At 39.2% G+C, this 101,795-nt stretch overlaps 2 protein-coding genes and 1 long non-coding RNA gene across 11 annotated transcripts; 2 read left to right on the plus strand and 1 right to left on the minus strand.

Moving 5' to 3' along the window:
• Positions 1–6,664: 6,664 nt before the first annotated feature.
• LOC138758781 (uncharacterized) lies at positions 6,665–59,354 on the minus strand. Of its 5 annotated transcripts, none has more exons than XR_011354435.1 (7): positions 59,118–59,354; positions 57,743–57,867; positions 49,945–50,082; positions 48,541–48,715; positions 13,089–13,165; positions 10,271–10,415; positions 6,665–10,085 (listed from the first exon to the last, which is right to left on the minus strand). It is a non-coding gene; the product is annotated as an uncharacterized lncRNA (long non-coding RNA). The 5 variants fall into 5 exon arrangements; XR_011354436.1 differs by lacking the exon at positions 59,118–59,354 and adding an exon at positions 57,964–58,806; XR_011354434.1 differs by lacking the exon at positions 59,118–59,354 and adding an exon at positions 16,774–17,016 and having other exon boundaries at positions 57,743–58,806.
• On the plus strand, positions 17,140–33,318 carry LOC138759626 (insulin gene enhancer protein ISL-2B-like). The gene is made up of 6 exons (XM_069930339.1): positions 17,140–17,254; positions 21,411–21,600; positions 23,528–23,784; positions 25,142–25,437; positions 32,670–32,804; positions 33,202–33,318. The coding sequence occupies exons 1-6, from the start codon at positions 17,140–17,142 to the stop codon at positions 33,316–33,318; spliced, it is 1,110 nt and encodes a 369-aa protein (XP_069786440.1).
• Positions 58,105–88,081, plus strand: bsg (basigin). Of its 5 annotated transcripts, XM_069928166.1 has the most exons (10): positions 58,923–59,010; positions 66,068–66,261; positions 71,655–72,002; positions 72,957–73,134; positions 73,612–73,700; positions 76,402–76,538; positions 79,408–79,681; positions 84,568–84,592; positions 84,677–84,740; positions 86,295–88,081. In XM_069928166.1, exons 2-9 carry the CDS (start codon positions 66,195–66,197, stop codon positions 84,735–84,737), a joined length of 1,179 nt encoding a protein of 392 aa, XP_069784267.1. In that variant the 5' UTR covers positions 58,923–59,010; positions 66,068–66,194; the 3' UTR covers positions 84,738–84,740; positions 86,295–88,081. The 5 variants fall into 5 exon arrangements, 3 of the variants coding, with proteins under 3 accessions (XP_069784265.1, XP_069784266.1, XP_069784267.1); XR_011354431.1 differs by lacking the exons at positions 66,068–66,261; positions 86,295–88,081 and adding an exon at positions 80,697–80,777 and having other exon boundaries at positions 58,105–59,010; positions 84,677–84,741; XR_011354430.1 differs by lacking the exons at positions 66,068–66,261; positions 86,295–88,081 and adding an exon at positions 83,981–84,055 and having other exon boundaries at positions 58,105–59,010; positions 84,677–84,741.
• The last annotated feature ends 13,714 nt before the right edge of the window (positions 88,082–101,795 follow it).

The following is a 101,795-nucleotide window of genomic DNA, read 5'->3' on the forward strand; positions in this document are numbered from 1 at the left end:
CTGTTCCAACAGAACTGAGTCCAAAATATGCATGCTTGGACCTTTTTCCATCTCTTTCCATCTTTTTGGAATGTTTCACTTTATGAAAGCTATTTATCACAACAGACATAACTATGTGAGATGCTTTCATTTCATTCCATGAAGTTAAAGCCTTGACTTAATCAACAACTTTCACCAAGTAATATACTGCAAAGAGCAGAGAGCTGCCATTTATTGAGAATTACATGTCTGGAAATTGGTGTAACCTACTGACCATTCAATTGCCAACAGTGTGCAGAAGTTCATTCACTCACAATCTGCAGAGAAATCAGTCGACAGGAGCAGCGATTTAATTTATGATGTGACAACATTCTTCGACAGAAAGCATGAATTACTTAATATTTTGCATTGTAGCCTATAGCAAATCCAGAAACCCAATCTGAGGAAACAAAGTTCTAATGGCAGCCAGTGATAAAACTCAATCAAATTCTTGTAAGGGGTTAATAAAGAACAAGTGTGTTCATGTAATGTGCCTTGAACCTGTAAAGCCAACAATTCTTTTAGAACATCTCTGAAGAGCTTCAACATTGACATGGACCACTGGAATCATTACTTTATTGATGGCGGCAATATTACCAAGGCAGAAAGTGTCCAAGGCAGAGATTAACACAAAGCTGTGAAAGCAAAGAAAGGAACAAGTGACGGGCTGTCTGTTACCAACAGTTTAAGTCCAGAGCATCATTCAAGAGTGATTCTCCATTTTTGGGGAATATTTATCATTCTCAATAACAATTAGTTAAGAGGGAGAGTCTGTAATTTGTTTGAAATTTTAAAATGGCGTCACTCCATTACAAGACTTTGTAAGTAAGGTGAAAGGAAAAGGGTTGAAATGTAATGCTAACTTCAATTGCACATAGCACAGATAATATTGCTGCACAAGATGTGAATGTGAATTTCAAGGAAAAGGCACAGTAGCTTTGTTATTACCAAATCAAATGTAGATTGGGTTAAATGCATTAAGAGTGCGTTGCAAATTAAGTATAGTACAAAGGTACCAGTGATGCTATGAAGAATGTCACAGAGGCATGGGTTTATTAATATTCCAAAGCAGCCTTTGTGTGACAAGAGAGGCTAACAAATAGTCAGCTAAATAACAGGCAGTGAACATAATGCAGAGAGAGAAGGCCAGAGGAAATGACTTGTATCACTTCAGAAAGACCAGAGAAAAGGCAAAAAGTCCCATGTCTAAGTGGAAGGCCAGATATGAGGGAGAATGGAAAGAAGAAAATCCTTATGGAGCAACCAGGGTGTAATTGAGTTAATGGTAATTTACCAAAACATAATTGTAGCTTGGATAGGAGTTGAGTTTAACCATGTGGAAGGTAATAACTGAAAGTTCTACTATCCCACTAAAGAGGCTACTGAACAAAATCAACGTGACAGAGATGAAACTCAGGCTTCTTACTGTCTAATTATACCATTTGACATCATTACACATGTAGGACATGAAAAATATTTAAACATGTTTAGTGCTTGAGCTTTTTATAAAATTCTAGGGCATGGTACATAAAAACCATGAGTGACACAACAGGACAGTTAGGCCTAACTTTCTGTAATATTTTCAGCTGGCTGTTGGTCATAATATTTATTTTGCTTTTCTTAGAAATAAAGCTGTGGAATCTTCTAAATCCATCTTCTCAATTCATCTAAATCCACCTTGTTTATAAATTAACAGTCCCTTGACCACTGGCACCCTGTCCCAGGAATTAACTGGGCATTTACTGGGACAGGGTCCAATGGAATAGGAACACTGTCTGAAGCCAGCATCAAATGTTGTCATTTCATGCCAGGGATTAACCACCTCATATGCTCCGCCGACTCATATCCCCGGCATTTGCTGACCCCGGAATGCTGATAAAGCCAGCGGAAAAGGGAAGTCACCCATTTTCAGTTAAGGTAGAACACTCCAATACCTGGAGATAGGTTGTGTTCGGTGAAAAAGCAGTCACTGTCCCAGTTAAAGGTGGCCTAGTGGAAAAAGCACAAAGGGCCTCCTAACCCGGGACACTGCACAGCCAATTAAATGGGATGCCAGCGGAAAAGGGGCTACTCTCTAACTGTGCTGGTAATCTGTGTTTTTGCTCTTGTGATTGGAGAAGGATTTGAAACCAAAACTTGATTCAAAAGAAAGACTGCTAATCACTGAGCCACAGCTGACACCATCAAAAGCTTTATATTAATGAAGGGGAAAGTTATATAAATACATTTTATTTCTAGGATATCTGTGATTAATGCTAGAGAAACATCAGACTAATCCATTGTACCGGCTTGAATTAGTGATTGATACACTCTTATTTTAATTGTATTATTAAAAATTAACTCATGTACCACACACATTGAGGTGATTATTTACATTTTGATTGCAAACTCAGTGACTTAATTTAAAAAAATGCTTTGTTGCAATCTAAAACAGTGCATCTGGTTAGAATTCACTTTACTTCTGCAGTGGCAAATCTTAAATGTATTGACAACATCTGTTTTAGATTCTGACATCTTCAGTCTTGTGGAGCAGTGAACTAATCTAATCGTTTAGCAGCAAGCTATACACGTTAAATAATTGTCATATACCCTAAAGCAGCCATTCTCAACCTTTATTTTGGCAATGGGCCCCTTAGGACTCTACTCAAAGTTTGTGGGCCCCCTTTCCTATCAAGTAGTCACATTTAGTTGGTTTCTTCTGTACTTCTCTCCTACCAACAACATAAAACATAATTTTTTTTAGGATTTCAATCCGTGGTCCACCTTAAATGTGCTGTGTCCCCCTGGGGGTTCATAAGAACAGCTGCTCTAACGTGCACAAGGATATCATACTTATGGATGTTCTAGAACAGTGACTTCTTTGTTCCCATAGCTGTCCATCAAAATTATCAGACATAATTTACAGGATGCAAGATGTTTTTGGGCTTGGAAATGTATCACCCAGCTCGCTCCTAAACGTTGGCATGGAGAGCTGGGCACTGGGTGAAATGTGGGGTGGGCATTGGAGATATGCACTTGGTATGTATGTGGGATTGTACCGGCCAAGGAGATTGCTGAGCAGACCAGCTACAAGTATTGATGGATTCTGGGGAAGCTAGCTATGGAAATTAGTGAGTCTGGAGAAGTTGGCCACAGAGATTCGTGAGGCCAGCCATATTGGGACACTGGGAAAATGCTACAGCTCATGATATCTTTAAGTAGGGACAATTTCTTTTATTCTCACACTTACACTTTATCTTCAATATCCCCAATGGGATTAAGAATATGTTCTGGAAATTCCTGGACAGCACAGTTCAAATTCTCCCACAATGATATATGAAGGGTGATACCATTATGTGTATCTAATGAGAAGTCACAACAGACTGGCAATGGCGAATCTTCTCACTGCTGCTTTTGGCAAGAAGGTACAAAATCCTAAATTCCAGCCCCTCTGGGTTCAATAGAAGTTTTTTTCCCCCCAATAGCTATCAGACTCTTAAATCTGCCCATGCAACCCTAATCATGAACTACTCCAACTCCACAAAAAGACCTGTCTGCACGATTAAACAGTGCTTTTTTTTTTTGACACTAACTGATTTTTTTATTATCCACCTATCTTTTATATGTATTATCTCTTTTCATACTGGTGTCTTCTAATGTATATAACAGGAGTAGTTTTTTAAAAAAATACAAGGACCTGTTTGATTGCAGCAAGCAAGAATTGTGGTGCCTAGTACTTCTGTGTATGACAATAAACTCAAATTCAAACTCATGACCTGAAGTGCCCAAATGAATTGTGGTGTGCTGTTAGCCAGAATCAGACACACACAAGGTAAAGACTGTACAACAGCCTTTAATCCACAAAGACTTCCACAGAGCCAGGCTGGCTGTGGCTGCAGCAACTCTGTGAGGCCTCGGGAGGCCGGCACAGGCTTATATCCCAGAGGGTGATTGACACCCAACCGGGTGGGGCTTGATCCCTTCAGGCCAACTGATTGACAGCCGGCCAGGTGTTGTCCTGTCCCCTTACACTCCTGCAGATACAGAGGTTGCCCCCTGCAGTAGGCCAGCAGGACACTCCTGCAGGTACAGATGTCGCCCCCTGCAGTAGGCTGATGGTACAATCCTGCAGGTACAGGTGTCGCCCCCTGCAGTAGGCCGATGGTACAATCCTGCAGGTACAGGTGTCGCCCCCTGCAGTAGGCCGGTGGTACACTCCTGTAGGTACAGATGTTGCCCCCTATAGTAAGCCAGTGGTGTCCCACCACATGATTATCCTGATTGAGACGATTTGACAAAGTGGTCACAAATGAGATTGACAGCAAGTTACATTGCTCTTCATATAGATAGTGATGTGATTGTATTCTGCTCATATCAGGCTCAAATGATAACACAGGAAGCTACATTAAAATGAATATAAAATGGCAGAGTGTTGTGTGTGGAGGAAACATGGCCTCCCTGCCTGTCTGGAATGTGTGTATTGCTGGTGGTCATGTGTCCTCCCCGTCTGAAAACTTAATCGAAAGTCACATCACCTGTCAGTCATTGACTCCAGGCCCCCCATTAGTGCACACCTTGCCGTTGTGTTCAGATTGGTCTTTCTGCAAACCTAGCAAACCCGATACTCCTCCCAACACAACCTAGAGTGTAACTGAAAGTCAATGTCAATTTTGTTTATATGTTATTTCGGTTTATTATTTCCACGATTTTCATTTTAAAATTAAATTTAAGGAAAAAGTGGAACAAAAGGAAATCAAGTCATTTCAAAGCTTTCGAAGTGTGCAACAGAATTCCTCATGTTGTACTGGAGAAGATTAAACAGTCCACCCTCTTGTCAACTGGTCTTATGTGCTGACATAATTGATAACTTTTCCTCTGTTGCCACATACAGTACCTCTTTATCAAATTAATTATCAGAATGCTTTGCTAAAACATCCACACTTTCCTTCAGCTTCAAATTAAAATGAGAGAGAGACATAATGAATCCCGACATGTCTCCCACCTACTCATCAGCATGACATGGCATATGCCCAGTCAACAGCTGAGATTAACGTGTTTATATTAGTTACTGACAATGGTAAAGTTAGTTCCGCAAAATAATAAGATGAAATGGATCCGCGTATATAGCACCTACCTTTAGGATAAAAAGCAATATTTTATCATATTTAAATCTAGATTTTTGCTCTCTGTATTTAATCAGAACGCTTCCACCAGCGTTGTCTCCGCTCCATCCTCAACATTCATTGGAGTGCTTTCATCCCTAATGTCGAAGTACTCGAGATGGCAGAGGTCGACAGCATCGAGTCCACGCTGCTGAAGATCCAGCTGCGCTGGGTGGGTCACGTCTCCAGAATGGAGGACAATCGCCTTCCCAAGATCGTGTTATATGGCGAGCTCTCCACTGGCCACCGTGACAGAGGTGCACCAAAGAAAAGGTACAAGGACTGCCTAAAGAAATCTCTTGGTGCCTGCCACATTGACCACTGCCAGTGTGCTGATATCGCCTCAATCCGTGCATCTTGGCGCCTCACAGTTTGGCGGGCAGCAACCTCCTTTGAAGAAGACCGCAGAGCCCACCTCACTGACAAAAGGCAAAGGAGGAAAAACCCAACACCCAACCCCAACCAACCAATTTTCCCCTGCAACCGCTGCAACCATGTCTGCCTGTCCCGCATCGGACTTGTCAGCCACAAATGAGCCTGCAGCTGACGTGGACATTTACCCTCTCCATAAATCTTCGTCCGCGAAGCCAAGCCAAAGAAGAAAGAACATTAAAGACAAAGTATCATAAATGTAATTGTGTAAGACTTAAAGTAATTCCTTAATATTCTGGTCCTTGTTAGCAGGAAAATTAAAAGACCTGTTGCTACCTTGGTATCACTTGCCACATTCTCAAATGAGACACGGTTGGCATAGCAGTTAGCCCAACGCCTTTACAGCGCCAGTGATTGGAACAGGGAGTTCAAACCCCACACTGTCTGTAAAGAGTTTGTACGTTCTCCCCGTATCTGCGTGGGTTTTCTCCAGGGGTTCCGGTTTCCTTCCACCATTGAAAAACGTACCAGGGATGTAGGTTAATGGGGTGTAATTTGGGTGGCACAGACTTGTAGGCTCAAATGGCCTGTTATTGTGCTGTCTGACTAAATTAAAAATTTAAAAAGTAAATTTAAATTTAAATTTAAAACCAAGTCACTGATCTGAATTAGCCTGACTCATGCTGAGGGATCCAGTAACAATTGTTTTATTTACAGTTCATTAAGTGTCTGAACCTTTGTTTAGACAGTTTACTGGTCTGTATCTGGCAGTTATTTGGGGGCTACCAACCTTACACCAAAATTCTCTTGTGAAATTAAGAAAGCACAAAATTGTTCATTAATTGAACACAATTCTGAACCCCTTTGCTGATGGATACTTCAGTAAGGCAGAACATGTGGCTGTATGGTGCTGCCCTGTGAAGTGCAGGTGCTCGATTAAAAGGTTTAATTATTTTTGCAGTATTGAAAGGAAAAAAAAATCAACAGCTGAGACAGTTGGTGTGTGAACAAATGGATCTGTGTTTTTTCGAATGAACTAGAAAACAAAAAAAAACTGCAGGAAATTAAAAAAGAAAACAGAAAATGCTGAAAACATTTAGTTTAGTTTAGTTTATTTATTTATATAGCACATTTAAAACAACTCGCATTGACCAAAGTTCTGTACTGATCAAAAGAGACATCACAACGAGGCAACTATTTAAAGTCCAGAATAAAATGAATACAAGAGTTTAGGGAACAAGGTGACAATCAGGTCTATGAGGACAACTCCAAACACTAGGGAATTAAAGTACATCTTCGATCAGGATATAAAAGATTTGATGGAAGGGACCGATTTGATGGAGGGACGAATGTTGCTCCACAGTTTGGGGGCTGCAATAGCGAAGGTTCAATCTCTGAGTTTACGATTTGAGCGCTGAACAGCCAAGAGCCCCCAGTTAGCCGACCTGAGGGGTCTTGAAGTGGAATAAGGAGTTAGGATATAAGAGGGGGAAAGTCCATTAAGGGCTTTATAGACAAACAGGAGAACTTCAAAATCAATTCTGAGCCATACTGGCAGCCAATGGAGGGAGACCAGAATAGGCTGATATGGTCCTTCTTCTTGGCACCTGTCAGAAACCTGGCTGCAGCATTCTGACCCAGTTGCAGACAGGATAATGACAACTGACTAATCCCAGTTAATGGAGAGTTAGAATGGGAGAATATAAGGGCATGGATCTTTAAATGAAAGGAATAATTTGATTTTGGCATTAATGTGAAGCTGGAAAAAGCTAGCTTTTATTACTCCTGGTTTGTTGAACTTGAAGGTGGAATCAAATATCACACCAAGGGATTTGATGTGGGGTTGAATGAAGGTGGATGTTTTGGTAAAATTAGGGGGACCAAATAGGATAACCTCAAATTTGCCCTCGTTTAGCTATAAGAAGGTTTGAGCCATCCGACCCTTTATGTCCTCTAGTGAGGCTGGCTATCTTTGATTGGTTGTTAGGTTTCAAGGGGAGATAGAGCTGAGCATTACTGGTGTAGCAGTGGAAAGAGATGCCGTGTTTTTGAATGATATGACCAAGGGGAAGCTGTATAAAGGAAAGATAACAGAACCTAGAATAGACCCTTGTGGGACCCCACAGGAAAGGGTAGCTGAAAACATTCATCAGGTCAGGCTGTACCTGTGGAGGGGGACACAGAATGAATGCATCAGGCAAATGCCTTTCTCTTTTCACAAATGCTGCTTGACCTGCTCAGTACTTCCAGAATTTTCTATTTATATTTTGCTTTTCAATTGGGTACTCTTTAGTCAGAAAAGTTATTCTACTGGTACTGAATTATTCTCTTGCCCAAGAAGGTAGCAATAAGTTAGAACTTTGTTCATCAGCTCAACTTGCTAATATTGAAAGACAAAATTTGGAACTAAAATTCTCCGTTTTTTTTTTTCTGTTCTCTGGTGCTGAAGAGATTACCTGGTTACAAGTGGCTCACTAGCACAACTAGCAATGCTGCCGCCTTACAGTCTGAGCAACCTAGGTTCAGTCCTAACCTCTGGTGCTCTCTGTGGAGTTTGCACATTCTTCCTGTGACTAGGGATTTTCCCCTAATGTTTCAATTTCCAGTAAAAACACACAGAAATGCAGGAGGAACTCAGCCAGTCTCGCAGTGTCCATAGGAGTTAAAGATATATTACTGATGTTTCAGGCCTGACCCTTTCTTCAACGTATGAGGAAATCTCCTCTGCTACATCAACAACTACTTTGGTGCTGACTCGTCCAACCATGCAACCATCATGCAATCATCGACTTCATCCATTGCTGCCAACTTCCACCCTGACCTCAAATTCACTTGATCCATCTCTAGCAATGCTCTCCCTTTTCTTGATATCTCTATTTTTTATCTTGGGAGAAAACTCTTGGCGGACATCTTCTACAAACCCACCAACTCCCACAGCAACCCCGACGACATCTCTTCATAACCCATCCCCTGTAAGGATTCCATTCCTTTCTCTTAATTCCTTCATCTCTGTCAGATCTGCTCCAAAGAAGAGGTAATCCATGCAAGATCATCAGAGATGTCCTCCTTTTTAAAAGAACGTGGCTTTCCCTCTACCATCATCATCATCTTGGCCCTCACCTGCATATCCTCCGTTACCCATACATCTGTCCTGGCTCTGCCTGCCTGCCCAGGTAACAGGACAGGATTCCCCGTCCTCACCTACCACCCCACCAGGTTCTGTGTCCAGCATGTCCTCTGTCATTTCTACAATCTACCACATGATCCCTCCACCAGACGCACATTCCCCTCCTCTCCCCTCCAACATTTACAGGGACCATTCCCTCTGATTCCCTTATCCAATCCTCTCTCACCACCAATCGTCCCCTTGGTACGTACCCCTGCGTCTGCAGGAGATGTTCCACTTGCACCCACAAGTCATCCTCACTCTCCACCATTTGAGGCCCCAATCAGTCCTCCAAGTGAAGCAACATTTTGCTTGTGTATCTGCAGGGGTCATCTACTGTATATGGTGCTCCCGTTGTGGTGTCCTCTACATCAGACTGGGAAATCGCTTCGTTGAGAACCTTGGTTCTGTCCTCCGCAATAGCGTGGATCTCCCAGTGCCGACCCATTTTACTTCCCCATTCCATTTCTTTGCTGACATTTCTGTCCATGGTTTCATGCAATGCCAGACTGAGTCCATTTGCACATTGGAGGAATGACACCTCATCTTCTATCTGGCACCCTCTAACCGGATGGCATTAACATCAACTTCTCCAGGTTCCATTAAAACCTCCCCCATTTTTTCTTCCCCTGTCACCTTTCCTTTAGTTCTCTCTCTCGTTCTCTCTCTCTCTCTCCCTTTTTCCCTCTGTCTCCTTTTACAGAGCCAAAATCATCTTTCCTCTTATCATATTCAATCAACACCTTTTGGATTTTGGTCTGGATTCCACCCCCTGCCAGTCTTCAGTCTTTATTGAAATGCCTTCCCATTTTTTGCTTATACCCTGAATAAGGGCTCAGGCCTGAAACATTAGTAATATATCTTTACCTCTTATGGACTCTGTGAGACTGGCTGAGTTCCTCCAGCATTTCTGTGTGTTTTTACTACAATCACAGCACCTGCAAACTTTTGTGTTTCATTCCAATTTCAAACCACATCCCAAAGATGTCCAGTTGATAGACTCATTTTCACCAATCCTACCTTAATTCATTTAATCTTGCATTTGCAATAACTCTACCACAAAATCTACCACTCTCTGCATACTAGGGCAGTTTATATTATCTACTGATAATATCCATCTACTGATCTGTACATCTTTGGAATGTGGGAGGAAACCAGAGCAGCCATAGTATCAGGAGAACATGCAAAATCCAGACAGATGGCACCAGAGGTCAGGATCAAACCCAAGCCACTGAAGTGGTGACCCTGCAGCCCGATCAGCTCTGCAATTGCGGAGGACAGAGCCAAATCGATTTCCCAGTCCGATGTAGAGGACACAACGGGAGCACCATATACGGTAGATGACCCCTGCAGATTGCAAGCCAGCATGGACGATCCCATGAGGAAATCTGTCATATAAATATGAAAAGTGGTCTGTAACTGATTAACAAAGTTCTGTGTGAGTGATTTCACTCCTGAAATACGCAAACAATTTACTTCAGCAGAGAAATAGAGAATGAACACAATTTTATATCAACAGAAATGTGGTGATTTATTAGTTTTTATAGTGCAAAAGCATTTGCAGGTTAAATACCTTTGTTCATTTATGGCAGTAGCTGGTTAAAGTAATATATTGATCTGTGTGGACTTATGTTTGAGAAACACACAATATTGATTTAGTGCCATCATTTACTTTAGCTTGGCTTATTTACGTACATCTTGAAAACTTTATCAGAATCCTGTAGAAAAATCAAGCAGATTGGGAAGTCAAACTTCAATCAACATCACATTAGTTGGAGAAAAAAAATAAACTAACATTTATATTGTTTTCATGATCACAAGCCAGTCCAAAGTGTTTTACTGACACTACTATTACACTGGAGAGCCTTTTCTAATTGTAAATAGACTTTACAATATTTTTGGTATACTGGTTTTGAATCTACTGAATTCACTTTATAGAAGTCCAATACATTTTTTGGCTATAGCAGAAGACAGTAAGCTGCATTGCATTCAACTTCCATTAAGTAAAAGAAAAGATATTCTGGCAAATTTAAATTAGAAGGCCATTCAATATCACCCATTTTGTGTCATCATCAATGATGAAATGGCGTCCATCTTGTCCATTTTTGGCAGAAGAGTTTCAATAAGGTCAGAAACTTGAATGTAAATAGAAAATCAGATCAGAAATCAAATGTTTCACTATGTTGACTGGGTTGTTTTAGGACTGTCTGAAAGCTAAATTCCAGCTGTGCAGTGAACAAGGATTCACTGGTAGTGTGTTGTACTGATGGCTGGCTCCGCCCCCACCTGCTCACATATAATCTCCGTCTAAACCGAGAACCCTTCCAAAAACTACTGTGAAATCATAGTTACAAGCTAATGAGACCATTTGTTCTCCCTCCAGTCGTGAGAGCTTTTATTCACATGACAAGCTGCCATTCTCAAATCAAAACTGCATTCTGAAACCTTAATTTACACTTTACTTCAACTGAGGTGGTAGCACTGAAGCACAATGAAGCCAAAGTATAAAGCATTAGGAGGAGAATGTATACCAAAAAGAATCAATACGTGCAGCATGGTATCCAAACACTGTTTGTCATAAGATTACTAGTGAGTAATTACTGGACATAAAAAAAATACAATCATAAATCATCATGTAATGTCAATCAGGATTGTTCTAACAAATCAATTTAAACCTTGATAATAATTTATAAAACAAAAAAAGATCAACATTATGAAAATACCCTTATTATTCTGGTTTTTATGAGATAAATAGAATGAGGTTTCTTGTTCACAAAATATTAAGGCCCAAGATGCACAGATTTAAAATTTGCAACCAAAATTGCAAGGAAAATTTCTGGAGTAACTCTTTTTTGAGATAGATACAATCAGGAAGTTGATTCCTGTGAAGACAGAATCAATCATTGCTCTTAAAAGGAAACGTGCATACATACTTGAGAGCAAATAACTTACAGGACATAGTATGAGAGAAAAAGGGAGCTGAATGGCCTACTTTATAACAATAATATTATCACTCTAGATTTTCTGTAGAATGTTTTAGTTAAATGGATTATTCAGATATTTTACATCACTAAGCCACGTCACTTTCAATGTACAATTCTGATATCGCGTTTTACATAAGTGTATACTTTATCAGGAATACAGAGCCGTTGTCATACCCACACTCCTGTTCGGCTCTGAACCACGGGTCCTCTACCGGCATCACCTACGGCCCCTAGAACGCTTCCACCAGAGTTGTCTCCGCTCCATCCTCAACATTCATTGGAGCGACTTCATCACCAACATCGAAGTACTCGAGATGGCAGAGGCCGACAGCATCGAGTCCACGCTGCTGAAGATCCAGCTGCGCTGGAAGGGTCACGTCTCCAGAATGGAGGACCATCGCCTTCCCAAGATCGTGTTCTATGGTGAGCTCTCCACTGGCCACCGCGACAGAGGTGCACCAAAGAAGAGGTACAACTAAAGAAATCTCTTGCTGCCTGCCCCATTGACCGCCGCCAGTGGACTGATCTCGCCTCAAACCGTGCATCTTGGCGCCTCACAGTTCGGCGGGCAGCAACCTCCTTTGAAGAAGACCGCAGAGCCCACCTCACTGACAAAAGGCAAAGGAGGAAAAACCCAACACCCAACCCCAACCCACCAATTTTCCCCTGCAACCGCTGCAACCGTGTCTGCCTGTCCCGCATCGGACTTGTCAGCCACCAACGAGCCTGCAGCTGACGTGGACATTTACCCCCTCCATAAATCTTCGTCCGCGAAGCCAAGCCAAAGAAGAATGCTTTATCAGGAACATGTACTTTCACTCCCTGTAAAATTCATTTTTGTATTGTGTTCTAAGTTTAATAAGATGAATTGCTGAAAAAAGGCAATCCTGTCTCTGGGTTTGCAAGGATTTCTCCGCCCCCTCACAGCTTCACTAATGAAGAGGCGGGTCACAACTATCGACTCTGCAAAACCACTGAATGGTGATGAATCAATTGCTGGAGTTTGCAAAATATTCCAGTAGTTTTCAGTCTGCAGCTGCAAAGTAAACGACCACCTCCTCCAAAAAACAGAGGAACAGTTTCAATGACAACTTCACCTGATTCCGTGGATTTCTTCACCAGGAATCTCGGAAAACCTTCTAAAAGTAAGATTATTTTTTGTTTCCAAAACTGCCATTACATTATTGCAAATTAATTTCAAAATCTAATGCCAAATAGGTGCAGTGTTTTTTTTTCCTCATGCTGCAGACTATGTTTTGAAGTTTATATTGAGGACATGACTGCTAGCCTTTCAGTTGTTTTCCTCTAATAGATGCTCCTTATCAGAGGTGCACAAGTTATTTATAACTGTTTTTAATCTTGAAACAAAAATATGTTTTTGAAGTTTTTTAAAAATCCCATACTCACGATTCCTGATCCTGATGATGGTTGTATCTGCATATATTCTTCACGGGGGAGCTATCTCATTGATGTGTATGTAGAATCTAGATGAAAGTAGGAAAGATGTAAGAATTAAGGCTCTGTGGTACTATAAACAACATGTCTCTGCCAAATATGAGCCTTGTTAATATGCTGGTGCGAGAAGATTAATAGTTGGTATTTCATAGATGTAGACATTAATTCATGCTAACAGGTTTGGAAGAACTATGTATAACTTTGCATTGCAGTGGTACCCAGCAACATTTAGTATTAATTTATCTTGATAAGTCTTGTGATTTAATTCATTTTAAAATTATTTTTATAATAATTTTGAACAAATTTTGTTCCAGATAATTCTCCAAAAATACTGTTAAATATTTATGTGTTAAAAGATGGTGCATATTACATGATAATAGTTATTTGTTTATAAAATGCTTCAGAATTAATTGATATTCTTCAAGACTGAAAGGTTGGAGTTCTGTGACTAACACATTTTTCAAAGAAGACACTTGAGATGGCCTTTCAAACATATGACCAGCTTCTCAAAAACAGTTAATTTCAGTTCTAAGTTACACTAGTTAGAAATTATCCAAAGTTTGACATTTAAACCACATAGCTAAATATTAAAATTCAAAGTCAAGGCTGCTTAACTGGCAAGACAGACTTCAGAGAGTAGTAAAAAACACACAGAAATGCTCGCAGCGTCCATAAGAGGTAAATAAATATTACTGACGTTTTGGGCCTTCTTCAAGGTACGCGCAAAAAAAAAATAGGAAGGCCTCTGAATAAAGTCTGAAGAATGGCAGAGGGAGTATTCCAGACCAACAAATCTGCAAGATTGGCTGAGTTCCTCCAGCATTTCTGCGTGCTTTTACTACAATCAGACTTTTGTGTTTCTTAATGTTGTGCTTCACTCAGAGTAGTCAAATCCAGGCTAACAGTAGATGCCTTTTTTTTTGCTCAAACTGTTAAAACACAGATTCAATTCAGAATATCTGATTTATAGGCAATAATTTCATAATTTTTGCTGAAGCCAAAAGTGCAGTCAATTGGAGTATAAAAATGTAGAAATTTATAGTACACAGTGGAGATCATGCCCATTTGGACCAAAAAAAGATTTTATTTTGATTAATCCCATTCCCTAGTTTTCAGTCCAGAGCCTTACAAGTTTTGGCATCTCAAGTGCACATTCAGTATCTTTATCAAGAAATATACTTGCTTCCACAATACTTACAGTTTAGTTCAACTCTTTAGATGAAAAATATCCTTAACTCCCCTCCAGTCCTTTTACATATTAACATAAATCTATGTCTTCTAGCCATTGCCCGTTCTAACAGGGAATATTGGGTATTCAATCTTGCCCTCTCCATTTAATCCCCCCTTTGGTTTCCTTTGTTCTAAAGGAATCAGAACCAGCCTTCTTGGCCTCTATTCATAACTAGAGTTCTCATTCCCTGCAAGATTATTATAAATATTTTCTGCATAATTTCTAATGGTACCACATCCTTCATGTTGCATTGTGACCTGAACCATATGTAGTATCCCAGCATAAGAACATAAGAAATAGGAGCAGGAGTCAGCCATCTGGCCCATCAAGCCTACTCTGTCATTCAATAAGATCATAGCTCATCTGGCTCTGAACTCAGCTCCACTTACCAACCTATTCTCCATAACCCTTAATTCTCCCTGTTTTTCAAAAATCTATCTAGTTGAGTCTTCAATGCATTTAATAAGGGAGCCTCCGATCCCTCCTTGGGAAGAGAATTCCACAGATTCATTACTCTTTGGGCAAAGCAGTTCCTTTTTATCTCTGTCTTAAACCTCCTCCCCTGGATTGTAAAGCTATGTCCCCTAGTACTAGTCTCATCAGCCCAATAAAAGCAACCTCCCATATTCTATCTCATCAATTCATTTCTTAATGTTCTATGTTTCTACAAGATCCCTCCTCATCCTTCTAAAGTCCAATGAGTATAGTTCCTTGTAAGCTAACCCCTTTATGTTCTGGAATCATGACTATCCTGGGCTTGCATTCTCTGCATTAGATGACAAAACCTTCCTTACCCACTTATTCTGTTACTTTCGAGGATCTCTGGACATCCAATAATGATTGTTTCATAGATTTCGAGAATTTATTGAACATACCTTTGCCATTTTCCCTCCCCAAATGCATTTTCATTTCTTCATTCCACTTAGAATCTCATTTAGATGTAATTTCATTTTTCAAACAAAAAATATCAAGATAGAAATCAATATTAATATAAGCTTTGATGATAGCTTGAATAAATTTAAATATTTGTTAGCAATAACAAAAGAACAGAGAGGACACATGATGCATCCTGAAATGGCACAATACATAATTATGGATCATAATTAATAACAATCCGAATTTCATAGAGCAACTGATGGCTGAATAACCTCCCCCACAGACACATGCACTCTAGTTAGAGACTGAATCTTTCATTATAGTTCAGAAGATAAAGACTGCACTGCAATCTGTCCAGGAACAGTTACACTATTGTGAAAAGGGACAGATGCATTTTAATTTACTCAAGAGCCTCTTTGCTATATTCTAACCTTTACGAGAAATGCTCAAAGCATGGTCATTTTGCATATGGTACAAATGTTAACCATGAAACTAAACTCAGCAAGGATTTCTCACATGGCTGAAAAAGGCCTAGCAATTTTGAGCCATTTGTTTTCATTCATATCCTTCATATTTATGTGACTATCATCTGTTCACAATTTCAATCAATGTTTAAAGAACACAGTGCAAATTTGAAAGCACAAAGTGACAAATATTGGAAATGAAACAGAAAATTATAGAAATAATCAGGCAGGACAGACAGCGTCTGTGGAGAGGAACAGAGTCAATATTTCAGCTTTATGAAATATTCTGATGAAAGTTCATTGGCCTGGAATGTTATTGCTGAGACTGAAACCACATGCAAATTGGAGGAACAACACCCCACCTTCCATCTGGGCACCCACCAACCGGATGGCCATAACATCAACTTCTCTAGTTTCCGTTAAATTACATATACCACCACCCCCCCCCCCCATCTCCTTTCCTCTAGTTCTGTCTCTATCTTCCCTTTTCCCTCTGTCTCCTTTCACAGAGCCAAAATCAATTCTCACCTCTCCTCATATCCAATTAACATCTTTTGTCTATTGGTCTGGACTCTTCCCCCTCCCATTCTTCCCCCTTTCTCTCCCCAGTTTTATTCGGATGCCTGCCTTCTTTTTGCTTACACTTTGAAGAAGGGCTCAGGCTTGAAACGCAGTATGGAAGAAATTTGCAGATTGGAAGGATACTGTTGATGGCGGAGTAACTCTTAAGGGGTTAGTGGCATGATCTAAAAGTTGTATGTGAGAATGGAATGAGTCAGCAAGGGGGAAACCAAAGGTCCTCTGGTCCCAGGTGCCGCTTGCAAAAGAATAACTCCAGATAACATTTAAGTCTGCTAAATAACATTTAAGTCTGCTAGATAACTTGCTCTGTTTTCTAATAAATACTTCAACCACACTATGTTCTTTGAAGAACCTTCACTTCCCGGGATGTGATCAACTCCTTATTGTCATTGTAACCCATTCTGATGACTTTACAAACTAGGTTGTTTACTTCACTGTATAAATTTGAGCAAATTTCTTCCACACCCAGGTAATATATCTTTACCTCCTATGGATGCTGCGAGATCAGTTGAGTTCCTCCAGCATCTCTGTGTGTTTTTTACTGCAATCGCAGCGTTTTCAGGCTCTTCCACATTTCAGTTCTTTGAACATTCTTCCTGTTTTGTTTTTTCTTTTGTGCTACTTCCACGTATTTGCTTTAAATGCCATCAGGGTTGCTCATTGGTAGCCCCATTACCTTTGAGTTGGATGGTTGTGAGTTCATTTTCTAGAGAGCTGAGCATGTAATCTACTCTGAAATTAAAGCAGTGGAGGATTGTGGTATTAGTGACGAGTCTGACTCCAATGAAGCTGTGTGTGCCTGCCTTCATGGATATAATTTTTTTTAATGGCACTCTTCAAAAAATAGCAGATGCATTTGGCCAATGTCGTAGCTAATGCTATTTGCTCAAATACCATCATTAAAAATGGATACACCATTGCTATTTTAAGGAGTTTGCTGTCTACAGCTCGGCCTCTCTTCACCTGTATATTACAATAATGATTACACTTCAAATAATCCTTCAATTTCTGTAAAGAATGTTCTGCATTGAATCATAATTTTACAACACAGAAAGCCTTCTATTTCATGCTGCTTAAAAAAATATTTCTCACTTTGCAGCTCTCAGTAAAGGTAAAATAATAGACCATTTAAACATAATTCAAAATAGTTATTTTTTATGATTAACAGAGGTAATTGCTCAAAATAAGTAAGATAATATTTTCAGTTTAACTGAAAATACCCATAAACGATTTCCTTAGAAAATTTGTCTTTTATTCTTTCACCTTGATAAGATTATATGTTGGCAATATATTTATTAATGTCAACCATGCATTTTGCTTTAAGTTTACTGCTTTCCATTGCACTTGTTTGTGGATAAATAACAGAATATTCAGTGGCGCAATTAGTTTAATTAAGGAGATAAAATCTGCACAGCATAACCACAGACAGAAATGAATATTCTTCATTAAGATCATTATAAATGGAGATGCGATTTATCATCAAAACTGATTTAAAAATGACTAACAAAAGCAACCATGGAAACTCCTCAAACTGAAATAGGATTAAATATATAATAATCTAAACCTTATAAATAAGTTAACAATGATTGAAAATTACACACTGCTCACAAAAACTTGGAACTTCTATTTATGTAAAATTCTGTGAAAGTGGCTACAAAGATATACAGTATATCTAAACATTGAAAAAAATTGAACAGTATTAGATTTCACATTATGAAACTTTGATGCCAAAACTCTATACTGACAGCTCTTTACCATAAATATGCTTCAGTGACTGAAATTAACAATCTCTCATAATCTCCAACCCTCTTTCACATTAACCATGTTCAGACAGATACAACAAAATAGCTTAAAATAAGTCAAAATATCACATAGGTATTTGAATAAACAGGGATTATTTGCATGGCATTTTATACAATACTTCCATTTCGAGGTTCTTCTGACTTTCATAAACCAATTGATTGTCTTCTTAGAAACAGAAATATGAGGGATGGATTCTGGGCAGTGGGTAAGAAATATATCTGCAAATCATTCTGGCTGCATAACTCAGAAGTAAAAATATCAGCGCATTTTGGACAGCCTTGTAAGTGCAGTGATTTGTCAATGTTAGGTTGCTGGTAAGGATTTATTTGTTGTGGGCATGCAACAATGGAAGTGAAATCATGCTTTCCATAGGTAAGACATCAGAATCACAAAACATTTTCTCATGCCACCTACGAAAGTATTGAATGAATTTTAAAAACACAAGCTAATATGATAAACAGAGTTAACAATTATTCTCAACTCAAATCTATCCATCCAAATGGATGCAAGAACTCTTAATGACTAATTTTGCTTAAATGATAGCCTGTGATTACTATTATGGAAATCTCAAATCTGTTCTACGTTTTGACATTTTTTTGTAAAGACTGTTGACTTAAGTCCTAGATTTTTCATTTACTGAGATGACATTATAACTTCCAGACTGATATTATGATTTACTTTGAAGCAATCATTCCAGATGTATTTTCTATCATGTTTCTTTTTCTTTTTCTTTGGCTTGGCTTCGCGGACGAAGATTTATGGAGGGGGTAAAAGTCCACGACAGCTGCAGGCTCGTTTGTGGCTGACAAGTCCGATGCGGGACAGGCAGACACAGTTGCAGCGGTTGCAGGGGAAAATTGGTTGGTTGGGGTTGGGTGTTGGGTTTTTCCTCCTTTGCCTTTTGTCAGTGAGGTGGGCTCTGCGGTCTTCTTCAAAGGAGGTTGCTGCCCGCCAAACTGTGAGGCGCCAAGATGCACGGTTTGAGGCGATATCAGCCCACTGGCGGTGGTCAATGTGGCAGGCACCAAGAGATTTCTTTAGGCAGTCCTTGTACCTTTTCTTTGGTGCACCTCTGTCACAGTGGCCAGTGGAGAGCTCGCCATATAACACGATCTTGGGAAGGCGATGGTCCTCCATCCTGGAGACGTGACCCACCCAGCGCAGCTGGATCTTCAGCAGCGTGGACTCGATGCTGTCGGCCTCTGCCATCTCGAGTACTTCGACGTTAGGGATGAAAGCGCTCCAATGGATGTTGAGGATGGAGCGGAGAGATAGCTGGTGGAAGCGTTCTAGGAGCCGTAGGTGATGCCGGTAGAGGACCCATGATTCAGAGCCGAACAGGAGTGTGGGTATGACAACGGCTCTGTACACGCTTACTAAACCTCAAAATTATCATCTTCTGATTTCAGCCTTTGAAACATGACAATTTAATTTTCCAAACTCTCTTGTCACGTAAAGGCCATATTATGGGCAGCACGGTTCGTGTAGTGGTTGGCACAATGCTATGACAGCCCCATAGACCTACCTTTGTACATTCTCCCCATGTTCGTGTGGGTTTTCTCTGAGCGCTCCTGTTTCCTGCCACCCTCCAAAATAAAATGTACCGATGTTGTAGATTAATTGGAGTACTTGGGCGGCATTGGGTCGTGGACCGGAAGGGTCTACTACCATGCTGTATGTCTAAATTTTAAAAATAAGAGATCAAGCCTGGATTGGGCTGCCTCACAGACTTGAATGTTTCTATTTTCTGTGGGTATTGACAATAATCCTCAAGAAATAATCTGACCAGAATTCTCTGCATCTTTACTTACTTGGACTTGGACTTTAATATTTTGGCTACAACATTGGTCAGCCCATCTACTTTATTAAATTCTACTACACAGTATTAGTACATTGAGCATCAGGCCCACTAAGGCACCAATATTTGCTATTCACGCCATTATTTCAAACCATTTTGCATGATAATCATGACTCTATTTTAACCATTTATTTCCATATTTTGATCAAATAATGTTCATGAGTTTCCTCCCAGATTCGTTCCTTGCAAGTGTCTGTAAATTAAATAAGTTTACAGAACAGTTAGTTCAAATTGTTGATCTCAATTAGAAACCATTTGAAAACATGATAAGTTAAATGCCCGCTTTTAAAACCACAAGCTGATAATTTGAGATAATAATTAAAACAATAAATTGCCAGTAGATATGTTTTAATTACATTTCATAATTACATTCATTTATTAAGGAACTGTAAGAAGACCTCACATTGATGATGTTCTTTTCAAATTTTCTGGAAGTTCCACTTATTTCAATGTTAATGAATTTTCTCTGAATGTAATCACTGCCATTACTGCAGGAAAACTTTGAACTTAACATAAATCTCAGTGCTGTATGTGATGTCATGTCTGTACTGACAAGAAAACTGAAATTTTTAAAATTTGCCAATTACTGTAACCTGATTTATATCGGTATTTAACACATTACTTAGGTAACTTGAGAAACTAGCAAGTGTGTTTACCTTGGATTTTCCTAAAGTTGTACACACTTTGACCATTTACCTTGTCTTCTATCATTTCAACTACAGTAAAAACAGATGAATGGTCATTAATCTGAAATTTCAACACTGTTTTTCTCTCCACATATGTTATCTGTCCAGCTGGGTGTTTCCAGCATTTTCATTTTTTTAATTTCAGGTTTCCAGCATCTGCAGTTTGGTAGTTTTGTAGTGGAGCTGCAGTGATTGCCAACAAGACAATAGTCATTCTGTACCTAAATTGACAGTTTATCACATTACCCAGTTAGTAAAGTTTCATTGTCATTCAATTAATGTTTTCATCCATATTGACACAGAGCTAAAACAGATTCTAGCCCCTACTTGCTGCTATGGTGAAGTTCTACAAGTGCAGTGGATTGTCAATGGTCTTTTGGGCAAAATATCAGAAAAAGCCTGCATCTCAGGTCAAAAAATGCTTTCATGCTACTTGAAGAAGTGTGTTGGATTTCTTCCAGTGTCTAATTAATATTTATCTTTCAAATTATTAGATTAAAAAAATAGCTAGGCAACTGACTTTCTTTGGGGACTGCAAAATGGGAGTTGGTGAATGATAAAGTAAATTAATTTGCAGTGATTCATTCAAACTTTTAAAGGTTTGAACCATCTTCCTTCCGTATTTATTTATTTATTTATTTTCATTCCAGTATCGTGGTAGCTCCTCAATGCACCAGACTGCGCATTCTGTGCTCGGACCATACTAGTTTAGTTAAAATTCGTGTTCAGAATAAATGCGTTATGATTTTTTTTTCTGAAATGCTTGGGTTGCAGGGAAAGATCCGGTGTCCACGTGTGTCGGCTGCAGTAAACATATTACAGATCCGTACATTTTGAGAGTCTATCCTGACCTGGAGTGGCATGCAGCCTGTCTCAAGTGTGTTGAGTGTAAGCGGAATCTGGATGAGAGCTGTACTTGCTTCTTCAGGGAAGGAAAGATTTACTGCAAGACTGACTACTTCAGGCAAGTGATAATGATAGAGGGTTTACTGTCATGTGCATTATATACGTGCACCAAAAATTTTACTCATGCAGCTGAACAGACACTTCCTAAAAAAAATAACAACTGCATAAAAAAGATAGATAATAAATAGTCATATAGTTACCACATTGCAAGAACAAAAAAAGGCATTATAATGGTGATGACTGTTCTTAGTGAAATGCTGGAACAATCCGTGATTCGTGTGATAAGAAGAGGTTCAGGAGCCTGAGAGCTGGTGGAAGAAAAAGTGTTCTTGAACCAAAAAGGTGGAGACTTCAGACCAATGTTCCTTCTGCCTGAAGGTAATGGCAAGAAGAGAGCATGGGCAAGCTGCTGGGCTCTCTTACGATACTGACTGATATCATAAGGCAGCACCTCATGGAACCATCTTTAATGAATGGAAGGTCAGTGCCTGTGGAAAATCTAAAATCATATCAACATATTCCTGAATTGGGTAGTTAAATATTATACCTTCCAGCCTCAGAACTCCCTAAAACTATTGGTCTACAGCATAATAATAAGTTGTCCATCCATGCCACATAAATTAATTAGTTTTCCATTACATATTTAATAAATCTGATATCTATAAGTAACATTTACCACATGATATTTTGTTCAGAACAATCTGTTCATCTGAAACACTGCATTTCAGGACAAACTAAATGAAAAGAGTGAGAAAAAGAGGCAAATGAAAAGCAAGGCGCATGATGTCAAAATCGCAATGGAAAAGTTATAAGGGACCAAGATATCCCAGGGAAATAACCAGAAATAACATCACAACCAGACATGAGAAAATTGCTTGTTTATTTTCAATCTAGTAATAATAGAGCAGGTATCCAAGTATTGCACTGCGGGTGCTCTACCGTGCTGTAAATGAAATTTTAAAATACATGTGAATGAGATCATTTCAATAAATGAACCTGAGGTCAATTCATTTGCATAATTTATCAGCCCTGCAGAAGTTCCCAGATTGTATTGTCAGCCTGTTCCCAGCATAGGTTGAAGGTGGATCATCTGGCCATAAAATAAGATTATTGGGTTGAACAGGGGTGACTGAAATCTTTCAAACACCTTTAAATTAAGGTAGAAAATTTAAATTCTTAAATAAAGGAATTTCCATTTTATTTTGAAATAGTTAGCTGAAGCAATCACAATCCACATATATTTCTGGGATTAAAATCAAACTTGTTGAGTATAATTATGACTTAGTACAGCACCAGATACTCACACCTCATGCAATTAAGCATAACAGTTGGCAAAGGGAATAGTTTGTCAATACCTGAACCTCTCAACTGATCACTGATTTCCCTTGGGGAAGCTTGTGGAACTGTGCAACCTCTGATGAAGCACTGAATTAGTGCTGGAGCGTTGGAACTTCGGTATTAAACGATGGACTTGCCATAATTCTCAAACTCCTATCATTTTCACAATGTAATAATGGTTTATGCCAGCAGTTTTGTTTTCATTTCCAGTGTAAATCTGGGCTAAGGATATGTTGAGCTAAATGCACAATTTTGAGAGTAGGATAGCAGCATCCTGCGATGTAGTACAGGGTCTTGGGAATGTAATAGGCTGCAAGCTCAATGTTGCTAACATATTCCTTTCAAGTTCCATTCCTTTCATTTCTTTCCAATCTTCATTCTTCTTCCCAAGACATTGACAGAGTCAATTATTTGAACTGGCATTGTGGGTAACCACAACTTGTACTTCGCTGATCCTCATCCTATCTCACTTCACTAAGATTAATTATAAAGTTTTAATGATAAGGAATTCCAATGGACATAATTTAGAGCTGAATTAGTCTGAGTCGAGATGCTAGAACAGTTTTCTTCAATGTCCATTAACATTGTGATGTTCTTTTGAGACACAAACTCTCAAAAAAGCTTTAATATCCTCTGCTGTTCTTCAGAAAATTCTCTGTGCGATGTGCTCAGTGTCAGGCTGGACTGTTGTCCTCAGACTTGGTCCTCAGAGCTCAAGACCTCACTTATCACCAACAATGTTTCTGCTGTGTAGCCTGCAATCGGTTGCTCCTGCCAGGGGATGACTTCAGACTACGATTAGACGGGCCATACTGCATCAAGGATGGTGGGCTTCTAGATTCCAGCTTAGATCAAGAGGGTCTCTTGATCTCTCCAGCAAACCCTGGTAACTTAGATTTGTCAGGTTAGTTGATGCTTGTACTCAAATGCTATCGTACAGTTTAATGGTTAAAAATCTGGAGCAGCATCCTCAGTCAGGTCTGTGCTATTATGGAATAATACAGGGGCCCCCAGGTCATGAATGGCCAGTCTGAAAACCACGTACATTTTCCCATATACTTTTATAGCAATTCTCAGGCTAGTAATAATAATAAAATGTTTCACAGTATTTATTAATGTGTGAATACAGTAAAGTTCCATTCGTTTAATTACGGAGAGTGAAAGCATTAGGAGCAAGTGCATGCAGAGCAATATAATATGGGTTACCACAGGAAAAAAACGTGCCTGGCTTACAGAGAAATTGGCTTACGGACAGTTATCTGGAATGGAACCCTTCTATAGCTCGCGTGCCTGTAGTTGTGAACATTAAACTGACAGATTGCCACAAACAGAATGCTTCTTTTGCCCATCTTCTCAAAGGAAATCTTGTATTCTTGCTCATTTTACATTACATGCAAAATAAATGATCAGCCATGGTCTTATTGAATGGCAAAGGAACTTTTGGGGTGGTGGGGGGGGGGGGGGTAAATCCTTGGAGTCCTTAAACGACTCTCTAATTAAGTGTTGTTTGGGAATTTAATAGTAGAGAGGTAGCAAATTGTTCCTGAACCTGGTGGTATGTCTTGTGGCATCTATTCCTCTTTCCTGATGGCAGCAGTGAGAACAGAGCATGTCTTGGGTGGTGTAGATCCTTGGTGATTGCTGCTCCTTTCTGATAACAGTGTTTCATATAGATTTTCTTGATGGCAGGGAGAGTTTAGCTTGATGTACTAGACTTTTGCAAGGGCTGTCTGTTATTTTGACTTGGCAGAAATGATTCTACCGTGATGCAGCCAGTCAGCACACATTCCGTTACACTTCGGTAGAACTTTGCCAAGATTTCCGATGTCATACCAAACCAAAGCAGAGGTGGTGACGTGATAGCATGAGTATGTTGGGTCAAGGAAGGATCCTCCAAGATAGTGACTCTCAGAAATTTAAATTTCCTCACCCCCACCAGTTCTGATCCCCCAATGATCACTGCATTTACACCTCTAGTTTTCCCTTCCTAAAGTTTCACCAATTCTTTGCCATTTTGTCTAGATCAATTAGTTATCCTTAGATTTTCATCAATGTCTTCATAATGTTTTTAAAGGACGTATCAGAGAGGTAAAATAATGATTAATATATCAAATGAAAATGTGATTCCAATGCAGCACAACATGATCTTCAAAGGTTGGTGTTCATTTTGCAATAAAAAGGTATCCTTATATTTGATCTATTCCTTGAGGTATATTGTTCTTAATAATCTCCAAATGATTTACATTTTTTTTCCCACATAGAATATTTCTGTTTTGTGGTAGAGAAATTCAAGACCTATCAGCCATCACGGCATGCAGCAAAGCACTCTGATAAGATAACCCGCGTGAGGACAGTGCTGAATGAGCAGCAGCTGCTCACGTTGAGGACCTGTTATGCTGCAAACCCCCGACCGGATGCACTTATGAAGCAACAGCTCATTGAGATGACAGGCCTCAGCTCAAGGGTCATCAGGGTCTGGTTTCAGAATAAACGGTGCAAGGACAAAAAGAAAAGCATTCTGCAAAAACATGGAGAACACTGTAAGAGGGACAAAACAGTAAGTGTGTCTGATCTTAAACCATGCAATTAAAATGCTAGCATTTATATCCTATTGCTTCTTTCTATTCCTCTCCTTACACAGGCACAATTTCTGATCTTCCACTGGATTCAATAGGCATTTTGACCATGCGTGTGGTGGTACACCACTGGCCTACTGCAGGGGGCAACCTCTGTACCTGCAGGAGTGTAAGGGGACAACACCTGGCCGGCTGCCAATCAGTCGGCCTAAATGGATCAAGCCACACCTGGTCAGGTGTCAATCACCCTCAGGATATAAGCCTGCGCCGGTCTCCCGAGGCCTCACTCAGAGTTGCTGCAGCCACAGCCAGCCTGGCTCTGTGGAAGTCTTTGTGGATTAAAGCCTGTTGTACAGTCTTTATCTCTGTATGTGTCTGATTCTGGCTAATAGTGCCCCACAATGGGGGCATCATAGATTCACCAATAACACTGAATTTGTCATTTATGACTGAAAATTTAGGACAAATTTTAACAGAGTGTTGAGACCAACTGAAGAACTTGCATAGCAGCCTGTTAACTCATTATCAAACCTGGAATCTCTTGATCCAACTGCTTACTGTGTGAACACAGTAATGGATACCATCTTTCTTATAGATTCAAAACCAAACCTGATGATATCCTGCACATGTTCTGCCAGCAGGCATCCCTGGATGAGTGCAGGGAAACCTTGATCACATTTCCTTTTGCTAGGGATGCTGGCACCAGTTCTTATATTTGATTGTTACTCCAACAAACTCAACATAATTCAGGCAAGCGTAAAACCTTCACTCTCTGTTAAAATATAGAAGCATAAATATTGAGGACAAAAGTGGAGTCCAACATGTCCCGGTGTTGTATATAACGTGCATGCCATAGTGAGAATTACACTCGCTACAGCTTTCCAGACATACACTGATAACAAATGGTAAGAGCATAAATTACATGGGACAACAATTTTTTTTAAAAAGGTTTGCTTCTTGAAAAAAATTTTTGGGATTATGATGAACAACTTCAAGGTGAACACAAAGGTAATTTCATATTTTCTGTATCACATAGGAAGCTGGAGAAGTATTAAATTAATTTTTATTGAATTTAGCATGTTTAATCGTATAATGATGCTGGCACATTGTTCAGAAAGCAATATCTTCATTGTCCAGTGGAATCATCCAGATGTATTAAAAGAAAGCAATAATTATTTTCATTTGACCACTTTCCCCTCATCTAAATGGGCAATTGGCAAAATATAATCTTGTTTCTTCTAGAGAAGGAGTGGCAACAGCAGAAGAATCAAATAATTCAAGCACTGTACAGGTTTACAATGCCTTAGAAAGGAAATGTATAATTTACACCACATAAATAAGCAAATAGTTCATATTGTGACCATTTATTTCTGATTGGGACTCATAATTTGGGGTCACTACTGAACATTCCTTTTTTCTGCATTGTGCACCTTTTGCACAACTCATATCTGGTCCTGGTCCCAACCGACATAACCGTGGAACAACTTAAGAGCAGAAGAATATGTGAATTAGAAAGAAGTGGTGTGATTGGTGGTGATGAATGATTGATGAACCTACCACCATTCATCAAGATCGTGGCTGATATTTTACCTCAGTTTCATTTCTTTTGATTTCCTCAATATCCATAAATTTATGGCACTCAATGACCCAGCCCTCACAGCCCTCTGAGTTATAGAAATGTAGAAGATGACATTTCTCTTTGTGCTGATCTTAAATTGCTCACCTGTTATTCTGAGATTGAGACCCTGGTTCAAATTTGGAATGGCATTGGCAACCCTGGCAAATTTCTACAGAAGTGTGTGGGACAGTATGCTGACCAGCTACATCATGGTCTGATATAGGAACGCCAATGCCTCTGAGAGTAAAGCCCCGCGAAAGGTAGTGAACCAGCCCAGGACATCACAGGCAAAACCCTCCTCACTGTCAAGAACACATCTACAGGGAATGCTGCAATCGGAGAGAAGCAGCAATCGTCAAGTATCCATACCATCCAGCACACGTTCTGTTCTCGCTGCTGCCATCAGAAAAGCAAAACGTGCACCATCAGGTTCAGGAACAGCTGCTCCCCCTCCACCATCAGACTCAATCAGGGACTCATTTAAGGACTCTTATTTTGGCACTTATCAATTTTTTTTTTCTCAGTCAGTTTCTTTACATATCTTTATTTGTTTACATGTGTAAGTTGTGTAGTTTTTTTGCATTTATTGGCATAAGTGGTAATTTTGCCTTGCCCACAGGAAAAAAGAATCTCAAGGTTGAGATTAACATATAACATAAATATAAAATTGACAATTACATAATTATTCATTTGTATACAAGTAAACACCCACACAAAAAAGCCAATGGAAAAAGAAGATAAAACTACATCAAAAATGCCTGTAATATCTTAAAAACATTTGATTAAATAGATCCATGCAACCAGGCTAAACCCATTTATTAAATAACGTGTAAAATAAGAAAAAAAGAGAAAAAAACTAAAACTAGTCATGCATGTTCTTTGACAATCTGAAATCTGAAGATTTATCAAGCAGGCGAAACAAACATTCACTGCACCTTTATAAGTTTCAACATCATTGTCCATCGAAACTTGAAAACATATAAATATACTCTACTCATTCTTTCCTTAAACCTGCCATCCCAGGAGTTTGTCTGGTAAATCATCATCAAACTCCCTCTGGTGGCAAGTCCACCTTTTTTAATAAATAGAACACTGTATGCAAAATTTCAACTGTTACTTTATTTTATTTATTTTTTTCAATTATATTTACCACATGGTTGAAACTGATTCTGGCTATTGAGACCCATGCTGCCCTATTACACCCAATTAACTTACCAATCCTGTATTTTTTGGAGGATGTGTGGATACCGGAGCACCCAGGGAAAATCCATGCATTTCAAAGGGAGAAGGTACAAATAAATCCCTTATAGACAGTGCTGCATTCGAACCTGGGTTGCATGCACTAATATTGTTGCACTACCATGCCACTCTGTATAATTGCAGTAAGATATCTTTAGTCCTGTACTCACTATAAGGCCAACAAATTATTTGCTTTTCCATTTGCTTGCTGTACTTCAATGCTAGCTTTCACAATGTTAGTGTTCTAATATATTTTGGACATCCACATTTTCCAATTCATCACCATTTACTTACTGTATATGGCCTCATATTTTTCTGCATTATACTCTATCAACTCTCCTCTTGCCTATTTGCTTATCTTTTATGAAGCCCCTCTTGGCCCTTTTACATCCTCCTTCTACTTACAATCTAAGTTAGCTTGGTGTGACATCAATGTTATAACCTTAGGGCAACTTGTGCTATTTGTGTGAGTATTACAAAAATTCTGGAGAAATTCAGCAAGTCCTGCAGTGTCTACAGACTTCCTTGTTTAACTGTTCGTGTGGGTGCAGCCATCATTAATTATCTTGCCTTTCAAATCCTCCTGTGGTAAGATTCCTTGATAGGCCCTTTTATAGTGAAATAATGCAATTGTAGAGTCCTTTGTTTTGTTCTCTGCACTTTTCTTGGAGCTGTCTGAGGGCAAAGACCATGTCAGTAGTTCCTCTGTTTGCGCGAAAGCCGCACTGTGATTCTGGGAGAATATTCTCGGCGACACTAGGTCTTATTCTATTTTGGAGAATCCTAGCGAAGATTTTTCCTGCAATGGAGAGCAGCGTGATTCCCCTGTAGTTTGAGCAGTCTGATTTCTCGCCTTTGTTTTTGTACAGGGTGATGATGGTGGCATCACGAAGGTCCTGAGGCAGTTTTCCTTGGTCCCAACAAAGCTTGAAAAACTCAAGCAGTTTGGCATGCAGAGTTTTGCTGCCAGCCTTCCAGACCTCTAGGGGGATTCCATCCATACCTGCTGCTTTGCCACATTTCAGTTGTTCGATTGCCTTATATGTCTCATCCTGGGTGAAGACCTCATCCAGCTCTAGCCTTAGGGGCTGTTGAGGGAGCTGGAGCAGGGCGGAATCTTGGACTGAGCGGTTGGCACTGAAAAGAGATTGGAAGTGTTCTGACCATCAGTTGAGGATGGAGATCTTGTCGCTGAGGAGGACTTTGCCGTCTGAGCTGCGCAGCGGGCTTTGGACTTGGGGTGAGGGGCCGTACACAGCCTTTAGAGCCTCGTAGAAACCCCTGAAGTCACCAATGTCCGCGCTGAGCTGGGTTCGTTTGGCGAGGCTAGTCCACCACTCATTTTGGATCTCCCAGAGTTTGCGCTGAAGATGGCTGCATGCGCGACGGAAGGCTTGTTTCTTCTCTGGACAGGACGGCTTTGTAAGGTGAGCCTGGTGGGCAGTTCACTTCTTTGCCAGCAGCTCCTGGATTTCCTGGCTGTTTTCGTCGAACCAGTCCTTGTTTTTCCTGGAGGAGAAGCCCAGTACCTCTTCAGTGGATTGCAGTATGGTAGTCTTCAACTGATCCCAGAGGGTTTCAGGGGACGGGTCCGAGAGGCGGATTGCATCGTCGAGCTTTGCTTTGAGGTTTGCCTGGAAGTTTCCTCTCGCTTCGTCTGACTGCAGGTTTCCAACATTGAACCTCTTTCTGGGGGCTTTACTGTTCCTGGGCTTTGGCTTGAAGTGAAGGTTGAGCTTGCAGCGAACCAGCCGATGGTCAGCATGACCCCGGTGTGGAGCACATCTCGTTTGTCACTTTCTCACACCAGGATGTAGTCCAGGAGGTGCCAGTGTATGGATCGGGGATGCATCCAGGTAGTCACCTTTGTTGACCTCACCAAAGCCTTCGACACCGTGAGCAGGAAAGGGCTTTGGCAAATACTAGAGCGCATCGGATGCCCCCCAAAGTTCCTCAACATGATTATCCAACTGCACGAAAACCAACAAGGTCGGTTCAGATACAGCAATGAGCTCTCTGAACCCTTCTCCATTAACAATGGCGTGAAGCAAGGCTGTGTTCTCGCACCAACCCTCTTTTCAATCTTCTTCAGCATGATGCTGAACCAAGCCATGAAAGACCTCAACAATGAAGACGCTGTTTACATCCGGTACCGCACGGATGGCAGTCTCTTCAATCTGAGGCGCCTGCAAGCTCACACCAAGACACAAGAGAAACTTGTCCGTGAACTACTCTTTGCAGACGATGCCACTTTAGTTGCCCATTCAGAGCCAGCTCTTCAGCGCTTGACGTCCTGTTTTGCGGAAACTGCCAAAATGTTTGGCCTGGAAGTCAGCCTGAAGAAAACTGAGGTCCTCCATCAGCCAGCTCCCCACCATGGCTACCAGCCCCCCCACATCTCCATCGGGCACACAAAACTCAAAACGGTCAACCAGTTTACCTCTCTCGGCTGCACCATTTCATCAGATGCAAGGATCGACAATGAGATAGACAACAGACTCGCCAAGGCAAATAGCGCCTTTGGAAGACTACACAAAAGAGTCTGGAAAAACAACCAACTGAAAAACTTCACAAAGATTAGCGTATACAGAGCCGTTGTCATACCCACACTCCTGTTCGGTTCCGATACATGGGTCCTCTACCGGCATCACCTACGGCTCCTAGAACGCTTTCACCAGCGTTGTCTCCGCTCCATCCTCAACATTCATTGGAGCGCTTTCATCCCTAACGTCGAAGTACTCGAGATGGCAGAGGTCGACAGCATCGAGTCCACGCTGCTGAAGATCCAGCTGCGCTGGGTGGGTCACGTCTCCAGAATGGAGGACCATCGCCTTCCCAAGATCGTGTTATATGGCGAGCTCTCCACTGGCCACCGTGACAGAGGTGCACCAAAGAAAAGGTACAAGGACTGCCTAAAGAAATCTCTTGGTGCCTGCCACATTGACCACCGCCAGTGGGCTGATATCGCCTCAAACCTTGCATCTTGGTGCCTCACAGTTCGGCGGGCAGCAACCTCCTTTGAAGAAGACCGCAGAGCCCACCTCACTGACAAAAGGCAAAGGAGGAAAAACCCAACACCCAACCCCAACCCACCAATTTTCCCCTGCAACCGCTGCAACCGTGTCTGCCTGTCCCGCATCGGACTTGTCAGCCACAAACGAGCCTGCAGCTGACGTGGACATTTACCCCCTCCATAAATCTTCGTCCGCAAAGCCAAGCCAAAGAAGAATGCAATTGTAAAGACAGAGATTCTCTGCCTTTAAATCACTTACCTCCATAAAAGGTCCGAAGGTGGAATGACTGGTCGAACTTACTCCATCTTCCATCTGCCTGGTGGGGGTGGGGGTGGGGGTTAGACTCAGAGGAGTGAAGTCGCTTCCTCTCTATAAAAGGAATATCACTGAATGCGGCTCCAAAGGGGAAGGACGATGTTGTCACGATGACATCGTCAGCCTGCGATTCAGGAGCACAATTTTTTTTTAAATCCATATGGTTAATAGAGGCTATTACGTTGTGCTTGAGTCTTAAGGCTGTTTGCACAGATCTCCACTAGCGCTCTTACTTGCTCTTTGGTTGCCATTTTTGAGTATAGGCTTGTGATAGTACAGACCTATCACCAATGTATATAGTTACAATATCTAGAGTGTAATGACTGTGCTTACAACGATTGGCTGAGAGCTTAGCCACGCCTACTGTCTGGGCCTTAAAGGGTTGTGTCCCTAGCCAGGTCGGATCATTTCGAACTGGTCGGCCACCTGTGAAGAGCTCCTGCCTTTTGCTAATAAAAGTCTTGGTTTGGATCAACAAGTCTTTGGTTCTTTCGACGAGCTCTACAAGGCTACTTTCCCTTCTCAGCGTGTCTGTTTGACGTCACACTGGCAGGAAACGCCAATGCACCAATCAGCTCACCTCCTTTCAGTTCTGACAGCTGGCTCTTGACTCAATTCTGCATTAAGAGACCATGGGATCCACTTTATAGGCTGTCACCATAAAAGGTAAAGTCGTCTTTTTTTAACTTAAGCCGGCTATAATGCGGGGTTTCAGCATAAAAAGGGTTAATGGTAACCATTTGCAGACAATGAATGGATTACAATGAATGACAATGAATTCAGTACACAACATTCACATCCACCCCACTAGGGAACAGGGAATTCCATGACATGGACCCTTGTCAGGATTGTGTGGGACTTGGAGGTGGTGATGTTGCCACAAGCCTAGTGCTTTTATCCTTCCGTGAATTTGCAAGATATTGTCAGAGTAAACAAAAAATAAGAAAGTGAATTTTCTTGATTTTGTAAATGAGACCACTTATTTTTTTTTCTTGAAACCTATATATTGTTTTTGATTTTTCAACAGGATATCCAGGGGTTGATTGGAACCCTCATGGTAGCTATGAGTCCACTACCACAGAAAAATTATTTGCAAAGCAGCCCTATTAAGGTACACAAATGCCACCTACCATGGGAAGATCTAAAGGACTCCACACAGCAGGTAGGCAAACCCACAATACATTTACATTTCTAATATCTATTACCGCTGGAGCTGGCCTGGTTCTCAAGTGCCATGGGATGGGAAGTCCGTGATAAGAAGCTGTCCACAAAACTAGGTAAGCCTAGCTTCACCTTCAATAGAAATGCCATTGAGCCTGACTGAGTTGGAACAATGGGGATTCAAGGAAAGATTTTCCATCTCTTAAGTCTGCCCCCAACAAGATGAACTTTGTAAGGGATGGATGAAGGCTTGAACTTTGGAAAATCCTTAAAATTGCAGTTATAGAACCATAAAACTTTACTGAACAGAAAACAAGCTCTTCAACCCTTCTAGTTTGTTTATTTACTTTGAAGAGGTTTTGTCCTTTCTAAAAAATATATCTTTTTTCCCTCCACAGGCAGTTGTTTCTGCAGGAAGATCCCTTTCAAACTGCAGTCATAGTGAGGTGTCAAATCTGAGTTCACAAATCTCAGACACACTAAACAGCGAAGAATCCCAACCACCTGATCTCTGACTTTGTCGCCTGCCATTAACCAACCTATCACTGAAAGAACAAAAGGGATTTCATGTTTACTTGTGGTGCTCATATAGTCATCGTGGAAGATTAAGCAAGTTTAATTTAAAAGTGATAAAAAAAGGAAAATATTTGAAATCACAAAATGTATCATAAAATACACACCCATAACAATCTTAGAATAGTGGGTAGGCTACACAGATGCTGGTGGACCACACAGATGTTAGCAAATCTTTGGAATTCTTTATCTCAAAGGCCTGTGGATGATCAGTCATTGTGTTCATTTAAATTGGATAAACTCCTAGACGTTAGGGAAATCAAAGAGGTGGAAATCATGTAGGAAAACTGTGTGTTGAAGTCGAGGATAAGCCGTGATCTTGATAATTGGCAGAACAGGGCTAGAAGTGCCAAATAATCTGTTCTTGCTATTTCTTCTATTAAATCAGAGCAATTAAACAAGGCCTGGTACTACATCCTAAATTGAAGCCATCCCATTCAAAGATGCAGCCAGTCCTATACCCCATAACCTATCCTGCTTTTGCATCACCAATTTACAGATTGTACAGCAACCTGCTGCAGGTTAGTATTCTTTTCATCCCTCCTGGAAAATAATAGCAATTACTGCAGGTGGCGTCAAAATGAAAGAAGCAACATTCAAATGGATGAACAAAAAGCTGAAGATACTAATGACACATTTCAAATGAATAATAATTGTCAACGGTAACTACCATTTTACAAATACCTTGATATATAACAAAATGGTTCATGGAATTAAGGACAGAATTGAGCATCTACTTATTATGTCTGGCAGCATTTTGTGCATTTCCCTTTCATTTGTAATGATCTTAACCAACCAAATTATAAGAACAAATAACATAATCACTTTTTAAAATATTGGATGTGATGGATGGTTTTATAAAACCATCAAATGCGATCAATATCCAAATCACATAGTAAAACAATTAAAATGAAACTAAGCTTATGAGCCACAGCTATGAAAATGCTGAGAGAGAGGGCTACTCCACCAATATATTAATCTACCACTTTTTCTCACTGGCCTAAGGCTTTGAAACTATTCATTCAACTCTGTTTTGAATTATTCTGTTTCCAAGACTTTTATTCACTCATTAGATTACAAATGGATGACGCATCATGAAAAAAAATATTCAGTTTCCTGGTGTGCAGCTTTCTTATCCTGTAGTTTAATTTTATCTTTAATTTCCTGTTTGAAGAAACACTGAAGTTTAAAAACTGTACTATCAGTAGTATTAATTAGCTGGAGAAAATCTGTGTAATCTTTCGAAGAATATGCTTTAGGATGATGGGGGAATTAGGGGCTATGAGGATGGGGCAGGAACGTGGTGTACAATCAATGAATGGATTACCTGTGATAATGAATTGTAGAGGGGCTTTGAGTGGTATGAGTTCCACTTCTGTTTTCATTTCTTATGATGGTAATAATTCACTAAAAATTAAACTTTAAAATTCCCTTGAACTGGCACTAAAATCTTAGAAAGCGTGCCCTAATATAATTTTAATTTCTGTTTGATAATTATTGACTTCAACTCTCTTCGGACACATTTTTTTATTGTTGCCTGTTCAGTTTTAGTTTCCAGTCATTTATGCAGTAGGAACATTATCCAGACAACACAGTCAGCCTAGTGTAACACTGTTACAGGGCCAGCAACTGGGACCGGGGTTTGAATCCTGTGTTGTCTGGAAGCAGTTTGTGCATTCTCTCTGTGTCTGCGTGGCTTTCCTACGGGTGCTCCGGTTTCCTCCCACCATTCAAAACATAGCGGGGGTTGTACGTTAATTGGGTGTAATTGGGCGGCACAGGCTCTTTGGCCGAGAGGGCCTGTTACTGTGCTGTATGTATAAAATTAAAGGCATTTGGATTCCAATTATCCTTGTGTTAGATTGACTTATCTGTTTACATAAAATTCCTCCTGTCAAAAGAGAAGTAATTCTCACACTGGTCAGAAATGTAAACCATGAAGTTGAATGCCATCAATCCTACTCCTGTTTATTTAATGCATAAAAAGAAATGATCAGAAAAATCTCCCTTTGGTAACCTACAGTTTTGCAAGATGCATTTCTCGTGTATTTGAGATGCTTCCACCTTACACACAGCAAGATCCCACATATAATATAATAATAGCAAGAAAATCTGTTTCAGGAATGCAAATTGAGGTATAAATATTGACCAAAATAATGGAGATAACTCCACTGCAACGGTGAGTATTTCACATCGACACAAGGAGAAAAATATGGCCTTAGTTGAGCAATTCACCTGAAAGTGCAGCACTCCCAAAACCTAAGCCTAAATTTGTCCAAGTCTCTGAATTAGGACTTGAACCTGGAACCATCTGACTCCAAGTTGGACATAAACAACATAAAAGTCTCAATGATTGCTGTCAGTAAAAAGGATCCTGAGAAAAATCATTTAATGTGAGAGTATCAGATTAAATTCAATCCTGAAATATCTTTACTGTACTTGTTTCAAAGGAACTGCTGAATGACTACATTACAAATGGTTACAAATGTGCTTTGGTGTGTTATTTTTTATTTGTTCTATCAATTTTTGGGGGAAATTATTTATTCCCGAGTGCATAAACTTTGACACGTAAACTTACAGGCCGCACACCAGCAATTTAGCCTTATTTTTATATTCATTGAGGTCATGTCTCATCTGTACCCTTAAAATACAACCTTTGCCTTATATCCTTTAATTCGTTTGGTGAACAAAAATCTAATTTTGGTGTTAGATTTGACAATTAACTCAGCATAAATTGCAATTTGCAGGCAAGTTCCAAAATTCATCATTCTATAAAAATATATTTTTACTAATTTCACTCCTAAGAGGCCTTCCTTCTAACTTTTAAACTATCCACCCCCCTACCCCCCCCCCCCACCCCCAACATTCCAAGCCCAGCTAACAACCTTTTTTACCTATTTATGAGTTCCATTCAATATCATGAAAACTTCAATCAATTCATCACCACAGCTGGCACCAAGGGGAGGGGGCATCCATGGGCTTTGCCCCCCCAAATGAGTTACTGTGCCTCCCCACCACCCGCTGCACCAGCAGCAGCGTCACGTGGCTTCATCTCCATGCTCTATAAACATGTGCTTTTGTCTGTTACATTGGAGGGAGGGGAAGTGTAACAGCAGCATGCGGAGGAGGCTCATGGCAGGTATGGCACCTGCTCCCCCCTGCCCGGCTGAGTGAATTTTCAAAGTCAGTTTGCGCCCCCTTACCCCCGATTAGACTTGTTCTGATGCCAACTCTGTTCACCACCAATCTTCTAAATACCAGAAAACATGGTCCTGATGTGTGTAATCTATAATACGATCTCTGCAAAATAGATCTTCCAATCTTTTGAACAAAGCCTTGTTCCATGCATCAATGTTAATCAAACTTCTGATAGATGTCACACTGTCTGTGAATTGTGCATCATTGCAGTGAAGACTGCCAATGCTAAGGTTTAAAACATTTTAACCCCTACTATATTCTTCTACACTTTACACGTACATAAGTACTACCTATGAAAGAAATCATGAATAAAAATATTATAAACTCTTATCCACTTTTATTGTAAATATTTCAAGTAACATGTGTGAAATATCTTTATAATAATAAAGTTGTGATCATGTTGAATGCTCAACAAAGATTATATTAATTCTTAAAATAATTTACAGTAAAACCCCCAGTATTCGGCACCTATGAGGATTGATAGTCACCGGATAAGTGAATTTGTCGGTTGCCTGAGATTGCGTGTTGTATGATTAGCGATCTAGTGGCAAGGCATGCCAATTTTAAACTTACTATTTCTTTTCTGTGATTTTGTTGCTGGTTGCTTGAGGCTGCCAGTTGCTTGAATTCTGGATAACGGGGATTTTACTGCACTTTGTTATATTAAGGCAATTGCTTGTTTAAAATGGCAATGTATGGTATGTTCTGTTAAAAGATCAACAACAATTACAACTTTAAATAAGAATTCTGTCTTCTCAAATGCTGTAAGTGATATTAATGGATAGTGAAATAGGACATGAGATGGTGTCATCTATTGGAGATATCCCAATGCAAATGTGGTCATCCCTTGTGGTCAATGAAATCACAATCAAAGTTTAGTTTATAAATATGGATATGTTAGATATATAATCTTGTTGCAGCATCTTATACTTTTGACTGTGCTTTTCATGTGGATGTGTTTTCATTCGTATTAAGCAGGAAGCGATCTTTAATCTTTACAGTTATGGGCAGTTTGCACAAAGCTGTAACAGTGCCAGTGACTGGAGTTCAAATCAGTTAATGTCTCTAAGGAGTTTATACATCCTCCCTGTAAACCCCATGGGTTTCTTCCAGGTGCTCCAGTTTCCTCTCACCCTTCAAAACATACCAGACGTTGTAGGTCAAATGGGCAGTATGCGCTCTTGGGCCTGAAGGGTCTAATACCATGCTATATGTCCAAATTTAAATTTAAAATCTGTTGTTCTCAGGTCCCTCTAGTGGACAGATTACAACAGAATTAAATGATTTATGCAAAGTTCCATGTGGCAGAACCCCTGATCTGCAAGTGTTATAAAAAGGATTCCATTTTGTGGCTGAAAGGGCAACGAAGTCCAAGAATGCACCTTTGTTTTATTTTGTAGGACCCCTTTTCTTTTCAATGATCTTTTCCTACCATGTTAGATTTTTCTTTTAATAGTGGGTGAGTACAAGTCAGGAATCTGAGGTTATGATCTTGTCATCTCCGCCATTTCATTTTTGGTGACATGATGCAAGATCAATTACGCAAAGACTGAAGATACTAGAACTGAAGGCTTTTATTAGGAAGAGATGGACAGCGTCCCTTGTGTTGCTGGCTCACACTAACCCGGGCTTGAACTGGGGGCAGGCTTGTGGCATGACAGTCTTTATGGGGAGAAAGGGGTGGAGTCATGAGCCAGCCAGTGAGAGCAGGATCAAACATAAAAGGACATATTATTTACATACACAACAGTGGTTTCACCACATGACACAAATGTGGCACTTCATATTCGTCATTGATATCTTGATAATACATTTCTTGAATTTCTATTAATTTAGTTATCTTTTCATTAACCGAGAAGTGAAAGGAATTTCACATGAAATGCATTAAATGTTCTAATATTCAAGATTCTGCTTTTAGTTTATATGGTTAATATTTGATGCTACACTATTTTGTTTCCAGTAACACTTTAATGCAACTTTTATATTTGTTTCGCCTGCAAAGTTTAAAGTTTATTATCCTAGAGAGGCAATCATCCCTTGTCAGGACTGGCCATTTGTGGTTGACTTACAATGTACTACCAATCTCATTATCAGTGTCTATCTGGTTAGAATTGAGGAAATGTATTAAACATGATAAGCAACTAACAGCAGGAAGGAGATTGAGGAATAAATATGAAAGTTACTGGAGAAAATAAGAGTGATGATTGGGAATTTCAATTATTCCTTCATGGACTTGGGTAGTAGTGCAAAGGGCAAAATTAAGAGAAATTATTGATAATGTGAACAGGAATTGCCTCAATCATTGTTATCAACTCAGTGAAACAGGTCCTGCTAACTTTGGCAACAAAAATGGCAGGAAATATTTAGGAAAGTCTCCTGACAGTTGACATGCAACTCACTATCTTTTCTAAATGTCTTATATATACAATTTCAAATATGCAGAGACACAAAACTAAACAATATTGCAAGTATCAGGAAGGAGGTCTCGGTGCCATAAGTCTTGTACCACCAGGTTCAGGAACAGCTGCTCCCCCTCCACCATCAAACTCCTCAACGACAAACTCCATCAGAGACTCATTTAAAGACTCTTACTTTGCACTTGATTTATTACTGATTATATTTTTCTGTATTTGCATAGTTAGTTTGTTTACATTTCACTCTTTGTATAAGTATCTTTTTCTTTAGTACTATTTACACTAGCCATTCTCAACAGGGGGCATACACCACCCTGGGGTCCACAGCACATTAAGGGGGTAAAGAACTGAAATCTTTAATAAGGGGGGCCTGGAAACGATGACTGAGTTAATACTAAAGAATATTGTTTAATCTGTTCCATTTCCAGCAACACCCCCCCCCCACTACATTAATGATTTAATAAGGTGTAGGGGGGGGGGCCTGGAAACGGAATGGATTAAATATTTTTGGGGGAAGGAAAGGACTTTGCAGCTAGGCTTTGCTGTATAGTTGCCAAGCAACGCAAGACTTTTTCAAGGTTGGAGGCATTTGGAGACAGCCTAGAATGACCTAGAAAAATGTACAAAATTAACAATGCTTTCAAAGCGTTCCTTGCTTCAACGTGATTGTGCTTGACTGACATGGAACCAGCTAATTGCTTTGGCAATGAATTGTCTTCCACATAGTTTTCCTCTTTTGTTCTATCGCCTTGAATTCCAGGAAATAAACATTCTTTTTATTAAGTTTTCTCTAATGACTTATTGTGTACAAAGCATTGTGATCTAAGAACCTTTTTATTTTTTTTGTAATACAATATGTACGTTCCTGTTTTCATCTTTCCTACATGTTCAATAAGAATGATTTCCTAATTGACTATTCATTGAATTTAAATGTTCAAATTTAGACATACAGCATGGTAACCGGTCATTTGAGCCCTCGAGCCCATGTCGCCCAATTACACCCAATTGACCTATAACCCTCTGTGATAGTACAGATCTATCACCAATATATATAGTGTATATAGTTACAGTATTTAGACTGTGCTTACAGCGATTGGCTGAGAGCTTAGCCACGCCTACTGTCTGGGCCTTAAAGGGTTGTGTCCCTAGCCAGGTCGGATCATTCCGGACTGGTCGGCCACCTGTGAAGAGCTCACAGGGAAAGAGAGAGAGAGAGACAAGGGAGGGATCAAACAGAAACCAAAGTCACTGTTAATATCATATAGTTAGAGAATGCCCAAATAGAATATTAGATATTGTTCCTCTAATTTGCAGGTGGCCTTGGTTTGGCAGAACTTTTAAAAATTATTTATCTTCTCTTTCATCTAATCTTACTTTTCCTGTAAATGAAAATAAAATAAAAACTGCAGATACTGTAAATCTAAAGCAGGAACAGAGAGTGCTGGAAATACTCAGTGTATCAGGCTGCATCTGTGGGAAGTAGGGTGGCCATTCCAAAAGGAGAACTGGTTATAGGTTATCGTATATACACCGTGTGTTTGTATTTGTTGCTTTTCCAATACTGCTTAAATCTCATTAAAAATATAATTATTTTTGAAACACAGTGAAAATATTTATATATATGGTAACTATGACCAGGTCCTCCTTTTAGTATGGCCATCCTACAGGAAGAGAAACAGAACCAACATTTTGGATCAGAATAATTCCGGTAATTTTGTTTTGATTGTAAAAATGGAAAGTGAGTAATTGGATGTCTCTAGATTGAGTATTTGAAAGCCTGTAAAAGCAGAAGTCATTCCATTCCTATTGTGTGCTTTTTCCTGCAAGTTCTTCTTTGGCTTGGCTTCGCGGACGAAGATTTATGGAGGGGGTAAAAAGTCCACGTCAGCTGCAGGCTCGTTTGTGGCTGACAAGTCCGATGCGGGACAGGCAGACACGGTTGCAGCGGTTGCAGGGGAAAATTGGTTGGTTGGGGTTGGGTGTTGGGTTTTTCCTCCATTGCCTTTTGTCAGTGAGGTGGGCTCTGCGGTCTTCTTCAAAGGAGGTTGCTGCCCGCCAAACTGTGAGGTGCCAAGATGCACAGTGTGAGGCGATATCAGCCCACTGGCGGTGGTCAATGTGGCAGGCACCAAGAGATTTCTTTAGGCAGTCCTTGTACCTTTTCTTTGGTGCACCTCTGTCACGGTGGCCAGTGGAGAGCTCGCCATATAACACGATCTTGGGAAGGCGATGGTCCTCCATTCTGGAGACGTGACCCATCCAGCGCAGCTGGATCTTCAGCAGCGTGGACTCGATGCTGTCGACCTCTGCCATCTCGAGTACTTCGACATTAGGGATGAAAGCGCTCCAATGGATGTTGAGGATGGAGCGGAGAGAACGCTGGTGGAAGCGTTCTAGGAGCCGTAGGTGGAGAGGACTAAAATCACAAACAATATCTGAATAATCTTATAAATGATGAAAATAGTTGATAAAAGAACTCCATCAATTAAAAAAATTCAAACCAGCAAGTTAATACGATGTTTAATATGGCATCTTCTTCCATTGTCTGTGGTTTGCAGGCTTTTCAACATAGATTCCTCTAGTCTTTCCTCGGAATTCTGTCTATTCGCAAAAAAATTGCAGACTTTTTTTGCTTTTAAATCCACTTGTCCTGCTGCTTTCCTGTTTAAACTTCAATTTTCATATGGCCAAATTCCAAGGCAGAAGATGCAAGCAACATCATTGCTGTTTCCCGCAGGTTTCCCTTTTATCCAAAATGTTGATTACAGTAAAATCCTTAGTATCTGACACCTATGGGGATTGGTAGATGCCAAATAAGTGTATTTTCCATTTGCATAAGATTGCTTGTTGCGTGATTGGTGAACTAACAGCAAAGTGCACCAATTCTAAACTTCCATATTTTTTACCTATTTATTTTACGCCTCTTTTGCCAGTTGCTTGACTCTGTTTGTTGCTTGAATTCTGGATAACGGGGGTTTTTCTGTAGTAAGGTGCTACAGAAATACATTGGTTAGCACTGCTGTCTCCCAGCTCTGCCAACTCAGGGGCATTGTTAATCTCCTAACCTGGCTATGTTGAATTTGCACATTCTTCGTGCGGCCATGTGAATTTCCTAAGGGTGCTCTGATTTCTCTCAGATCCCAAAGAGATGCTGGTTGGTAGATTAATTGACAACTGTTAATTCCCTTACTCTATGTGCATTGTAGGCGAACCAGGGTGGCTCAATGGTATGTAAAAGAGAATGAGTTACAAGGAAATCAATGGGGAATGGGACTGTCAAAAATTCTTCAAGTTAGCATTGACTTGAAAGACGGAGTGGCCTTCTTTGTTTTTATGAAACATTCCAGGAATTTCATTGAAGGGATTATGTTATATGACTTAACTTACAAGTGCAAAATAGATACCTCATCTGCCCTTTGCCAAATTGTGTCCCATTCATTCTCTCATTATTGCTCTCTGGTGTTCCTCAAATCATCTCCAGTTACTATAGTGACGTTAAGAGGTTTTCTCATTCATCATGGATGCAAAATGCCTTCTGTATTTTATCAAAGAAATCAAGGATTGAATTTTGATTTCTGAGTTCTAACCTGTTACTCTATCTTACTATCTGACTAAATTATAAAACCTTGACTATCTTTGCATTTAAATTATACAATGTTATATTTATAGTTTTCTATTACATTCTAGATCCAGGAACTTACATGAAGTGGATTTAATGAAGCTTACAATGGTGAAGCATTAATCCATTTTTACATGCATTGTAGCACTCTTCAATTCACCGTGGTATTTCTGTATTGGTTTATTTCTCATGACCCAGACTGATGTTGCTACCACACAAAAAGTACTTGCATTTTTTCAAAGCTGTATGAAACCAAAATACTTTATTTCATATCCTGAAATCAATCTTGTGGCAAAAATGTCTCAGTGGAGCTTAAAACATCAAAATCCTTTGCTTCAGCATCAACATACAGGACACAATGCTTGGGTCCAAATTGGAGAAATTAGGTCAACTATTGGCAAAGTTCTAACCACAACTGTCAACTGAAATATGAGGAATGGAGATGATCACACAAGCAGTAAATGAAGACTAATTGATCAGATTTAGAATTGTACAGAGCATAATTAACTCAAGAGCGTGAGCAAGTCTTTCAGTATTTCAGGCTAAGGATTTCTCTTCCCCTCCCTCCTCCCCACCCCGCACCCCCCATTTCATGTCTCCAAATTCCTTAATTTTATGTCTGCTTCCATTTTTAATCCCTCATCTATCTCAGATCTGGGATACTATGGGTACATCATTTCTCCATTCCAGCATAATTAACATATCCTTCAACTGTCAAAGTCCTGCTTTCTGAAAACATGTTTACTTGATTTTATTTTGTTCTCTTTCTATTGTAAATAATAAATTATAGCAACTCATGAGAGAACTTTTGGCCATAGCCAGCAAGATCCATCTCAATATATTTATACCATCATAAGTACAAGACTGGTAAATTTCCCCAGTCAGCCATTTTTTCCTAAAACTTAAAATTCTATTTTCTGCTCTGCCTTTTACTGTGACATGGGTTTCTATTTTTCAGAGATACAAGGCTGAACCTTTCAAAAGTGACTTGCAGTCTATGAGAAAGATGAGGCTGGAGGTAGGGAACAGCGAATCTTGAGGTATTACTGGGATCCAGAAAGCTGGATCAGGGAAGGAGGGAAGGAGGGAAGGGTCACAAATAACGGCATAGTGTCTGCCTAACAGACAAAGAAGTGAATGTTGAGCGGGTTTTTGGTTTGCAATAATTTCTCTTGACAATCTACTGGTGTATATGTATGTATTTATTTATTTATAATTTTTAATTAGATTTTAATTAAATCTATCCATCCACATTTAATTAATTAATTTTAGGCATACATCATGGTATCAGGCCCTTTCGGCCCATGAGCTTGTACCACCAATTGACCTACTACCTCCTGAATGGTGGGAAGAAATCAGAGCCCCTGGGGTAAACCCATGCAGACATGGGGATAATGTACAAACTCCTTACAGATAGCGCTGGATTCAAATCCTGGTCTCGATCATTGGTGCTATATCAGTATTGTGCTAACTGCTACACTACCTATGCTGCCCTAGCTAATGTGGCCACTGTCTGGATTGAAATGGGAATGTGGATTGCAGAGTGACCTCTCTAGCTGGAGCTTAGTCAGAAGTCACCTCACCTGCCAATCAAGGGTTAGATCTGCCTATTGTGCAGCTGATACGTGATTGGCCCTTCAGGCGACAATCAAAATGGTTACATTTGTCCACAGGTGAGAGTAATGCACCTGCAGGCCACGTGGACAGGTCTTGCAATGAAAAAGTCAAGCATGTGCTCTCTCTCTCTCTCTCTCTCTCTTCCCCCCTTTCCTTGCTGCTGCATGGAAACCATCACAGGCAGTTCTGGAGGGCCAAATGCAATGGGGCCACCCGGATCCTGAGCCGTGGACCATGCTGGAGGCCAAGTTCATTTGATAGACTTGACCGCAGAGCCCACCTCACTGTCAAAATACAAAGGAGGAAAAACCCAACACCCAACCCCAACCAACCAATTTTCCCTTGCAACCGTGTCTGCCTGTCCCTCATCGGACTTGTCAGCTACAAACGAGCCTGCAGCTGACGTAGACATTACCCATCCATAAATCTTCATCCGCGAAGCCAAGCCAAAGAGAAGAGAATTGACTGTTCATTAGTGTGCCATGCCTATGCATGTGTGGGCATTGTCTGCTTGACCCTTGTGTTTCCAGTTGGAGTTGAGAATATTTAGTAGTGATTTTTTTCACACCCATTGTGATTTGTGTATTATTGCTGTGTATGTGCTCGTTAGTTGTGACCATTGCTGAATTCCAGGCTGCAAGTCATGGGCAGTTCCAGAGGGCTGACTATAATCGGTCCATGCCGGATCCCAAGCAGCGATGACACTGTAGATCAGGTTCATGTGCATGTACTCATTTAGATTTAGATATCAGATTGTCAGAGTACATACATGACATCACATACAACCCTGAGATTCTTTTCTCTGCAGGCGAGGCAGGATTACCACTTATTGAGTTGATACACAGCATATACATGAAAACAAACAACAAATGCAAACAAATTGACTATGCAATACAGAGAGAACAAAAAATCAATAAAGTGCACAAGTAAGAGTCCTTAAATGAGTCCTGGATTGAGTTTATTGTTGACGAGTCTGATGGTGGAGGGGAATCAGCTGTTCCTGAACCTGGTGGTGTGAATCTTGTGGCACCTATACCTCTTTCCTTATGGCAGCAGTGAGAACAGAGCGTGTACTGGGTGGTGTGACTCCTTGACAATTGTTATTGCTCTTTGATGGCAGAGTTTCTTATAGATGTTCTTGATAGTGGGGAGGGTTTTGTCTGTGATGTGATTTAGTTTCATGGTATATCATGCCTGTGGGTGGTGGGTGCTGAAGAAATTAAACCCTTGTTTCTTGGTAAACTGTGCCTGTGTGCTGCGTACATTAGTCTGTCAGTGTGTGGCCTTTTTGTGAATTCCCTTGTGTTTAAATAAATATCACTGTTTGTTCATAACACATGTCTAGCCTTGAACACAACACATGGAAGGAAATCTACAGCCATAGAGAGAGTGCAAACTTAACTCTAAGAGCATTGTAGGACAAGTCTAAATCTGATTTGCTCTAGTTGTGAGGTAGCAACTCTACTAACATTGGCACCATGCTGTCCTGAAGCTTCATACATATTAATCACTTCTCCTTAATTCAAGGATAGAGGAGGAACAGAACAACTAGATCTAGACCAGAAGCAGCATTGACCTGTAAGTGTGCAGGAGACCCACAAGATAAACTACAAAGAAATTAATATAACAATAATGTATTGTATATACATATATAATAATCAATACCATGTAAAAGTTGACTCCTTATTTTTGGCTCAAGAATCTAGTTTCATATATTGCATCTAATAGTCAACCACCACACCCTCCACCATTTTTGGCCCCAGCCGCCCGCCCATCAGTCCTACTGATGCCTTGACCATGAACTCTCACCCAGGTTCCAGTCACCTGCCCACCGGAGCTCCTGACACCCCAATCGGGGACTCTTGCTAGGCCACCCATTGACTGGAGCTCTAAATACCCTGACAGACTCTCACTTAAGCCTAGGCTGATTACCCACCTATTCTATGGTATTCTTTAGTATACAAGCTCAGAGTTTCTTTTTTGAAACAACACCAACATCAACAAGATTGTATTTACACTTTTTTTAAAAATAGCTTTCTCAAAGATTTTGTATTTAGTGCCTTCAACAATTCTAAAAATAATTTGAACAAGTTTATAGTTGAAGATGAATACAATGCATTACAATGAAGGTGGATGTTGAGGTTTGAGGCTCCTTGAGAGCAGGTTGTTATTTTTAAATTTGGAAAAGATTTTTGGTAGAATTCTACTATGTTATTGAGTAGAAAATGCTGCATTAATCCCCTGTACTTCCCCACAGTTCAGCTGGAAGCACAGTACATATATATAAAAAGACTCTCAATACCAGGGCTTTCAGTCAGTAGGGGATAATTATCACCTGAGATTACTCTATTCCTGTGCTCAACCTAATTTTAATTTAAAATAATATAAATGTATAATAGGGACAGGCATTAGGGACTAGTTAATCTTCCATGGTGTTGCTAACATTGATAGGCCAAAGACAATATCAGATCAAGACAAGTCAATTGAGACCAAGCCAGGGTATGATAGGAGGAAGATGTGATAATTGGGAAGTGGGGAAGGAGGTGAGTTAAGAAGATCTGGAGGGAACATGCTGGGTAGGAAAGTGTAAAGAAGAACATTGAGAAGTGGGTGATAATGAAATGATGGTATTTTAAAGGGTGTGAAGTGGAAGGATGGATGAAATGAGAAGATGATTGACCAACCATCTGTAATATTACTTATCTCAGTTTATGTTGTTTCCAGCTTGTTCTCAAGAACAGTTCATTTATATGTGTTTGTTGTTATCCTTGGATGCTTTTTACAGTCTCTATTGACCCTAGATTTCTTCTAGATCTATTTTGAATGAGGTAAGTAACTTATTAGAAGTGGGGGGTGGGTGGTGGTGATGAATGACCACCCTCCACTACACATCAACAATGCTGTAGTAGAGAGAGTGGAAAGTTCCAATTTTCTTGTATTACGAACTAAATCTGCAGCAGCGGGAATGCACCACAGATGATGGTATTTTCAAAATTAATAATTTTTTAATGATTAATAAAACTCTAAACTTAACTCTATCTTAAACCCCACAGTGCACCAATGTATATATGTGTGTGAAAACTCAAAGCATTACATTTTAAATATAACTCTGAACAGATGATTTTAAAGTTTCAATCTCAGAAACCCTTTGTGTTGAAACTCAGTCTTTAATGCTGTTCAAAAACAATTATTAACTAAATGTGAAGCATCAAGTTTCTTTAAGTGGTTACTCCAAAGCAATAATGAAGGATGTTGAAACATCAAGTCATCAGACCTCTTTAAAACTGACAACTTTTTTCTTTTGTAGAGCTGCTTTCAGAGCAATGTTTCTTCATACGAATGATGTTTCTCTCTCTTGCATGGAGATTTTGGAATCTGTGTTTCACACGATAAATCTATCCTCTTTTCTAAAGAGATAGTGAAGTGGCTATTTTCTTCCGTGATGATTTCACAACCCCAGACGAGGGCTAAATAAAGTGCCCAAATTGGAAAGGTCATGGTTGAATTGCCCTCTTTTTTTAAAGAGAGAGTCAGAAGTGGTTTTCCTCCTTCAAAAGCCACTTATTCTGTGTTCCCTTTTTTTTCCAGAAGTAACACACAACAGTATCCTTTCTGGTTACTGTATCTTCAATCCCGAAACTGTCTTCTTTATTCAAAGAGACAGGGAAGTGGCTCTTCTTTATTGCCACTGATTTTTGTGTATCTCCTATACAATACAGAACAGCACCTCTCTCTCTCTCTCTCTCTATCTCTCAAGGCTACTGTTTTTAAATCTTGTCAACTTCCTTGTGGTCAAATGTCTCTTATTCCAGCAATATGTTTCTCTCTGAAATGTCTCATCACATGACACATGACATCATCATTTCTCCAAAAGCATGAATTAGGGCAAATGGCCTATTTGACATTACTTCCAAAGTTAATTCACATGTACATGCTAAAAGCGTCTCCCGCCACTTAAAGTCACTTCTAAAGTATATGATTCTCTGATAATTCTTCTGACCACAAGCAAAAACCTGTTTTTGTTTAAACAGATGCCATCTGAGTCTCCATTCTAACAATATGTCAACAAGCAAAGAGCCTTTTGTTTAATTAGATATCCTCCTCAAGCAACCCCCTTGTACTTGAGTTTTATGGCTCTGGTTTTTCCAGATGCGTCGACACTCAAAATGGTTTCTGTGTGTAAAGGTCTGTGGCATCTCTGTGACCCTGAATCTACCCAAAACTAACTTTATTAAGAAATGTATATTTTATAACTAAAGATTTTAACTTTAAAGATTAATATTAACACAAATCCATTACACTTGTAGTTCACTTACCGTAACTAGTGATCTGTCGTGGACACAACACCTCACTTGTCAGGAAGGTATAACAGCGACTGCACTTCCTGAGAAGACTGAAGTGGGCAAGGCTACCGGCCACTACTATATCAACCTTCTACAGGAGCTCTATCGAAAGCATCCTGGCCGGCTGCATCACAGTGTGGTATGGGTGCTGCAGAGAAATAAATCAGAAGTCAATCCACAGAACACTAAGAGTGGAAGAGAGGGTCACTGGAGATTCCCTTCTCCCATCACTGTCTGCAGAGGGGATGCAAAAATATTGAGGACCTTTTCCACCCCGCACACAGCTTCTTTCAGCTGCTTCCATCAGGAAAGAGATATCGGAGTATCAGAACCAGCATCACTTAGCTGAGAAACAGATTCTTGCCATGGGCAGTGAGAATGCTCAACAACCAAAGAAACTGCTAACACTAACCATCTGAGACTCTCATATTCACAAAACAATATTTATTTATTTTTATATAGGAATACTTGTCCTGCTTATGTATTGTATGTCTGGTTGTGTGTCTGCGTGTTTTGGTTGAACTTATGCAATCAGATAATAATAAACTTGACTTGACTAATTCTACTGCTCCAGTTCTCAAAAAGTACTTCAGTTTTCAGCTGTTTTTGCTCTCCAGAATCTTTCTCACTTAGCATGAAGGTCATCCCATTAAACATGTCACGAGGATCTTCAGGGTGAAAACAGTCCTTGTGAAGACAAAGTCTTCGATGGTTACTTGTCAATATTATGTTTTTGCTGCAGCAGATTTATGAGCCTGATATTCAAGTTTGTTTAGGGATTATAATTCTTACAAGAGCAGAATATATATAGTATATTGAGTTTTGAGAGAACAATGAAATGTCCCAAATATTTCTTCAAATGTTTATAGATACACCACAGAAAGTATTCTGTCCAGAGTCTCACAAATTGGTATAAGAACAGCTCTTCCCAAGTCCGCAAGCAACGACAGAGTTGTGAATCCAGCTCAGGCCATCACGTGAACCAACCTCCCCTCCATCCACTCTGCCTACATTTCCCATTGCCTCGAGAAAGCAGCTAACATAATAAAGGACCCACCTCACCTTATTAAATTCTCTTCTCCCCCTGCCTGCCAATGAGACAGATGATGCACTATTTTGAAAACTTGCACCATCTGATTCAGCTGTTGGCTTTCCCCCAGTTGTCTCTCACTCTATCTCTTCCCTTTTCCCTCTTATCTCCTTTCACAGAGCCAAAATCAATTTTCACCTCTCCTCTTATCATATCCAATCAGCACCTTTTGTTCATCTAGACACTCCTCCCTCTCCCAGTCTTAAGTCTTTATTGTAATGCCTTTCTGATTTTTGCTTCTACCTTGTAGAAGGTTCAGACCCAAAACATCGGTAATATATCTTTACCTCCTATGAATGCAGAATATCATTCTCCAGTGTTCGAAGGTGCAGATAGTCCACATCCCAGAAGAGCACCCACTGTGAAGGATCACTGCCTTGGCAAACCAGAAGCCTTTTGCTGAATTTGTGGAACACTGCCTGCAACTTAAGCAAAGCTAAAATTGATAGAGAGGATACACATGCAATTTTCTGATGGGCATTTTCCAACAAAGATGTAGTTTATGCTGTAAAATGGACGTTTGTTTACATAATAGGATTGTGCTAATAAGATCTAACACCAAATAGCTTTGAATTCAAGTGCTTGTCCACAACAAGCTCCTGACACAGAAAGTGGGCATCTTAGCCAGTTATGAAGCCCTTTTTTACAGATTGTCTTCCTTCTGTTTTTACTGCAGTGATTTCGCAAATTCATATGGCTGAGCAAATTATTGCATAATGTAGAGCACATGAATAGTAATTTTCCTTTTTTTTATTATTACCACAAGGCATACAGCAGGTCATGGAAAAGATTAGAGCCATCTTATAAAAACAAAACATTACAGCTTCTAATGAAAGGCCTTTGACCCAGAATGTTCATTCCCTTCTCTCTTTACAGATGTGGCCAGACTTGCTGAGTACTTTTGGAATGGTTAAGAAATTTACAACTAGAAAAACACGTACTTCATTATAAAGAAAATACTATTGTACACAATTGGCAATTAAAAGATTAGATGAAAAATAAAGTAGCAAAAATGTTATAGAACACTAAAGTAAAAATAGAAAATGCTGGAAACAATCAGATTAGGAAGCATTTGCAGAAAACAAAACAGCTAATATTTCAGGTCAGATAACCCTTCAAGGGGATTGTTGGCAAACAATCAGATGAAGGGCTCCTGTCCTGAAACATTTGTTTTTTTTACACAGAAAACAAGCCGGCATAATGCCAGATCGGGGTGTCTTTTTACACAGCAGGCCATCATTCTGGGAGCAAAATTGGTGGGACGTATTACACCACAGCATTGGCATCTAGTATCACGTATAACATACCATATTTGCTGGCATGTTAGACCTGCCTTTTTTTCCCAAAAATGGCTCAAAAATATTCCCCTGGTCTTATATATGAAGTTGAAATTAGGAATGTCGGGATGGGATCAGTGTGGGGGCTAGTGTGGGTTGTCGAGAGACTCTCCTGGCAGCTTGCTGTCAGTCCCCACACTGGTCATTGTGGTGTTGAGAAAGTGTCAGGTTCAAGGGAGACAAGTCGGGACACAAAGGTTTGCAGTCAAACATTACGTTTATTAACACACAACAATTAATAAAAGAGCTTGGGAAAATCATAGTGCAAATAAAACACACAAGTGCACAATTTATAAAAGAACATGGAAAAACACGCACAATTTAATAAAACATATGTACACAATTTATAAAAGAGCATGGGAAAATCTCCTGCAAGTATTGTTCTATAGCTGCATATTTCAAACTTTTCTTTTGCACTCATATACCATCTTAAGTAATCCCTTACTAATCTCTGCTATCTATCGTTGGGGGCTGCTGGCGGGCTGTCGAGGTGGAGTGGAGTGATGGGCTTCAGACTGTTCAAACTGAGGATCTACGCACAGACCAGTTTGCTCACAGCACAAGGTGACTAGAGACACCTGTGGACAGCTGAGAGCAGGGTGGGGGGGATCAATGTGGGGTCTTTTATCACAATCCCACCAATTTCTTCTTCCTTAATATCTGAAGATCTGTCAGTGACTGTCAGTAACTGAGCATTCACACCCTCCTTCTGTAGATTACCCTTTGATATATACTTTTAATCTTATTCATGAATGATCAAGCCCTATTTTTGAAAGACCAACAGCCACCCCACATCTGTCCTGTCAAAACCATGAATTATGTACTTGTGAATTAAATCATCTCTCATTGTCCTTCCAGCAACACATCAGCGTTTCATCCACCTAACGAAACTATGAGTCTAGTGGAAGATGCATTTTGATTTCACCACCAGCTCATTTCATTTCCAGCTCCAATCATTTCACCTACAGCTCATTTCATACTTCTGCATTTATGGGAGTATGCATAAACATCCAAGATGGGCTAAACTCCAGGGACTGCTGGTTAGGTATTGCCTAGTGAACTATGCGCTATTAGCCAGATCAAATCTGCCCTTTACCTTTACTGCATAAATTGCAGCTCAATCTGGCAGACCTAGTGTCAAATCAGTGATGTACTGGGAATGATTCCTTGTCGGGTTAGTGCTGGACCTAGCTATACTTTGTGATTGCCCTCATCCCTCTCCATGAGCGACCCACTGCAACAGAGAGCAGGTAGTGAGCCATCGGGAGAGAGCAAGGTATTATTAAAAAGAATTTTCCTGTTGTCCTACTTCCATGTTTTGTCTAAGTTTTAAATGCTTACCAGTAAATACACTAAAAAAAATGGTACACAAACACATCCTTCCCATCATGGTGCCAGAATGTCAGATCACCTCTTTTACACAGATAGCATTCTGGTACTGTTACTACCTCTGCTGCTGGAAAAAAAGCCGGGACTGGAATGATCCCCCCATTCTGTGTCGGTGCTTTTTACACAGCAGGCATAGCGTAAAAAAGCCGCAAATATCTTGGAATGAAGTGGCTGTGTTAAAAGCATAATTGACTTAATCTCTTTTTCCACTAATGCTGTTTGATCAGCTGAATCTTTCCAGCATTTCCCATTTTATTACAGATTTCCAGCGTTGGCATTTATTTTATTTTCATTTGGAGAAAACTAGGTGAATTACAAGTTCATAGAGGTGAACCGCAATTCTCAACATTGCCAAGTTTTTTTTTTCAAAGAAGGAGTAAAACTCGTTAAGAAAACACTTGATTGATACCAAGGACATGATACACGTTGTTGATTAAGGTAGAAATATGTTTTGTCAACTGATAAGACAGGTGTGCAAAGTTTCAACCATTGTCAAAAAAAACTTTTTTTTGGGTAAAAAAAAATAATAAAATATCTCATGATTCATTTGTGTGTTTATGCATAATGAAATACAAAGTGCAGAGAAGATTTACTAGGATGTTGCCTGGACTTCAGGAACTGAGTAACAGGGAAAGGATAAACAGATTAGGACTCTATTCACTGGAATGTAGAAGAATAAGGGGAGATTTGATATAGCTATTTAAAATTATTAGGGGTGAACAACAAACTCACTCAGAGACTCATTTAAGGGTTCTTACTTTGCTCATTTATTACATAATTCTGCAATTGCACAGTCCGTTTGTATATTTTTCTTTATTTGTTTAACATATCTTTATTTTGTGCACATTTCTTTCTTCTTGGGTACAGTTGACAGTTAACAGTAATTAGAAATTCTGCCTAGCTGGCAGGATAAAGAATTTCAGGATTGTATGTGATGGCATGTATATACTTTGAACTCCTGAATTTAAAAGAATTAAGAATAAGTATTATGTATCATGAATTTTATGTCTCACTAAAAAAATTCACTGCTACAGTGCATTACTCTATTTGATCCTAGTCCTAAACTGAAGCAATTAAAAACACCAGGCTGTCAGCTGGCCATATTTCTAATTTTATCATTACTATTCAAAATTTTGAGAAATAGCAGAGAATTCTCTTCAGTTTCTGTTCAATATTCAAGCCAGAAATAAAAATTTGTTGTATGTAAATTGACTCCAGTATTACAAGGTAACTGTACTTCAGGAAAGATTGACTGTACAGCAATATTGGATGACTGAAAACTGTAAGGTGTTGGAAAGATGCACACCTATTTATCAACTCCTTTGAGTTGTAAAAAAGAGTAATTAAAACACTCCAAAATATCATATGTACTGAACTATGCATACTTCCAGTAGTGCTTGGCATCATTCCTACTGTGCACTGGAATTACTCAATATATATAAATAGATCCAATGGAAACATAGGCTTGAGTGATGGAGAGTGTTTTCTGTGCCCTGCCAGCTATTATAATGTACCATAGAAAACTATTCAAAGTTGTTAAAGGTAAGCTGTGTTTATATTGCCAAGCTAGATGGTAATTGTCACCATTAGGTTATGTGATTCTAATTCTAAATGTTTTAGACACGTTTTCCAGAAGCGCATAAAAATAGGAAAGGAAAAAAAAATCTTGATATTGCAATGCACAATTCAGCATGAAAGTTAGTACTTTGAAATTGATCTCATTTTCTACGCTTTTTGTCACATGAGGCTAACCTCCCATGTGGTCAGATTTAGCCTGAGAAGACTTGGGATGAATTTACAAATGTTAAAAGCATTAAATAAATTTAAATATACCTTTATTCATCACCAATATGCTAGCTAGAATTTTTTTATGTATTGCAATTCTCTCCACAAACTCTGGTTTGAAATATCAAATGCATTTATTTTGAAAACTTCTGATGTTATCGTTAGTATAATTATGGTCTTCATTTTAATTTTTGTGGAACCTTCATCAGCTAGATATTATTTGGAGGAGGGGTAATCAATGAGATCCAGTAGATATTTGGCCTTGGCGTGCCTATGTCCTTCTGCCATGATGGTATTGATGATAGCACGGTTAGTGTAGTGGTGGGCGCAAAGCTATTATAGTGCCAGCGACCCGGGTTTGAATCTGATGGTGTCTGTGTGGGTTTCCTCTAGGTACTCCGGTTTCCTCCCACCTTTGAAAAAAAATGTATGGGGGTTGTCGGATAACTGGGGTATTGGGTAGCACAGGCTCATGGGCCGGAAGGGCCTGATACCATGCTGTATGTCTAAATTTTAAAATGTACAAATTATTTTATTGATGGACTATCAAAGCATAAAATTATATTCCTCTAAATTATATCAATGACTTTCATAACCATGTAAGTAATGGAAAGATCTTTGAGAGAAGCAATTTTTTTCCATGGAACAATTGGATTTTCTAATTTCTTTGTACTTCTTGTCACATTGTCAGTCACTCACTGGGCTTATTGGGTACCTTGTGATTTTGACAAGTTGTCTACCCATACCATTTGCAACAAAGCTTAAGAGATGATTGCAACAGTAAAGGCTTGCCATGTTTGATTTCATTGGGTGGGTGGGGGGTTGAATACTATGGTTTGGAGATTACCATGCTGCTGAGCAAGATGTCACTTACACCAAACGGAGTACTGTGCACAGTTCTGGCAATCAAGCTACAAGGATTTTTTTAATCTTTATTTTTTCAAATTAAAACTGTGAAGATTGGAGAAAATTGGGGATCTGATTCAGAAGGTATATTACAGGTATATGCAATGGAGCAAATGAGGTACTTGAGTATAAAACTCCAGAAAAAACTCAAGAAAGAAATCAGGAAGGTGAAAAGAAGACATGAGATTGCTTTGGCAGACAATGTGAAGCAAAGTCTGAAGGGTTTCTAAAGGTATATTAAGAACAAAAGGAGAGTAAGGGATAAAATAGGTCCCGTAAAAGATCAGAGTGGTTGGCTTTCTATGGATCCAAAAGAGATGGTGAGATCTTAAATGGATATTTTGCATCAGTAAACTGGCACAAAGTCATGGGAAATAAGTAAAACAAGCAGTGAGGTCACGGAACCGATACAAATTAAAGGGGAGGAGGTACTTGCTGTCTTAAAACAAATAAGGGTGGATAAATCCCTCGGACCTGATAAGATATTCCCTCAGGCCTTAAGGGAGGTTAGTCTAGAAACTGCAGGGGGTCTGGCAGAATTCTTTAAAATGTAGTGCTTAAAAAAAGGCTCCAAAGGCCACCCTGGAAATTGTAGACTGGTGAGGCTGACATCAGTAGTTGTTATTGGAAGGTGTTTTAAGAGATCGGATATACAAGTATTTGGATAGCCAAGGAATGATTAGGGATAGTCAACATGGCTTTCTGCATGATAGGCCATGTTTACCAATCTGATAAGCATTTTATGAGGAGGTTACTAGGAAACTTGATGAAGGAGAGGGTGTGGAGGTCTGTGACTAGTAATGTGCTTCAGGGATCGGTGCTGGGACCATTAGCGTTTGTCATCTATATCAATGGACTAGATGATAATGTGGTAAATTGGATCAGCAAGTTTTCAGATGACACAAAGATTGGAGGTGTTGTGGACAGTGAGGTAGGTTTTCAAAGCTTGCAGATGGATCTGGACAAACTGGTAAAATTAGCTGAAAAATTGAGATTGGAATTGATCACAGACAAGTGTGAAGTGTTGAATTTTGGAAGGACGAACCAAAAAAAGAACATACATGATAAATGGTAGGGCACTGAGGAGGGTGGTAGAACAGAGGGATATGGGAATATGAATACAGAGTTCCCTGAAAGTGGTGTAACAAGTGGATAAGACTGAGAAGGGAGCTTTAGGCATACTGGCCTTCATAAATCAAAGTATTAAGTATAGGAGTTGGGATGTTATGGTAAAGTTTCATAAGACATTGGTGAGGCCAAATTTGGAGAATTGTGTGTTTTTTTTTGTCATCTAAATATAGGAAAGATATCAAAAAGATATCAAAGAGTGCAAAGAAGATTTACTAGGAAATTAACTGGAACAGAGTTACAGAGAAAGGTTGATCAGCTTAGGACTTTATTCCCTGGCACATGGAAATTAGGGGAGATTTGATGGAGGTATTTAAAATTTTGAGGGATACAGAGTAAATATAGATAGGTTTTATCCACTAAGGGTAGGTGAAATACAAACCAGAGGACATGGTTAAGGATGAAAGGGGAAAAGTTTAGGAGGAACATTAGAGATTGATGGAAGTATGGAACGAGCTGCTAGTTGAAGTAATGAATTCAGATTCAGATTTCAAATTTATTGTCAGAGTACATGACATCACATACAATCATGAGATTCCTTTTCCTGCTGTAGAGGAAGAATTGCCACTAATTGGTAGTGCTAAAAATAAACTGTACACAGCATTAACATGTAAACAAATAAATAACTATAGACAGATAATGAATGGAAACAAAGTGACTGTTCAATACAAAGATGATTTAAAAAAATAAATAAAGGGCACAAGTAAGAGTCTTTAAATAAATCCCTGATTGAGTTTGTCATTGAGGAGTCTAATGGTGGAGGGGTAGCAGCTGTTCCTCAACCTGGTGGTGCAAGTCTTGTGGCACCTATACCTCCTCCCTGATGGCAGCAGCGAGAACAGAGTGTGTTCTGGGTGGTGAGGGTCTTTGATGTTTGCTGCTGCCCTCTGATGGCAGTGTTCCCTGTAGATGTACTCGATAGTGAGGATGGTTTTACATGTGATGTCCTGGGCTTTGTCCACTACCTTTTGGAGGGCTTTATACTCAGAGGTATTGGTGATCTCATACCAGACGGTGATGCAGCCAGTCAACACACTTTCTACCACACCTCTGTAGAAATTTGCCAGGGTTTCTGGTGTCAAACAAAACCTCCACAAACTTCTGCGGAAGTAGAGGCACTGACGTGCTTTCTTCACAAAGCCATTAGTGTATTGTGTCCAGGACAGATCTGAGATAATGACTCCCCAAGAACTTAAATTTGCTCACCCTCTTCACCTCTGATACCCCAATGATCATTGGATTGTATAGCTCTGGCTTTCCTTTCCTGAAGTCAACAATCCACTCCTTAGCTTTAATGATATTGAGTACATTTGTTGTTGGTGCCCCATTAACCCAAGTTTTTAATCTCCATCCTGCATGCTGACTCATCCCCTTCCTTTATACCACCCACTACCGTAGTAGTCTCAGCAACTTTGTAGATGGTGTTATTGTTGTACTGAGCCACACAGTCGTAGGTGTAAAGTGAGTAGAGCAGGGGGCGAAGAACAGAGCCCTGTGGGTGCTCTGGAACTGATGGTGATTGTGGAGGAGAAGTTCTTACCAATCTTCACTGACCGTGGTCTGGAGGTGTGGAAATCCATGATCCAATTATCCAGTGGGGTGATAACTCCCAGGTCAAGGAGTTTGCCGATTACTTTTGAAGGGATGATGGTGTTAAATGCCAATCTGTAGTGGATAAAGAGCATCTTTGCAGTCCATAATCCATTAGTCCTTAAATGTAACATTGAAGATGGTTTATTTCAGATACTTATTTTATATCACCTCCTTTAAGCTTTCTAGTTGCAGTCATCGCAGAGCATTTCTGAGCTTTGGATTGTTTATAGTTGATAAAGGATTGGTAGGCACCGCACAGGAGCGGGCCTACCGGCCGTCACTCAGCGGCCTAGGACCCCGCCCACAGGAGCGGGGCCGCGTCCTCGCCGTCACTCAGCGGCCTGGGACCCCGCCCACAGGAGCGGGGCCGCCTCCTCGCCGTCACTCAGCGGCCTGGGACCCCGCCCACAGGAGCGGGGCCGCCTCCTCGCCGTCACTCAGCCGCCTGGGACCCCGCCCACAGGAGCGGGGCCGCCTCCTCGCCGTCACTCAGCGGCCTGGGACCCCGCCCACAGGAGCGGGGCCGCCTCCTCGCCGTCACTCAGCGGCCTGGGACCCCGCCCACAGAAACGGGGCCGCCTCCTCGCCGTCACTCAGCCGCCTGGGACCCCGCCCACAGGAGCGGGGCCGCCTCCTCGCCGTCACTCAGCGGCCTGGGACCCCGCCCACAGAAACGGGGCCGCCTCCTCGCCGTCACTCAGCTGCCTGGGACCCCGCCCACAGGAGCGGGGCCGCCTCCTCGCCGTCACTCAGCGGCCTGGGACCCCGCCCACAGGAGCGGGGCCGCCTCCTCGCCGTCACTCAGCGGCCTGGGACCCCGCCCACAGAAGCGGGGCCGCCTCCTCGCCGTCACTCAGCGGCCTGGGACCCCGCCCACAGAAACGGGGCCGCCTCCTCGCCGTCACTCAGCCGCCTGGGACCCCGCCCACAGGAGCGGGGCCGCCTCCTCGCCGTCACTCAGCGGCCTGGGACCCCGCCCACAGAAGCGGGGCCGCCTCCTCGCCGTCACTCAGCGGCCTGGGCCGCGCACGCCGCTGACGTGCTGCGCGCGCAGGAGCGCGCCGGTTGGTGCGACGGCCGGCAGCAGGCAGAGGACGTTCATTTTGCACGGACCACGGAGCGGAGCAGCTGTGACTCCTGACTCCCGGGGAATGGCGACCACCACCACCCTCGGCGTCCTGCTGCTGCTCCTCCGCACCGCCAGCGCCTACGTAGGTGAGACCCCGGCTTTCGTTTAAACCGGGGGGGTGGGGGCTGAGATACAGCGTGGTGGGTTTTTTTTCTCCAGCGAATGGATTTAGATCTTCCCTTTTTTTTCTTACCTTTATAAGAGCGGACCGACCACGTCGATTTTTCTGGGGGCGTTTGGCCCGGGCTTTCACGGCCTAGGCGGCGGCGGATAGATCGGGCTGACTGGCCTGATCCTGTTTCTAAGGACGGCGGCCGAGCGCCGCCAAACGTCCTGGGCGATCGGTTCGCCTTCTGCAGGGCGGGGAGCCCAAGGTCATTAACCACATCCGGCTCCCACACCTGGAGCAAAATAAACCCGAGCAAGATGGTCGGGGAACGATTCGGCGTCTCTGCCAATTCCGCCATTAGATTGATCGGGGAGCACGTTTACCTCCCCCACACAAATGAAACACGTTTTCACTTTGTGCATGGCGTTCAAAGTCCAGCCACGGTAGATTCATTCTTAAATGTACAAATTTAACTGGAAATTAGAAGGAAACACCTCTTAAAAAGAGATCCTACCTTCCCTTACTCAAGTAATGCAGTTTTTAGATTCCAATGCCAATTTATCATCCCTTCACTTGTTGCCAACTGATCATCGGAAGCCCTTCACTTGGTGCCAGCTGATCATCGGTAGCCCTTCACTTGGTGCCAGCTGATCATCGGTAGCCCTTCACTTGGTGCCAGCTGATCATCGGTAGCCCTGCACTTGGTGCCAGCTGATCATCGGTAGCCCTTCACTTGGTGCCAGCTGATCATCGGTAGCCCTTCACTTGGTGCCAGCTGATCATCAGTAGCCTTTCACTTGGTGCCAGCTGATCATCGGTAGCCCTTCACTTGGTGCCAGCTGATCATCGGTAGCCCTTCACTTGGTGCCAGCTGATCATTGGTAGCCCTTCACTTGGTGACAGCTGATCATCGGTTGCCCTTCATTTGGTGCCAACTGATCATCAGTAGCCTTTCACTTGGTGCCAGCTGATCATCGGTAGCCCTTCACTTGAAAAGGATTACTACGTAAACTGCCTGTGTCATTATTACCTTGTGAGTAGCATGTGTTACATTTTTAGATTCCTTTGTTTCCAGTCAAGCTTTGTAAGCAAACCCCCCCTCCATATGAAAGCCTGTATGTTGAGTTACTGTAATGGTATTAATCTGATTTGTAGGGGTATTTCTTTGCTACTTATGGCTCACCAGGAACACATTTAAGAGCCATTTTACCCTCATGTCTTTCTGGGTGGCAGCAGGTTGAAAATAGCCCTTGCTAAAGAAGCAATTGCATTTCATGTGATTTAAAAAAAATTGTATTTCTTGAAAGGGAACTGAGTGACCCCTTCTGTTGATTCACTCATTACAAATGCACAGGAAGTTCTCAGACTATTTACTTGCCTTCAGGGTGGTTTGACTTCAGAATCGACTGATGCAATGTGGTTTTCCATGGTGGTTCTCTTTCAATTTATCACATTTATTGTTCTGTGCAGCCAATGTTAAGCACAAAATTTTCTGACCTAACAAAACTAGATTAATAATAGCTTCAATGCAGGCAGCTTTGCGTAGTAATCCTTTTGAGTGAAGGTTTATGGATGATAAATTGATATTGGAATCTAATATTATTTAAGCTTGAGTAAGGGAAGGTAGGATCTGTGCTTTTAAAAATGTTTACTTTTAATTTCCAGTTAATTTTGTAAATTTAGGAACTATCAAAGCTAATTTTGCAGTTTTGCTTTTCATAAATTCTTGCTGGAGTTTAAACTCAATGTACATAATGTATTGAAAACACATGCTTTTTTTATGTGAGGAGGAAAAAGTGGTTTCTGTTGAACCTAAAACACTGAGTGAGCTGTACCCAACAGTTGTGAAAGACCAGATTGAGGATTTCCATGAATAATCATGTTATATTCCTGTGGATCATCGCCTTCCCAAGATCGTGTTATATGGCGAGCTCTCCACTGGCCACCGTGACAGAAGTGCACCAAAGAAGAGGTACAAGGACTGCCTAAAGAAATCTCTTGGTGCCTGCCCCATTGACCCCCGCCAGTGGGCTGATCTCGCCTCGAACCGTGCATCTTGGCGCCTCACAGTTCGGCGGGCAGCAACCTCCTTTGAAGAAGACCGCAGAGCCCACCTCACTGACAAAAGGCAAAGGAGGAAAAACCCAACACCCAACCTCAACCCACCAATTTTCCTCTGCAACCGCGTCTGCCTGTCCCGCATCGGACTTGCCAGCCACAAACGAGCCTGCAGCTGACGTGGACATTTACCCCTCCATAAATCTTCGTCCGCGAAGCCAAGCCAAAGAATATACTACTGATACTACACTTCACTAAATATGGTTTATTGAGTTTTTTCTCTCCCCCCCCCCATTGACCCTTTTCAGGTGCATTGGGTGATGTAGGAGTTTGTAGTCGTGTATACATTTGAGCAACTTGTCATTTGAGGGAATGCCTTTTAATAAGTAACCAGAGTACAAGCTACATGCTCTTTTTCTGAATGTGCTCCTGATTGTTAAAAAATGTTTTGATCCTTGTTGGTAGTGACTTTCAATTCCATTCTAATTCTCAGTTTTCTAATGTTCATTTTTATGGCAGAAAACATCGGACATGATAACAAATCTCATTTATTAAATTATTTAAAAGGATTTGGCACTAAACTTGGCATATTGTTCAATATCTATTTAAACAGAGATCAGGCCAACAATGGTGTGACCTTTTTATTTAATGGTGTGATCATTTATTTAATTTTCAGAATCGGGGCATCACTGGCAAATTTTGCATTTATTACCATATCTAAATGTCTTTGAGGACATAGTTGTCACCTGTCCTTTGAACTCTACGTAGTAGCTCTTCTGATGAAGGTCTTCTGCTGCTGTTGTTGAAAGGATTATATTTAGTGGCAATCGCAGACAGCATTATATTTTTAATCCTTTGAACTCCGTGTCCCTGCTTTCAGGGACTACCAACAAGCGCATATGCTCTGTTTCCTGGCTCTCGTTTTGTACCCAATCACCAGCTGGTTCGTAGTGAGTGCTCCTACTATAATTTATATATTATGGAAAGTTATAATGGCTGGAGTCCAAAGGGTTAAATTAGGATAGCGAGAGACTTGGAATGGAACCTGTGATGTTCCCTTCTATCTGCTAGTCCTATCTTTAACGGCAACAGAAGTCATGGGTTTGAGGGTAACCGTCAGAGTAACACGTTACATTTTGTATTGTGAATGTGTGCCAGTGATGGAAGGAATGATTGTTGGCAGTGATTGGTGTCAGTGAACTAAGAATTGTATCTAGTATGGTGCCACGTTGCCTGACTTCTACCTTGTGCATTTTTGATGTCGACAAATGCATTGAGATGTTAGGGATGTGAGTTACTCGCTACATGATGCTCAGCCCCTGATTTGATTTTGTAGCTATTAGTATTTATTATTTTATTAGGTTGAGCATCTAAAGTGCATTGATTCCTCAGAAGGTTAGGCTAGATGTTCCATATTAACAACTCACAATTAGCCTGGTTCAGTTCCATGAAGTTTGAAGCTTTTGATTTTTGAGGAAGGGGAAATGTTTTTGTAGGTCATTACACATGAATATCCCAGTCCAATATTAATTAAATCATAGTGAATTGACATAAGAAAATGGCCACGTGGCTGTGGACCTGGGGAGACAGCACTCCTCCACAGGGTCAATCTCCCCAGTCCTAATGCTGCCAGCTCCATACAAGCTTTAAAAGGCCTGTTAAAGAAGCTGGCAATGATTTTATTTGAAATCCTGTGCCCAAGATGGCAGTGCCTGTACTGGCAGAGGCCTCGGGTTTGCAGAGCAAGGTAGTAGCGGACTGGTGTAGGGCACCAGAAACTGGGAAAAACACCCCCCCCCCCCCAATTGAGAAGAAGAACCCTGGGTAATAACCCTATGGGACAGTGACCATTGCAGAGGACCAGTGAGGAGCTGTGGCTGAGGGCCCACAGACTGCGGGCTGATGGCGACTTGCGGTCAAAAGACCCACACATGCTGCGGGTTGCTGGAGACTGGCTCATGGGAACCAGGTATCGGTGTCAGAATTTGCAGAGGTCAAGAAGGGCTCCCAATGAGCCTTGGGTGCTGAATCCTTCTTGATTGTATGGGAGGTTTAGACCTGGAGGACCTATCAACATTTCTAGAATTAAACTGTATTTAATTTTTTATGATGTAATGTACAGGGTACATTTAGGCACTATACTACTTGTGAAGAAACTGGTTTGGCACAGACTCTTGAAACAGTTATACTATTTTGAACTTTTCTGTGTAGTGGAGAGAAGACTACACTTTTCTGTGTAGTGGAGAGAAGACTCAAAGATGCTTTCAAGCCTTCGTGGGGGGGGGGGGGGGGGGGGGTTGGGGGGCAGCTCAGGGGGAGTTGTAATGTACCCTTTAATTTATGGGAATCCCTGATCTGTGACAGTTCAAAATGCAGGAGTAGGATTTGGAATGATATTCAGAAGCTCAAATCCATGCGTTGGAATTACACAGAAACCTAATGTTAATAGTGGAAGATGTGGTTCATCTTGTAATCTACCCACCTGGTTTAATGTTGGATGATGCTGGAACGACATACCTGCGAAGACTGAAGGTAGCAATTAGATCTTGACTAAGGGAACGAGAGCTTTGACATATTGAATGGGCTCTGAGGAAATAATTCACCACAAAAATTCACCATTGCTAATTACTCAGTATCAGAATTATGATTATTCTTTTAGTCCTGTTAATTTCCCTGGTAACTATTTTGTAAGCTTCCTTTAGTATATGTCAGTAGTAAGGGCTCCACAAGCTCATTCTTTCTCTTTCGTGTCACAGATCCTGCATTTATCTTACTGCACTTTGAATGTGCTTATCCCCTTATGCATTTGTAATCTGGAGAAGTGCTGTTTTGTCTGGTTGTACATACTCGCATCAAACCTAACGATGGCATGTTTGTTCAGTGTTCTCATCACTCTAAAGATGTTTCCTCTGAACTCATTTGATTTCTTTGAGATCTCCATATTGCTGACCTTGTGGTTGAAAGAAAAAATATTTTGAGCATTTTCTCTGTATTGTGTCAGCTTCATGAGAAGCGGCTGTTGTTCATTCCCAATGGATCTTTGCATTTCTGTCTTAGTTGAAAGCCTTCTTAACCTCTCAGTGGAATTGTGAATTTGTTCGATCATCTTTGGTCAAAAGATTAAATGATTGTAAGTCACAGAAGCACGCTGATAAGCGTTGGGAATAAAAGTTGTGGCTATTTTGAAAATTGAACACAAGTGTTGCTGAAAATTCATTTGCGATAATTAGTTGAAATGTTTGTGATTCACCACATTCTTGAAATCTGTCGCTGGTGTAATTGAATCCAGTATGTCAAATGGAGCAAGATCTCAGTGGATCATGGGAACAGGCCAAGGTCATACATCTCTGTTCTGTCATTAGACATCTCCCAAAGCTGCTTTTTTATAACTTTAAAATTAATTGAGCAGAAAATTATCTTTGTTTAGTTATTGATTGCAGTCATTGGTTAAATTGTAATTCAAACATTATTAATTTGTCTAACAAAACATTATCATGGTTGCTATTAGATGCTTGATTGGTGCCATTTTTCAAGTACACCATCTGCAGTACAGATATAGATGCAAGTAACTTAACATTTAGTTAGAAGTTAAACAAGCCAATTGGCTGTAGCAGTATCATGTTAATGTAATGTTGTAGCTTTGTTCATGTTGAAGGCTCAAGGTGACCTTCAAAGCAGCATAACAAAAGCAGCTGATTTCTGAGCATTGAGGACAGACCAAAGAAAGTGAATAGCATGTGCTTGTTTCTGTTATTTTTGACTCCCATTTTAAGGCCATTGGTCAATATCTGAGGGAATACTGACATTTATAGTCACTACTGGTGACATTCCAATGTTAGTTTGAGAAAATAGAGATGGACCTTTTAGTGACAACAGTGGAAATTAGTTCTGACATATGTAAGCCCAAACAAAATATTCAATCCTTGGTATTTTTTTTCCATAAACAAGATCCATGACTAACTGCTGGCCTTTCTTTGTTTCTATTAATCGTCTTTTGAGCTGTTCCAAAAAAAAGTCTAGTTACTATTTCTAGTTAATACAATATCCCATATCCGAAACGCTTGGGAACAGATGTTTTTTTGGTTATTGGGTTTTTCAGTTTTATGTAACTAGGCACAGTAGCATCAGCAGAATAATTGTATCAGCGGTTAAACCACAACAACTTCTTCAATATCCCTTCTTCCAGCTTACTGACAGACTCTTGCATATGTAAGGAGGTCACATGACTTTTTTTCTCACCTTATATACGGAATCCTTCAAAATCACCATCTTGTTCATTGTCATCACTCAGGCCAGAGGATGTGCCAGGCGTATACAACTGTGTCTTCACTTTAGTTATGACCTAGACCAACAGCAATAGAAATTCGCCAAAACAATACTTTTTATTAATAGCTATTAAATAATATAAAATCTTATTCAACTCTAAACTTAACCCCACTGTGTGTGGCAAATCCCAAAACCATGGCATAATTCTGAAGAATGATTTTAATGTTCAGTCTCAGAAATTTTTTGTGTTGAAATTCAGTCTTTAAAACTGCCAATCAAAAGTTCTCAAACTCACAAATTATTTATAGAGTGGTTTTCTGAGAATTGTTTCTCCATAGAAATGATTTTGCATACTCCTTCTCTCTTGCGTGGAGGTTCCGGAACTTGTTTTACATGTTGCTTTCAACAAACACAGGCAAGGATTACATGAAGTAACCATTTAAAAATGGATATGAGACAACTGCTCTCTTTTGACAAAGAGACAGTGAAGTGACTCTTTCACTGCCACTGATTTTGTGCATTTCCCAAGGAGAATGCCATTAAAAAAAACTTACTGACGATGTCTCTGTATTTTCTCTGACTTCAGATGAGCAATATTAAAGATGACTTTTTTGGAGTTTCAATCATATGACATGACCTCCCTGCTGATGCTGTTTGAAGTCTCATCTCTTCCAAAAGTATGAGTTGATGGTTCTGATTTGTCTGATTAGGTCACAAGCAGATGGCTTTGTGTGTACACATATCATCGAAGCAAAAGCCAACTTGTTTGAACAGATGCCATCTCTCGGCAAACATCATTGTCTTTAGTTCCGATGAGGAATCACTTCAGTTTTATGGATGTGTACACAGCTTCAACCAAACAGTGAACCAGTAGACATTTCGCCTCTCAAAATGGTTTCTGTGTGTAAGTGTCTCTGTTCCTGAATTCAACTCACAAAATAACTTTACTAAGTAGTATATAATAACTAAAGATTAATAATAGCACAATTCCATCACACTGTGTTCCAAGCTTTGGCAACAGCATGTATGGCATCCTTTATGCTAAACTCTTTTTGGAAACCTGACACACCTAAGCTTTTGTTCACTGCTGACAGTATGTTGTTCAAGAAAGTGTTTTTGTATTTACTCTTCATTGATCCAAGGATACCTTGGTAACATGGCTGAATTAATGAAGTCATATTTGGGGGGGGGGGGGGGGGAGTACATGATATGAACATTATCTTTGAGATTTTCAGCTGGAGGATGAGCAGAACGGTTGTTGAGAAATTTTAAAAAATCTTGCAGTCATCATCCAGTCTAGCTTCCCTGCAGTGAGCATGACCGCTGGCACAAAATGTTTGTTAAACCAATCAAAAGATATCCCTGATCACTCATGCCTTTTTTTGCATAATAATGGAATGGTAAGAAATTCACTCCTTTAAAACAATGAGGTTGAAAGCTTTTGCCGATCACAGCAAGTTTACACTTGTGTGTGCCTGCTGCATAAACACGTCCCAGCACAGTTACTCTGTCTTTGGCATCCTTCATTCCTGTAAGGGCTGTCTCATCATCTATAGTCAGTGACCTGGGGCAATAACGCCAAAATAGTGATATTTTATCAGCATTACAAGACTTGTTCTGGAATCGGATTTTCATCAACAGTGATCTTGGCAAACTCATCAATAAAATTCTCTGCTGCTCTGTGATCAGCAGATGCTTTATCCCCACAAATCTTAAAAAATTTAATGCCATGTCTTTTAAATTTATTCAACCAGCATGTTAAATATTCACAGTTCCTTTTGTTACGAACCTAGAGGACCCCAAAACCAAGCAGCAATAGATATTCACCAAGACAAATGGTTAGTTAATAGTAATAAGTTAAAGTTTGATCCTGTTTTCGTGTTTTAAAATAATTAAAAGCAACTTTTATTTAAGTAACTATTTGTCTTGGTGAATATCTAACCCCCTTCTAATTCTAAGTGCACGTGTAAGTAATGTGTATGTAAGTTCAGAAAAGTTCTTTGGTTCACAGTCCAGTCTCACCGTTTACTGGTCACAGGTCATTCTTATACTCGGTACAGAATTTAACATTTATGAAGATCACCAGGCTGAACACCCATAACTGATTCCTTGTAACCAGCCACTTCAGTGTCTTGTCGAAGAAACTTGCCCCATCAGGGTTTTCCAGATGATAACCTTTCTTTCAGGTCATCACAGAATACCTTTTTGTTTCTCTTATTTCAAGTGAAACATTAGGCAGCTAGTCCTCTCCTCTTGTATGAACCACAAGGACTTTGACCAGGCTGAACTAAGCACTCACAACCCGTCTTCCAAATGGGGTTTTTCCCCACAAGCTTGCCAGCTTATCCTGTTCCAGTCCCAGCTTCTGCTGCTGACTAGCAATGCAGAACTGAACTCTCTCTCACTGAGAAAAAGTCTGTTTTTCTCTCTCTCTGGTGGCAAAACCACATGACCCTCTTAGAACAGCAAGTTCCACTCCAGACAGCCTGCGGCTCTGACAAGTTCTTTCACCTGTTGCCTTTTGTAAATAACAATCCATTAGTGAAGTCTCTTGGACACTCTCCAAAGCCTTTGCAAAGGCTCTTGGAACCGGCCTGTCTAGCATGAGCAGAGCTCCAATATTTTAAATAAGATCTATTTTAAAGTGTTTGTATGAGACCTACACTAAAAAACGCTGCCCCAATTTATCTCCCAAAAACACTTTCCCCTGAAAAAGGAATTTTAACTCTTGAATTACAATTCAGTTATAACTAAACTGACTTTAAAATCACTAAAGTGATAACAATATAACATGTTATAATAATGTAACCCAATGTTGAGAGTGTATTTTTCTATACATGATCAATTTTAACATCTTGATAAACAAATTGCTATCACATTATTTGTACCTCCGATATTAATTTGCAGATTATATTCTTGCAATATTAAACTCCAGTTTAACAATCTTCTGTTTTTATTCTTCATTTTATTCAAAAACACCAGAGGATTGTGGTCAGTAAATATCACAATTGGTTCATGAGAGATGCCGAGATGTACATGAAAATTCTGCAGAGCAAATATTATAGACACTTCCTTCTCAATAGTGGAATAGTTCCATGATGTGTTCACTGTGAATGACACTCACTGATCCACTCCATCAACACACGATCGAGATCTTCACTTGTAGCTTTATGCAGTGTTTTTCTATTTTTTAATTTACTTCTGTTCATCACTTTTATCACAGAACTTCAACAGTTTATCCTTCTGTTTCTTCAGGTCATATGTAGATTGTAGACATCATACTCTTTTGTAAGATGTCTCATACTTGCACCGCTGTCCCGTTTCTCCAACAGCTTGACTTTCTATAAGATGAACATAAACGCTTCCTCTTTTTCTTATCAACTATATCTTTGTATACCACAGCTCTATATCAAAATGGCACCAACAGAGCGATAGAGCCCCACATGGGCAAGTCAGGTGGTGAATTTTTTCAACTTGCGATGTCATGTTGGCGGTTAAAAAAAGTTTGATTTTTGGATCTTTTCAATTTTCAGAACTTTGAATATGGGGTACTCGACCTGTAATAAAACGCTTATTAAATTTTAAAAATTTAGTCATATAGCTTGATAACAGGCACTTCCCTCCCCCCCCCCATGAGCCTGTGGTGCCACCCAAATATCCCAATTAACCTGCAAACCCCCCACTATGTTTTGAAGGGTGGGAGGAAACCAGAGCATCCAGGGGAAACTAATGCCGACATGGGAAAAATGTGCAAACTCCTTGAATACACCGCTGGGTTCGAACCGAGGTCGCTGGTGCTGCATTAATGCAATGCTAACTGTGCCAACATATACATCATACAATATGCATACACTGCAGCCAGTTACTTAAAAATGTAACTACAATAGTATACATTTAAAAATGATAATAAATACAAAACAAGAATAATAAATATCTCCACTTTTCTATTTTGTAATACTGTATATTCCTTAATTTCAGAAAATATAATTGATGCCCTCGGCTTCACTTATTTGATCATGTTAAATAAGGTGTGGTATATGATTAGCAAGTTCTGTATTATCACTGTGTTAATTGAAACTATTTCAGTTTTCCCTGCAAGACTGCTTTTCTCATTAAATTGTATTGCACAATGTAATTTGTTAAGAAAGGAAATACAGGTACATGATCCTTTATCTGGACATCTAAAATCCGGAAAGATCCAAAATCTGCCAAGCGGAGGATGTGGTCGGGGGAGACGTCTGGGCGACTGGAAGGGGATGGGGCTGGATACGACAGCACAATTCGGGTGAGCTTTCTGAAATCTGGAAAAAATACAAAATTTGGAACACACTGTCACCCAAGGGTTCCGGATAAAGGATCGTGTACCTGTACAACATGGATCCTGGGACTCATTTAGCCATATGTTTTGAGCAGAATTTGTTATCTAAACTCTGAATCAAGATTGGCTCACCGATGTGAGCTCATGACACGAACTCCAGTTCTCAACTTCAAGAGAATTGACAATGCAGTTAAAGGCATTAAAAACTTGCTAATCAACAGATTTATTAAAATAAGCTTTAATATTATTAAAGTAATATTAAAAAAGATTTATTATTATAAGCCTATATAGGTGATATGCTATTAACACATTTTGTTTTGGAGATGTACATCTGTTTGTTCTTTAATTTCAGCTCTTTGGTGAAAAGTTTATATAATTTACAACTAAATGTTTTTATTCAGTATTTCTTCTTTTTCACCATATATTAGAAGGATATCGAAAAAAAAATCTTGATTTTTTTTTTCCCCCTCTCTGGTTCTAGTCAATAATTAAGCCCTACCTAAGTTCCAGGATGATTTTCAAAAATAAATGCAAAGTCAATAATTGGGTATAAGATGGACAATACTCCAGTAAAGCAATAATTAATTTTTACTGAGGGTCCTTTTCAAATTTTGGCAGGCATCTTTTGTTTCTGGATAATGGAAGGGAACCACTTAATCCAAACCAATTTATATTGTTTAAAAAAATAATTATAGATATGGGGTAGGGAGGGTTTAGTACTTTTTTAAGGAATATATATTTTGGCACAACATCGAGGGCCGAAGGGCCTGTGGTGTTTTGTTCTATGTTCTCTCTTGTGGTTGAGGTGATGGCCAGTGAAATTGTGAATGTTTCAACAATATCACCTCATTTCTTCAAGGCCAAATCATCTTAATCACGTAATTTAATAACCCTACCATCTCAGAAATCAGTCCAGTTGGATCATAATAATGCTATGCTGTAAACATTATAAGTATATACTTCCTTGGATACCAGTACCAGATCCTAGATATAGTATTCCAGAAGTACCTGAACCTCAGTGATTCATGGATAAAGACATCCACACGTAACTGTTTATAATTTTTCCTACCAAAAATATGGCTTTGTGGTTTTTCTTACCCAGTCATTTAACTTGCCTATGTCATGCTGAAGCTTCTTTGCAGCCCACCAGAGGGTCCGATTTAGTAGCATCGGCAAACTTGTAAAAATAACAATTCCTTCATCCAAATCCTGGATATAGGTTGCGAACAGCTGTAGGCTCTGAACTGATCCAAGTAGTGTCCCTCCAGTTAATTTGATATACTGATGCAAATTTTGGATGTACAATAGCTTTTGTTTTGGGATTTATCAATTGAAATGACAGAGACAAATTATCTTTCCAATTTTCTTCTTGTAAAGCAAAATTATCTTAATTTTATTCCTCCAATAAAATTCCTTTTGAAATGACAATTTATCTTGAGATTGTTTATATCTCATAGCTTAGCCATAGAGTGAATATATATTAACAACAGTAGCATACTTTTTACTATACATAGTATTGCAGTGATAGTTTATTGTTCTGGCAGTCACATAGCAATCTTGTCAAGTACTGGTATTTAATGGCTTGTGTGAAATGTTCATTTACTGTCTGCTAGAAATTTGTGTGCAATAATAAAGTTAAGTTACTGGGTTGGAGTACTGAACTGTATGTCACAAAAGAAATGCATAGGTTGCTTTTTAAATAGGTGCTAAAAAAGTCTGTTGACAACATTGCTGAGTTTTTTCATGCTGGACTCAACTGTGTTTCAGAACTTGTAGAGGAAGGCTACATGGTGAAGGTATTAATGTCAAAATTATTTTTTATTATTGTCAAGTCCCTTTGTAATGATGACTGCTTGGCAAAAATTGTTCATACTAAAGTGTAAGAACTTCCTTTTAGTATTCTTTCAACGTTCTCTTTGTTCATAAACTTAAATCTGTTCAATTCTCTGTTTTGTTGGAAAAGATTTTTTTTATTGCAGCTGGCTTTATAAAATCACCATTGTCTGAAGTGAAGATAATTGAAGAAAGTATAGAATTGCACTGTGTGGTAATTGGAAAACCCACCCCTGAAATTCAGTGGTGGTCTGTTGAGGTCAATGATACTAAAGTTATGTCACAGCTCTATGATGGTGCACGACAACAACGGGTCAACATCCACTTCACCTATAACCTTGATGCCAAGAGCACCATCAGCATCACAAATCTAAGTATCGAAGACACGGGCACATATGAATGCAGAGCCAGTAATGATCCCTACCGCAACGATTTAAAAAAGAGCCCAAAAGCCAAGTGGATACGGTCTCAGGCAACAGTAATTGTCATTGAACGTGAGTGGTGGTTGTCGAACGTAGTCAGAGATGTTTACTAGTTGCTTATTTCAAGCACCTGGTATGCATTTTTCTGCCCTTTGTGTCATCCCTTCAAGAAAAGCCCCTGGTTCGATCAAAGTTACTCCATTCCTTCTCATTCCTGATAAATCCTGTTTTTATCCTCTGACTTGTTGCAAGGTTGTGAGATTGTTTCCTAAATTCTGTTGTGTTTTAAATTATTTTGCTTAATGCATGATCATTCTACTCGAGCAACTCTGAATGTTTGTTTAGTGGTTGCCTGTCAAATTAATCTGATTTGAACAGTAATTTGGAAAGCTGCCAGAGGTTGCAAGGTTTAAATTTGTGTTTAATTAGCAAGTGCAGCAATTTTAGATTCAGTAGTGTAAATCTAAACAGATGATGTTAGGTGTCTGGCTTATTAATCTTTATACTGTAATACAAAATAGAAATGTATTTTATATTGTCTCTTTGTAATATTGCAATCTCACACTCTGTTACTTGTCTTCAGTTTTACCTTTTGTAACCAGAAGATGGCATCTGAAAGCTTTCTCGTATTCTTGGCTGGAATTCAATTCCCCATAATTTCTTTGTATTTTATTAAACTATTGTAATTATTTGTGCAATGGCTGCCATGTTCTACATGATCAACTCTGAATGTTGAAGCTTCTTTGTATTAGAGTCTTAGACTATGCTCTGTTCCCCTGCATATTGCTTATTGTGTTCGTGGGTAAATATTATACAATCTTTCAGTGGAGGATTGGTGTAGATGCAGCAAGCAGGCCACTGCCCAATTATTAAAAAGTTCATCTATGTTAAAACATTTCCTCATTGTTGGTTGATAGATGAGTTGGGTGTTTGAAGTTTGCTTTCATTTAAGAGTGGCATTAACTAGTCTTTGCATTCAGTTTGCTTTCATTTAAATTTCAAACCTGTTCTTTTTTTTGCAATTAGACCCTATAATTATCAAGAATCTTCAAATTTTGAATCCTGCGGAAAATGTGAAGGAGGCTATTCTCAGCTGTAATCTGACGGATCCACCTTCTTTTATTGAGGGCCGTGTATGGAGAAAGGATGATATAGAAATCTCAGCAACTAAGGATTCAGATTCATCACCATTGATGGAATACAAGTATGCTCATTTTAACAGATTTATTAACGAATGATTAATGGTGAAATGATTTTACTGTCATATAGACAGGTTCTAGTACACAATAGTCCTTTGAATACGTTTACTGCATCGTTTAATGCTGTGATTAGCGTCACAACTCATTAAAAGGCATAAAACAATACTTCATTTAGCTTTTGCATTGAGTTGTTTCTATTGTACATTGCTCATTTCAGTAACTCTAACATTTTGTTAAAATTGCATTCAGGATGTGGCCAGTCGACCAACCCTGGTTTTGTTCTTTCAGGGAGTTGGTTCCATTTCTTTAGGACTTTTTGCAATGTAGCTTTTTATTTAAAAAGTTGGTTTCCCAGTGTTCACAAGGAATTGCCATTAAATGACTGCTTCATTACCTAAATTTGTATGAACATCCTTTACTTTTTTCATGTATACGAGATTTGGTTTATGCTTCAGTTGCAATATTCTGCTTTATTCCTACAGACTAGATGCTGTTGATGCGAAACATTCAGGAGCGTACACTTGTCATTATTTCACAACTCCTTCTGTCAATGACACCATCCTTGTCAAAGGTTTGGACTTTTTAAACTTATTTTTGTAAGTTGAACAGGCTGTCTTTAAAAAAAAAATCCATTTAATAAAGTATATTGCTCTAATAATGGAGGTGAGGTCGTAAAAGGAAAAAAAGTGAATGTGATCATTTGTCTGAGAGTGAATAAGAAGATGAGGACAAGTTTCGTGCAGAAAGTACAGACAACCCAACATTTCTTCTCAATACATTAACTAACTTTTTTCCTTTGGGCACCACCAACGCAAGTTATCTGGATATTTTATTTGTGGGGGGGAGGATTCCTCTGTGGCTGCCACTTCCAGCAACCCTATAACTTGTAGAGCTGCGCGGCTCCTGTTGGGTCCAGCAGTGAACTTGGCACCAGAGTTTCCCTCCTTGGCCTGTTTCCCAACCCCACATATGACCAGAAAGCTTTCAGCACCCAAGGCCCTTTGGGAGCCCTGCTTGCCATCAGTCCTCTCATGGGTCCTGGTACCTGGTTCCCATGAGCCAGTCTCGAGCTGCCCACAGCCTGATGTGAAGCCTTTGGCTGCAAGCTCCTCGCTGGTTCGCTGCTGTCCCCTTGTACCCTGTAAGGTGCACTCCCACCTTCTTACTGAGGTGTGTTTTCCCAGTCTGGTGCCCTGTGATAGTCCCTGGCTCTCCTTGAGCCCAAACCATTGAGGTCTGCAATGCCAACCCCTGGCCTTCCATGTACTGCTTGCTCTGCTCTACAGGTAACTTAAACCTGTACAGAGTTATTGGGTATGACAACTAGGCAGTAGGACTCTGCAGAGGATGCGTTTCCATTGCTCCCTGATTCATGCCTGTGGCAGTGCTGCCATTAATGAATGACTGGTCCTTCTAAATAAAGGGTTTCATCTCGATTCAGATTTCAACAATTCATCCTGTATTGGAGGATTGCTGCTTTATCGTAGATGTTGTCTGATGTCTGAGACATTAGCTATCAGTCTCCGTCTGTTTTCCTGCAACTGGGCAAGAGCTACACAAGAACTATGAGAATGAAAAGTTCTTCATACATTTGGAACTGCGTCTAACCCTCAAGAGTCTACTATGTATAAAATGCCTAGCTGGACTGTCAATAAAACAAATGTTATCACTGCATCTTGGTACATGAAACAATATATTTGAACCTGAACATATAAGCCAAATATACAGATATTTAGCTGCTTGTTTGTTTTGTGGGATCTGCTGTCATGGGTGCTCCCAGTTTCACAGTACCACGGCTTCTGAACTGTTTCATTGGCTATAAAGTATTTTGATAAATCTCGACGATGGTAAGATAATGAAGTGGGCACAGCCCAATGTATCACAGGGAAAACTCCCCACCATTGAGAAAATCTACATGGAACACTGCCTTCAGAGAACACCACCTAGCACATGGTCTGTTTTTGCTGCTGCCATCAGGAAAGAGGTCTAACTTGCTCATTATTTATTACTGAATAATTTTCTGTATTTCCACAGTCAGTTTGTTTACATTTTTTGTATACATTTATTTTTTAGTAAAGTTTACAGTTACCAATAATTAGAAATTCTGCCTTCAGGAAAAATAATCTAAGGGTTTAATGTGATATCATACATGCATTTGGACAATAAAAGTGAGCTTTGAATTGCTGTGTGCAAGTTCGCTGCCATATTTCCTAAAAAATCTTTTAGAATACCCTTGTTGATTATTTAAATGCAAGTCTTCAAAATCATGGTGACAGATGCTTTGTTTTCTTTCTACAAAGCAAATGCACGATATTCTCAGGGTATTATAAACTCCCCCAGAAAATAGAGATAATATACTTGAAGAAATAATAATTTAAGCTATCATAATTGCAAGTAACCATAATGTCAGATGTCTGTCTGTGTTTCTAACTGCCTGATTACCCTCTCTGATCACAAATTTAATTGGGATTGATGGCATTTGTCTATTTGGGTCATTCTTCAACCCCTAATATTCATCTGGTTGATGAGAAATTTGTTTCATGTCTCAGTGTTTTTTTGTACTGTGAGCTTTTTTTATGGTTCTGCCTGGAATAATTTGTTGTACCTGAAGCTTGATATACAGCATTATCAAAATAGTATTGTCTGAAATAGAAAAAGAACTGTAACGTTCATTGAGTTCCATTTCTACTCTGGTTCAGTGTAATTTACCAGCTGAATAAGATTTTTTTCACCATAGTTCTATTTTAGTTGGAGTTTGGTCTATCTAGCACATTGAGGTGCATTTTGACTCCTGTTTAGCCTATCTAAGTTCTAATGGTTTACTGTACAGCTGATACCACCTTAGCATAGGTACCCAAGAAATGCTGGAAGAAAATCACCAGAACCAGGAGATGTCTAACTAAATTTAGATTGTAGCAGCAGCTCAAGTTATTTTTATATAGCCCATTTGAATTTATGGTTTCACAAGAATAAATCAATTTTGCTTGGGGGGTAGTGGGGGGGGGAGAAGGGAATCAGATTTACGATCTTGGGTGAGGTTTTGCCGATGATGGAGTATAGAGGGCCATTCGACAAAAAAATCTTTCTGATGACATAAAGGCCTTGTGCTGAGCTGCATTCAGACATAAAAGAGCAAGTAATTTGAGTTGCAGTATCTTAAAAACAACTTGTGTATCCAACTCTTCACATTCTTTTGTGTTGCCCTCAGATATGTGTGTTGTGAAAAATGTTGGTATTAATTGAAAGTAAGTGAATTGTTTATTTTTAACTAGCGCCACCTGGTGTGAATATTGATAAGAAATCTGAACATGGAAATGAGGGAGATTATGGAGTGATGGTGTGTCGGAGCAGTGGGTATCCACCTGTTGAGAACTGGATATGGTCCAGGCAGACCAATACTGGTACTGAGGTAAATGCCACATTAAATAACCAATGAATTATGGATGACAAAACTGCTTATTTTGCTTGTTGTTTAATTTATTCTCTTTCTTGAGGATGCAGCATTGCTTCTGGCCAATTGAACTTTTTTTTTAGCGCGCGAGGGGGGAGCTTTTTCTTTTATTTATTTATTTATTTTTTAATTACAATTGAACTTTTGTATTTTTTCTGAAATGTATCTTGCTCCAATGAAAAAAGTTTATTGTCATGTTCTTCAGTACAATGGACTGCTTGCTGCAGATGCATGAAATACATTAACAAGTATAAATGATCAATTGAGAGAAAATAAGATGAGAAATATAAAAGATAAATCATCTATAGTTAGTGTGGAAAAAAAAAAACCCCAAATGTGATGTAAGAATTATGCAATGTTCCTGGAGTAGTTATCATTAAAGAGGTCCAGCCACTGATCAAAGTGCAACTGTTGTACTCCGCTCATAGTCATTTCAGGACCGTTGTTGAAAGAGGAGGAGCAAGGGACTCTGGAGAGCTGTGAGTGTTGGGAACCAGCTTGAGGTGAAGCGTTTAAAAAGGGAATAGGAAAACTTCAAGATTGTTAAGTGGCCGGGTGCAATATACCCCAGATTGCTGTGGGAAATGAAGGAAGAGATAGCTGGGGCAGAACTTGTGATCTTGAAGTCCTCTTTGGCCATGGGAAGTGCAGGAGGGTTGGAAAATGGCAAATGTAGGACCCCCCCCCCCCCTTGTTTTTAAAAAAAAAAAACTTAATAGGAAGAATCCTGGAAATAGTAGACTGGTGAGTCTTATGTCAGTGGTATACAAACTATTGGAGAGGATTCTTAAGGATAGGATCTATGAGCATTTGGAGAAATCCAGTCTACTCAGGGATAATCAACATGAATTTGTGAAGGGAAGGTCATGCCTCACGAGCCTAATTGAGTTTTTTGGGATGTAACAAAATAAATTGATGAGGATAGGGCAATAGATATGGTCTACATGGATTTTCGCAAGGCATTTGACAAGGTCCTCCGTGAGAAACTCGTTCAGAAAGTCATGATGTGTGGGATCCATGGAACTTTGGCTGCGTGGAGGGAATGTATTCTGCCTGGAGGTCAATGACTAGTGGAGTACTGCAAGGATCTGTTCTGGGACCCCGGCTTTGAGATCTTTATAAATGACCTGCATGAAAAGACTGAAGGATGGGTCAATAAATTTGCAAATGATACAAAGGTTGGAGGAGTTATGGAGGAGCTGAAGGTCGTTGAAGATTACAAGAGATTATATAGACAGGATGCAGAGTTGGGTGGAGAAGTGACAGATGAAGTTCATTCTGGATGAGTGTGAGGTGATTCACCAGAAGGCTGAGCAAAGGGTTAATGCTTAGTTACTTAAGATTATGGGTGAACAAATCCATGCATCCCTCAAGGTCCTCACACAGGTTGATAGAGTAGTTAAGAAGGCCAATTTGGGGTGCTGGGCTTCATTAAAGGGGGATTAAGTTCAAGAGTAGAGAGGTAATGTTGCAACTCCACGAATCTGGTGAGACCACATTTAGAGTATTGTGTTCAGTTCTGCTTACCTCGTTATAGGAAGGATGTGGAAGCTATGGAGAGGGTGCAGAGGAGATTTACTAGGATGTTGCCTGGATTGGAAAATAGCCTTATGAGGCTTTGTTAGCAGAACTGGGACTTTTCTCTTTGGGCCATAGAAGGATGAGAAGATATTTGATAGAGGTCTGTAAGATTATGAGAGGCAAAGATAGGGTGGACAGCTGGCGCCTGTTTCCTAGGGCAGGATCAGCAAACACCAGTGGACATATGTACAACGTTATGGGAGAGAAGATTGAGGGAGACATCAGGGGTAAGTATTTTTATACTGAGAGTTGTGGGAGCCAGGAATGCCTTGCCGGGGATGGTGGTGAAGGCTGAAACATTGGGGCATTTAAGAGACTCTTGGACAGGCACAGGGATGGAAGAAAAATAGAGGGTTACGGGATAAGGAGGGTTTAGTACTTTTTTCCTAAGGAATATATGGGTCGGTACAACATTGAAGTCTGGAGATCATGTTTTCTGTTTAACAAAGTCTAATGTTTTGTTGAGCATACATACCATGCTACTTTTAATGTGCATGAAGCTTAAACCTTTAAGTGTACAGTTAAAATGTATTTTTTCATTTATCTATTTAACGTGGTGAAAATTGGCTTGATTTTTTTTTCGGGAGCATTAAACAAAATCTAATAACAAAGGAAATGGTGGAGTATTGACCTATGCATGAGTTGATCATCCATTTGGTGACAGAATATACAAAAGCCGGTTACAAAGAAATAAAAGCAGGAAGTAAATTTCCTAAACCTCAAGAAAACACCTACCATCGTAGAGGATCCCCATCACTCTGGTCATGATGTTTTCATGCAGCTATCTTAAGACAGAAGGTGGAGAAGACCAGCATCTTTAGGGTTCAAGAACAGTTTTTCATTCCAACAGCTATCAATCAGGCTTTTGACCCTACCTGAACTATCCCAACAATAAACTACACTGGAATCACTAAAAGATCAGTCTGCACTATTAAAACATTATTATTTTTGCACTCACTGCAACTGTAGATACTAAATTATCTATTTTATACTGTATTGTATTACTTTGACTTATGACCTGTTATGATCATTTAATTTGCACTATTTTTTGTGCATTGTATTTTGTGGCGACTGCAAGTAAGAATTTTGGTGCACATGGACTTGTGTAGATGACAATAAAATCTCTATGTATCCTGGGGTCGTCGGATATACTTTGAATTCCTTCATTAGAACCAAGAAAATTAAAAACATTTAAGGACAGTTTTTGATATTTATTGAAGTATTTTAATATTTATTTCAATTTTAGCTGCTTGTCAATGGAACAAAGAACATTGCCATCAAGAACATGGGAAACAAGACTGAGCTGCGCATCTTTCCTCTGAATATTGAGGAAGATCAGGGCGATTATTTTTGCAATGCAACCAATGAAATTGGTGCAAGAGTTGAAACCATTCACTTTCGAGTGCGCGGCCGCTTTGCTGCTGTCTGGCCATTCTTGGGAATTGTTGCTGAGGTTATTGTGCTTGTTGCAATTATCTTCATTTATGAGAAAAGGAGAAAGCCTGATGAAATATCAGATGGTAAGTTAATAACTATTTTGTGTCGGTCAATGTGTGCATTTGTATAATGTATTTCAGGCTTAACAGCTGATTTGGAAAGACATGAGAATAACTTTTTCAGGACCAGAGCTGACTCAAGGACCTGTAACTGGATTTATACTTGGGATCGGGGATTTCTCCGATCATTCTTCCAACATTTGGAAGACCTCCTTCGGATGACTTTTTAAAAAACGTTGATATTTCCCAATTATATTTTTGACTGAATGTTATTGTGGAATTTCCAATGCAAGGTAAATGTTTTTGATGAAATGTGATATCTCAACTGGCAAAACAAGGCACAACTGCTTTAAAATTTAATTTCTGACTTTCAAACAACTTGAATTTATTTTTCATATGTAAATAAGTTTAAAATATAGGTGAGTGTAATAGTTGATACTGTGTAAAAGTTGACCCCCTGCCCCCAAATGTAATTGTTGTATCAATTTGTTCATTGTTTTTAACTAATTTAGCTGTAGTGGAATTTTTAATGATTTTTTTCCCCTCTATCTCTAAATTGTTTTTTTCTGTAGTGATCATTCTACTTTTTAATCTTCATTTCTTTCAGTTTTTGTGGATTGTCTCGGTGATTTAAGAGGTTTAATAAGTCTATTATCTGTGTTGTAAATGGTCAGATTTAAAATCAGCTGTAGACCACTTTTTGAAGACGATGTCTCTCAGAATTTTCAATAGTGTAGGGAGAAGTTAATTAATTTGCAGGAGATTTGGGTGGTTTCTCATCCATCAAAGTCCTTGGAGATGTCCTTAATGGTAAAATAACTCACATGGCTTCAAAGGCAGATGTAATAGAATGATGGCCTAATACTTCCAAGGAGAAAAAAAATTGAAGATGTTAGAATTACTAAAATGAAACAAAATGTTGGAAACGCTCATCAGGTTGGTGGTGTTTCTAGATCAAGAAACAATTAATTTTTTGTCTTTTTTTTTCTGATAAAAGGTCTTTGCCCTGTCGAAACATTAACTGTTTCTCTTTCCACAGATGCTTCCTGACCTGCTAAGTATTTCCAGCATGTTTTTATTTCTGATGTTGGAACAGACCTGGTCAAAAGGACTTGTTTTAGTAAGAATCTTAAGAATGGAGAGGGGAATATTTTAGGAAGTTAATTCCAGAGGGATTTTTTTTAAAAGATAATGCAGTGTTACTTAAGTCAAGTAATAAAGTGACCACCTTGCATAATCTGTAAATGTTATCAACATTTTGAAACTTTCAATAGAAGTAATCAAATATATTAACTTTTGCAATTAAAAAAAACATTGCTTAATTGTTTTCTTGGATCTAGTTTAACCCTATCTGAATTGACACTAGAGATGCCTTTATTTGAGTGTTTGAACAGTGTTGCTAACTTTGGGTCAAAAATATTATTTTGGACGTCAGATTTTCACTTTGAGCAATATATGTGGTGGTTTTGTTGGGGAGGCTAGGTAGTTTTACTGCATGGCAAAGTGGATGGAGTCCACAGCTCGAAGGGAAGGTACTGGTTGTTTGAGAGCAGATCAGGGATGTTTCATTGAGAGCAACTAGAATGCTAAAGGAGGGGAGGGAAGAGATCTGATTACACGTTACAGCATGAGATTCCAGTTCTTGGGACCATTACAAAATTGCAGCTATTGGATCTGGGAATTTTTGCTCCAGTTTTTGTCGTTTGTAAAACCAAGCAGATTAATATGCCACAAAGCAATTTTTAAAAAAAAATTGAGACATACAGCACTGTAACAGGCCAGTTCGGCCCTAAAATTCATGCCGCTCAGTTTACACCCCATCCACATTTTTTTCCAAAATGTAGCCTATAGTCTCCAGCTAAAGGTATTCACCTTTTTGAAGTCACATTCATCACTGTTTAAGACCTGTTTCCCTTCCCCTTCACTGTCTTGCCAGCTTTTCTAAAGAACAATAGTAATGAAATAATATAATTGTTGTACTCTTAACTTGCTGTTGAATTGGATATTACTTTGTTCTGTAGTTTGCCTGCCAATGTGACAACACAAAAGAGTTCCATGACAAATTATCAATGAGTGCCCTTCATTAAATTCTGTGATAGGAAGTATGGGTACAAGAAGAGTGCCTCTGTGCCTTTCTGACATTTGCAAGCAATAAAATTTATTCAAATCTTGAGCAGCCAATGGCCACAATTGCAGGAATAAATTGATTTTCTTTATTGATTCATGTGTCAAATAGGGATAATCATGGAGAGCTGAAATCAACTTGTTCACATTGACAACTCAGTTTATGCAAGACATCTATTTCTCCCTTAATTTCAGAGGAAACGAAAAATATGATGCTATAAAACAGACTGATAATTATTCTACTGGCAAAGACCAATGCCATCACCAGGTTGTTTGATTACAGATTACTCTCAGTGCGAATATCATGTCGCTGCTATGCAATTTTCTGGAGAATTGATATTTCAAGGTTTCTATTGTTTAGTGTCTGGCAATACAGTGTTTTTCTTAATTCAGGCAACATATTTTCTTTCTCGTTTGCTGCTGGTTCTTAGCCTGTGGTAAGTGGAATAAAATGTGCGTTGGTCTCAAGTGGACACAGGCCACTGGATGTGCAGTCAGAATTCAGGTTCCTGCTGCCTTTGCACAAAATGCCATTCATGTGTTAGCATTACATTACTGTAAATCGAATAATTTGCTGGTTCATCTGGCCCCTTTCTATTATTTCAGTATGAAATTGTAAAGCTATTTAATACTTGGAGGAATCTACATTGAACAGTTTTGTTTTGCAAATTTTGAGGGCTAATTTTAAATTTTAAAATTAGGCACATCACTGCAGTTTCAAACATGATAATTGTTTAAATTGATTTTTAAAAATTGTTTAAATTACTCAATATTCATAGCTATGCGATGTCATATGTTTATAATTGCTTTATTTCCCATATTTCAGCAAGTTAATCATGTATAGTTCAATGTCCAGACATGGTGAATGTTCACACAAAACTAAATGTAATGACCCTGTGAATTTTATATTCATCTCAGATCTACTTGTTTTCAGAATTTGTCATATTTAGTGTCATTTGGTTTGCAGACAAATAATCCCCACTAGTTTTGGCATATAAATAGAACAGTTATAAAAATAAATTGTTGCTCAAAGATCTTGAAGGAAGGGGAGTCTAGTAGTTGTAACCTCATTTACTTCAGTTTCCAGTCTGGGAGGAAATGTTAATGATTTAATCATGGAATGGCATAACACAAGAAATGTTTGTACCTGCTGCTCTTACTGAAGAACTATCCATTTAATTTCACTCTTGGACTTTCCCTATGGCTCTTAAAAGATTTGTATCAATACAGGTACGTAATCTTTTATCTGAAATCCAAACATCTTTTCCTGCACATCAAAGCTCATGTTTGGTGCCAAATATGACATGACACATGCTCAACCCAAACTTGAATATCCTGTGTCAGTATTTGTGGAACCCAAGGGAATCCTTACTTTATATGTGCCAGCAGAACAGTGCCTCTGATTTGCTGTGTACGGATGGCTGATTCATAGACCCCCGTCCAGCGCCGCCACTGCAAACCACCCCCACCCCAGTCCAGAGACCCTTCTAGTTAGTGTGTGTCTTTGATTTGCAAGAATCTGAAATCGGTGCAATTACTTAATGTACTGCCGTTAGTATTTTATTATCTTAAAAATTCTGAATTCCACAAAGTGTCTGGTCCTAAAGGTTTTGCATAAAAGATTCTGTACCTGCAATAGCAGGTTTCATTTTCACCCCCACCTGACATTCCATCTTAATCTATCTGATCAAGGGAGACTAATAAAATATGTATTCATAAATTGACATAGTGATTACAACTTGACCAAACAGAATTTATTTGAATCAGATGGTTAATAGAATATTATGTTGACTACCAAAGACAATAATTTTATGTCAAACAGTTTTCACTCTTAGCTTCATTGTTCAATAAAAATCAATTTTGGGCTGTGGTGCTTGTTTTTTTTTTGATTTATACAGTACTGAAGACAAAATTAAATGAGATTAGGCACAAGGTCTGTGTTTAAAATGTATTCGGTTCATTCCAGAATTTCACAACAATTTTTAATCTTAAAATTGGTTTTAAAATGATTTTTTAAAAACACATCACAGTAGAAATTGTAAAACCTTGAGCCTAAACATTTTTCATTTAGAGAACAATGCTAAACAGCTTGTCTTAAGGTACAAAGCAGTATGCGAATCTGCAGCTCCGAGTGTTAAAACAGCTACATATAATAATGTTAATTTTAGCCTTGAGAAATTCCTGCTTTTCTGCTTTCAGAATTATCATATTCGGCTTGAACAGCAAAGAAAATGCTGCTGTAAATTGATTTTGGGGAATGAATCTGTTAATACAGTAAGCATATTTTAAGGTCTGAAGAAAAATTTATTAATAGTATTTTGACATAAAGATGCAGTCTTGTTAAAAGTTTGGTGTGTATTCTTAGTGATTTAAAAAAAAAATGACTTGCAAAATGTAGGAAATCGTGGCAAAAACAGAAAGTGCACTTTTTGTAAATGACTACATCGCATACTCAAGTTCATCATTATTTTTATAAAGGCCAGCAATAGAATGTAATTGGTGCCTTTATGTCAGTGTTTTCCATCTTTCAATATTAAATGCTGCCCTTCATAACGGTACTTCTAACATTAGAAAATAGCTGTGTTATCAAAGGCCTTACTAAACCTTAGCTCCAAAATCTCAAACCAGTTCTTTTCGAGTAACTCTTTGTTACAACTTGATTTAAAAAGTTCTAAAACATTGAATAGCAGAATAAAGTAATATCCCTGAATTCATCAAATATCTTAATGTACCTTTATTAAGCTACCTTTTGTTTTCTTTTTGCATGCAAATTTGATGTTAAACAGATGATGAGCAAGGATCTGCACCTTTGTAAGTTTATCTAACATTCATTAAGATTTTTTAAATTTTTAGTTTATAGCAGATGGCCTATTAACTGTCTTCTAATTTCTACAGGAAAAGCAATTCATCTACCAATCATAAGGATAAAAACATCAGGCAGCGAAACTCTAACTAAAAGGTCAGTGAATATTTTTTAAACTACTAAAGTCATCCATTATTTAATTTTTTTTCACTATGCTCCAGTTTCATAATCCCAATCAATGCCTACATTTGCATGTTGATCTTGGTCTCCCTTCTAAAATGGCACAACAAAAATCAGAATTGTCACTTTTGTTTTAAACATCAATGAATTATTTCAGTGAATTTGATGAAAGGCCTAAAAAATGGAAGTAAAGACTCTGCTTGAAAAGAAACTTTACGGTCATGAGCTACTTTCAAAGAATATTCAATGTTTTAGTGTAGACAGATGGAAAGTAATTTATGCACAAAACTTGCAACAAAAGCCATGTGATGAAGATGAAATAATATGGTCTTGCTTCAGTTAAATGACAGTTCTTTGAGCCACAGTACCTTTTCCATCCACTGAGATGCTTAACCTGTTCTCCAAAAAAGCACCTTCTTCAGGTTGCGGTGTTGGTCAGTATTTTCTGATTGTTTGGTTATCAATTGAAGCCAATGTAGCATTATCCAGTATGCAGTGTACTATATATTTGATTCTGTTATCCTGAATTAAAAGGCTTTAAAACAAACCTTGGCAGATAAAATAATGGTACAAAGGAAGACCTTTAAGGTGAAGATTTTGCTAAAATTTTGGAACAGGGATTAAAATGGAACTCCTTAGATGATCGAAAAGGGAGAGGAAAATAGTTCAGATACAGGCTCGATGCCTGCAGGTTGGTTACAGGTTCAAAGGAAGATCAAGAAAGTAATCAATGTAAAACCAAATGGAAACATATTGCTTAGACCATGAACAGCAAAAAAAAACTATAAGGAGAGAATGGAAAGGAACAATTAACAAATCTTCCTGGGAGAGGCTATAAAATGAGAGGCTTGAATTGGCTGTGATAGTTTGAGGGACTCTTAAGTGGATTGACTGTATAATGGATAAAGTTTTTAAACAGAGCATACATGAATTACAGCTGTGGATTTCAGTGGAAATGAGAGATAACAGTAAATTTTAAAAGATGTACAATTCCCAGAAAAAAAAATGCAGTCCCGAGGATTAGAATTTGGCAAAGACGATCAAATCGAAAAGAAAGATAGTGTGCGAATACATTTGCAAAGAACTTGAGCACTAACTGTAAAAGTTTCTTTAAATATGTTAAAGGAAGGTTAATGAACACAAATATAGATCCCCTGCAGTTAAAAATAGGGGAAATAATAATTTGTCACAATGAAATAATAGAAGAACAATTAAACACTAATAAAGGCTAATAGTTTATAATCCTGATCATTGGTGGTAATACATTCAGGATTGTAGTTCACTGAATTTTTTTTTTAATAATTGCATCACTAGAAGTGTTTTGAGCTGCTGAACAGCAAGTTTAAACTTTTGGGTTGGGATTTGTTTGTAAATAAAATGTGTCATCAGCCGTTTAATGTGCAGAGCATGTACGGAAGTAGGAGATCTATTACACATTGTGCCATCACAGCTTGTGTTCACTTGTCATTTTACTTGAAGTTCTGAACAATGATGAAAATAATTTGGACAAGACCACTTTTTTCCCTCTAGGAGGAGACCTATACAACTTTAAGCAAGATTGCAAGGAGGAGATGGGTTTTCTAGTTAGCATAGAGAATGTCACCGTCAAAATGATTTGAAATATTTGATCTATTCACAGATCCTAAAGCTTTTGGATCTCTAGAAAAACAGCACTGTGTTAAGTGATTTGCAACTACAGTATTGCCTTTGGCACCAGCAGTCAATTAGTTAAAGAAGCCGCGTAAAAATTCTCAGCCGATCTCACCTGTATAACTGGACTTGAATGTTCTTGGTAAAGATTTGCTTTTTCTTAATGATTAGATTGAAACTTGTGTTCTATTAAACATAAGCAGTAATTTATCATCCTGTTTTATATAATTGATTACCATAATTGTTTAGGCTGGAATTTGTAAATACAAATGTTTCACCCTTAATTTATCACATAGAGGTCAACAGTATGGATGCTGTCACGTTATTCTCATATTTTAATCTTGCAAATTGGCTTCTGGTGTGTGTAGTGTGATGCTAGTAAATTTATCTAATTTTGTTTTGTTATTCCCCCCAATTGCTGTATCCCCAAGAATGTGGTGATTTCCAGAAATTATGGTTAAATTTAGCATTTTAATAGATATTGTGATAAAGTGACAGGGTATATTTTAATGGTAAGCATATGAACTGATCGGGCATTATGATAATTAAAATCATTTTGGCTTTCTACCCATTTAGCTGATGTTCTGATGCTAGTTTAATCTTGTATTTGGAAGCACACCTGGTGACTGCAACAAATTCACTAACGTGCTTACATTAAGGTTTAATGATAAAGGGGTCAAATACCAATTTTCTCGTCTGCTATATAGTTCAGTGGAACCCATCTGTCCATATTTTTAGGACCTTAAAAATAATTTGAGGGAAAGAAATGTGTAATTCCCATCAGAATTATGCAACATGGGTTCAAAGAATTGGATTCCTCCAAGAGCTGGTCTGAATCCTGTTATTGGTGCTGGATCCTTCTATTTGGGAGAACAGCTCATCGGTTTGATTCAAATGAAGACTGATGCTCTGAGACCACCCCAGATCTGCACATTTTCCAAGCTTTCATCAGCCCATTCTCTTTTTCACAAGAAATCACTCTGTAATAAAGATGCACAGATGTTTAAAAAAAAATACTCAAGTTATTTGCTAATGCTCCCATTATTGTCCTCAAAATAGTTTTCAACTTTCACTCTTCAGTATTATTGGTAAGACTGCGTGCATGATCTGTGGTCTTTGACATAATTTTTTTTGTTTTGTAGGCTACAATTCGTAGAATGTATTTAGATAGTATATTATGGCCAGTCTGTTTTAGTGCCATTGTTGATGGAGCTTAGTTTGCTAATATTTTTGCTGCCTCTTTGTCCAGGAAAGAAAAGGTCCAATTAATGTGGTGATTTTTAACCTTTGAAACGTGCTCCCCTGAAGGATCTGCTCTTGTCAGAGTTTGAAATAAATTTTCACCAGTCGCACTGCTTATTAATTTTGTGTTTCGTGAATGACTTCTGGAATGCAGTTTAACTATTGTCTGTTTTGCTGTCAGTGAAATCCTCAGTCCGTGAAAATGTATAATTTTTGTACAGGCTGAGGATAATTTGTAATATTTGGCCATTATTCAGTACCTTTGTTAATTATAATACATCATTTTTTTGGCTAAATCTTTTATTGCTGGAATAATCCTTTAAATTGAAATTAGATTTTTTTCAAAGTCGTGTCGCTACAATGCCTCAGCATTATGCAATCCTTGTATCAGAACTCACAAAATTAAAATCCTTTGATTTTATCAATATTATGTTACTTTGTGCATTCTTTCAAGTTCATTCACAGGCCTTTCTCATTATTACTCCTCTCTGGGCTGTTTCTGATCCAGTACTTGAAAGCTATTTTGGGTATGTATGGATATTCAATGGACTGTTCCCTTTCTGCGACTTTATCTTGTATCACTGAAATGAAGGTCTGTTATTTTCATTAATGATCCATGGACATCATTAAATTGATAGGGTTTTATGATTTATTCAGTTTGTTATTGATAGCTGAACTCCATATTCAGTTGATTTGTGAAATCTGTTGAAAGGTTCATAAATTGAAGCTTTGCTAAGAATTATTGGATATGCTTACTGAATAATAGTTGTGATTCCAGATAACTGTTCAAAATCCATATCAGAAACCAGCAATCTTTATGTATTATTGTGTATGGCTTTACTTTCTCAGATTGTCACCCTGTGTATCGGCTAGCCTGCAAAATGAAGTTCAGAGCCATGAGACAAATTGATCCCCTACTTCTGCACATGATATCATTTTGATTATGTCTATTTCATTTGAAATGCTGTGGCCTACTCCATTGTGTAGGATGATAAAAAGGATGAGAAAGAAAACGCTGTTTTAGAAATTGTTATTTAATATTTAAGTATTTCCAGCTTACTCTTGAACCAGAGTACGATTTCAGTTTGGATAGAAGTAAGCTTTTGAGTTGAATTTAATATTTGATATTTCTTTTATTTGTATTCTGTCAATAACTAGTTTGCCCATTTAATAAACTTAAAATCTGTCATAATATGCTTTTGTTGTTTGTGTCCATCTAAAGTCAGTGATATTCAAAATGAAATTATAAAAGGTGCCAGATCAACTTGAACAATAGATGACTTGATTTGTGAACATTAAACCTAGGGGGTTCCCTCTTTTTTTCTCCTATAATTAACTAATTGATATAACGCTTCAATAGCCTACTCCCCTTTGCAGACTGGAGGTTTTTTAAAAAATACTACTTTCCTGTAATTTCAAACCCCATTAGGGTTGCATTTGGAAGAAGTTTGAAGGCTGATTATTGCTGTATTAATGATTACCTTGACTATTGCCTCACTAATTCTTGCACACTGATAAATAAGCAAGCATTAAGGCTTGGAATTAGCAAACATTGGTTAGACTATTCCTTGATGGGGATGGCCACATCCTTAACATTCCATTATTGTTGCCACATTTCCCATCAATATCTTGAGAGTCCATATTGACTAGAAAATCAAATGGACTAACTGAATAAATATTATGAATACGAGAGCATGTTAGTGAGTGGGCAATTCAGTGGTGAGTGACTGACATCTGTTGTGGTCATGTACTTGCTTTCGGGAGGAAGAGAGAGAATGTCAGGATCCAATGAGGAGATGGTCAGCCAATAGTCAGAGGACCTTAGCTGTGTAGTGTTTGGTAAGTTGAAGAATGCAATGTTTTGTCCAGTGAATAATAAAAGAAAATGGACTTCATGGTGTGCTTAAAGAAACAACTGAGTTTATTCTTTGTAAGCTGTGGTAAATCAGTGCTGTTACACATCCCGATTCTGTGGAATTTCCACAGTGCAGTGATCAGGACTGTGATGGACTACTTAGTTGCTTGGATGAATGAAATTCCAACATCACTTAAAGCCCAACTCCATCTTGGACAAAGCTGCCCATTTGATCAACAAAATGGACTACAATTGCCTACTGAGACACTACTGAGAGCAACATGCAAACTTGCAGCTTCTATTATTAAGAAGGATTTGGCTTTCATGTTTGTGGGAACATTGACTTGTAAGTTCTCCTTCTTGTAGCTCTTAATCTTGGGAAAAAATTCCTTCCATCAATACTGGGTCTGCATTTCAGGTTTATTGTCAAAGTACAAATGTGACATCACACAGTCCTGAAATTTATTTTCCTGTGGGTGAGGCAGAATTACCACAAAGAAAGCTTGCCAGCTTTTATACTTTGTGAGATTCATGAGAAGATTCAGTGCGTCACCGAAGACTTGTAAACTTCTACAGGTGTACTGTGGAGAGCATTCCAGGTGGTTGCATCACTGTCTGGTATGGCGGCAACAACTCTCAGGACAAGAATAAACTCCAGAAGGTTAACTCGGCCTGTGACATCATAAACACCAGACTTCACTCCATCAAGGACATCTACATGAGGCAGTGTCTTAAAAAAATGGCTTCTATCCTCAAAAAGACCCTCACTGTCCAGATCCTGCTCTCTACCACCAGGAAAAAGGTACAGGACCCTAAAGATGAGCACTCAATGGCACAAGGACTTCTTCCGAACTGCCATCAGATTCCTGAATAATCAGTGAACCAAAGACACTGTCTTTTTGTGCACTACTATTTATGTTGTTATTTATTGTAATGTAAGATAGTTATGTTTGTACTGTGATGCTGCCGTATTTCATGGCTTGTTCACGACAATAAATTCTGATTCTATTGGCAGTGCAAAAAAACTTGGTTCAACATAAACAAATAAGGAAATGTAAACAAACTGCAATACAAAAGGGGGGAAAAAAATCAAAGTGCAAAACTAAGAATCCTAAAGAAGTCCCTGATTGTGTGTGTTGTTGGGTCTGATGGTGGAGGGGTAGCAGCTGTTCCTGAACCTGGTGGTGAGTACTGTGACACCTATACCTCTCCTGATGGTGGCAGCAAGAACAGAGCGTGTGCCAAGTGGTGATGTCTGTTGCTCTCTGACACCAGTGTTCCTTGTAGATGTACTCAGTAGTGGAGAGAGTTTTGCCTATGATGTCCAGGGTTGTGTCCACTTCCTTTTGGAGGGCTTTACACTCATGGGTATTGGTGTTTCCAGTGATGCAGTTGGTCAGCACACTTTCCACAAACCTCTGAAGAATTTGCCAGGGTTTCTGATGTCATACCAAACCTCCCTAAGAAAGTAGAGGCCCTGATGTGCTGGAACTTCTTCCACTGTGTAAGTATTTTCACCAGAAACAATGCAGAAAACGATAGGGATGTCAGCAAATTCCAGATCCTTAAAAAAAACAAAATGTAAACTTTGGCATAAAACAAACTTTTACCTAAACACTCCTGGATTAGAATGAAAGAAAATGAACAAGACAGCAGTATTAAAAAACTTAGGATATGCAAATCTCTAAATATTTTTACATGAAACTGAGAAAGTCGATAGTTTTTTTTTCTTTACAGAGTCGATGGATTCTGGTCTGAATTGTACCTTTGTTGAGAGTCATACTAGGATTCAAAAGAAGTTTCTGCGTGCAGTTTCAGTAGAAGCTTGGTTCTTTTAAGGAGGTTGAAAATTAGTGTTCCATTTCTGGGAGAAAGGAACCTGTCAATATGAAATAAGAAACAAAGGGGTCATCAGTATTTGGCCTTGAATATGCCTCCTTCCAGTGATCTAAGATTTAATTACATAACATTTAGTTGTAATGAATTCAGTGTACAAGAGTTTTAACTTAAATAATCGTAGTAATCAGGATGGAGAATAATATGAACCTAAGCAAAAAGATATCTTGAATGATGGTGTCCTCTCATGGCTTTTCAGTATAAGTAGTCATATAAACGGGATACATCGGTAAATGTTCCTTCTACTGTCATTTTTATGCTGTTTGTTAAAATGACAATTTTTAGACTCCTATAGTATAAAATGCGGAATCTGAGGTTTCCCTCAGATTTTGTAAATTGAATCATCTGCAGTAATCCATTGCCATCATGTTCACATTTTATAAAGACAGCCAAAATAGATCACTAATTACATTAAAAAGTAAAGCATAAAATACATTTCTTGTTCTGCCCATGTGTAGAAAGAAGAATGGTGGAAACCATCTCTACAGGAAAAGTTCTCATTTTCTGAAGGAACCAAAAGTAAAGGTTACAGGGTTTGTTTAAAAAATATGAAGTCAGGTTCAGGCAACTGTGCTGTCACACTTAGAGTATGTTCAGATATTTCCCTTAAGTGACAAGAAATGTGATCTGAGCCAGTAGTCTGAATAGAACATCCAGTAGTTGGGGTGGATTACCTCAAAATAGAGGATTTGTGAGCAAATAAATATCCCATTTCCACACAAAAGTGATATTGTATCCTTGTGAAATGTGACCAACATGCCTGAGAAATATGAGGCATTCGGTTTCACGAATGAAGTTCCAGGACACCAACTTTATAGGTTTGTCTAACACTCAGGAGGTCAGGGAGCATCTATTGAGAAAAACAGTTAATATTTTAGTTCAGAGAATCGTAAACAAAACTTGCAATGAGAGTAAACAGGTTAGTGTTGTGCAGCAGGGGTTGGGGGATAGCGTGAGACGTTGGTCAATGGGGCCATTCAGTTAAGGGGACAGTGAGGAAGGAGATTGTCGACCTTTGTTCATAAAACTTAAAGTGAGAACATGAAGGAATATACGAGTTTTGAAATGCATGGGAGAGAATAACTGAACCAGTAACACAGATGGATGACCCAACCTGCTCTAATATAGACCAAGAAAGTGAATTAGCTGAATTCTGTATTGAATCTGAATCGTTGAAACATGTACAGAGAAATGTGATACTGTTCCTCAAGCTTGCACTGAAACTCAGAATACAGACAGATGTGTCACAATGGTATGGAGAATTAAAGTGGTAGCCAAGACGAGGCTTGGGGTAATCCCTGCAGATGATAAACAAAGGATCAAGTTAAAGGATCTGCACGTTCCAAATGGAATTGCTCTGAAAATAAAGCAGACTACACTTGCATATAGCAAGTCTGGGATAATGGAGTTCCTCACTGATCTGACCATGTTCAGATTTCCATCAATGACCTTCCTTCCATCAATGAGGTCAAACATGGCAATGTTCTCTGGTTATTCATTCCATTTGATCCATATTGGCCCACTTCTGTATGCAGCAAGAGACCATATATTTAGGCAATGGCTATGAAGTGACCAGTAAACTTAGCACCACAAAAATGTGGTGGATGGGTTGAAAAATCCAGAGATTTTTTTTTAGAGTTGAAGCTCCTGTCACCTGGACAAATGGTGTATCCCTTTATTTGTCTGATGACTTGACCTGAGTCATTGTCACAGGGATATCAGCCTCTGAGCTGCTCTTGAAGATATTGTAATAATTTGGCTAGAGCAGCTATTTTTCTAGTCCATAACCACCCCCCCCCCCCCCCCCAGGATATTGATGGTGGGCTTATGGGTATGATAATAGCATTAATGTCAATGATATGTGATAGATTCTCTTGGAATTACATTATTCAACATGCATCCAATTTGATGGCAAACTTACTCGTTTGATGTGCAAATGATAGCTCTTTGTTTTTCATTAGTAAAACTTGAGTAATCGTTCGATCACATTAAGTGCACGTTTACAATTGAAGAAAAGTGGTAATATTTTAACATTTTTAAAATGTTAACTAATTTCCTAGGTATGTGGGAGGAAACTAGAATAATGCTGCTTCTATTCCTATTCCATATTGTATTTGAACCGGGAAATATGACTGAATATTTAAAAATACTAAAGAAGAAATTGAAAGCTTATGGAGTTTCAAACTCTTCTCCTTCAATGAATAATTATTGCCACCATTTCTTCTTCCCTTTTATAACTTCCACATTATTTCAGATTCACAGAACATAGAAATCTATAGCACAGTACAGGCCCTTTAGCCCAGTATTCTGCCAACCTAATAAACTAACAACTACCTCGAATTTCTCAGTTCCGTGGACTTTTCTATGATGCCGCATGCCCAGTTAGCAACCCTCTAGAGTTTATTCTTGTCCTGTGCCAGCCAGTGATACAACCAACCTGTACAATTTTATGAGAGTTTTCGGTGACATACGGATCTGCCTCAGACACCTCACAAAGTATAGCCACTGGTGAGCCTTCTTTGTGATTGCATCAATGTGGAGGCTCCAGGACAGGTCATCGGAGATGTTGACACCCAGGAATTTGAAGTTCTTGACCCTCTCCACTACTGAGCCCTTGATGAGGACTGGATCATGTTCCCCTGACTTCCTCCACATCATCTTGGTTTTGCTGACATTGAGCGCAAGGTTGCTATTACACCATTCAATGAGCTGATCTAACTCCCTCCTGTACGCTTCCTCATTGCCATTTGTGATTCTGCCAACTACTGTGGTGTCATCAGCCAACTTGTAGATGGCATTGGTATTGTGCCTGACCACACAGTCATGGGCATATAACAAGGTAGCACTCAATCTGGGGGTGAAAAATCCTGACATAGTCTTCACTCTCAGACAAACCTCACAGAAGTTTGGACTTCCATCACAGCCCATCAAGAAAGGGAAGAGGAGCCACGTGATGGAGTAGTGGCCGGTAGGAGAATAACAGTCCTCTCCAGAAAAGAAGGAAAAAAGAAAAGAAAAAGCAAAGCCCCAGACACACAAACTACAACAAATAAAAACTAAAGGTGTGGAGGTAATGGCACCAAAAAAAGAAAAGCCAAAAACAACGGGAAGAAAAGAAGGAAAGACGCCGGAAGAGAAAGGTGCAGGGCTTACCTGTATGAAGAAGCAGGGACCCGCTGTGGAAAGAGGAGCCCACTCCCTGAGGTCAGTGGAAACCCCACAGGGTTGCGACCCACTGAACGCAGGACTACAAAGATGGCTCAGAGAGCCAAACAGAGGTGGGCAGCCGCGCATGTGCGATGCGCACAACAAAGACCACTGACGAGAGGGGGGACCAGCTGTGGAGTGAAGCTCCAAAGCTTGAACAACTGAGAAAGACCCGACAGCAGGGCTCCCAGCGGGAAGATACAGAAAATAACGGGAATGGGAGGGATGAGAATGAAAAAAGAAATCAGAGACACAACAGATAACCAGCCCAGAAGAAGAGGACCAACATCAAGACACCATTTAAAAAAAAAACCAACAAACAGACAAACAGCCCAACAAGAAATTCAGAAGAGACACAGATACAAGGAAGAGAAGACACAAACCCTAGAGTAGACACAGAAGAAGAAGGAGAACATCAAGCTCTGCACAGAGAAATAGAAGATAAAGGGAATTATGTAGATTTAAAACATTCAAGAATATAAGGAAGCAGTAAAAGAATGGCAGACACAAGAATTTAGTAAAATAAAAAGAAGAATAAAAGGTACAGAAGAAAAATTGAGTAGATTAGAGTTGGTCATGACAGAAATAGGGAAAAGAGTAGACAAGGTGGAAGAACGAGAAACAGCCGTAGAAATGGAAGTGGATGATTTAAAAAGAAAATTGGAAGAAACTGATAAAAAAGTTAGAAACACAGAAGTTGTTAGCTCAGAAGATGGATATAATGGGAGAAACAATATAAAGATAAGGAAGATGAAGAAGGCAAAGATGTGAAATAATTTATAAAAGAATGGATCCACGGAGTCCTAGGAATGCCAGAAATACAAGAAGAAATGGAAATAGAAAGGGCACACAGAACATTAGCCCCAAAACCACAGCCACAACAAAAACCAAGATCCATTCTAGTAAAATTCCTGAGATATACAAGAGAAAATATATTGGAGAAGGCAATGAAAAAAATGAGAGAAGACAAAAAGCCACTGGAATACAAAGGTTAAAAAAAAAAGTTTCTACCCAGACACAAGTTTTGAGCTCCTGAAGAAGAGGAAGGAGTTTACTGCAGCAAAATTGATCCTATGGAAGAAAGGCTATAAATTTATGTAAAGATATCCAGCGGTGCTTAAAATAGTTATCCCAGGGCAGCAAAGCAGACTGTTCTCGGATCCGAAGAAAGCATGAGAATTTGCAGAACGCCTGCAAAACAGACAGAGAGATGAAGAGATGTAACAAGAACAAGAATGACGACAAACTTTATATAAAGAAGAAAAATAATGTATAAGTAAGAACTAAGAAGGGGAAGGAAAAGGAAGTAAGGGGGGAATTAAGAGGGTGAGCTTTGTTAAATGTGACGATAAAAATTTTCTGGAGGTGATTGGGTGGGAGAGAATAACAGTCACTGCGAAATCAGTTGACGCTTGCGAGCGGGTTCACTATCCAAATGGAGAGGGGAGTTGTGGTTGCCCGGCAAGGGACAAGGGGAAACTCAGAGATGGGGGGAGGGACATTTGGGGTTAAGGGAATTTTAGATGTGGGAATAGTTGAAATATTTTATGTTTTTAAAGTGTTGTCTGACAGTGCGTTCAAAAAAGAAAACAGAAATGGATAAGGGGGAAAGGTAGTGATGAGGAAGCAGAAATGAGAGCTAAACAAAGTATGAAATGGCCATGTTGAACTATATGACTGTAAATATTAATGGAATACATAACCAAATCAAAAGGAAGAGGCTGTTAAATTTACTGAAGAAAGAAAAAAAATGATATAGTATTCGTGCAGGAAACACATCTAACTGAAGTAGAACACAAGAAATTAAGGAGAGACTGGGTAGGGCACGTATCGGCAGCATCATATAATTCAAAAGGCAGAGGAGTAGCTATATTAATCAATAAAAATGTACCAATCAAAATAGAGGAGGAAATAATAGATCCAGCAGGGAGGTATGTAATGATAAAGTGTCAGATATACTCAGAATTTTGGAATTTGCTCAATGTATATGCACCTAATGAAGAGGATCAAAAATTTATGCAGGATATCTTTTTGAAGATTGCAGATACGCAGGGGAATATACTGATAAGAGGGGATTTTAACCTTAATTTGGACAAAGATGGACAAAACTGGACAAAAGACTAGCAGAAAGAACAAAGTAGCCAAATTTATGGTTAAATTGATGCAGGAAATGCAACTTTTGGATATATGGAGGAGACAGCACCCAAAGGAGAAGGAATACTCATTATTCAGGTAGACAAGAAACATACTCAAGGATGGACCTGTTCCTGTTGTCAGCCCACATCCAAGGGAGAGTTAGGAAAATGGAATATAAAGCTAGATTGTTATCGGATCACTCACCCCTGTTATTAGCAATAGAGCTGGAGGACATCCCACCGACAACGTATAGATGGAGATTAAACTCCATGCTACTTAAAAGACAAGATTTTAGAGAATTCATTGAGTGACAAATTAAAATGTACTTTGAAATAAATACAAAATCAGTGAAAGATAAATTTATACTATGGGATGCAATGAAAGCCTTCATCAGAGGGAAGATAATAAGTTATGTAACTAAGATGAAGAAGGACTACAATCGGGAAATAGAACAGCTGGAAAGGGAAATAGCAAGTACAGAAAAATAATTAGCAACAAGGCAAGATGCAACAAAAAGAAGAATTGGCCAACAAAAAAAATGAAACACTACAAACATACAAGGTGGAGAAGAACATAATGAAGACAAAATAGAAGTACTATGAGCTAGGAGAAAATGCTAGTTTGGCAGCTTAAGACAGAACAAACTAAAAGAACGGTATTGGCATCAAGGAAAAAGGACAAACCAATTACATATGACCCAATGAGAATCAATGAAAACTTCAAGGAATTCTACGAGCAATTATATCAAACTGAGAACGAAGGGAAAGAAAACAAAATAGATGCGTTTCTAGCTAAAATTGAACTACCGAAATTGCAAGAAGAGGAGCAAAACAAATAAATAAAATCATTTGAAATACAGGATATATTAAAAAAAACTACCAAACAATAAAATACCGGGAGAGGACGGACTCCCAATAGAATTCTATAAAACATTTAAAAACTTTTTAATTCCTCCTCTCCTGGAAGTAATGAAGCAGATTGAAGAAACACAAAACATGCCAGATTCATGAAAAACAGCAATAATTACAGTAATACCAAAGACGGGGAAAGATCCACTAACACCAGCATCGTATAGACCAATATGTCTACTCAACACAGATTATAAGATAATAGCTAAACTATTAGCAAACAGATTGGCTGACTGTGTACCAAAACTAGTAAAACTAGATCAAACTGGATTTATTAAGAAAAGATGAACAACGGACAATATCTGTAAGTTCATTAACTTAATCCATGCAGTACAAGGAAACAAAATACCAACAGTGGTGGTTGCCTTAGATGCATAGAAAGCCTTTGACAGAGTAGAATGGAATTATTTATTCAAAGTACTACAGAGGTTCAACCTACCAGAGAAATATATTAATTGGATTAAAACATTTTATAAGGAACCATTGGTGAAGGTGACATTAAATGAATTCATATCAAACCAATTTAAATTAAGCAGGTCAACTAGGCAGGGATGTCCACTATCTCCCTCATTGTTTGCGTTAGCTATAGAACCATTGGCAGAACTGATAAGAACAGAAAATAAGAGGGATAAAAATAATAAAAGAGAAGGAATATAAAATCAGTCTATTTGCAGATGACATCATAGTATACTTAACAGAACCAGAATTATCAATAAAAGAATTACATAAGAAATTGAAGGAATATGGAGGAGTATTGGGACCAACGCAAATAAAAGTGAAGCGATGCCAATGAATAATGTGGATTTCACAGTTTAAGAAGGAAGCACTATTTAAATGACAAACACAAGCAATCTGATACTTAGGTATTCAACTAGATAATATACTAGGCCATCTATACAAATTAAATTATCAGCCATGGAGGAAAAACCCAACCCCAACCAACCAATTTTCCCCTGCAACCGCTGCAACCGTGTCTGCCTGTCCCGCATCGGACTTGTCAGCCACAAACGAGCCTGCAGCTGACGTGGACTTTTTACCCCCTCCATAAATCTTCGTCCGCGAAGCCAAGCCAAAGAAGAAGAAAGAAGATAAGACAACTTAGAACATTGGAAAGATTTACCACTAACACTGATGGGAAGGGTAAATTGCATTAAAATGAATATCTTCCCAAGGATACAATACCTATTCCAATCATTGCCAATTCACCTAACACAGAAATTCGTCAAGGAGCTAAAGAAAATACTAAGGAAATTCTTATGGAAAGGGGGGAAACTGAGGATAGCGCTAGATAAATTAACAGAATGGTACAAACAAGGGGGCTTACAGCTACCAAACTTTAAGAATTATTATAGAGCAGCACAATTAAGATACCTATCAGATTTTAATCAAACAAGGGAAAAACCAGATTAGAGCTAGATAAAATAGGGGAGAAGGTATACTATATAAGTGGGATAAAAAGCTGGTGCAACATAGGAATTCACCAGTACTGCACCATCTGCTCAACATTTGGATGAAGATTCACGTAGAAAGGAAAAAAAACAAATTACCAACTACCAAAATTAATATTGATGCAAAATCAACTAATCCCTTTCACAATAACCTTTCCTTTAGAGAATGGGAGAGAAAAGTGATCAAAAGAATAGAAAATTGTTTTTTGGGAAATAATTTATTATCTTTTGAACAAATGAAGTACAAATATGGTATAAACTCACAGTACAATGTTTGCATGCCACCAACTGAAAACCTACTTGAAGGACAAATTGGGAAGCAGGCTGAGGTTAACAGAAGGAAGCAGTTTTGAATATGTGATTACAGATAATTAAAAGATTTAAAACAAACATGTATATCAAACTGCAAGAGAAAGAGAACGATGAAATATGCTGTAAACCCAAACAAAAGTGGGAACAAGATCTAAACATAAAGATAAAGAATGAAACATGGGAAAAGCTATGCTCCGGAACTATGAGAAATACAATAAACACGAGGTTACACATGATGCAATATAATTGGTTAAACAGGCTATACACCATGCCCCAAAAGTTAAATAAATGGGACCCAACAGTATCAGACAGATGTTTTCGCTGTAAGAAGGAAACAGGAACAACAGTACATGCAATTTGGGCATGTGAGAAAGTGGAAAAGTTTTGGGAAGATCTAAATCAGTCATTAAATAAAATCACAAAAAGCAACATACCAAAAAATCCAGAGATCTTTCTTCTAAGTAATATAAGAAGTAAAGAACTTGGACTCGATTTGAATGGAGCACAAAAAAGATTTATTATGATAGCCTTAGCTGTGGCAAAAAAATGTATTATGTCAACCTGGAAATTAGAAGATAGCCTGAGAATACAGCAATGGTACGTAGAAATTAATAAATGTATTCCATTGGAAAAAAACAACATATAATTTAAGAAATAGCATTACAGTATTCGAACAAATTTGGGAACCATACATGGAACACAACAGAGAAGTCCTACCGCGGACCTCCACCACCTAAAATGAATGAATGAGAAGAAGACGAAATGAACTGACCCAGTATGTAAAAGTGGATGACACAAATTTCTTGTTTATTTTCATTGTGTGATGACATTGTTTAATGGGTTTAATGTATCATATATGTTGAACGTTGAGTGGGTTGTGGGGGTGAAGGAGGGAGGGGGGGGAAGGGGAGAAAATGACACTGTATATTCAAGAGGGAAATGTTTGTGTGTATTTTGGTCAGTATGGTTCATAGTGTGAAAATTTTTTTAAAAATAAAGGGAAGAGAGAATTTGTTTTCTTTTTCCATCCTCTCTGCAAAAATTAATTGCCTGTTCAAATAAGGCTTTACGCTTCCTTGGCTAAAAATGTCATAAATACTGAAAAAGGCCCCAACCAGAAGGTAGAAAATAGCAAAAAGCTGAAACTGCTGCATTGAACTAAAGCACAGACAGGGAACAGAAGAGGTGTGTTTAAGCTACTGTTTTTAAAAATCAGGAAATAGGAATTAATGGCAATGTTAGCACTTACTTCTAACCCTACTTGTCCTCGAGAAGATGGTGATGAGCCATCTTCCTGGCTGCTGTGGCTCTTTAGATGAACATACTTTCACAGTAATACTGGGTAGGAAGTTCTGGTTATAATGTGTTAGTTGCAAAATATTTTGGTCAGGATGTTGTGTGACTTGGAGTCAGAGAGGGAGAATGGGCTGTTCCTCACCTCATGTTCCTCAGTGGAACCTTGCACCATCATGTACTCAGCCACCTGGTGACAAGGCTGAGATGAAGCGGAGTTTCCAGTGGAATTGTTGGGGTGTTCGACACAAAATCAGAATCGTGCTTCCTAGGCCTTGTGATTATTTGAATGTTGCTCTTGATTGTTAAATATTACATTGACATAAATAAAACAACATTAAAAATGCTTTGTTGCCCTTGTTTTCAAGACATTAATGTTGCTTTCTGCAACATCAGTAGCTCAAAATGCACGTCACCAAATTATGTAAACTGTTTCACATCAGGTCGTGATGTTCTAATCATGCTTTCTGCCCAATTTCACTTGTGCTGGTAGGCATCATGGATTTTGGGAGGTGCTGTCAGTGTAGCCTGAACAAGCAACTCCAGGATATTTGTTGATGACACTCATTGCAGCCACAGGGTTCTGGTTGTGGAAAGAATGAATGTTTAATGAATAAACTGCCAGTCAAGTAGGCTGTGTGGTCCCTGATGGTGTTGGGCATATTGGACCTGCAATTTTCTCTGCACTTAATGGGCCTCAAGATGGTGGAGTGACAAGAGATGAGTGATCTCCATGAGATACCAAACAACTGACATGCTCTTGCCGCAGAATCACAGAATGTGCATGTCATGTATTTCTCTTAAAGGATTGACCTCACACGAGAGAAACAGTAAGCACTCTTTATTCTGATCAAGATGGCGCCTAACTGAACATGCAATACAAATGTAACTCCTTTTATGACATCACACGTGCATGCATGTTCCCATAACACTCTTTCACCTCAAAAATATTTTGTGCTTACTTGTAAATAAGTATAAAATTTAACTTAAATGTGTTAACACTTGTAAACATTACAGATAAGTTGAGCAATCTAACTTGAAAATGCATTAACTGGAAACAAAATCTTAAAGTCACCAAACATTG

Source organism: Narcine bancroftii, chromosome 3 (assembly GCF_036971445.1).
Source record: "Narcine bancroftii isolate sNarBan1 chromosome 3, sNarBan1.hap1, whole genome shotgun sequence".
Taxonomy (NCBI): domain Eukaryota; kingdom Metazoa; phylum Chordata; class Chondrichthyes; order Torpediniformes; family Narcinidae; genus Narcine; species Narcine bancroftii.

What these genes read in the sequence shown, in the direction of transcription:
- LOC138759626 (XM_069930339.1), top strand. Translation starts at nt 17,140, where the DNA reads ATGCATTTGGCCAATGTCGTAGCTAATGCTATTTGCTCAAATACCATC. An exon ending in AGCTCGGCCTCTCTTCACCT is followed by an intron (nt 17,255 to 21,410) that starts GTATATTACAAT and finishes CTTGGGTTGCAG; the next exon opens with GGAAAGATCCGGTGTCCACG. An exon ending in TGGTAACTTAGATTTGTCAG is followed by an intron (nt 23,785 to 25,141) that starts GTTAGTTGATGC and finishes TTTCCCACATAG; the next exon opens with AATATTTCTGTTTTGTGGTA.
- bsg (XM_069928166.1), top strand. Translation starts at nt 66,195, where the DNA reads ATGTGTACACAGCTTCAACCAAACAGTGAACCAGTAGACATTTCGCCT. An exon ending in TCTCAAAATGGTTTCTGTGT is followed by an intron (nt 66,262 to 71,654) that starts GTAAGTGTCTCT and finishes TTTTTATTGCAG; the next exon opens with CTGGCTTTATAAAATCACCA. An exon ending in TCACCATTGATGGAATACAA is followed by an intron (nt 73,135 to 73,611) that starts GTATGCTCATTT and finishes TTATTCCTACAG; the next exon opens with ACTAGATGCTGTTGATGCGA.